At 45.0% G+C, this 131,113-nt stretch overlaps 1 protein-coding gene across 5 annotated transcripts; it reads left to right on the top strand.

Annotated features, from left to right (window-relative positions):
• Positions 1 to 52,132: 52,132 nt before the first annotated feature.
• On the top strand, positions 52,133 to 119,625 carry PHAF1 (phagophore assembly factor 1). Of its 5 annotated transcripts, XM_084812075.1 has the most exons (18): positions 52,457 to 52,517; positions 56,959 to 57,086; positions 76,421 to 76,503; positions 79,081 to 79,166; positions 79,933 to 80,016; positions 90,731 to 90,774; positions 93,277 to 93,356; positions 97,736 to 97,830; positions 99,031 to 99,128; positions 100,570 to 100,682; positions 105,164 to 105,297; positions 106,882 to 106,965; positions 107,702 to 107,784; positions 109,793 to 109,836; positions 114,170 to 114,213; positions 115,719 to 115,777; positions 116,525 to 116,597; positions 117,256 to 119,625. In XM_084812075.1, exons 4-18 carry the CDS (start codon positions 79,116 to 79,118, stop codon positions 117,343 to 117,345), a joined length of 1,176 nt encoding a protein of 391 aa, XP_084668201.1. In that variant the 5' UTR covers positions 52,457 to 52,517; positions 56,959 to 57,086; positions 76,421 to 76,503; positions 79,081 to 79,115; the 3' UTR covers positions 117,346 to 119,625. The 5 variants fall into 5 exon arrangements, 4 of the variants coding, with proteins under 4 accessions (XP_084668202.1, XP_084668201.1, XP_084668200.1 ...); XM_084812076.1 differs by lacking the exon at positions 79,081 to 79,166 and having other exon boundaries at positions 52,133 to 52,517; XM_084812074.1 differs by lacking the exons at positions 52,457 to 52,517; positions 79,081 to 79,166 and adding an exon at positions 53,094 to 53,205.
• Positions 119,626 to 131,113: the final 11,488 nt, after the last annotated feature.

The following is a 131,113-nucleotide window of genomic DNA, read 5'->3' as shown; positions in this document are numbered from 1 at the left end:
ATACGACAATGGAACCCATGACCTAGGGAGGTGGTGGGCTCTCCCCCACTGGAGGCATTCAAGAGGAGGCTGGACAGCCATTTGTCAGGGATGCTCTGACTTGGAGTCCTGCATTGAGCAGGGGGTTGGATTCAATGGTCTTGTAGGCCCCTTCCAACCCTACTATTCTATGATTCTATGATTCTATTATTCTATGACTAGTATGGGTAAGAAAGTCTTGGTTTTAGTGGATTGAGTTTCTGTGAGTTTTATTTGTGAATTTCCTTGTGTTGAGAGAGTTCATAATGTATTTGTAAATGGATGCAGTTAATTTCTCCATGGAAATTTTTGTGCTATATGTTTTGGATGTATGTGTATACATTAAAATATGTGGTCTTGTATTTTAGGTGGCCCTTGAGGAAGGAGTTCATCTCTGAATTGTTGGGTGGGCTGGCACAAAATAAGCGGGCACGTTTGTGATTTGGCGTTTGCTGTGATGGCATTTGATGGGTTGGATGTTCATGGGAGCAGTTTGTCCATCATGTATCAAGGAGCAGAAGTTGTGGTGAGGGTAGGAGAGAGTTGGAACGTCGCACACAAGTGTTTGCTTCTCCCATCTCTAGCACAGTCATCTGGCACATTATTGTTACTTGCTACTATTCTTTGGCTTCCTGAGACCCTCTTTTCCTTTCACGTGATTTCTGCAAATGGGCTTCTGCAAAACATCCTGACACAAAACTAACCCACACAAGAGTCAGAGTGACTTTCTTGTGGGTGGTCCTCAAACAAAAATTCATAAAATCCTACATGTCTACATGTGCTAGATTCTGGAAGCAGCACAGCAGGCCCATCAACAAGCAGAGTCAGTTTGCAAAAGCTGAAAGTGGTGTGTTTCAGCATGTACCAGAGGTCAACCAAGGGCTTAAAGCAGGGGTACAGACCTTCAGGCCCATGGGCCAAATGCAGCCCTCCTTGAGTCCCTATCCAGCTCTCCAGGATTCCCCAGCTGGCAATTCCCCCTTCCCTTGCCCCCCCTTCCACCAGATGCCCAACTGTTTGGTAGTTTCCTAGCTTTTGTACAATTTCTTCCCCATTCGAAACATTGAAATGCCTCTCCCGAGGCTTCGGTACTGGCAGTAAAAGCTTTAAGTTAAAATGTGCTGGCAATTTGGTATTTTTAGCCCCACCCTTTTTGCCTTTGCTCACCCACCACTGGAATGCACACACTGTATCATGAGTAATGGAACTGAGTGGAGAGACTCAGGATCTAGTAAGAGAACAGGAAGTGCCAGGACAGGAAGTTGGTGGGAGGAGCTCTCACTTACTGCAGTGGTCCAACATGGACTGGTTGTGCGCTCTTATAACTGAACAAAGGCCTTTCCTCTCATCTAAAGCCTGCCCGTGATTTACGTTAATGAAATACACACACCCAAGAGATTCTCCAAAACTGAATTCCACCCTTGGGCCGAAAAAGGTTTCCTGTCCCTATATAACCCTCATGTAGTCTGCCCTCCTGGGCCCTGCCCCAGTTCCTCTGCAAGCACTTAGCTCTGCTCTCCAAGGACCCATTACTCACAAGGAGCCCCCTACTCGCAAGGACCTATATCACTTTGGATTTTCGGTGCACTGTGGCCACCTGTTCCTGAACTTTCTGGCATGATCTATGCTCTCTGGGGCCAGGAAGCCACTTGGCCGCCCCTCTGGCTCAGAAAGCAGTTCTAGTGCAGGTGAGCTGGGCACCTGCCCTAAGGGTCCTTTCAGTGTGTCCTCTGCAGAGAGGACTGGTGAAGTCTCTCCCTGGATAATGGAGTCTTCCTGGTCAGTGCCGGAGTTGAGGATCTCAGTCTGCCTTCCAGGGTCCCCTGGCTCCAGGACGCCTGGGTCCTTGTCTGAGAAGGAGTCACCCTGGGTTGGCTCAGAGTCTAGCAAGGCAGGCAACCCAATATTAAATCAAACATAGAATTCAAAAGGGATCCCGAGTGCAGTGAAAAAGCACAGCTGATGAATGTCTAGAATGGCAGAAGAGCCAGAAGCTCATGGCTTGGCCTCCTCGTCACCTCACCCTCACCTCTGCCTCCCTCTCCCCCACGGCACAGCAAGCCAGACAATACAGTCAGCACTTGCAGCGGAGGCTGGTGGCTCTGATCTCAGTGGGGCAGTGAATTCTCACCTTGGATCGTTCCCTTAGAGCTCTGACTAAAACCTGGAGCAGATTCACCACCCCACTGACATCAGAACCACCAGCCTCCACTGGGCTGTTGGTCCTAGAAAACTCTCTTCTCATTATCCGTTCGCCTTGATTACAGGAGCGATCTTTTTGCCTGATTGTCCCTGGCCAATCTCAGGCGAAGCTCCAACCCCCTCTGCACCCCTTTTCTAGGGTCCCTGTGCTCGGCCCTTCCCCCGCCCCCCACTACCCAGCAGTACAGGGGTAATAATGCAGACCTGCCACACACAATCACAACAAGGTAAAGTATGTGCAGTACTTTGAACACGCTGCAGTGCTATGCTGCAAAAGCGAGGTATCATTAAGATTCCGGTCCCTGCTTGGCAGCAGAGTGCAGATGTCCATCTTGTTAAGACAAGCTCACTACGAAGAGTTACCACTTGGAAAGGGGCAGAGCTGTCGCTCTGCTAAAGGCATCTTGGCTGACGAATCACATCCCTGGAGCTTTAGTCAACAAACTGATTACGTTTGGATACATTTGCAAAGGAATAAAAGGTCACTGAGAGCTGGACTATAAGGAAGGCTGAGCGCCGAAGAATTGATGCTTTCGAACTGTGGTGCTGGAGAAGACACTTACGAGTCCCCTGGACTGCAAGGAGGTCCAATCAGTCCATCCTAAAGGAAATCAACCCTGAGTGCTCATTGGAAGGACAGATACTGAAGCTGAAGCTCCAATATTTTGGCCACCTAATGCGAAGAGAAAACTCCCTGGAAAAGACCCTGATGCTGGGAAAGACTGAAGGCCAAAGGAGAAGGGGACGGCAGAGGATGAGATGGCTAGATAGCATCACAGATGCAATGAATATGAACTTGAGCACGCTCCGGGAGAGAGCGCAGGACAGGAAGGCCTGGCGTGCTATGGTCCATGGGGTCACGAAGAGTCGGACAGGACTGAACGACTGAACAACAACAACAACTGAAGGGGAGGGGGTGGAATCAAGCTCCATCTCGGAAAAGGAATCCCTCTGTGTGCGAGAGAGAACAAGGAATGCCCCCTCCACAATCACAGCATAATCTGTGACAGACACATTGCACATCACAACGCACCAGTTAATGGAAAGCACCTTCTCTGAGAGGAGACACTGGCCTGTCCTTGGAGATATACACTAGGTTCGGACGGTTGTGGGGGCAAAAGAAGCCACTGTGGCTTCTTCCCCCGCTGCCCCCACCACCACCACCATGACCAACATTTGCATAATTACCTGTGACACGGTGTGGATTGCCGTGTTGTCCGAACCAGGCACGGTGCATGGTGGGGGTGGCTCCTTCCCCATTCTACAACCCCTACTACAAGCCATGGGGTGTGGGGTGAGTAAGAAGCCACCCCCACTGCATTACCTAGGGAAGTGGTGGGTTCTCCCACGCTGGAGATATTCAAGATGAGGCTGGACAGTCATCTGTCAGGGATGCTCTGACTTGGATTCCTGCACTGAGTGGGGGGTTGGACTCGATGGTTATATAGGCCCCTTCCAAACCTACTATTCTATGATTCTATGAAAAGTAGAGATTGTGCTAGTAGAGAAACATGTTGATTGTGCAAAAATGTTTGATATTTGTGTATGTAAATGGTCTTATATTACATTATTACATTGTATTTTTAGAGTTTTAATCTTTGTAAACTGCCCAGAGAGCTTTGGCTATTGGGTGGTACAGAACTGTAATGAATGAATGTCAGCAGTACTATTCAGAGTAAACAGTTGATTAATTTACTAGAAAAAGACATCCTTTTATCAGCTGCAAAGCTCTTGGTGGGTGTTCACTGAGCAATGCAACAACACCCGATATATTTTCACAATGTGCCACATCTGATATCTGTGCGTGCCTTACCCACGTTCCATTCTCTCCTCTCCTGTGCAGAAACATGAGACTCTGTGTTCCTTTACGGTACTTAAAATCAGAGATGAAATGTGGCCAGCCAAATTCTCTCTTTAATGTACAGCACAGCAAGCGATGTCTCTGATGCAACATGCAGTATGTATTATCTGTTAAGTAAACTGCCTTTGAAAAATCAGGAAAAACGGGCGCATCTGTTTCTAATGAAGGGTACAAATTTAGATCTAACTCTGCATGAATCACAGCTTTAAATATATCTGGTGGGGCCAACTTTTGTTACATTCATGCAGTTGTAATGAGCATGAATGGGGAAGCATTACAGAAGAAATGGGGTGTGCCAGGGAGCAGTTTGGAGGAACTGCTACTTTGTGGTTAACAGCCCTGCCCACGGCTATTTTATGACCTCATGATCCTTCCACTTACAGAACCAGTCCATTCCCCCCCCCACCTCCGTTTCTCTCCTGGCCCACAGCTGGCCCCCGAGTCTTGGAGACTACCCGTGCATCCCAGATGGGACGACAGATCCGCAAAGTTCCACAAGCAGCATGTCGACACTATCAAGCAGCCGAGCGCAGTAGCGGGAGGCGTCTCACTCTTCCCACTGCTCAATGGGTGGGACGGATTCTGCCAAAATCGAAACCAGATTGCTGGGGTTGTTGCTGAGCCGGGCTGCTGCTGTCAGTCCCCACCGGCTTTCTTCTCCCCCACTGGCACTTTCATCAAAAGATAATTTAATAAAGCGGATTTATTTTTTATTTGATTTTGGGGGGTTTTGCATTCAGAAGGCACGGAAGAGGGCCTGAAAAGCTTTTGGTTTTGTCCTGTTAACATTTTGAAGCAGTAAATGTTTTTGAAGCATTTGGGGGAGGAGGGGTCCTCAGGACTGTCTCGACAAGGTCATTTTTCCTTTGGAACAGAGCTCATTGGAAACATAAAATGTGTTTGTTTTTTAATGGTGGAGGAAGGGGATGGAGATCAATATCTAAAGCAGGGTTGTAGAACTTCAGGCCCATGGGCCAAATAGTCCCAGTCCAACCCTCTGGGTTCCCCAGATGGCCGTGCCTTCTTCCCCTGGCCTCACCTCTTTTCCTTGACCACCGATCATTTGGTGGTCTCCCGGCATTTCCCCCCTCCCCCTGCCCCTGACCACCACCACTCCCAATTCTAAAAGGTTGAAATGCCTCTCCTACAGCTTAGTTACTGGCAGGAAGAACTGTAAACTGCAGTATGCTTGTACCTTTGGTGTTTGGCTCGGGCCCTGCCGTAAAGGAAGGTGGGACCCCTAGGCTCTATTAGCCCCTTTGATCTGCTGCCACCACCTCTCTGAGCCAGCCCAGCCAGACTCAAGAAGAACCTCCAACCTCCTCCCCACCTTGGGAAGGAAATAGCAGCCACTGAATTTAGCACTGACCCAGGAAAGAAATAGCAGCAATAGTTTGAGGTAGATATTTATTTACAAGTTAAGGGGTAAGGCAATAGGAAGAGAAACAGAACACAGTACAATTTAGCGTCCCCTCAACTATCAATTCCCTGTTTGGAAACCCAACATAGAATAAAACAATAAAACACTACCTGGCCCAGCTCTCACACCTGGTGGTCAGCTCCTTTGTCAAAGACAGCGTGGTTCCAGCACCTTCCACCCGGACTGAACGAAACCAAAGGACAAAAGCAGGGTGGCCGCTTGTCTCTTTTATCTAATCCCTGCCCAGCTTCTAGTTCTTTCGTTCCTCCCTCCCTTCACTCAAGGAGGATGAGCTGGGTTTTTCATACCTCTCCAGCTGTGCTGGCCCTTTGGCAGGCCGAGCTGGTTTACAACCTTGAGTTCTGATAAGGCCTCTGGCCTGGGTGCCTTCAGTCCTGGGATAGCCCACATCTCCTCCTCCCTCCAGGTCGCCTGAATTGAAAATCTTCCTGCTGGATCCTACTCCCTCCTACCATAAAACACTAAAGGTAAAGGTGTCCCCAACCAGTCGTGTCCGACTCTAGGGTGCGGTGCTCATCCCCGTTTCTAAGCCGAAGAGCCAGCGCTGTCCGAAGACACTTCCGTGGTCATGTGGCCGGTGTGACTGAACACCGAGGTGCACGGAACGCTGTGACCTTTCCCGCCAAGGCGGTACCTATTTATCTACTTGCAATTTCTTGCTTTCGAACTGCTAGGTTGGCAGGAGCTGGGACTGAAGACGGGAGCTCACTCCATCACCGGCACTCGGGTCTCGAACTGCTGACCTGCCGACCTTCCAGTCTGCAGTTCAGTGTGTCTTAACCACAAAGCCACCGAGGCCCCTAAAACACTAAAAGCACAACCTAAAATCATACAAGACAAAGTTAACCCTTTCCCACCATGTCTTCAGCCGCAGGAGGCCTTCTCCTTGACTCCTGCCCGTCATTGGAATGTAGCCCCTGACAGCTTCTCCAAAACTGAATTCAGCCCTCAGGTTGAAAGAGGTTCAATACCCCTGATCGAAAGGGTCACCTGTTCTCATGCAAACCTGCCTGATTGGCAGGATCATCATCTGAAGCCTTAACCCAGGTGCCTCCAATGTTAGAAATTAGACAGGTGAAGATCCAGGAACATGTCTTTTTCAGTTGTGGCATCCCATTTATGCAATGGTCTCTCAGGATGGCTCGCTTGGTACCAAATGTACAGCGCATGTCAACTCAGATATTGGAATGCCTTCCAGAGGGAGATTCGATTGGTGTCAACCTTGCTTTCTTTTGGGTGCCAAATCAAAATGTTCCTCTTTGCCCAGACATTTTAAATGTTAAAAGATTTTTATTGTATTGATTAATTCATTAATTTGTTTGCTTGCTGGCTGATTTTTATGGCTCTTATCTTATCTTATTTTATTTATTTATTTGTTTATTTCATTTCTATACATCCCAATAGCTGAAGCAATATGGGCAGTTCACAAAAATTATCTTGTAATGTTATCATAGATACTCTGTTGAATTTGTTTTCTTATGTACACCACTTTCTGGATGAAGGGCAGTTCACACATTTAAAAATAAAATACTCAGAAGTAATCCCCTTGAATTCAGTGAGACTTATTCCCAGGTAAATGTGTATAGAATTGTATTACACATAATTTTTCACAAGCTGGGCAAAGACTCTGTTCTTTGCCCAGGCCTTTTACATTTTTTAATCTTTTCATCCGGATGGTGCTGCTATCTGCTGGATTTCTTTTCTCTGTTTTTATTTATTTCATTTCATTTCTGGATTTATAGGACCCCACCTTTAAGAAACTCTTCTCACTTAAGAATATACATTGAGCCCTGGTTGATCAGACCAAACACCTCTCTAGTCCAGGATTTTGTTCTCACAGTGGCCAACCAGATGTCCATAGGAAGCCATCAAGTCCAACCCCTGCTCAATGCAGGACTCCAAGTCAGAGCATCCCTGACAGATGGCTGTCCAGCCTCGTCTTGAATGCCTCCAGTGTGGGGGAGCCCACCACCTCCCTAGGGAATTGGTTCCATTGTCATATTGCTCTAACAGTCAGGAAGTTTTTCCTGATGTTCAGCCGGAATCTGGCTTCCTGTCACTTGAGCCCATTCTTCTGTGTCCTGCACTCTGGGATGATCAGGAAGAGATCCTGGCCTTCCTCTCTGTGACAACCTTTCAAGTCCTTGAAGAGCGCTATCCTATCTCCCCTCAGTCTCCTCTTCTCAAGGCTAAACATGCCCAGTTCTTTTGGTATCTCCTCATAGGGCTTTGTTTGGTTGCCGCTGCTCTGAATAGTTGTATTCAGCTGAACCGTTCCCTCAGATCCTTCAACCATGACGTTCATCTTCTTCCTATTGATCTTTTTCATTCCATTTTCCCTTGTATAATGAGTTGGAGTATGGCATATTTTTCGCCTCAGATAATATGACCAAGGTATTGTAACTTTCTCCTTTTGATGGTCTTCACCAATTCTGTTTGTTTGTTTACTCTGTATAGCACGTTCTCATGTGTTACTCAATCAGTTCACGGTATTTTCAGCATGTGTCAGTATATTTTATTTATTTATATACCACTTAATGTAATAAAATCTCCAAGCAATTCACATTTACATGTTGATGGGCATCTCCAAGTCTCCTGCACTCCCTCCCTTTTTTACAGTTCTATACGTTTAAACAGGCTTTGGACTGGACACCTCTTCAAATAGAGGACACTGGGTGCATTTGCATGACAGAACAACCCACCCAGCATGGGTTGCAACTGGAACAACCCATGATGAGCCTGACAGATGATTGGGCTTACTGTGGGTCGTCCTCCCCTCCTTCCTCCTTGGTCCTTCAGTTGACTCTGGCACATGTCCCATGGGACTTGGTGGCAGAACCTGTCTTGTCTGCCATCAAGTCCCCCTCCCCGTGGATAGGTTGAGGGGGAAAGGAGACCAGATCAGCCCCTTAGCAAAGGTATCCTTAAGTTTTAAAGTATGAGAATTACCCTTGGGGGTTGACCCATTCCATAACATCCCTCCCTGAGTCTCCCCCAAGTAGGGATTGTGTAAACTCTGCTCCGTCTGTGTTTCGCAGATTGTCAGGCGCCTTTTGTTCCATCATCCCCTCACAGATGGATGCAGTTTTTTTCGTCATGCAGAAAAATACGCAAATTATGTAAGAGGTTTCATAACAATTTACATATTTTACCTTTGTACATAACATTTAGCATATCGTCCCCCATTCCATTTAACTTTTCCTTAGCAGAAACTTGCATATTCTCCTACCAGTAAAGATGTGTAACTTTTGGGAAAGTAAAAAAATAAATAAATCTGAAAGTCCATGGACTCCGTGTGGCAGGGGGGAGGGTCACTCCGCAGCAGATTCCGTAAGATCACATGCTTAGAAATACGAGCTCATTTTAGTCCATCTCGAATTTCTCCAGCATTCCCTACCCCCAAGTGATTTTAAGGGTGATCCAGGGTCCACCCCATTTTTGGAGATCCCATTTGCAGTAAAACAACTTGAGGGAGACTCAGGGAGGGGTGGAATGGAAGTGGGGACCTCCAATGGTAAATCCTGTGCTTTGAAACTTAAGGATAACTTTGCTAAGGGACAGATCTGGTCCCCTTTCCCCCTCGACCTGTCAGCTATCAAACTAGTGTATATCCAGCTCTGTCTTGTCAGTTAGCTTGTATGTTTCCTAGTACACTTTGTTCCCTTTGACAGCGGAAACCTACAAGGCAATAGACAAGGCAAGGCTATACACAGTTTGACAGCTGCAATTGTGCACCTCTGCGACTGCGAAAAACCAACCTAAAAAATCAAATTATAAAGACATTTGTACACATTCCCGGGGTCAAAAAAATAATTAAAAAAAAAATTGGCCCCATTTTGCGCAAATGTCAGGGCACACACATTTTTTTTTTTTTTAAAGGGCTGCCAAATGAGTGACAGCCCCTCCAAAGTGCCGCTTGGGCACTTGTGGAGGGGCTGTCACTGTGGGATGGGTGAGATTGCTCAGCAAGAGTGCCAGGGGTTTCTGCCAGTCTTTCCAAGTGGCTCACTCACCAGTGCCCACAACCCACAATGGGTTGGCAGTGCCGGGTTCGGATGACATGCCAGTCCATCGTGGGTACAACAAACCCTAAAAGAAGCCATGGGTCGTTGGGACGGCTTGTCCACGCACAAGCCACCCTGCAGGAATTGGTCCAGGTTCACACGACATGACAACCCACTGTGGCTTGTCACCCGTGATGGGCTGTGGTGTTGTGCGAACACACTCAGTGGCAAACAGGCCTTGTGTCAGCACGTGAGGAGCCCTCGGGCTGCCACAGCAACCTTTCTTTCTTCTTCTTTTTGAAAACATGTTATAGCGAGGAGGCAGCCAACCGGGCGTATACCAGGTTACAGATGCTCATTTTATTATTTTTATTTTCAAACCATAGTATCCTTTTCTACAACAAAATAGTGTTCCTTCCCAAGTAAACGTGATTAGCATCAGGGCAGCAGAAGCAAACTCCATTTTATTTCTATAGTCATGATGGTGCTACAATTTAAGGGAGTTTAAAATGCAAAACTGCACCTGCTCAGAGTATTTATTTCCTTTTTAAAAAAAATCAGGATTACTAAACAACATTTTTGGTTCAGTTGGGGGGGGTTGCTCTAATATATCAGGAATGTAGAAGCAGTTGTAAGGCATGGAATGGTGGAAGGGAAGAGAAATGTTAGCTGTGCACTTCACAACTGAAGTAATACACATGGCCCATGAGATCATGAAGTCTAGAGTCTCAAATTATCTAGCTGCACCATTGTATATGTTCATTTCTGTGATACACAAACTCCGTTCACTTGTCAATAGGTACAACTTCGTGAGCTTTCAAAAGCCAATACTTTATCATGAACACAGAAACAGATCTCCAGCAAAAATAAAATAAAAACAAAAACATTTTTGCTGCAATCGACAGATTTACAATTGACAGCTGTTAATGTTCTTCTTCGGCATCAGTGGTTGGGGCATAGACTTGAATTACTGTGATGTTGAATGGTTTGCCTTGGATTCGTACTGAGATCATTCTATCGTTTTTGAGATTGTACCCCAGTACTGCTTTTCCCACCCTTTTGTTGACTACGAGTGCTACTCCATTTCTTCTAAGGGATTCTTGCCCACAGTAGTAGATATGATGGTCACCTGAATTAAATTCGCCCATGCCTGTCCATTTTAGTTCGCTGATTCCCAAGATGTCGATGTTCAATCTTGCCATCTCATATTTGACCACCTCCAGCTTACCCTGATTCATTGATCTGACATTCCAGGTTCCAAACAATATTGTTCTTTACAGCATCGGATTTTCTTTTCACCACCAGACACATCCACAGCTGAGTGTCCTTTCGGCTTTGGCCCAGCCGCTTCACTCTTTCTGGCGCTACTTGGAAATACCCTCTGCTCTTCCCCAGTAGTATAATGGACACCTTCCGACCTGAGGGGCTCATCTTCTGGCGTCATATCTTTTAGCCTTGTGATACGTTCCATGGGGTTTTCTTGGCATGAATACTGGAGTGGGTTGCCATTTACTTCTCCAGTGGACCACATTTTGTCAGAACTCTCTGCCATGACCTGTCCGCCTTGGGTGGCCCTGCACGGCATAGCTTATGGCTTTACTGAGTTACGCAAGCCCCTTTGCCACAACAAGGCAACCTCCATGAAGAGGTTGATCGGTTCTATGAAGACCTACAACACCTTCTAGAACTAACACCAAAAAAAGATGTCCTCTTCATCATAGGCGATTGTAATGCTAAAGTAGGAAGTCAAGAAATCACCGGGATAACAGGCAAGCATGGCCTTGGTGTACAAAATGAAGCAGGACAAAAGCTAATAGAGTTTTGCCAAGAGAACATGCTGATCATAGCAAACACTCTTTTCCAACAGCACAAGAGACGACTCTACACATGGACATTACCAGATGGTCAATATCGAAATCAGATTGATTATGTCCTTTGCAGTCAAAGATGGAGAAGCTCTATATAGTCAGTAAAAACAAGACCTGGAGCTGACTGTGGCTGAGATCATGAGCTCCTTGTTGCAAAATTTCAGCTTAAATTGAAGAACGTCGGGAAAACCACTAAACCATTCAGGTATGACCTAAATCATATCCCTTATGAATATACAGTGGAGGTGAGGAATAGATTTCAGGGATTAGACCTGATAGACAGAGTGCCTGAGGAACTATGGACGGAGGTCCGTAACATTGTTCAGGAGGCAGCAACTCAATCCATCCCAAAGAAAAAGAAATGCAAGAAAGCGAAGTGGCTGTCTGATGAGGCTTTACAAGTAGCTGAGGAAAGAAGGGAAGCGAAAAGCAAGGGAGAAAGGGGAAGATATATCCAACTGAATGCAGAGTTCCAGAGAATAGCAAGGAGAGACAAGAAGGCCTTCTTAAATGAATAATGCAAAGAAATCGAGGAAAACAACAGAATGGGAAAGACTAGAGATCTCTTCAAGAAAATCAGAGATCTCAAGGGAACGTTTTGTGCAAAGACGGGCATGATAAAGGACAAAGAAGGCAGGGACCTCACAGAAGCAGATGAGATTAAGAAGAGGTGGAAAGAATACACAGAAGAACTATACAGGAAAGATCTGAATGTCCCTGATAGCCATGATAGTGCGGTCGCTGAAATTGAGCTGGACATCCTCGAGGGTGAAGTCAAGTGGGCCTTAGGAAGCATTACTAACAACAAAGCTAGCAGAGATGACAGTATTCCAGCCGAGCTATTTAAAATCCTAAAAGATGATGCTGTTAAAGTGCTGCACTCAATATGCCAACAAATTTGGAACACTCAACAAGACTGGAAAAGATCAGTTTACATTCCAATTCCAAAGAATGGCAACGCCAAAGAGTGTTCAAACTACTGCACAATTGCGCTCATTTCACATGCCAGCAAGGTGATGCTCAAAATCCTACAAGCTAGGCTTCAGCAGTATGCGGACTGAGAACTACTGGAAGTACAAGTGGGGTTTCGAAGAGGCAGAGGAACTAGAGATCAAATCGCCAACGTTCGCTGGATCATGGAGAAAGCAAGAGAATTCCAGAAAAACGTCTATTTCTGCTTCATTGACTACGCTAAAGCCTTTGATTGTGTGGATCACAACAAACTGTGGCAAATTCTGAAAGTGATGGGAGTACCAGACCACCTTACCTGTCTCCTGAGAAACCTGTATGAGGGTCAAGAAGCAACAGTAAGAACCAGACATGGAACAACCGAGTGGTTCAAAATTGGGAAAGGAGTACGACAAGGCTGCCTATTGTCGCCCTGCTTATTTAACTTATATGCAGAGTACATCATGAGAAATGCCAGGTTGGATGAATCATAGGCCGGAATTAAGATTGCCGGGAGAATTATGAACAACCTCCGATATGCAGACGATACCACCCTAATGGCAGAAAGCGAAGAGGATCTCAAGAGCCTCTTGTTGAGGGTGAAAGAGGAGAGTGCAAAAGCTGGTTTGAAACTCAACATGAAAAAAACTAAGATCATGGCATCTGGCCCCATCACTTCCTGGCATATAGAAGGGGGAGAAATGGAAGCAGTGACAGATTTTACTTTCTTGGGCTCCAAGATCACCGCAGACAATGACTGTAGCCATGAAATTAAAAGATGCTTGCTCCTTGGGAGGAAAGCTATGGCAAAGCTAGACACCATAGTCAGAAGCAGAGACATCACCTTGCCGACAAAGGTCCGTCTAATCAAAGCTATGGTTTTCCCAGTAGTAATGTATGGCTGTGAGAGCTGGACTATAAGGAAGGCTGAGCGCCGAAGAACTGATGCTTTCGAACTGTGGTGCTGGAGAAGACTCTTACGAGTCCCCTGGACTGCAAGGAGGTCAAATCAGTCCATCCTAAAGGAAATCAACCCTGACTGCTCATTGGAAGGACAGATACTGAAGCTGAAGCTCAAATATTTTGGCCACCTAATGCGAAGAGAAAACTCCCTGGAAAAGACCCTGATGCTGGGAAAGACTGAAGGCAAAAGGAGAAGGGGATGGCAGAGGATGAGATGGCTAGATAGCATCACCGATGCAATGAATATGAACTTGAGCACACTTCGGGAGAGAGCGCAGGACAGGAAGGCCTGGCGTGCTATGGTCCATGGGGTCACGAAGAGTCGGACACGACTGAACGACTGAACAACAATGTTCTTCTATCAATGTCTTTTTGCAGCTGGTTGAAGAGTAATGCCCATGTAAGGTACTGTGTAACATACAGCCAGCCATTGCATACACAGTGCAACAAGTGAAGTTCATGTTGAACGGTTGACAACGTATCATTGTGGGTTTGGGTCTCTGATGACTGTGAATTGGTCTCTCAGTAAATGGATCCCTGTTTGGAATCAGGGATTTGACGAAAGGGTGAAGCTCAGGCTCTGAGGCTTGGATTGAGAATATGGGTATTACAAAGATACAAGAGCGTCCCTATTTTACACTGGTGCCACTGGGACTTGACTAACTAGGACAGGTCTGGAGCCCCAAAAGCCCCCAAATGACAGAAGTGGCAAGCAGCTTTTTCCTTTCCTGTTCTTTGCAGGCAGAACGTCCTACCAGGACATCTCCAATAAAAGCAGGTACTTGGAAATGAGCCTGGGAGAGCCACTGCCAGTCAGAATAAACAGAACAAACAATACAGGGATAGATTGACAAAGAGTCTGCCCTGGAATGAGGTAGCTTTCCATGTTTGAACTGCATGCTGAAATCTTTCCAGCACTGTTAATTCATGTTGCTGAGATGCATTTACTGGAGACCATTGTCTATGCCAATATCTGAAAGTTCCCCATCTCCAACTAGGATGTCCACTTACACATCAGCAAAAAAGAGGATACAGATTTGCATACAATTTGCAGATGTGAATTTATATGCATAGGTGCAAATTTAAAAATAATGACTAGAATTGAAATAGAACCATAGCGGGAGAGACTGTGATCTGGTGACCTGTGTGCCCACTCAGGGTTAGATCCAACGCTGTTCATCCACTAGCAAAATGGAAACCACTAGTGGAATGGATTTCCCCTTCCCCATACAAGCCCCCATGCTTGCCTCCCTAATCTGCTCCGAATGATTGGAAAACCCTCCAGACCAGATTTGGGGTCTGCATGGGAGGGCTGCAGGTGGGAGGAAGGGCTGCAAGGGGAAGTCCTGGTGAGCCAGCAGAAGTTTGTTTGTGTGACATTGGATCCAACCCTCAATCTGCTGTTCTCATGCTAACTGTTGTTGGGCAATGTCAAGGCCCTACTGCTCTCCCATCTTGCATTTTTTCTATTTTAACCAAACTTGTACTGGACAGCCCATCCCATGGTGGCCACCTTTAAATCAAAGACTGTTCACTACAAAGTAGCAGATGTGGTCACCCTATCTCCACCTCACCCATTATTGTCAATTTGTGGGAGGCCAGGTGGGAGGCTTTGACTACTCTTGGCTCCTGGACCTTTCATCGCCTTTCTTGCAAATGTGGGGAGAGAGCCCAGCTGCTGTGAAAGCTCCCAACTGAAAACAGATGTGCTCAACAGAAGGCCCAAGAGCCTTCCCTGGCCCCATTAGAGGGCTGCAATCTGGTCCATAGTGCTCCAGCTACACTCCACACAATTTACAGCACCATGCTCTGCGTGTTTAGTCAGAAGTGAGTCCTGCTGAAATTCTGGGGATTTACACTGTAGTAAATCATTGCACCCTTAGTGAATTGCACCCTTAGTGAAGAATCCCCAGGTGACAACGCCAATAGTCTCAGCAGGGCAAACAAGGTTGACTACAAACAGCACTTTAGGAGGCAAATAGCACCAGGACAGGTACGGGGAATTTTCATCAGGAAACTGCTGAGCATACTCCAGATTAGGGCCCACTCTGGATTGGGTCCCAATGGGTGCCTTTAAAGCGGCCAGTTTAAGCACGCTTTTTAAAAAGCTAGCTTACCATAACATGTGGTTTGGCTTTTACCGGTAGACCAGCCTTCCCCAACTGGGTGCCCTTCAGATGTTTTGGACTACAATTCCCTGATGGGAGTTGAAGTCCAAAATATTTGGAGGGCACCAGATTGGAGAAACCTGCAGTAGCCATTCAGTGTTGAGTGTAATGTGCTCAATGCATGATGACCAGATATATTTTCTTAGAATCATAGAATAGTAGGGTTGGAAGGGGCCTACAAGGCCATCGAGTCCAACCCCCTGCTCAGTGCAGGAATCCAAGTCAGAGCATCCCTGACAGATGGCTGTCCAGCCTCGTCTTGAAGGCCTCCGGTGTGGGAGAGCCCACCACCTCCCTAGGTAATTGGTTCCATTGTCGTATTGCTCTAACAGTCAGGAAGTTTTTCCTGATGTTCAGCTGGAATCTGGCTTCCTGTAACTTGAGCCCAGGACCGTGTCCTGCACTCTGGGATGATCAAGAAGAGATCCTGCCCTTCCACTCTGTGACAACCTTTCAAGTACTTGAAGAGCGCTATCATATCTCCCCTCAGTCTTCTCTTCTCAAGGCTAAACATGCCCAGTTCTTTCAGTCTCTCTTCATAGGGCTTTGTTTCCAGTCCCCTGATCATCTTTGCTGCCCTCCTCTGAACCCTCTCCAGTTTGTCTGCATCCTTCTTAAAGTGTGGTGCCCAGAACTGGACACAGTACTCCAGAGGAGGCCTAACCAGTGCTGAGTAGAGGGGAACTAGTACTTCCTGGGATTTGGAAGCTATGCTTCTATTAATGCAGCCCAAAAGAGCATTTGCGTTTTTGCAGCCACATCACATTGTTGGCTCATATCCAGCTTGTGATCAACAACAATTCCAAGATCCTTCTCGCTTGTAGTGTTGTTGAGCCACGTATCCCCCATCTTGTAACTGTGCCTTTGGTTTCTTTTTCCTAGGTGCAGAACTTGGCATTTATCCCTACGAAATGTCATTCTGTGGTTTTCTACCCAGCACTCCAGTCTATCCAGATCACTTTGAATTTTGTTTCTGTCTTCCAGAGTATTTTAGCTATCCCACCCAATTTTCTGTCATCTGCAAATTTGATCAGCATTCCCTGTCTACAGCATTCCCACAGTCCACAAAGGAGGTTACTTGATCAAAAAATGAGATTAGATTCATCTGGCAAGACTTGTTTTTGACAAATCCATGTTGGCTTCGAGTAATCACTGCATTGTTTTCAAGGTGCTTCCATATGGATTGCTTTATCGTTTGCTCCAGAATTTTCCCAGGGATTGATGTCAGACTGACTTGTCTGTAGTTCCCAGGTTCCTCCTTTTTACTCCTTTTGAAGATAGGGACAACATTAGCCCTCCTCCAGTCATCTGGCACTTCCCCCGTCCTCCATGATTTCTCAAAGAGAATAGACAGTGGTTCTGAGAGTTCTTCTGCCAGTTCCTTTATTACTCTAGGATGCAGTTCAACTGGCCCTAGAGATTTGAGCTCATTCAAAGTAATTAGGTTTTCCTTGACCATATGCCCATCGATCTCAAGCTGCAATCCTGCCCCTTCAGCCTGTACTTTGCCTTTGCCGGGGGGTCATAGACCCTTTTTTGGGAGAAGACTGAGCCAAAGTAGGAATTGAGCACCTCTGCCTTTTCTTTGTTATCTGTTATCATTTTGCCATCCTTATTTAATAGCTGAATTAAATCTTCTTTATATCTGCATGTTCCTGGACAAAAATTCATTTGTAGGCAGGTGTGTGGATCTTCTCTCAGCTCCCTGTGTTGATGTTGGCAAAGGCTTGTTTTGTTGCTGTTGTTTTCTTGGGAGGGGCACTTACTCTTGAGTTTCCCTGTTCCCCTTGGGTGTTGGGGGTGATGAAATCAATGGGTAAATCCTCATTCTTCAGGGGTTGGTGAATTGAGCTGGTTCTATGGAAAGGGAATGTGATTGAACTTGGTCAAACGTGGCCCATGGGGAAGAGGTTCAACGCCCCTAATTTAGGGCTTTGAAGGTAAGCGCCAACACCTTCCACTGGGCTTCAAAGAAAACAGGCCAATGCAATTCTAACAGAATTTGTGAAATATGGCTCTACCTACTCAAACCAGCCAGAATCCTAGCTGCCAAGTTTTGCACTAGCTGAAGATTCCAGACTACCTTCATGGGCAGCCCCATGTATAATGCATTATAGTAATCCAACCTGGAGATGACCAAAGCGTGGATCACTGTTCTGATGTCCCTAGGCAAGAAGTCTTCAGCCTTTTCAGACTTGGAGCCCACCTTTAGCCCAAACATGGGTTTGAAGACTCACTTATTAATGCAGACAGCTGTGTGGATCCATATCAACAAACCAGTTCTATCATCTTTCATCTCCACCAGGAGCAGGTCTTTTTGTAAAGCTAATGGGTTTTAATGGCCCGTTCAAGACCAAGACACCCCAAAATACATTGTTTTACAACAAGGAACAATATAGTGTTGTTGAGAAAATTAATTTACCTCCAGCTACTCTGAGAACTGCAGATGGAACACAGAATTGCGAAGATGACATCGGTGGCAGATGACATCGGTGTCCCTGTTAATAAAAAAAGTGTGGGCGCTGAGTCCCTGTGAGCTCTGGCTCCACTAGACCACTGGTAAGCATATACTTGTATGGTGGTTACTGCTGCTCTCAAAAACCAGCATAGGTCACACTGAGATCCAGTAGTGAAGTCATGGAATCATAGAATAGTGGGGTTGGAAAGGGCCTGTAAGACCACTGAGTCCAGCCCCCTGCTCAGTGCAGGAAGTCCTGACCCACCAGTTGAAGACCAACGTCCCAGGCAACTATAAGTATGTGTTTGCTAAGGAAATGAACAGACTAGTCCACAAGGCGACTCCAACCCACTTCCCGTCCTGCAGAACCAGAAAACCAGAGATTTTTCTCAGCATATGTTGTATTCTCCCTGCACACAAGACATGAAAGCCTAGATTCGCCACCCAGCTCTAAACACAGACAAGCTATGGAAAGGAGCCAAAGAAGAAAACAACGCTGGAAAGGGTGGGATGCGACGCCAGCAAAACTCTTCAGAAGTTTGAGCATGTGATGATTCAGTTCAAATCTTGTGGATAACAAAAGACAAATGGCTCCAGTCGCCTCTATGACAACCCTCCGTCTGTTTCGCAAGGCAGCTCGTCACATAGGAGGGAGGCCACCTATACATTCTCACGCTCTCCAGAATTTTACTGATGGGGGAAAAATAGAGACACACATACATTGGGAAATCCTTTTTCTCACACCAACAACCACAGTTAGTCAGTCGTTTCTATTTATTGCTTCTAGCCAAAGCCCTTTGCAAAAATGAGAGAGAGGTTTGGCTATTGGGTGGTATAGAAATGAAATGAAATGATGAATGGATGAATGAATGAATGAATGAATGAATGAATGATAAAGACAATGAGTTGGATCTGGTTTCGGCTTTCAGTAAGAGGAAGGCACCTCCTGTGAGAGGAAGGGCTCCATCCACAGAAGGTCCCTCTCCACAGTTTTTCGGGATCTCCCCCACATCACAGCTCACCCCGTTCAGCAGGGTCTCCTGACTCTCTATGTAGCATTTTCAGGGGGCTGGAGGGGCTGCCGTGGGAAGGAGGGGGCGGGGAAGTCCACTTCCATCAATGCAGCTGATCCAGCATAGATCTGGATCCAACCCAATTAAAATAAATGCAATAAAATTATACAAAATATAAAACATGATACAAAATACTAGTCGTGATAGCTATACCCCACCTCCAGAACCAGAAGCAGCATGCCAGCTGCCAGAGAACAGCAGCAGTAGAGGGCTGTTGAACTCATGTCCTGTTTGTGGGCTTCTGAGAGGCAACTTGTTGACCACTACGAGCAACACAGTACTGGACTAGACAGGCGTTTGGTTGATTCAGCGTGACTCTTCTTGCGTTCTTACCTACATGTGTGTCAACAGGATCAGATGTAGGGGTGGGCAACCTAAAAAACTGTCTGGGTCTCAGGGTTTCAACACCAGCTGAAATGCATGGGGATGTATGGATTTGTTAAATCTGTTCTGTCTGTGTTTCGCAGACTGTCAGGTGTCTTTCATTCCATCATCCACGCATTGCCAGAATTGGATGTTTATTTTTAGAGATGCATGAGAATGTCATTCCTGTTTGCAAATGCACATTTGCGTAAATCCCCCCCCACACACACACACACACACAAGTAAAACCAGTCCGCAAGTCCGCACTGCTTGGCAAAACAACAGGATACAACTTGGGAGCAGGATATCTGAGAGAGCGCCTTCTCCTTTACCAATCTGCCCAATCACTGAGGTCATCAGAGGGCATATTCCTGGTGGTTCCAGATGGACCTATGGCCTGACTGGAGTCCACCTGGAGAAGAGCCTTCAGTGTGGTGGCTCCTGTCCTATGGAACTCCCTGACGCTGGAGGTCATGTAGGCACCAACACTGGGTTGTTTTCGGTGGCTCCTGAAAACAGCTCTTTTCTAGGAGCTGATTAACCAGCCTCAGTTTTATTGGCACTCTGTTTTTTAAAGAATAATCTTAATATCATGTTTCATTTTTTAAAAATATTTTGTTCATTTTATCTCTTGTTGTTCACTGCTCTGGACTCAGTTTAGATGTAGAGCACTATTGTTCAGTCGTTCAGTCGTGTCCGACTCTTCGTGACCCCATGGACCATAGCACGCCAGGCCTTCCTGTCCTGCGCTCTCTCCCGGAGCGTGCTCAAGTTCATATTCATTGCATCCGTGATGCTATCTAGCCATCTCATCCTCTGCCGTCCCCTTCTCCTTTTGCCTTCAATCTTTCCCAGCATCAGGGTCTTTTCCAGGGAGTTTTCTCTTCGCATTAGGTGGCCAAAATATTTGAGCTTCAGCTTCAGTATCTGTCCTTCCAATGAGCACTCAGGGTTGACTTCCTTTAGGATTGACTGATTTGACCTCCTTGCAGTCCCGGGGACTCGTAAGAGTCTTCTCCAGCACCACAGTTCGAAAGCATCCATTCTTCGGCACTCAGCCTTCCCTATAGTCCAGCTCTCACAGCCACACGTTACTAGTGGGAAAACCATATGTTGAAAATAATAGCCGGTCCATTGTGGAATCCACAGGTCCAGGTTCAGAAATCTGAATTCATTTGAATCTGTTGCAGTTTTCTTCAACATCCCTACTATTCAACAAACTCTGTGTGTGCACGCGCGCGCAACGTTGATCAGATCCATGCATGCGGATCTATTTTCTTAAGTGGTGGGGATAAATTGTGCATGCAAACAGTGCATCAAAGTTGTGAAATGGGCTACAAATGCAATTAAAAATAATAAGGTATTCAGAACAAAATAGGAATAGTGTTATTCCAGGGCCAAGAACCAGAAAATAAGGACAGTTGTGGTATATGCATTCAGTACATGGGTTGGTACTTTGGGCTTTATCCATCACTATGAAAGAAGATGAATGAAGATGTTCAGGATTAAAGAGTAATCCTTCGCACGTCTACTCTGAAGTAAATTCAATGAGACACACTTCCAGGTAGGTGTGTACAACATTGCAGCCTAAGTGTTATAATAGCACTGAAGGAGCATGAATGAGAAAGTGTTACATGAGCAAAACAAAGTGGCCCCAATCCAACTAAAGTTAGTCATGATGAAGTCCCACTGAATGTTAGCTACACAACTAATTAATCCCTATTGATTTCAATGGGTCTAAAGCCCAACTAACTCTAGTTTTAGCTTTTATGGTTTATCACAAAATCATAAAAACAATCAGTAAAGGAGAGAAGGAAAAACACCATAAAAGGATCACAAGTAACTGCAAGTAGAGCAGTGGACAGCAGAAGGGTAGTAAAATTACAAAACCAGCTACTGGAAGATGTATCTAGACAAGAATACCTTCAGTTGGCACCTTAAAAAGAGTACCATAGCTGAACTGGACCTTTTTGTTCCTGCTGCAGCCTGCAATGCAGCCTGGAACGCAGGGTTCAGGCAACTCCATTCTATTATTCAACCTCCCCATTTTCCTCTCCACACCACAGAATCAATCATATTCCATGGCCGCTGTGTATACTCAGTCCTCACTGGACTGGGTTTTTTGGTTTGGTTTTGTGGGGGGGGGGCATTCGCCATTTATGGTTCTTTTTCTCCATTTTGTTTTGGGGGGGCGGGAGGATGGACACTTGTGCTCAGTCCCAGCAAATTAAATTCTTTAATTTCCTCACTGATGTCTGAGGGCAGCTTTCACTTCCGTCCCTGGAGGCATTTAAAAATAGCTTCCCAATGGAAATTTCTACACCAGCCTAAAATCCTGCATTTAAAACGGGGCTTTCTGGTTCCATTTTAAATGCAGGATCACCACTGACTCTCTTTACATGCACTCCCCACCCCTTCTCCCCATATCTGAGGGCTTCATCACATGGAGTTTTTATCCTGCAACTGAGACGGCTCTTTCACGGAAGTTTGCGGGCTCTTTACATGACGCCGTGACACTCCTGCACTAAATGCCCTTTGTTCTGTTTTTAAATAGGTCGCAGATAATGAGCTATCAAATTACCCCGCTGTGTTCCGCTTCAGTTTCCTCCGAGAAAGGAGTTAAAGCAGCAAGAAGAGGAGCGAGATCAATGAAAGAGAATGGAAGACTCAGATACGGGGAGAAGTGGGGTAAGCGGGTGTAAAGGGAGTCACTTGTGATCCTGCATTTAAAACGGAAGCAGAAATCCCCATTTTAAATGCAGGATTTTAGGCTGGTGTAGAAATGCCCTCTGTCTTCCCTTATCTTTCATTGATCTCTCTCCTCTTCTTGCCGCTTCCCCTCTTCTCACGGAGGAAACTGAAGCAGAACACAATGGGGTAATTTGATAGCTCATTCTCTGCAATCTGTTTAAAAACGGAACAAAGGGCATTTAGTGCGGGAGGGTCACGGTGTCATGTAAAGAGCCCGCAAACTTCCATGAAGGAGCAATCTCAATCTCAAGATAAACGCTCCATGTGATGAAGTCCAGAGACTGACGGTATGTGTGCTTGCCATTGTATTCTACCTCCCTTCCCACTGTCAGTTTCCCCCCTCTTATTCACTCTATATTGCATGTCATTGAGTTATTATGGGCCTGTTTGAGAGTGTTGGGAAGGGTTTTTTTAAAGATGTTTTGGTCTTCTGCAAACCTCAGGATTACTGCAAGTCTGCCAATATCTCTCTCTTGTGTGGGGGTGGTGTGGTTTTGGCTACATAGCCAGATTCAAAGCAGTATTAGTAAATAGATTCTTTAGGGGACTGCCTGTCTCCATATATTTCTGCCTGCACATTAGGCTCTTCAGTAGCAGTGCCTCTGACATCTGAGATGAGAGCCTTCTCGGTGGTGGCGCCCCATTTGTGGAATGCTCTCCCCACAGAGGTCTGCTGGACACCTACTCTGTATCCTTTCTATTTTCCCAGGCCTTTTAGCTGTGATTTTAGTCCCATTGATTGGTTTTTACCTGCCTTTAAGGCCTTGCCATCTTTTAGTAGAAAAAAAGAGGGAAGCAGCACCACAGCGGAGGCACAAAAAGAGAGACAAGCTCTAGTGCTTATTACAAAAATGATTCTTTAATAAACCCTTCTTAAATAAGCTCAATGCATTTTGGAGATAATCCTTCTTCAGTAGCTATAAATACAACATAAATACTAATTAAGAGACAACATAAATACCCATATTACAAAAACCAGAAACAAAGCAGATACAACTGAAAATCAAATTGTCTATATGTATTTTTTTCACATTTAAAATTTTTAAAGTATCTAAAAACAGACTTCCACGTCATGAGACCTGCATTACTCTGTCGTGACCACATTCCTCAGAGAACAGGCCTTCTTATAATTCTTATCTGGAATCATGGTTCTGAAGCACAACAATCTATTTCTCTATCTCCACATGAGAAGGTAAACATGCATTTAAACAATGTGTGGCCATATGCATAAGCATTCCTGAAGAACTGCCCCGCCCCTCCCAAATTATTTACTAACCTGCAATCAAACAAGAATTACTGAAATGCATGGGAAAAATGAAAATTAAAAGTCCAGAGCTTTTTCTTTTGTTTTTTCCCTTTTTTATAAGCATGAGAGCTTGTCTCTCTTTTTGTGCCATTTTTTAGACCTTGTGTTTATTCTGATCATTGACTTGCATTGTTTCTGTTTTAATTGCTTTTCTGTGATATTTAAAACTGTAAGGGCGCAATCCTATGGCCACTAGTCAGCAGCTAGATGGCCATAGGATAGGTTGGTTCCTGGGAACCGACCATAGCACCCATGCCCTGAGGTCGGTTCCCGGAGAACTGACCCCCACCCTGTCCCGTGTCGCCTCGTAGGCAGCGCAGATCAGCCCTGTGCTCAGCGTTCATAAGAGCAGTGCAGAGCGGCGAAAACGGGGCGTTCCTGGGTGGTCAGAAATGCTGGTATGACACGTCCTATGTGTCGTCCAGCCGCCACTTCCTGTGCGCCAAGGTCCCGAAGCTAGACAGCCGAAATTGGCTGTCTAGCCATGAAAGCAGGGCAGGAGGAGTGAGGAGGAGATCCACTCCTCCTGCCCTGCACTGGATAGGTGGTCACCCCCAGGCTCGGAGGCGACTATCAGTCCAGACAGGATTGCTCCCTAAGGGTATAATCCTAAACAGGTTTAGACAGAAAACGGTCCTACAACTCCCAGCATAGCTGCCTGGAGAAGGCTGGGAGTTGTAGGACTTTTTTTCTGTCTAAACCTGCATAGGATTGTGCCGTTAATCACTCAAGGAATTTTTATTGGAAGGTGGTATTTAAAATACCTTAACACTACAATCCTATGCATGTTTAGACAGACAAAAGTCCTACAACTCTCAGCATTCCCCCAGCCAGCATGGGTGGCTGAGGAATGCTGGAAATTGTAGAGTGGTGCGATTCCCCATCCTCCGTGTTTTTTATCTCCTTGGGTGATTCTGGAGCAGTCATTCTTTGGGAGCCTCCACTACCTTGCAAAGTTATTGCAAGGATAAAAATAGGGGGGGCACACCCATGTCTGCTACATTTTGACCCATGTGTTTCCACCTTTGGAGGCCTGGTGAGCTATTGCTGTAATACAATAAAGGCACACTCCTATGCATATTGAGACAGAAAAAAGTTGTAGGGAGTTGAAGAGAGTTTGCTCCCATGCTGGGAGTTGTAGGACTTTTTTTCTGTCTAAACAGGCACAGCATTAATAGCACAGAAAACAGTGAAGACTAGGTAAAGAAAATTCACATGCAGACATCATGATTCCAGATCGCCACTAGATGCCACCCTTCTTCTAACTTTCAGATCTTTGCAGCAAAACCCACCCCCAAAAGCAGATTGTTTGATAGGATTTGTGGCAGTGCTGTGCATCATGGCCTTTCCCAGTCATTTTTACAATGTGTAAACTCCCTGCCCTTACCTTCAAAGCCCAGCATGCCCTTGCCCCATTTACGTCTCCGCTCTGAACCAAGACCTTAACTCCTGCAGCTCTTCGGCCTTCAGCCACCCTTAAAACATTCTTCCCTTTCTCCCATCATGCCCTTTATGCCTGGAACAGCTTCCCAAAATGCTCCAGTGCATCCTTCAAGCCCCTCCTCAAAACACACCTTTTTAAAGAAGCCTTTAGCACAGCCTCCCGAAATCACACTGGCACCCGCCAGATGTGTTGGAGTGCAAATCCCATAACCCCCCACCCGGGTTGGGGAAGGCTGCTTTAGCACAATCACCTAGTTCCCAAGCCCTGCTGCAAGGATAAGCAAGCTGGTGCCCACCAGATGTGTTGGACTACAAATCCCATCGGCCTCAGCCAGCATGGCCAATGACCAGGGGTTATGGGAGTTGCAGCCCAAAGCAATTGGAGGGCGTCAGGTTGCTTACCCCTGCTCTTCTGTAACTTAGCCTGCAAATGGGGTGGCAGTGTGGAGAGGAGAGTCCTCTGTTGAAGGGCTGCCAGAGAGGACAGTTTTCTATTTGAAGAGCCGTCCAGTCCCAGCATAAGGAACCAGAAGGAGGAAGAGCATTAAGGGCCTTGAAGTTGCTCATCAACCATTAGACTGAGCGGGCCGGGCACATGCGTCATCTGGTCACGGTCTCCTCCGCTGCAGTGAGATCTATTGTATTTCTGTTAAATTTGTTTGTTTGTTTGTTTGTTTATTTATTCATTCATTCATTCATTCATTCATTTCATTTCATTTCATTTCTATACCGCCCAATAGCCGAAGCTCTCTGGGCGGTTTATAGCAGTTATTTCTAAATTTGCACTTGTACAGGTATGCATTAGCATGTGCACATTTTATGTAAATCTGCATCCTCTTTTGTCCTCTTTACTGGTGATGCCTTTCTTCTTTTTCGGCCATCCTGCTTGCGCCCAAGCATGAGCAACCGAAACAACCTCATATTGCTTCCCTGCTGCCCCTGCGTCCATTTCCCTGCCCTTCCTGTGTAGTTTCCTCCACGTCAAATGTAAACTCCTTGGGGCAGGGAACTGTCTTATACTCTGTAAAGCACCATGTGCGCTGATGAAACTACCTAAAGAAATAAGCAAGTCACAACAGGGAGGGAGGTGTCCAACACAGTCATACATTATGGTAACACTTAATATAAAACTCTTAAAAGTTTAAAGATTAGTTCTGGGCATGTGCAAATGTGCTCTGAAAAGCAGGGGTCTCTGCAGTCTTTCCTCCTGCGGGTGGAGTTTGGCATTCCTCCGTTGCAAAATGCTTCTGGCAGCTGCAATTGCCAGCAATTCCATGGTTGATTCCGTCATCAGCTAGGCCCTTCCCCGCGTGCCTCAGGTGAGCTGGCTGCCTTTTCCCTCTGTGTCTCGCTCAAAGCAAAGCTGGTATGTTTCCGCAATCAAATGTTCGTTTTTCAGACACTGCAAAAATTTCCCTGGAGAGGGCGCTGGCGATGTCATAGGTGTCAGCCATATTCTTTATGGTTATTCCGTATAGACCTTGCCACAGCAACCTCATTTCTTGGAAGATGGAGTTCTGTTCTAGCAGGTCTATAAAGTAATATTGACATTGAACAGATTTCTTTAAAAAAAAATGCCACAGGACACAGCAGGTTTCCCCTGAGCTTGATGCTGTAGAGGATTAAATATGTTTGACACAAACATATATATTGCAATTATTGCAATGTTCTTTATGTGGGGCTGCCTTTACGGCTGGTCGGGAAGCTGCACCTAGTGCGGAATGCTTCAGTTAGGTTGCTGAGTGGGGCAACCTATTGGCAGCATATTACGCTGGTACCGAAGGAACTGCACTGGCTGCCTAGTGCCTAGCAGGACAGATTTAAGATTTTGTTGCTAGTACATAAAGCCCTAAACAACTTGGGCAGTGGAGGCTGGTGGCTGGTCAGTAGGATGGTGAATCTGCTCCAGGTTTCAGTCAGAACCAGCCAGAACTCTAAAGAACTCCTCGGATAGCTCCTTTAGAGTTCTGGCTGGTTCTGACTGAAACCCGGAGTGGCTTCACCACCCTACTGACATAGGAGCCACCAGCCTCCATTGAACGTGGGACCTGGTTACCTGAGAGAGAGCCTTTTCCCCTATCGACCCATTAAATCCTTGAGGTCATCTGGCAAGGCTCTCTTGATGTTGCCACATTCTTTTGAGGTCTGCTCCACAGTCGTTTGGAGCAGGGCATTTAGTGGAGTAGCGCCCACCATGTGGAATCATCTTCCCTCTGAGATTAGACATGCACCAACTTTTTTTTTATCTTTAGGTGCATGTTGAAGACCCATCCATTTATGCAAGTCTTTCCTGGGTCATTTAAGGTGCAATCCTATGCATGTTTCGACAGAGAAAAGGCCTACAACTCCCAGCATACCCCAGCCAGCTGGCTGGGGCATGCTGGGAGTTGTAGGCCTTTTTTCTGTCTAAACATACGTAGGATTGTACCCTAATTAGTCGACCACTTTATACATATGTAGATACAATATATTCTATGTACTGGTTTTCATATTTTTATGTTTTTATGATTTGTGTACATGGCTTTGAACTCTGTAGACATTAGTAGTTTATAAATAGTCATCAATTAAACATTTTATTTGTTTATTTGTTACATTTCTATCCCGCCTTTCTCCAAGGAGCCCAAGGTAGTGTACCTCTTCCGCCCCATTTTATCCTCACAACAACCCTGTGAGGCAGGTTAGGCTGACAGTCAGTGACCAGCCCAAAGTCACCCAGTGAACTTCATGGCTGAGTGGGGACTAGAACCTGAATCTCCCAAGTCCCAGTCTAACACACTAACCACTACACCCCATAAATAAATAGTATAGACTTGAGGTTCGAGCCACATAACAACAGCCTAGTGCCTTCCCCCACAATGCCTGGCTACCTGCTGCGTGGCATCTCTCAGACCACTGTGCTCTTTTGAATTTCCTTGTTGGCTTTTAACCATTCCTTCCATTGTGGCTCAGTGAGAGGCCACCATGTTCCCTTGTCCCACATTGGCAGCTTTAGATGGAGACAGCTGCTGCGGTTGTTGTTTTTCCGCCTTCAATGGGCTGCAAGCTTATATTAGAATCACAAGCACTAAAAAGAAACCACAGCGATGTGGCGTGGTGGTGATTTTTCTCCATTGCAATCCATCTTGCTCCCTTGCTTTGGGAGTGGGTTTAGGGCTTGTACTTAGCTGGACATTATTGAGAGCCAGTGTGGTGTAGTGGCAAGAGTGTTGGACTGGGAGCTGGAAGATCCGGGTTCTAGTCCCCACTCGGCCATGGAAGCTCACTGGGTGACTTTGGGCCAGTCACACACTCTCAGCCCAACCCACCTCACAGGGTTGTTGTTGTGAGGATAAAGTGGAGAGGAGGAGGATAATGTAAGCCGCCTTGGGTTCCTTGCAAGAGTAAAAAAGGCGGGGTATAAATGCAATAATAATAATAATAATAATCACAATGACAGCTTTGCTAATCTTTTTCATCGCCCACTCGACAGGACACGCATTGGGCTCGGTTGGAATGCTCGCCCATTAATCTTGTGGTCGTCTGGACTGCAGGAGCCCCAGTTCTCAGCCACTGCAACTGCACAAATGGTTGGTAAAGCAGGAATCTGTGTGGCTGAGCTCAGGGGTTCTATTCTGCTGCAGGTGCAACCCACAGCAGAACATCTGCTGCAGGAGTTTTGAACCTCTTTCAGCCCAGGGGCCTAATTCTGTTTTGGAGACCCTCTCGGGGGCCACATTACAGTTGTGGGTGGGGCCAGAGACAAAAGGGGGTGAGGCCAAACTACCCCAAATACCAGCTTTGTTGTTGTTGTTGTTGTTGTTCAGTCGTTAAGTCGTGTCCGACTCTTTGTGACCCCATGGACCATAGCACGCAAGGCCTTAGCTTAAAGCTCTTCCTGCCAGAAACTAAGCCTTCCAAGAGGCATTTCAGCCTTTTAAAATGGGGAAAAACTGCACAAAACCAGGAAAGGGGGGGGTCCCAATCCAACAGTCGCCTTCTCCTGGACTCACCCCTTTCCCTCTCTCCCAAACACTTGTAGGCCTGGAGCTCAGCTTCACCGAGAATGCAGCTAATTTCCCCACCAAAGCATAACTTGGTGAAGGCTGGAGCATCCCCAATTGGTCCTAAGTGTTAAATCTGTTTGCTCAGCTAATTCCCCCAAGACCAGGTTGTGTCTTTGAATCTTGGCGAAGGTCAATAAATGTGCCACTGTGGCATTAACCTCTCCACCAGTGTCTGAGTGTGAACCTCTTTGGGGGGTAATCGCCTTCTTAGCCATAGACACTCTATCGCCAACGTCTAAAGATTCCTTATAAGCAGGGGTGGTGAGTCTCGTTAGAACGTGTGTGAGTTTGTACACGGGTCTAACTAGAGCGCATAATGTGAATGCATACCTGCTAAGCTTCCGAGGAACCCCAGGGCTTCCCAGATCACAACTGGAAAACCTTCTAAACAACACTTTGCTGCAATTGTCAGCTTCTGAAATCAGACGTTTTCCAGGCCTGTCCTGGGAACGGCACACATCGGGGGTGCAAAACCTCAGACCCAGTCTTCTCTGGGAAGCCCTGACTATGCTTACTCAGTGTGGAGGCAGGAGACTTTCTGAGCAACTTCAGGCAACTTTGTCATTGTTTCGCGTCTTCCAGGGTCAACCTCTGATACTGAAAGCAGGCTCTGGGGCTTAGGGTGGCCATGTGTCCTAGGCGAAAATACTCCCAATACCAGCCTATTTTAGCTTCAAGCTCTTCCTGCCAGCCTGCAGAGAGGCATCTCAACCTTTTTAGAATGGGGAAAAAACTGCACAAAACCAGGAAAGGAGGGGTCCCAATCCAGCACTCTCCTTCTCCTGGCCCCTTTCCCTCTCCCCCAAACACTGATCATTGGGTGGTTTCTTGGCCTTTGTGCAGGTTTCCCCCCATTTGAAAAGGCTAAAATGCCACTCCTAAGGCTTCATTGCTGGCAGTAAGATGCTATAATATGCCGGTATTTGTTTTGTTTTTTTAATTTTGTCCCCTACCCCCTTTGCTTTTGCCCCACACCCCGGAATACAGCTCCTGAGAGCCACACCGAAACTGGATGCAGCCCTTGGGCTGAAAGAGGTTCAACACCTCTGATCTAAGATGTCTCTCTGAATCAGAAACAACTACACGTCCCTTAGCATGGTATTATTGCCATCTGTAATTTTTGGATGTTGTGATTAATTATAGCAAATGTTAGTGAACTGTGTCCTGTGGCATTTTTTAAAAGAAATCTGTTCAATGTCAATATTACTTTATAGACCTGCTAGAACAGAACTCCATCTTCCAAGAAATGAGGTTGCTATGGCAAGGTCTATAAGGAATAACCATACGATCTGCCTGTTCTCATAATTCAGAAATAACCTGCTAATAATGAAGGATGGAAATTAGTCCCTAATGCATGTTTACTGGAATTGTTTGTTCTTTTCTTTTCTTTAAAAAAACACTGATGTTTCTTCTGTGGCTTTGACACAGTTCTCAATTCAGAAACGGAAGGTATGAATAATGGATGGAGTTATGGTGCAGCATGGCATGGAAGCTCCCCATTATAGCTTTCTTCACATGGAGCTTTAATCCTGAGATTGAGATGGCTCCTTTACGGAAGTTTACGGATTCTGTACATGATGCCGTGATCATCCAAGGTGTCTCCTGCACTAAACGCCCTTTGTTCCGTTTTTAAATATATCACAGATAATGAGCTATCAAATTACCCCGTTGTGTTCCACTTCAGTTTCCTCTGTGAAAAGAGGGAAAGCAGCAAGAACAGGAGTGAGATCAGTGAAAGATAATGGAAGATTCAGATACGGGGAGCAGGAGGGGGAAAGGGGAGTGGGGAAAGGAAGCTGGTGAAAAAGGGAGTCGTGTGATCCTGCATTTGAAACAGAAACAGAAAGACCAGTTTTAAATGCAGGATTTTAGGTGGGTGTAGAGATGTCCTATGTCTCTCTCTCCATTCTCACTACATTTTCTGTAGTCTTTCACCTGTTCCGACAGCCATGCATGTTTAACGGGGTCTTAATAGAGAACCAGTAAGCCATAATTCATAGAAATAACGCAGGCCTTTCCAAGAATTAGTCTTGCAAGCTAGCGGCACTCCAACATTGGTGCACCCGTCTAGCCACACACTCCAACATCCTCACATTTGTTTGAATGGGTGAAAGGGGCCCTTAGGCACATGCAGCGCATCAGGGCCCCTTTCATGGCATACAACTGAATGCGTGGGCATCACGCATTCATCATCAGTGTTCTCAGAGCAGAGCTGTGGGGAGTCACCCTTCTCCCCGTCCAGCTGCTGGTTGGCCTTGGCAAGGGGGAGGCTGGAAGCTCTCTGTGAGAACCTGGCAGAAGTGAGGTGGGGTTTGCTGAAGGGTCACCCAGGTGGAAGCATCAACACTGGAGTGTTTGGACAAGGGCCTCACTGAAAGGCCCAAAGCCCTTGTCTGTCAAGGGGTCCAGAGGAGGTGTCTTACAGTCACGCTTTCCCCTTTTAAGCTGATGGAAAGGCGAAGAGCCTTTGCTAGGAACATTCTCACCTTCATTGCCCGAAACCCCCTCTGTTTGGATCTACCATTGTCTGGGCTTTTGGAGGCACTCTGCACATGGGCTCTTTCTAACTGGAACTTTGGATTGCTAAGGACTCGCCATGAAAAGTACCATGATGCTTTCCATAGACTTTGAACTCTTGCTTGCTGTGGATCGTGGGTCTTCCTTGTCATCAGCCCAGAGTGCTGGTAGGCTGGATCTGATTGTCCAGGTGGAAACTGAGCCAATAGAACCCCAGAGCAGTTCTGATTCTGAGGAGGAGGCGCAATCCATGGGAGAGGAGCCAGCTCATCCCTCACAGGCACAGCAGCTGGCAGAGATTCCTCCTGCTGGCATTTCTGAGATAGATAGTGACCCTGGCAGTGAGGGAGTGCGGGAGGGGGGCTTCTTAGACGCTCGACGCAGACGCAAAGAGCAACGAACGATGGAGGGGGCAGAAAGGAGGCATAGCGCCCGTTTGGTGCGCAAGCAACGGCCACCTCCCATGGACCCAAGGGAAAGAGGAAGGATCTCTCCCTAGCCCATAAGTTCAGGGTCTTCAAGTGACTCTCCTTCAAACGGGGATCAACTGCCTACTCGGAGCATAGGCTACTCTGCTGTTCATTGCTTAGTCGCTGGTGATTAGCATCTGAAAGAGTCATTAAGTTGTAAAAGGATTAAAGCCTTGCAAAGAATCCTTTCATCTATGTCTTGAGTTGGCTATTGGAGTCTACTGAAAGAGGCCGCCAGGGTGCCTTTTGACACTGATCCTGACTCTTGGACTTCTCTCTGCCTGGACTTACCAAGGCAAAAGCTATGGTTGTCGACCTCTCTGCTTGTGTGGGTTTACTCTTGGATTTGATAGGCCTCGACCATGTAGCCTGGAGTGCTCAACGAAAGATTCAAAGCTGGACACACTCTCTCTGTGGTTCTGTTTAGGCCTTGTCTAGAATCCACTGTTTTGATTGCCTGGGCTGGATTACACCAGGAATCCTGAGTCTCTTCCCTTGAAACCCTTGTCCTGGATTGCCTGGGAAGACTTATGCCAGGAATCCCAATTCCTTTCCCCAGTGTTCAGAGCCGTGGAGATCGCAATGTGGAGACCAAGTTGTGAGGATCTGGTTACGATTGTAGTGACTGACTGTTCTGGAATTCCATAGGGCCTACAGCTAATGACCACCAGCAATATAATTTCTGAAGGGTGTAACCATTACGCTTTTGCCATGGGATTTCCTGCAATAAAGAATGCTCATTGATTTGGGTGTCCTGTGTCAGGTTGCCAGAGAGTGTGTGCTGGAAGGATCGGGATCACGATACACAGTAATGTTGGTACATATGGAGGCTGACTAACACTTGAAAGTGGGCTGTATCACATCGGTCTGTTCCACATCAGATTGCTGATAGCACCTCACAGGACTGAATGTTCCTCCATAACAAAGAAATAAAAATGGAGGGAGGAGTGGATTCCCTCCCCCTATTAGCCAGTACCCAGAATCCAGGGGAGGTTGTTATGGTTCTGCCTTAACAAAGTGCCTGCTCAGGACACTTTGCTGCCTGAATCGGAGCGCCCAATTCCCCACCCCCAGGCCCACGCTAGGTCCAGAAATGTCTCATTGCACCATTCAGACATCACCTCCTGTCTTCATCTAAATTCCCCCTAAATTCTCCTGCTAGAAGCAGCTTGCTTTACCTTGCTTCATGCCAGGGCCAGCCTGGTCTCTTTTTCATACTATTTGCAGGAATGTTTTTCACATGTGAGGCACAATGCAGCAGTGTAACTACGATGGAAACGTAAGGGCACCTGCCATGGAACACCCCAGACAGGACACAAAATGGGTGTCAAAGATTGTGTAATACATTGATTAAAATCCAAGCGGGGAGAGAATTTAAGTCTTCTGTTCCACACACCTGCTGTAAACTACATTTCCCAGCATTATTGACACCAGACTCTTGCAGCCATAGCAGTGTACCGGGTGCCAAATGGGGAGGGGGACACCTTCCTCGCTTCCTCTACTTCATTGCCACCCGTGCAGTAGCAAGCCTAAGTGGGTTGCTGGGACAGGGAAAGGGGTTGTGGTTAGAGAGGCAGAAAGATTGGTGGCTGGGACCGAGGAGATTTGGAGGCTCAGAGGGAGGTTAGAGGAGGGATTTGACTCCATCATGATGGCATCATCAGGGGGCAGGGGCAATGGGATCCTATGGGGCTTGGAATAACTCAAGCAGTGTCCTGAGTTCTGAGCCCAAGTCTGAGGGAGTCTGCCCTGTTGCTAGCAGCAAAGGATTCTGGGGTCTAGTTTGATGGGCTTCTCCGTTGCTTTTCCTGAACTGAGAGAGTGCCCTGAAACATGGTCCATGTTCCTGTGTGAGTGATGTGCGTGACAAGGGGAATTCAGGCACGAGGGAAGGTGGGGTCAACGTACCCTTGCTAGACTTCCAAGGAACCCCAGGGCTTCTCAGATCACAACTGGAAAACCTTTGAACAACACTTTGCTGCAATGGTCAGTTTCTAAAATTAGACATTTTCCAGGCCAGTCCTGGAAATGGCACACATCAGGGGTGCAAAACCTCAGGCCCAGTCTTCCCTGGGAAGGCCTGACTATGCTTACTCAGTGTTGAGGGAGGAGACTTTCTGTGCAAGTCCAGGCAAACTTTGTCACTGTTTCTCATCTTCCAGGGTCAACCTCTGATACTGAAAGCAGGTCCTGGGGCTTAGGGTGGCCATGTGTCCTACTTCAGAGGACAGTCCCCTGTTTGAAAGCCTCCCCCTCTTTGAAGGGAGGCTTTGCCCCATCCAGCTCTGGTATCAAGAGAAAGAGCCATTGGAAGGAGGATCTGGGCCTTGAAGCAGCCCATCAACAGTTAGCACTTGAACAGCAGACTGAGTAGGCACACTGGTTAGTCTTCGCCACTACGGAGGGATATTGGGGCTGTTCACACAACACGCTAACCCACATCTGTGGTTGAATGTGGGTTGTTGTTGAACCGTGGGCTGTTCGTTGAACTGCGGGTTAGTGGGTTATCTGAATCCAGGGTATTTCCACAGGGTGGCTTGTTAACCAGCCTGAACAACCCAACAACAAACCATGAGTTCTCAAGGTGGCTTGTTTGAGAAAAACAAGCCACGCTGCACAATTAACAAGCTACCCTGCGGAAAATCTCCTGGGTTCAGACAACACGCTAACCCACAGTTCAACAAACAACCCACAGTTCAACAGCAACCCATACTCAACCGCTGAGTGTAGGTTAGCCTGTTATGCAAACCCAGTTGTATTGTATTTCTATTTAAGTTGTAGTCATCATTTTAAAATTTCTGTCTATGTGTATAAATTAGCCTATGCAAATGTCATGCAAATCCAGGCCCACATCTTTTTTGGTGATGCATGTCCTCTTTGGGGGTGATGCACATGTGCCCCCCCCCGACTCAAAACCCGGGTTAAAATTAAAGTCTTCTTTTGAGCTTGCTCAGATGTGCTTGCATCATAGTACAACGCAAGTTGCTGAAACAGCGTGGCATTTTTTCCTCTTTAGAAGAGATCTAAACGGTTTTCCTCTCTCACACACACATTTTCAAAGAGATTTGGGTTTGCATCAAGGAAACACCCCCTCTTTAAACTGGTACAGCTTTCAGGGTCATGCCTGCGCACATTCCCAGATGTTTGCCAACGAATGAAGGCAGCAGGCCAGATGTTTAGGTTGCACCTTTAAGAGCAGCATAACACAGAGATGTTAAACAGGTCAAGCTGTGCCACCTTGATATTTTTGCAGGATGGGTATTAATTTAATTGATTAATTTATTCCTACTTGTCAAGCTGCTCTTTAGGGCACAGGGTTAGAAAAGAAAGGTGGCAACCCAAGCCAAATATGCATTTCATATGCCTCAAATAATCTCTGGCCTCTGTTCAAAACCCAGTGGAAGCAAGGCCTAATGGGAGCTTTCTTGGGGTTAGCCTTAATTCTCAATGTATCCCCATGGAATATCTTATTTATATTTAGCAAAATAACTCAGTATAAAGTTGTACCACAAACTCAAGGAAGACACTGCAAAGTATTGTAAGAGCTTCCCAGAGCAATATGTTCTTTCCCATCCGCTCCCGTTCGAAACACAAAAATGGGCTTTGTTTTTCTTTTATTATTTTGGAATGTTTCAGCAAAACTCCATCACCCCATCTCTTTCTGGCCTTTCCTGCCATATCCCTGGAGAGATCTAGGAAGATACAGCAAAAACAAACAAAAATGTGGGAAGTCAATTCCATGCCAGCAGTGTGAAAATTAGTGCTGTGAAACTGCAGGGTCAGCAGGAAAAAAGTCCTCCTCAAAGATCTGTGTCTCAGAGTCCGAGTCAGTGTTTACAAGTGGGGGGAGTTGGGGGAGAAAAGTTTGTTCTAATCAGAGAGCTCAGAGAATGTCCACAATGCTGCTGCCAACCTGACACATACCAGTGTTTTCCAATCTGTTCAAGTTAGATTTCTGACAAATTAAAAAGAAAAAAAGCAATGGCAGCACCGGCCTACCCAGTGTGAACTGGCAATGTGCTATTCTGATTTTATTTCTAAGCCACCGTGGAAATATTTATATTAAAGGACACCACATACATTTTCCCAATAAATAAATACATGAATAAAATATGGATCCTTCTCTCTAAAACCGGCCCTTTAATTAGTAGTTTTGTTTTGCCCCCTTTCTTTTAACACAGCTTCTGTTTCTTTCTTAGCTTCTACCCTTTTAATTAGTTCCTTCCGGTTCACTGGTGTGGCCATGGCATTCCTGAATTGGCCCTTTAATTAGTCAGTTCCTGTTCCCTGCAAGGGGAGGCACTTTAATTACTGGTCTCATTACAGCCAGAACAATGGCTCATTAATTTGTTTATTTTTATTTTTATGATTGCAGGTGTACTGTATGGAAGCATCCTCTTGCGGTATTGTTTATGTTCATGGGTTTTGGGTGTGGAGCAATAAAGGGGCCCAATTAAGAAAATTAAGGAGGGGTGGGCAGGAAACATACCAATCAGACTGCTGGGCCCAGTCCCAGAGAGTGACTCAGAAAGGCAGATTTCAATATCTGCATCTGCAGTGATAGGAGAAGTTGTAGCAGGGGGAAATATGCAAGTGCTCTTAGGTATAAACTAGAGACCATGTGTCATCTCCAGTGAGTCTATGACAGACGGGATGGGGTGGGGTGGGGGAGAACAGATTATTTTACAACCATTTCTTTCTATTTTATTCCAGGAATTTTTGGAAAAATTGCAAGTGGGGCATTCCCCCTCCCCTTTTTTCTATTTGTTTCCAAGCCATCACATCTCTAAACAGGGGTGCTTTCACACTAGGAGTGGGTGATTGTTTAATTTCAATTCATTTTTGATCAAACAAACAAACCAAAATGCATAAACATCCTCTTATTTGGGATGAAAAGAAATTCATGTTTAAAAAAAAGTGGGGGAACTGAAAGATTTGCTCATTCAGTCTCAGGGCTTTGAGTGCTTTATTCTTAAAGGTCATAGAGAAAACGAAAACGAAAATGTAACCATGCACCACAAAGCAAGATGACCGTTACATGCAAAGATTATAGAATCATAGAACAGTAGGGTTGGAAGGGGCCTACAAGACCATCAAGTCCAACCTCCATGGTATTCAACCATGATAATGCTTAATCAGATTTTTTTTTTTCTGACAGACTCCCCATCTTTAACAGCTCTACAGCAGGCAGGTATATCATGGTCTTTTCCATGCCAGGAATAGCTGTACCAATTGAATTTGGCTGGTGTAAATGGGTGAGAACGTTGTTTCAGTCCATTTTTTATAAGAATTCACCAAAATGTGCACATTTCTTTGTATTCAAGATGGAGAGAATTTGTAATTTTAAAAATCTGAATGCAGAAGAACATAATGTTCTAGATGAAACAACGATCCGGTGGATCCACAGTTGGCTACAGAATCGGACTCAAAGAGTGCTTATCAATGGGATCTTCTCAAATTGGGCAGAGCTATCGAGCGGGGTACCGCAGGGCTCAGTCCTGGGCCCACTGCTCCTCAACATTTTTATTAATGACTTGGAGGAGGAGGAGGTGCAGGGAATGCTGATCAAATTTGCAGATGACAGAAAATTGGGCAGGATAGCTAATACCTTGGAAGACAGAAACAAAATTCAAAGTGCTCTTGATAGACGGGAGTGCTGGGCAGAAAACAACAGAATGACATTTAATAGAGATAAATGCCAAGTTTTGCACCTAGAAAAAAGAAACCAAAGGCACAGTTACAAGATGGGGGATACATGGCTCAACAACACTACAAGCGAGAAGGATCTTGGAATTGCTGTAGATTACAAGCTGAATATGAGCCAACAATATGATGTGGTTGCAAAAAAGGCAAATGCAATTTTGGGCTGCATTAATAGAAGCATAGCTTCCAAATCCCGGGAAGTACTAGTTCCCCTCAACTCAGCACTGGTTAGGCCTCCTCTGGAGTACTGTGTCCAGTTCTGGGCACCACACTTTAAGAAGGATGCAGACAAACTGGAGAGGGTTCAGAGGAGGGCAACGAAGATGATCAGGGGACTGGAAACGAAGCCCTATGAAGAGAGACTGAAAGAACTGGGCATGTTTAGCCTTGAGAAGAGAAGACTGAGGGGAGATCGGATAGCTCTCTTCAAGTACTTGAAAGGTTGTCACAGAAAGGAAGGCCAGAGTCTCTTCTCGATCATCCCAGAGTGCAGGACAAGGAATAATGGGCTCAAGTTACAGGAAGCCAGATTCCGGCTGAACATCAGGAGAAAATTCCTGACTGTTAGAGCAATACAGCAATGGAACCAATGACCTAGGGAGGTGGTGGGCTCTCCCACACTGGAGGCATTCAAGGCGAAGCTGGACAGCCATCTGTCAGGGATGCTCTGACTTGGATTCCTGCACTGAGCAGGGGGTTGGACTCGATGGCCTTGTAGGCCCCTTCCAACCCTACTATTCTATGATTCTGTAAGAATGTAAGACAAGTCATGCTAGATTAAACCATTCTGCATTGTGTTCAGACAGTGGCTAACCAGCTGTCGACAGGAAACCCACAAGCAGGACATGAGTGCAACAGCACCCTCCTGCCCATGTTCCCCAGCAACTGGTGTACACAGGCATACTGCCTCTGATACTGGAGGTACCACACTTCCATCAGGACTAGTAGCCATTGAGAAAGAGAAACTGGCAGATTCATCCATCCCTATGTCACGTGAGACGTTTCCTCTGGCATTGCCATTCTTGTTCACTTGCTTTTTAAGGAGCATCTCCATGATGTCATCATCAAATTATTGTTCTCCCGCATTCTGCCCCCCACCCCTGCTTCTTATATTTGGCAAGAGATGCCAGGGACTGAACTTGGGGCCTTGTGCTTGCAAAGCATGTGGAACATAGGAACACAGGAAGCTACCTTATACTGAGTCAGACCTTGGTCCACCTAGCCCAGTATTGGCAGCCGTGACCAGCAGCATCTCTCCATGGTTTTAAGCACGATTCCTTCCTAGCTCTACCTGAATCGAAACTGGGACCCTCTGTATGCAAAACGGGTGTTCTACCACTGAGCTACGGCTCCTCCCCATATGACCACTCTAAACTCTGTAATAGCATTGGGCTGTATTTCACGGGTCTTTTCGATGTGTGGGCTGGGACCAAAACTGGGTGAGTCTAAGGCGGTCGCAATCACCATTTTCTTTTGTCTGAGGCCTGGCCAGGTTGGGCTAAAAGTGGGTCCCAGGTTTGAAACATTTGAAAGCCCCTGCAGTAGTTGAAGAAAGCACCATGAACCTGTCCAAAAATGCCTTTGGACATGTTTGACTATTCTGCAGATCCACTCAATTTGCTGTGCTCTTTTATTTGTTTATTTGAAATTATTGGGGGGCTGCCTTTAAGGGTAGAACGCTCTCATGCATATGAGGTTGGGACCAGTTACTCTGAAAATGTTCTTGGTTTTGCATTTCTCTGCTTCCTCTAAGTATGTGCCTTTTGCATATGAATTATACCATCAATTGCTATTTCACTGACTGCACATCCTCGCAACTGCTTTTTAAAAATATGGCCCGAGAGAGAAATGCAGATTACAGTGTAATCCTATACATGTCTGCTCAGAAGAAACTACTGTTTGGTTTAATAGGGCTTATTCCCAGGTAAGTGTGAATGGGATTGCAGCCTTCTTCTATTTAATTGTAAATTAATTCAGCAGTATTTCTCTCTAGTCTAATGTAGATACAGGCTTGGGAATCTTCTGTAATTCCATGCATGAAAGTGCTGGGCAAGGGGGGTAGACAATCTTTCTGGAGTCCATGGGCACATTCAGCAATTTGAGAAACTGTCCTGGGCACCTCCACAAAATGGTTGCCATGGGATTTGCATGGCTAACCACAAAGGACATGTAATTAGCCCAAGAGGTGAGTTCAGGGTGGAGGTGGGAGGGCTAGGGCACTTTAGTGGGCACCAAGAATGATGTCAGGAGACACATCAGTCCCCATGGGCACCACATTGATTACCCCTGTCCTGGGCCAAATGGCACCCCAGACACATTGGAACTCTTGGAAGTTCCTTCCTCCATTTGTGCAGCTTCTGAATACCTTATTTTTTATGGCATTCATTGCCCAATTTCACAACTTTGATGCATGATTTTTGCTGGCCCGAAGGGCAGGTCTAAGTCTACTGGGTTACAGGAAGACAGATTTTGGCTGAGCATTAGGGGAAACATCTTAACAGGAACAGCGGTCCAACAATGGAGCCAATTACTTGGGGCAGGAGGAGAAGGGGGCTCTCCCACTGGAAGTCTTCGAGCAGAGGCAGGACTGTCAATTTATTCATAAATTGAATATGGAATATATTCATAAACTCAAGCTGCCGTGAATGAATGAATGAATGAATGAATGAGGGGGTTGAAGAAGAATCTATTTGCAGGCACGATTCCTCCCTGTTGATAAATTTGCACACATCGATTTGACCACAATCACTCATTCATTTATATACATGCTCACACTCTGTGGAATGGGCACTGATGTAAATTATCTCGTAAACTGAAAACAAAAAACCCTTAACACAAAACTGCCCATGCATGTCAGTGTCCAGTGGAAGCTGATGGCTCCGATTTCAGTGGGGCTGTGAATCCATTTCAGGTTTCAGTCAGAACCAGCCAGGACTCTGAAGGAGCTATCCAAGGTGCTGGACCCATTTCAGGGACAGGTTTCCCCTGGACATGTTGAAGACTGAGCCAGGGACCTTTTGCTTGTAAGGCCTGTGCAATACCACAGACCATGGGCCCTTAAAGCCCTTCCCCCAGCTCCACCTTATATGGGAATGAGTCAGGCATGTGGATAAAATGCACAGGGCGTGTCCCCATCATATCTAGTTTGGCCTAATCCTCAGCCTAACCTACCTCTCAGGACTGTTATAAGGATAGAATGGGGAAAGCCCATATAAAACCTTCGCTCTAGCAGCTCTTCCCCAAATATGTTTGTCTAGCACCTATGTGTCTTGTGTGGTATTGTTGTGTATCAACTAGTTTTCTGTTTGATATTGTCTTAATGGGTGGGTGTAAACTGCCTTGGGGACCATGAGAGAGGGGTGGGATATATGCTCTGAAATACAGAATTTGCAGCATTTTTACCTTGCTCTTCAGCCAAAATGGGTTCCCAGAGCAGCTTGCACAGATTAATAATAAGGCAGTCCCTGCCCTCAGGCATACAATCTAGAAGACATGGCACAAAAGGAAAAGGGATTGGAAGGAAGGAAGGAAGGAAGGAAGGAAGGAAGGAAGGAAGGGAAAAAAGCAAAACTCAGACACCAGTTCTTAGTTTCACAATTCATATAGATGCTCTTTCTGTCAGAGAAGGGCGAAACAAGCTCCCTGCAGTTCTTCCTTCTCTGGCGGATGCATGAATAAATACTGCAATTGATGATCTAAAATGGGCAGAACTGAAGTTTAACTGCAGCTCAGCTGTCAAAACTACCTTCAGTTGCTGGCTTGAGACTTCTCAGAGCCTTTGCTTGTATCTGTTCTTCTCTCGCAGGAAAGTCTTGCCCTCTTCTGTTCTTGCCCATGCACTGAGTTGTTCACTTCCCATAGATCGTTATGTTGATATGCAGGACAGGATCGGCATTCATCTTTGCCCCTGATATATATGCTTTGTTGATTTGTGCTTGCATTGTAATGATCTGTAGTAAACAGAAGGGGTTCCTGTTCTGTTCTCTCCTTTAGGGATTTTAATATTATTCAGGTTAAATTCATTACTCAGGGGAGGAAAAAAAAGAGAGAAGGATCAACTCCCACAGATTGGGACTATGGTGCTGGCAAATTTAGCCCTCTACCCTGCTGTTTTGCTGATTAAAATCACGCCTTCCTAAACTACTTGTTCTGTGGGGCAAAACATCCAGGTACCCATTAGACAAAGAAGTCAAGCGTGGTATCCAGGTACAAAGGTTCCAAATGTAACGGCAATTAGAGGGTCACGGGTCTCAGCTTGTCACTCATTCACCCTTGCAAGCCTTTTCCAGTAACTATAACCACCACCACCACCACCCCGAGCAATCAGACAAGTCATTTGGAAGTGGTCAGAATATAGGGAGGATGCTCTTTTTAATTTGGACTACAGTATGCAGTAGGCCTGCAAAACTCTGCTGATGCTCATTACAGACAACGCAAGTGTTTGGCTTTAGCGAAGGGACGCTTCTGCATCAACAGCGATTGGCTAAAATTGCACAGGAGCCCTCCTTGCACACCAGCATGACCCTAGGAGAATGGAACACTGCAGAATATTGCCAGGTGTTGGAACCAAGGTAAGAACTGTCCTGGTGCATCAGACTGCGGTCCATTTAGTCCAGAGTTCTGCACCCCAAAGCTGCCAGAGCTTCAAGGCTCTCACAAGCAGGTGACAGAAGTTCTGTTATTTTGCCCCACCATCGAGTGTTGAGGTACACTGCCTATATACATGGTGACTCCATTTAGATATCAGTTGCTAATAGCTGTTAATAGATGCACTTGATGGGTAGATTTAAAGGGCCAGAGTGAATCTACAGGTCAGCCTTCCCCACCTTGGTGCCTTCCAGATGTGCTGGACTAGAGCTCCAATCATCCCCATGGCCATGCCAGCTGGAGATAATGGGAGTGGTAGTCCAACACATCTGGAGAGCACCAGGTTGGGGGAGGTCACTCTGGTTTGTCACCTGGCCATCTTTCTTCCCATTCCCATACCCAATAATTCCCATACTGGGTGCCGCCATGACAGAAATTGGCAGCATGCTGAAATGTCATTAGTTATTGACTTACTCATTTTATTTAAGTACATTTATATCCCACCTTCCTCCCATCATGGAACACAAGGCACAGGGTATAGGAGGTTCCCAGGTGGTCTCCCATCCAGACATTGACCAGACCCAAACATGCTTAGTTTCTGAAAGGTGGCTGCCTCATCTGTGGGCCCCAGCACCCATCCACAAAGGAGATGCTCAATGCAATACTGTGTGATTCACTGCCCTGCCCTTGCCTCCCAATCTGGCTCCAGAAAGAAATTCTTCTCTGTATCCGATGCAACTGGACTCAGTACAAAGACACAGCAAAAATACCCCCCTTCACAGTAGGCATGACTCAGTAGCGTGTGGGTAATTCTTACTCTTTCCAACCGTAAAAGCAAACTCCAGGGTGAAGTAGGCTTCCAAATTTAATTTGGAAAAATATTATCACAGGTATATTGGCATTCACTATTACATACTAAGGGCACAATCCTATGCATGTCCAGACCGAAAATAGTCCTACAACCCCCAGTATCCCCCAGCCAGCATGGCTGGCTGGGGCATGCTGGGAACTGTAGAATTTTTTTCTGTCTAAACATGCATAGGATTGCACCTTAAATCACAGATCGTGTTATAGCTGGGGTTCTCCAACATGGTTCTCCTTGACACCTTTTAGTATCTGCGAGGTTCCTTATCCCTCCTGATTTTTATTTTTTAGATCTTATAATAATAATTATTTTTAACTGGAAGCCTGACACACCGCAAAGCAACATGCCAGTCTCCAGCATTATCTTTATTTCCAAGAATGCTTCTGGGCCCCAGATGGTGTTTTGGGCCATGTTACTGGTTTCTGAGCCTCATCAGTTTCTGCAGAAAATGGAGGGTTCAAAAGAGCGGTTTTGTGTTTTGGAGCTCAGACCCACCTCTGCCTTGTGCTTAGGTTCTTGGGTAAATTACTTGTCTTCTAGCCTCAGGAGTTTGCCTTCTGGGAAATGGCAACCATTTTGTAAGAGTGCCCATGACACATTCTCAAAATTCCAAATGTGCCCATTGATCCAAAAGAGTTGGGGACCCCTGTGTTAGGTATTAGACCATGGGTTTTGAGTTTTATTTAATGCTAAAGAAGCAACTTTTCCAAACTGGGCAAGATATTGGGGGAAATCCCATCCTCCTACACACAGGGAACGGATAAGAAAATGTCAAGATCTTGTGGAAATGGGTAAGCTAACAGAAGAAGTTCACAGGAAAGAAAGTACTCAGTGGTTACTATTGTAGCAGATAAATGGTCAATTTTAATTGCATACTGGAATGTATTTTGTGGACATGTTAGACTGGGTCTTAGTATATTTCTGTAGCTTTGCTTTCAAATGTATGATTGAAGATCCATTTAGTGCTGTTTTAAGGATTTTCAATAAATTTTTTAAAAAGAAAAAATGTTTCGTCCATTAGGCATTTGGGAAACACTGCCTCAACCATCCTTCCCTCCCAGTTATGTCTGCCAAGCCTCATCTAGATAAAACCAAAAACAAAACCCCTTCCCTCCTGCAAGCTTACACACATAAACATGTCTAAAACAAAGTAGATGTACAAAATTAATCAACAAAATATAAACCCCATTTGAATTTAAAATCAAGCATGAAAGACCATGTGAGCTCTGTAGTGTGGGAAAGCCAATAGTTTGAGTCATGTGTGTGTCTCGTTCACTCCTGTCTGGGCACAAGTTTCTTTTTAGTTCCAAGAAAGTTCAGCTGCTACAGAGATCGGTAGCAACCCGGAGTCTTGCCTGGTTGAATGCAAAATGCAGTCAGCAGCACCCCGGGCTAAATAGTCTATTCAGAAATACAGTCCAGGGTACGTATTCGGAATTGTGGAAAGTGGGGGCAGGAAGGGTGAGGGAGGCAGCAACCGACACAGGAGATGCTTGGATCACGAAGTGAAGGAGGGCAGACGACAAACCTGCTATGGTCATGATTCATCTCTATGCCAGGTCCAGTGGCAAGCAGATTAGCAAACATCTAATGCAGCTTTCGCAGTGGAGGTTGGTGGTTCCAATGTTGGTGGGGCAGTGATTACGCTCCGGGTTTCAGTCTGAACTCTGAAGGAGCTATTGCTCCTTCAGAGTTCGGACTGAAACCCGGAGCGGATTCACTGCCCCACCGACATCGGAGCCACCAGCCTCCATTGAGCCCTCCAGATATGTTGGAACGCAACTCCATGCTGGCTGGGAATTATGGGCGTTGCAGTCCAACACATCTGGAAGGCACCAGGTTGGGGAAGCCTGAAGGAGGCTGCTGCCAAGCCACATGCCATCTCTCAAGATTCAACACGGTTTCTGGGATTGTATGAGGGGCTGCAATCACCCTCTTCATGGCAGCGTTGCCACGATCCTGCTAAGGGTGGCTTTACTTTCCCTTGTCCGAGGGGGAATTGGAGATGCCCATGTGCAGAACCAAGAAATAAAAGATTGACACATCTTTGGCTCTAAACTTGTGTTTCTAACGGGGCTCCTTGGAATTGACGTTCCAGATGCAGCATCACTCTGCAGCAGAAAGATAAAATGAGCAGAGGCTCCTCAGAGACCGACTCGTTGCGGCACAGAGGATTTGGAGACAATGGCTGACTCTGTCAAATGTAGGGAAAGCACGGAGTGGGCGAGGGACCCACAGCTGGAGGCCCCGGGGCCAAACCCTCTTCCCAAACACTTTCAATTCGGCCCCCAGCAAAGGCTTTGATTCCAGGGGCTCTTCCTACTCTCTCCCAAACTGACATAGCATCATAGAATCATAGAAGAGTAGGGTTGGAAGGGGCCTACAAGGCCATCGAGTCCAACTCCCTGCTCAATGCAGGAATCCAAGTCAAAGCATCCCTGACAGATGGCTGCCCAGCCTCGTCTTGAATGCCTCCAGTGGGGGACAGCCCACCACCTCCCTAGGTCATGGGTTCCACTGTCGTATTGCTCTAACAGTGAGGAAGTTTCTCCTGATGTTCAGCCAGAACATCCTGAGGTAATTCCTCCCATAGGGCTTTTTTCAGATCAGGAAGCGCAGGCAGCCTGGGAGGCTGCAGAGCAATGGAGAGATGAATAATAGAAAGATAAAACATACACAGCACCCTCGGCCACCTTGCAGTGATTAGAAGGGTTGGAAGGGGCCTACAAGGCCATTGAGTCCAACCCCCTGCTCAATGCAGGACTCCCAAGTCAGAGCATCCCCGACAGATGGCTGTCCAGCCTCGTCTTGAGTGCCTCCAGTGTGGCAGAGCCCACCACCTTCCCAGGTAATGGGTTCCATTGCCGTATTGCTCCAACAGTCAGAACGTTTTTCCTGATGTTCAGCTGGAATCTGGAAGCCTGTCACTTGAGCCCATGATTCCGTGTCCTTCACTCTGGGATGATCGAGAAGAGATCCTGGCCTTCCTCTCTGGGACAGCCTTTCAAGGACTTGAAGAGCTCTATCCTATCTCCCATCAGTGTTCTCTTCTCAAGGCTAAACAGGCCCAGTTCTTTCAGTCTCTCCTCAGAGGGCTTTGTTTCCAGTCCCCTGATCATCTGTGTTGCTCTTTAACCTTTTCTCCGCCAGTGCCAACAGCAAGAGGCCTTGGCAGGCAGAGAGCGCTTCCCTTTATTTAAAAAAACAAAGGTAGCCATGCCGGTCCATAAGAACGAAAAAATCAAAAATCCACAGTTGGGCAATACCTTTATTAGGACAAACCAAATTTCCAGAAAAAACATGCAAGCGTGTAGGTTCTCCAGAACTCTTCACTGAGCTAAGTCACCCTTGCTCAATTTGGCAGCCCTGGTTCTCATTCCCACTCGGCCATGAAGCTCACGGGGTGGCCTTGGGCCAGTCACTGACTCCTCAACTTAACCTACCTCACAGGATTGTTGTGAGGATCAAATGGAGAGGAGGTGGCAGCCTTGGAGGAAAGGCAGGGTTATCAATGTAACAAATAAACTCCTATCATCCTCCTAGCTGGGGATGATAAAAGCTGTAGCCCAACCCATCCGGGGGGCACCAGTTTGGGGATGGCTGTCCTAGGTGGTAGAAAAAGCAGGGGATGGGAGAAGAAATTGCCCACCTTCCCTTCATGGGGCACCTCAGCTGCTCGCTCCTGCACACATGCAAAGGCCACGGCACCACGGAAGTGAGCAGCGGAGGCGCCGAAGAGGCAGGCCCTCTTCCGAGGGAGAAGAGGGTGAAACAGTTCTTCACCTCCATCTCAGCTCGAGTGGGACTGAATTGGTGGGCAACGGAGCCCATGTGGCTGGCTGACGGTCTGCTAACAATAGCTGCTGTCCAGAGGACTAGGTCAGTTAATATCCTGAAGGGCTAAAGCACAGCAAGGGATAAATGTACGTTTCTCGGGTGGGGGAAAAAAAGTGGCATAAAAAAGCCACCAACCACCTGACACGTTCTCATCTGCGTTTTAAACATGGATACGCTGTGTCATCTAAATCAGGGATGGGCACAAGGTAGATCTCCAGCTGTTTTGGACTTCAACTCCCAGAAGCCCCTGCCAGAATGGCGAATGATGAGGAATGCTGGGAGTTGAAGTCCACAACAGCTGGAGATCTAGTTTCTGCCCACCCCGATCTAAACCAAGGATGGTTGGCTGGCACCCCACAGGCTGCCCCCTGCCTGCCTCCCGTCAAGTTTTGCAGCCCTGTCGCTACTCGGTACGAGGTAGGAAAATAATAAAGATATGTGCCCTTGCTTCCGAGCATTTGTTGTTGTTCAGTTGTGTCAGACACTTCGTGACCCCATGGACCATAGCACGCCAGGCCTTCCTGTCCTGCGCTCTCTCCCGGAGTGTGCTCAAGTCCATATTCATTGCATCGGTGATGCTATCTAGCCATCTCATCCTCTGTCGTCCCCTTTTCCTTTTGCCTTCAGTCTTTCCCAGCATCAGGGTCTTTTCCAGGGAGTTTTCTCTTTGCATTAGGTGGCCAAAATATTTCAGCTTCAGCTTCAGTATCTGTCCTTCCAAGGAGCAGTCAGGGTTGATTTCCTTTAGGATGGACTGATTTGACCTCCTTGCAGTCCAGGGGACTCGTAAGAGTCTTCTCCAGCACCACAGTTCGAAGGCATCAATTCTTCGGCACTCAGCCTTCCTTATAGTCCAGCTCTCACAGCCATACGCTGCTACTGGGAAAACCATAGCTTTGATTAGATGGACCTTTGTCGGCAAGGTGATGTCTGCTTCTTACTGTGCTGTCTAGGTTTGCCATAGCTTTCCTCCCCAGGAGCAAGCGTCTTTTAATTTCATGGCTACAGTCACCGTCTGCGGTGATCTTGGAGCCCAAGGAAGTAAAATCTGCCACTGCTTCCATATCTTCCCCTTCTATATGCCAGGAAGTGATGGAGCCAGATGCCCTGATCTTAGTTTTTTTAATGTTGAGTTTCAAGCCAGCTTTTGCACTCTCCACTTTCACCCTCAACAAGAGGCTCTTTAGATCCTCTTCGCTTTCTGCCATTAGAGTGGTATCGTCTGCATATCTGAGGTTGTTGATAATTCTTCCTGCAATCTTAATTCCGACCTGTGATTCATCCAACCTGGTGTTTCTCATGATGTACTCTGCATATAAGTTAACTAAGCAGGGCGACAATATGCAGCCTTGTCGTACTCCTTTCCCAATTTTGAACCAATCGGTTGTTCCATGTCTGGTTCTTACTGTTGCTTCTTGACACTCATACAGGTTTCTCAGGAGACAGGTAAGGTGGTCTGGTACTCCCATCTCTTTCAGAATTTGCCACAGTTTGTTGTGATCCACACAAAGGCTTTAGTGTAGTCAATGAAGCAGAAATAGACGTTTTTCTGGAATTCTCTTGCTTTCTCCATGATCCAGCGAATGTTGGCGATTTGATCTCTAGTTCCTCTGCCTCTTTGAAACCCAGCTTGTACTTCTGGTAGTTCTTGGTTCACATACTGCTGAAGCCTAGCTTGTAGGATTTTGAGCATCACCTTGCTGGCATGTGAAATGAGCGCAATTGTACGGTAGTTTGAACACTCTTTGGCGTTGCCCTTCTTTGGAATTGGAATGTAAACTGACCTTTTCCAGTCTTGTGGCCACTGTTGAGTGTTCCAAATTTGTTGGCATATTGAGTGCAGCACTTGAACAGCATCATCTTTTAGGATCTTAAATAGCTCAGCTGGAATACTGTAATCTCCGCTAGCTTTGTTGTTACTAATGCTTCCTAAGGCCCACTTGACTTCACTCTCTAGGATGTCCGGCTCGAGTTCAGTGACTGCACTATCATGGCTATCAGGGACATTCAGATCTTTCCTGTATAGTTCTTCTGTGTATTCTTTCCACCTCTTCTTAATCTCATCTGCTTCTGTTAGGTCCCTGCCTTCTTTGTCCTTTATCATGCCCGTCTTTGCACAAAACGTTCCCTTGAGATCTCCGATTTTCTTGAAGAGATCTCTAGTCTTTCCCATTCTGTTGTTTTCCTCGATTTCTTTGCATTGTTCCTTTAAGAAGGCCTTCCTGTCTCTCCTTGCTATTCTCTGGAACTCTGCATTCAGTTGGGTATATCTTCCCCTTTCTCCCTTGCTTTTTGCTTCCCTTCTTTCCTCAGCTACTTGTAAAGCCTCATCCGACAGCCACTTTGCTTTCTTGCATTTCTTTTTCTTTGGGATGGATTGAGTTGCTGCGTCTTGAACAATCTTACGGACCTCCGTCCATAGTTCCTCAGGCACTCTATCAGGTCTAATCCCTGAAATCTATTCCTCACCTCCACTGTATATTCATAAGGGATATGATTGAGGTCATACCTGAATGGTTTAGTGGTTTTCCCGACGTTCTTCAATTTAAGCCGAAATTTTGCAATAAGAAGCTCATGATCTGAGCCACAGTCAGCTCCAGGTCTTGTTTTGACTGACTGTATAGAGCTTCTCCATCTTTGGCTGCAAAGGACATAATCAATCTGATTTCAATATTGACCATCTGGTGATGTCCATGTGTAGAGTCGCCTCTTGTGCTGTTGGAAAAGAGTGTTTGCTATGATCAGCGTGTTCTCTTGGCAAAACTCTTATTAGCCTTTGTCCTGCTTCATTTTGTACACCAAGGCCATGCCTGCCTGTTATCCCGGTGATTTCTTGACTTCCTACTTTAGCATTCCAATCCCCTATGATGAAGAGGACATCTTTTTTTGGTGTTACTTCTAGAAGGTGTTGTAGGTCTTTATAGAACCGATCAACCTCAGCTTCTTCGGCCTCAGTGGTTGGGGCATAGACTTGAATGACTGTAATGTTGAATGGTTTGCCTTGCATTCGTACTGAGATCATTCTATCGTTTTTGAGATTGTACCCCAGTACTGCTTTTCCCACCCTTTTGTTGACTATGAGTGCTACTCCATTTCTTCTCAGGGATTCTTGCCCACAGCAGTAGATATGATGGTCACCTGAATTAAATTCGCCCATGCCTGTCCATTGTAGTTCGCTGATTCCCAAGATTTCGATGTTCAATCTTGCCATCTCATGTTTGACCACCTCCAGCTTACCTTGATTCATTGATCTTACATTCCAGGTTCCAAATAATATTGTTCTTTACAGCATCGGATTTTCTTTTCACCACCAGACACATCCACAGCTGAGGGTCTTTTCGGCTTTGGCCCAGCCACTTCATACTTTCTGGCGCTACTTGGATATACCCTCTGCTCTTCCCCAGTAGTATATTGGACACCTTCCGACCTGAGGGGCTCATCTTCCGGCGTCATCTCTTTTAGCCTTGTGATACGTTCCATGGGGTTTTCTTGGCAAGAATACTGGAGTGGGTTGCCATTTCCTTCTCCAGTGGACCACATTTTGTCAGAACTCTCTGCCATGACCTGCCCGTCTTGGGTGGCCCTGCACGGCATAGCTTATGGCTTCACTGAGTTACACAAGCCCCTTCGCCACAACAAGGCAGTGATCCATGAAGGGGGCCAACATCAAAGGCAGGCATGGCTGGGCACCTGCCAAGGGCCCACACCCCAGAAGGGGCCCACTGACGAGAGGGCCCTGGAGTTACTCCTTTTCACCACTGCAACATGCTTGTTTATCAGCCTCTTGCTCTGGCCCAGACAACGGTGGTGGTGGTGAGAAGCAGATGCCATGGCCTCCTTGCTCCCTGGCTCTCTGCTGTCAAGCAAGCCAGTGGTAGGAAAGGTGAGAAAGGGGACGAGGACTAATAGCGGCTGGTGACAATGGTGGTGAGAAGGTGAGGGGGCCCACTGAGGGTGTCGTTCCAAGGGCTCTGCAAAACCTGCAGCCAGCACTGCTTCTGAGCACGTGCAGACTACCTTGTACATTTCTGAGACTGAGTGGTGGTGAAGAAGGAAGGCTGTGAATACGAGGGCTGGCTAGAACCTTGTCCATGCAAAATATGCACACTCTGGAGTTTGCATTTCCCTCTGCACATCTCTTAGATTTTTTTGGTGGGGGGACGAGAGAGGTGTGTGGGGAGAATCTTAAACCCAGCACACCTTGTGCCTAAGAAGCAAAACAATGACAGCGGTGGGACGTTTCCGAGTAGTGTGTACAGTGTCTTTCCTCCCACCTTCCAGATGACGAGGGAGAAGAGTGGGGTTGGCTTGAGTCCTGGCAGTTCGCAAGTGAGAAAACAACACCTAAGGCAGGGGTGTCTCTGAGCTCATGCAGAGTAGCTTCCCCACACTACCACCACAGAGACTGGAGGGAGAGAAAGGCATTGAGACTGCGAGAGACTAAGCAAGACAGGGAGGGAAATGGGCTGACTTGAGCCCAACACCTATTGCACATTTTGAGCATGTGCAGAGTGCCTTCCCCCACCATCAAGATTTGGAGCTGGAAGGAGGGAAACACTGAAAGTAAAAGAGAAAGAATATGGGTTGATTTGAGCTTTGGCACCTAAGACAAAAGAACAAAGAAGGGGGCATCTCTGAGCACGTGCAGAGTACCTTCCCCCACCACTGAAATTTGCAACAGGAGGGAGAGAGAGAAGGAAAGAAAGAAGAAGGGCTGTCTTGATGCTTGGCACCTGAGAGAAAACAGCGGCGTCGGCGTCTGGGGTGCCTCTGAGCACATGCAGAGCACTTTCCCACACCATCAACATTTGGAACAGGAGGGAGAGAAAGAGAGAGAAAAATTTGGAACGGAAGGGAGAGAGAAAGAGAGAGAAAAGAAGAGGGGCTGACTTGAGCCTTGGCACCTGAGAGAAAACAGAGAAGGCGGCAGATGGGGTGCCTCTGAGCACATGCAGAGCGCTTTTCCACACCATCGAAATCTGGAGCAGGAGGGAGAGAGAGAGAGAGAGAGAAAAGAAGGAGAGAAGAGGGGCTGACTTGAGCCTTGGCGCCCGAGAGAAAACAGCGAAGGTGGCGACTGGGGTGCCTCTGAGCACATGCAGAGCGCTTTTCCACAGCAGTGAAATTCGGAGTGGGAGGGAGAGAGAGAGAGACAGAGAGAGAGAGAAAAGAAGGAGAGAAGAGGGGCTGACTTGAGCCTTGGCGCCCGAGAGAAAACAGCGGCGGCGGCGCCTCTGAGCACGTGCAGAGCGCCTTCCCACACCGCCTCAGCGAGCAGGCTGGGGAGCGGGGAGAGAAAGCCGAGAGGGGACGGGGCGGCCCTCGGGCCGGGAGAAAGCAGCGCGCCGCCGCCGCCGCCGGCGGGGGGCGGCGCAGCCCCTGCGCGCGTGCAGAGCGCCGCCCGCACCTTCCCCGCCCCCGAGCGCCGGGCGGAAGAGGCCCGAGCCCCGGCACGCGCTGCCGGGCGCAGGCCGGCGGGCGCCCGGCTCCGCCTCGGCCCGGCCCGGCCCGGCCCGCCCTCTCCGCCGCCGCGCCGCGCCGCGCCGCCTCCCGCCTCCTCGCCCGACGGCCGCCGCGGCTGCAGAGGCGTCGCTCGGGCTCGGCTCTTTTGCAGCAGCCGCAAGTGAGGTGAGTCGCGGCCCGCCGCCCCCTCCCCCTGGCGGGGCCCCCGCCGCCCCCGGGACGGGGAGAGGCCGGCCGGCCGGCAGGCGGGCGGGCGGGCGGGCGGCCTCCCGCGGCCCCTCGGCGGCCCGAGGGCGCGCGAGGGGAGCGGGGCGCCCTTGCCGGGCGGGCCGCTCTGCGCCCGCTTCTTGGCGGGCGGGGGCGGAGAGAGGCGAGGCTGCTGCTGGGCCGCCGGGGGGCCCCTCCCCCTCCCCCCTTCTCTTCCCCCTCCTGGGGTTGTTTTCGAAAGGGGGCGCGCAGCACTCCAGAGAGGCGCCCCCCACCCCAGAGACCGCCCCAGGGGAGGGGGGACGGGCTGAGACTCTCTCTGTGGGGGCCCCCCGGGAAAAGGTGGTCTCTGGGGGGGGGAGTACGTTGTCATTGTGCTTGGCTGTTTCGGAGGGGGGAGAGATTCCGCGGGGGGGGGCTTGGGGAAATGTCTGCTGCTGGAGAGGGGCGTGGGGGTGCCTCCCTCTCCCCCCTGTTTACATCTGAGCAGGGGAGGAATGGCTGCGGGGGCGGGAGGAGAAAATGGGCCCGGGTATCAGCCCCCCAGTAAGTTTTGGAGGAAGGTTGCCGGCATTTGCCCCTAAGGGGCGGCGGTCCCCAAGTTGGAATTGGGGAGGGGTATGTTTTTGGTGTGCTGGGGGAGCAGGTTAGTTTTCTCCGCGGGTTGTGTGTGTGGGGTAGCATGTATCTGTGGGGAAGGGGTGTCAGCTGAGCCACTGGTCCCTGGGAAAATAGAAGTATTGTTTGCGGGGGCACGGGGGGGGGGTTGCCTGTTTGCTTTGTTTGTTTTGCATAGGGGGAGATGTGCCAGCATGCGGTCTGTGCTGTGTGTGTGTGGGGGGGTGAATTAGCAGAAGATGGGATATTTGGAGGGGGTCTGTTAATGAGGAACCTCTCTGGCGTAGGTGACTTTGCCGTTTTTTTTGGCACTCCATGGGGAGATCATGATTTACCCTTGCAAGTACCGGCAGGGTACTTCTTTTATAATATAATGTTATATAGGTATAATATACCTATTATATCAGGTGATTTTGCCGTTCTTTTTGGCACTCCATGGGGAGATCGTGATTTACCCTTGCAAGTACCGGCAGGGTACTTATTTTATAATATAGTGTTATATAGGTATAATATACCTATTATATCAGGTGACTTTGCCGTTTTTTTTGGCACTCCATGGGGAGATCATGATTTACCCTTGCAAGTACCGGCAGGGTACTTATTTTATAATATAATGTTATATAGGTATAATATACCTATTATATCAGGTGACTTTGCCGTTTTTTTTGGCACTCCATGGGGAGATCATGATTTACCCTTGCAAGTACCGGCAGGGTATTTATTTTATAATATAATAGGTATATTATATAGGTTGTTGTTGTTCAGTCGTTCAGTCGTGTCCGACTCTTCGTGACCCCATGGACCGTAGCACGCCAGGCCTTCCTGTCCTCCGCTCTCTCCCAGAGCATGCTCAAGTTCATATTCATCGCATCGGTGATGCTATCTAGCCATCTCATCCTCTGCCGTCCCCTTCTCCTTTTGCCTTCAGTCTTTCCCAGCATCAGGGTCTTTTCCAGAGAGTTTTCTCTTCGCATTAGGTGGCCAAAATATTTGAGCTTCAGCTTCAGTATCTGTCCTTCCAATGACCACTCAGGGTTGATTTCCTTTAGGATGGACCGATTGGACCTCCTTGCAGTCCAGGGGACTCGTAAGAGTCTTCTCCAGCACCACAGTTCGAAGGCATCAATTCTTCGGCGCTCAGCCTTCCTTATAGTCCAGCTCTCACAGCCATACATTACTACTGGGAAAACCATAGCTTTGATTAGACAGACCTTTGTCGGTAAGGTGATGTCTCTGCTTCTGACTATGCTGTCTAGGTTGGCCATAGCTTTCCTCCCAAGGAGCAAGCGTCTTTTGATTTCATGGCTACAGTCACCGTCTGCGGTGATCTTGGAGCCCAAGAAAATAAAATCTGTCACTTTGTTTCATTTCTTCCCCTTCTATATGCCAGGAAGTGATGGGGCCAGATGCCCTGATCTTAGTTTTTTAATGCTGAGTTTCAAACCAGCTTTTGCACTCTCCACTTTCACCCTCAGCAAGAGGCTCTTGAGATCCTCTTCACTTTCTGCCATTAGGGTGGTATCGTCTGCATATCGGAGGTTGTTGATAATTCTCCCAGCAATCTTAATTCCGACCTCTGATTCATCCAACCCAGCATTTCTCATGATGTACTCTGCATATAAGTTAAATAAGCAGGGTGACAATATGCAGCCTTGTCGTACTCCTTTCCCAGTTTTGAACCAATCGGTTGTTCCATGTCTGGTTCTTACTGTTGCTTCTTGACCCTCGTATAGGTGACTTTGCTGGGTTTTTTGGCACTCCATGGGGAGATCATGATTTACCCTTGCAAGTACCGGCAGGGTACTTATTTTATAATATAGTAGGTATATAGGTATAATATACCTATTATATCAGGTATAATACCTGATATTCAGGGTGAGAACTTTTGCCCCTCATAGCTGAGGTTTCTCTTATTTGGTGGGATCTTCGCATGGCTGTGCGGGGGGGGGGGGCGTGCAGGGATGAAGTGCATTCCTTGTTGCAGAGTTTCTATCGCAGCGAGTTGCTGCATGTGCTGGGAAGGTCTTTCTGGACTCTCTCTGCACCTCTCTTCCCTGTGAGTAATTTGTCCTCGTGGCTGAGGGATTGAAGTTTGTGAGAGATTGCGGGTGGGTGGGTGGGGGAGTGTGAGCCTGTTCTCTAGGCATCTGAGCATGCCGCATATCTCTTGGATTGTGTGTGTATGCACAAGCACGCTGTATCTGAGGGGTGAACTGCTTGCTCATAATGGGGAGAGGAACTAATATTTATAGGGTTCTAACCCCTTCCCCCAAGTGGGGGGCAGGAATCTCTTGTATAAGGCAGAGGAAGGAGACTGTCCTGCATGTGCCTTATAGCTGAAAGTTTATTTGCCTGTCAGGCTGCTTATACTGGATAATATGGATGTATGGGGTGGGGGATCTTGGCATTTCGACCCATACGTATGGGTGTAGATGTAGTTGGTCCTCAAAGATGACTCTTCATGGCCGACCCTACTAAGAGAGAATTCTTTGGGGGCGGTTGTCTCCAAGGATTACTACTATGGGGGAGAGTCTCTAAGGAGGGGATGGCATGTCCATCTGCCCTTTATACCATGTTGAGTGTTCAGGAACACAAGGTGTATTTGGAAAGTATTTGGATTTCCTCCCGAGGAAGCCCCCCTCTCCCCCTCCCCCTCCCCCAACACACTCGTGGTGAGGGAGGAAAGGCAGGAGGGTTATCCCAGGGTTTGGCAGGGAGAGAATCGGCATAACTCACTTTTGTTCCTGGCAGAGGGACAAGGCGGGGTAAAAACAGGCCCGCTTGTATGCCTATCATTCTCTGAGCACTTATCCTGTATATCTGTTGTTGAATATGGATGTAGTCCCAAAGCGAGCATGATTGGAGGGAAAGATTCAGGCCTAGCTTGATCCTGCCAATGCTTGCATTATATAATTAGTGTGTGTGCATAAAGCGCTGAATGTTTATGGAGTTGATGAATCCTTTTAAAACTTGCTGAGCATATTTGTTATTTGTTTATTAAAAGTATTTATTAATCACTTTTTTTGCCCATCAGGGCTGTGAAAGTGGTGTACAATGTATAATGACATAACATCCAATAAAAGCAGAATAAAACCAAAATGTTCTTTAAAACAGGCCAAAGCAATTTTACAAGCCAAAGGCCTGGCAAAACAGTACAGTTTTCACTGCCTGTCTAAACCCAACAGGGATGGAGCCAACCTGATCCCCTTTGAGAGGGAGTTCCAGAGTCAGGGTGCTGCTTCAGAAAAGGCCCTGTATTGTGTACCTGTTAACCTTGGTGGTAGGACAGAAAACAGACTCTCTGATGAAGACCACACTGTAGATGCAGGCACATATGGGAGGTGGTGGTCTTTCAGATATCCTAGCCACAAGCCATTTAGAGCTTTATAAATCAAAACCAGCACCATGAATTGGGCTCGGAAACAAATGGAAGCCAGTGCAGTTGGTTCAAGACCAGTGGTATATGGTGTCTAAAGTAGTCAACAGTCTGGCCGCCACATTTTTCACTAGATGTAGTTTTCAAACACTTTTCAAAGGCAGTCCCACATAGAGCACTTGACGGTACTGTAAATAAGATGTGGGTCACCTGACCAAAAGGGAACAAGAACAATGTCTTGTTATTAATAACATTATTAACAATAACAAGGCCAACCTTGTGGAGTGGTGGTTTTCTTCATCAGAGTTTGAGCAAGAGGGACTATATTTACATGTTGCTTTGGGTTATGACCTTAGATTACAAGGATGACACATAAGCTTGGGTGTGTGTTCTGTCTCTTCACAGGTCAAACTACAGTAACGTTGTGAACCTGCTGTGTGATAACTGGGCCGTTCCTCTGCCTGGGCCAATGCTAGATCTGGAAGTGGTTCCCGAGCGATCTCTTGGGAATGAACAATGGGAATTCACCTTGGGTAAGTGCTTTAGTACCTGTGACAGCATCTTCTTTATAATGAGAAGTGATGCAGAGGGGTGGGCCCTGACAAAGGGCCTCTCCTTTCTGTGTTGTTCTAAGAGTTAGATTTAAGCTGAAATAAACCAGATTTGTCGTGTTGGAAACATAATGATTGCAAGGGAGGAATTTTTTGAGAGCTGTTTTACACATTATTTATTATTATTTATTTACATTGCACAGAATGAAGTGGTAGATTGAGGGGGTAAAATTCTGGACTGTGCCGCTTCAGCAGGCTGAAGATGTGAGGTGATATTTGGACCTCCCACATATTAAAAGCTCCTTGCACATAATAAGCACCTCAGTGAGAGGTTTAGCATATAGCCCTCTCTGTGAGCTGTGCTAGCTTACTACCTTGCAAGGATTTTAATGTGTTGGAAGTATTAAAGTTTCATACCTAAAGACTTCTGAAGTGTTATAGTCCACCACCTAATTCTGGATTACTTGTCAAATGGCTCTTGGTTTACACATAAAAGCCTCTCAGGGTGCCCTTAAACAGGGTCATGTTTTGTTCATGCTTTACTTTGGCATTTCCTCCTCTTGTAATTCTAGCATGTTTAGCAACACCCATCAGAAATCACATGGCTATTGCTCAGAACAACTGGCATTTAACCTTGCTGGAAGCAGGATTCCTGAAAGGTATGGAGTCTTCTTCCAGACAAATATTTTGGTCCACATACATATTTGAGTGAAACGTGGAACATAAATGCAGTAATCCCTTCTAGAAGAGGAAACTGAAGCAGTTTTGAAGTGATTTGAGAGCTGATAGTCCTATTGGAAGGATTCTTCAGTAAAAGGGAGGGCTAATTCATAATTCATGTATCAACAACCTCCGATATGCAGACGATACCACCCTAATGGCAGAAAGCGAAGAGGATCTAAAGAGCCTCTTGTTGAGGGTGAAAGAGGAGAGTGCAAAAGCTGGTTTGAAACTCAACATTAAAAAAACTAAGATCATGGCATCTGGCCCCATCACTTCCTGGCATATAGAAGGGGAAGAAATGGAAGCAGTGACAGATTTTACTTTCTTGGGCTCCAAGATCACCGCAGACGGTGACTGTAGCCATGGAATTAAAAGACGCTTGCTCCTGGGGAGGAAAGCTATGGCAAACCTAGACAGCATAGTCAGAAGCAGAGACATCACCTTGCCGACAAAGGTCCGTCTAATCAAAGCTATGGTTTTCCCAGTAGTAATGTATGGCTGTGAGAGCTGGACTATAAGGAAGGCTGAGCGCCGAAGAATCGATGCTTTCGAACTGTGGTGCTGGAGAAGACTCTTACGAGTCCCCTGGACTGCAAGAAGGTCAAATTAGTCCATCCTAAAGGAAATCAACCCTGAGTGGTCATTGGAAGGACAGATACTGAAGCTGAAGCTCCAATATTTTGGCCACCTAATGCGAAGAGAAAACTCTGGAAAAGACCCTGATGCTGGGAAAGACTGAAGGCAAAAGGAGAAGGGGACGGCAGAGGATGAGATGGCTAGATAGCATCACGGATGCAATGAATATGAACTTGAGCACGCTCCGGGAGAGAGCGGAGGACAGGAAGGCCTGGCGTGCTATGGTCCATGGGGTCACGGAGAGTCGGACACGACTGAACAACAACAACAACAATTCATGTTTACTTCTGAGCTACCTTGGAGATCTGTATGAGTGGAAAGGCAGAGAATTATGTTTGTTTATTTGTTTGTTTGACTGCTTGATTGACAAGGATTGCATGATCAGAGAGAGCCAGTGCAGCATAGTGGATAGAGTGTTGGACCAGGATATGTGAGTTCAAATCCTGCCTAATGCTGGGCAATCTTGGGCCACTCAGTATTTCTCAGCCTGTCCTACCTCACAGGGCTATGTAAAGATAAGCTGAAATAATCCTGTGTACACCACTGTGAGCTTCTTGGAGGAAAGGCAGGAACAAATTTGATCAATAGAACAATCCGTAGTTCACTAAAGAATACGTTACACTCTTGTCTTGGTTTCTGTAGTACATTCGCTTTACAAGACTTTCACATTGTGCCAGATCACTTCCAGCGGTGTACTACTTCCAACACCTGCTTCCATAGAGGTTAAGTCAGCTTTTTTTTAAAAAGTATGGTTGTATTACAAAAACTTGTGTAGAATTAGCTAAAGACTTAGACTTCAAGTAACGTGACATGCCAGTGTCCTTAAGGTGTTCATAAGAACAGAGAAAGCTGCCTTACACAGAGTCAGACCGTTTCTCCATCTAGTTCAGTATTTTCGACACTGACTGATAGCAAAGGCAGGTTTCAGAAAGGAGTTTTCCAGCCCTACTTGGAGATGCCAGGGATTGAACCTGGGACCTTCTGCAAGCACAGCATGTGCGCTACCACTGAGCTACAGCCCTTCTCAGATGAGTTTGGTGTTTCAGTTTAATAGATGTAATGTTGCTGTTTATTCGGTCAGTCGCTTCCGACTCTTCGTGACTTCATGGACCAGCCCACGCCAGAGCTTCCTGTCGGCCGTCGCCACCCCCAGCTCCCCCAAGGTCGAGTCCGTCACCTCCAGAATATCATCCATCCACCTTGCCTTTGGTCGGTCCCTCTTCCTTTTGCCTTCCACTTTCCCTAGCATCAGCATCTTCTCCAGGGTGTCCTGTCTTCTCATGATGTGGCCAAAGTACTTCAGTTTTGCCTTTAATATCCTTCCCTCAAGTGAGCAGTCTGGCTTTCTTTCCTGGAGTATGGACTGGTTTGATCTTCTTGCAGTCCAAGGCACTCTCGGAATTTTCTTCCAGCACCACAGTTCAAAAGCATCTGTCTTCCTTCGCTCAGCCTTCCTTATGGTCCAGCTCTCGCAGCCATAGGTTACTACGGGAAATACCATTGCTTTCACTATGCGGACCTTTGTTGTCACTGTGATGTCTCTGCTCTTAACTATTTTATCAAGATTTGTCATTGCTGTCCTCCCAAGAAGTAAGCATCTTCTGATTTCCTGGCTGCAGTCGGCGTCTGCAGTAATCTTTGCGCCTAGAAAGACAAAGTCTGTCACTGCCTCCACATTTTCTCCCTCTATTTGCCAGTTATCAATCAAGCTTGTTGCCATCATCTTGGTTGTTTTGAGGTTTAACTGCAAGCCAGCTTTTGCACTTTCTTCTTTCACCTTCGTCATGAGGTTCCTCAGCTCCTCCTCGCTTTCAGCCATCAAAGTGGTATCATCTGCATATCAGAGATTGTTAATGTTTCTTCCAGCGATTTTAACTCCAGCCTTGGCTTCATCAAGCCCAGCACGTCGCATGATGTGTTCTGCATACAGGTTGAATAGGTAGGGTGAGAGCATACAACCCTGCCGTACTCCTTTCCCAATCTTAAACCAGTCCGTTGTTCTGTGGTCTGTTTTTACCGTTGCTACTTGGTCGTTATCCAGATTCCTCAGGAGGCAGACAAGGTGACTTGGTATCTCCATACCACCAAGAACTTGCCACAATTTGTGATGATCCACACAGTCAAAGGCTTTAGAATAGTCAATAAAACAGAAATAGATGTTTTTCTGAAACTCCCTGGCTTTCTCCATTATCCAGCGGATATTGGCAATTTGGTCTCTAGTTCCTCTGCCTTTTCTAAACCCAGCTTGTACATCTGGCAATTCTCGTTCCATGAATTGCTGGAGTCTACCTTGCAAGATCCTGAGCATTACCTTACTGGCATGTGAAATAAGTGCCGCTGTTCGATAGTTTGAACATTCTTTGGTGCTTCCCTTTCTTGGTATGGGGATATAACTTGATCTTTTCCAATCTGTTGGCCATTCTTGTGTTTTCCAAATTTGCTGGCATATGGCATGCATCACCTTGACAGCATCATCTTGCAAGATTTTAAACAGTTCAGCTGGGATACCGTCGTCTCCTGCTGCCTTGTTATTAGCAATGCTTCTTAAGGCCCATTCAACCTCACTCTTCAGGATGTCTGGCGCTAGCTCACTGACCACACCGTCAAATCTATCCCCGATATTATCCTTCCTATACAGATCTTCTGTATATTCTTGCCACCTTTTCTTGATCTCTTCTGCTTCTGTTAGGTCCTTGCCATCTTTGTTTTTGATCATACCCATTTTTGCCTGGAATTTACCTCCGATGTTTCTAATTTTCTGGAAGAGGTCTCTTGTCCTTCCTGTTCTATTATCTTCTTCCGCTTCCATGCGTTGCTTGTTTAAAAAAATTCCTTATCTCTTCTGGCTAACCTCTGGAATTTTGCATTTAATTGGGCATATCTCCCCCTATCATTGTTGCCTTTTGCTTTCCTTCTTTCTTGGGCTGCTTCCAGTGTCTCAGCAGACAGCCATCTTGCCTTCTTGGTTTTCTTTTTCTTTGGGACGTTTTTTGTTGCCGCCTCCTGAACAGTGTTGTGAACTTCTGTCCATAGTTCTTCCGGGACCCTATCTACTAAATCTAGTCCCTTAAATCTATTCTTCACCTCCACTGCATATTCATGAGGAATATTAGTGAGCTCATATCTAACTGATCTGTGGGTCTTCCCTATTCTCTTTAATCTGATTCTGAATTGTGCAATAAGAAGTTCGTGATCTGAACTACAATCAGCTCCAGGTCTTGTTTTTACCAACTGCATAGATGTCCGCCACCTTTGGCTACAAAGGATGTAGTCAATCTGATTTCGGTGTTGACCATCTTGGAAGTCCATGTATAAAGTCATCTCTTTGGTTGTTGGAAGAGAGTGATGTACCGGGAATTAAAAAAAAACTTCGGGCCAAAAAAAGGTGCTATGTCCTGCAAAAGGGTGCCCACATGCTACTGTGCCCTCAGATAAAATGTGCTTATGAAAGCTGGCACATAGGTTATGCATGTGCTAACCAGGGTACAGGATATAGTTTGTTCTTCCCTAGGCACCAGACTTTTTACTCATCGAGTGCAGCTGATCCACATAGGGAAACCTTTCTCAATGTGGTGATAGTATTTGCTGTGTCAGGGAATATTTGGTTATGCTGTATACACAATTCAGAGGGGGACACAGTATACCTCAAAACATGTGTCAGCCCAGGTATAACCTCCAAAACGCATGTTGTGCCTGCATGCTTACTCCACTCCTCCCTTCTCATGTGTACTGTAATTAAAAAAAACACCCTCAGTTTTGTTAACCACCATTTCCTGTTAGAGTTTACAGTACAGTTTCTCTGTATGTAATGGGAAACTGTGGTTTAACAAACCCAGGACGTTTTCCACTGGGGTGCCCAAGAGAAGGGAGCATGCGGGCACAATGCTCTCTCTCGATCCAATAATCCTGCCTTCTCCAACCTGGTGCCTTCCAGATGGGTTGGACTACAACCCCATCTTCTCCAGTCATCATGGCAATAGGCACACTGGGGATAGTGGGAGTTGTAGTCCAAAACATCAGGGAAGGCTGCAATAAACCATGGTTTATTGGGTGGGGGAGGAACCTGGCCATTGCTTGCTCTAAGTCCTAGCTAGCTGGCATGATATTGAGATATTAGCAAATGTGCTGATAAGAAGAGGAGGTCCCATATAAAGCAGCTCTGTCAGAGTAACAGGTCTGGGTGTTCAGGTAGGAAAAAAGAGGGGATGTGCTCCATCTTTTCATAGTTAACTGCAGTCGCCTTCTGTTGGCCCACCTGCTGGGACACTTCTTTTGCTTCCTGATCCTTAATTTTTGATACGTATAAGTTGGTTGTATGAACTACAGTGTTAAGCACCTCACACTTCATGGGCTTGATTCTGGAATGGGCTTTGTACAGGTTGCACAACAGAATTTAGTCCGGGTCTTCTCATCTGGCATAGGGTATGTGTGTGGTTTTAACCACGCCTGATAACTGTGTTAGAAGATTCTGGATGAAGACTTCGAACTGACTGGCTATGAAGTAGTGGTTCTGAGATCTGATGGAAATGCAGGCATATGCTTTCCCCCTGGGATTTATTACAGCTTTATGTATTTGCTGCATTATTTGGTAGGTGTGCTTTCCAATGAATTGGTGTGGAGCGGTTGTAATGAGCATAACTCTTGTGTAAAACCCAGTGGTTATTTGTGTGTCAACAGTATTCTGAAAACGTATGCAGTAAGTATCCTATTTCTTAAAAATTTTAGAGGCCCAGAGAAACTCCAGTCAACTACCACTCTTTCTATCTTTTCTTCTATCCACACACTACTTCTTAATTAATGCATAGATCCTTAAGTGCATAGATTTTGTTACTTTATCATCAGAATGAAGATGAAGTGCTTTGCAGTTTTGTGAAAATCTCAAACTATGATTTCAGTGAAAATCCAATTTAAGAGACACAATAGCAAAGTAATTAGATTGCCTGGTGGTATCTATGGTGGTCACACTTGGTTTTGCACTCAGCAGTTGCTGCTAGTCTCCTGAATTCTAAACAGGTCCCTGATTCACTGGAACAGGAGAGTTAGTTGGAGCTTGTCAGATCTGATGCTTACTATGTTTCCCTGTGTACTGTGGAGCTTATTTTTGTGTCTTAAACACACTATCTTGAAGAGCTTGGGACCAGGTTACCTGATGGATCACCTCCTCCCATATTTGCCTGCCTGCACCTTGACGTCATAATCGGAGGCCCTTTTCCAAGTGCTACCACCAGACGTTAGGGTGACTATGATGGAGAGGGCCTTCTCACTGATAGCACCCAGACTGTGCAATGTCCTCCCAAGAGGGGCTCACCTGGCACATACTTTGAATTCTTTTTTGCACCAGGCAAAGACTTTTTGTTGTTGTATCAGACTTTCTAAGGAGCCTCTTTTAAGTATTTAATGGGATTTTCTAGCTTTTAAAGTTTTAAAAGATCGGTCTGTGTTGCTGTTATTGACTTATCCCTGCTGTGCTGTTTTCATATTGCAATTGTGTATTGTTTGTTTTTCAATTGCATTATTACAATTTGTATATGCTGCCCGGAGAACTTTGGCTCTAGGGTGGTATAGAAATAAAGTAATACACTTAAATTAAATAAATAAGATAACTGACCCTTTGAGACAGGAGTGGGCAGGTAGCAGCTAATTTGTTGAGGGCTGCATGTTGGCAGTGGGCTGAAGCCAGTGGTAGGCAGGAGCAAGGGGTCACCCCTTTTCTCTCCCTTCCTGTCTAGCAGGCTGCAAAGGAAGGGACAGATTGCTCTTGCCAGAAGACTGAACTGATCACAATCAGAGAGCTTTTGAAATCAAGTTGAGGGCCATGTGAAATTATGGCGATGGCCACATACGGTCCTAGGGCCACAAGTTGCCCACCTCTCCTTTAACATTTCAACTGTTTTAAAAACCCAATCCTACATTTTAGCAGTGTGGTGGTCTTCAAACTCCCTACCCTTAGCAAGCTCTGTCCACATTGGTTTGTCTTCTGAGGAATGCCTGTATGTTTGCCACAGATTTCTAGATGGCATGTCACAGGTTTTCAGAGGGCACTCTAAATGCACACTTACAGTTCACCCAGGTATCAGCAACACCTAAAATAGGGGTGGGAAACCTGTGGCCCTCCAGATGTTGCTGGACTTTTGATCTCCGCTGGTTACCAGTGTGTTTCTGGGCCCAATTCAAACTGCTGGTTTTGACCTTTAAAACCTTAACCAGTTTGGGAACAAGTTACTTAAAGGATTGCCTTCACCCATATCAGCCTACCTGCACGTTAAGATCAGAAAGAGAGGCCCTTCTCACTTGCTCACCTGTGAGAGCAGTCAGGTGGGTGACCACACATGAGAGGGCCTTCTTTGCAGTGGCCCACACTTTTGGAACAAGTTGCAATCAGAGGTCCACCATGCTCCATCATTGCAGGCTTTTAAGAAGGCCTTGGAAGCATATTATTTTACCATGAACTTCTCTTGAAATGACTGCTATTGTTGCTGTTACTGCTGTTATCGTTGTTGCTGGTTTTATTGTTGGCTTCTATTGTTTTTATGTTTTTATCGCTTTTAATATTTTAACTGTTCTTTAAATTATATTGCTGTAAGCCACCTTGGGAGGGCTTCTGCCCTGAAAGGCGGCCAAGAAATGTTTTAAATAAATAATAAATAAAATAAATCTCAATGGTGCTGGTTTGTTGTGTAATTAAGGGTACAATCCTATGCATGTTTAGACAGAAAAAAGTCCTGCAATTCCTAGCATTCCTCAGCCAGGGTGTAGGACTCTTTTCTGTCTAAACATGCATAGGATTGTGCCCTAAGTCTTAACTGGATTTGTGTCTGAACTAGAGATGTGAAGCCCAGGGAAAGAACCTGGACAAACTGGGGTGGGGGGGTGGACGTGATGACAGGTTTTTTCCCCCAGATTCTTTCTTGGACTTTTTTCAGCTTTCCGGTGGAAAAAAATGGAAAATTTGAGGAACACTAGAAAAAATCTTCAATGAAGTATTTTCTCTTTTGGAATGAGTGGAATCCTTTTTAAGACAAGGTTTTACTCTAAATAATATGAAGGTTTTTTTTAATGTAAGACAATTTATACTGTGTATACTGTAGAGTTCAGTGTTATAAAGTTTAACTTTATATCCAGATAGGTTACTAGTCCTAAGTGTTTGACACGTCAAGATGTTTCTGTCTGGACAGTCCTTCCCCAACTTTGCGCTTGTCCAGATGTGCTGAACCATAACTCCCAGCATCCTCAGCCAGCAATGGTAATGCTGGCTGAGGATGATGGAAATTTTAGTCCAACACATCTGGAGGATACCAGTTTAGGGAAGTCTGGTCTAGACAATGCACTTCATTTTGCTTACTACAAAACTTGTGGTTTCTATTTTCAGTGTTGATTTTTTCCTACTTCTCTCATGGCAGAAACTAAGGTACATGTGTTTAGGTAGCATAGGGTGCAGCAGTTCGCAGCTCACTCTCTCGTATTGGGTATATTCACAACTAAAACGAAGGCATTTATACCTTTGAGGATGAAATCCTGTGTGTGCTTATGTGGTTCTAAGCTTCACTAAGAGTGAGTCTTAACTTTACGTAAACACACATAGGATTATTTTATATAATCTGCCTTGAGTAGGTTTTTACCATAAAAGGCAGCCTAAAAATATTTAAATAAGTTAATAAAATTGCTCTGTAAATTTCATAAATACAACAAATAGGAAACTTTAATGTACTAAGTTATAATTGATGTATTTTATGTTAAAGCAGTAGAATAAGTTTAGGTTTGATAAAGTAAATATTGAATATATTTCAGTTTCCCCCAAGATTTCCATTTCCCCCCCTAAAACGTTGAGGTGGGGAGGGAAAAGCTTTTGCCATGGCTTCAGAATTTCCAGAAATTTTACACCTCTGGTCTGAACATTCAGTTTAGGATTAAAGATACTGGTCTTGCAACTTATATAAGCCAAACTTCCTGAAGCTATGACCCTTGCAACAGAGAAAAGATAATCGATTTGCTTCTGTAGAGTTCACCATGTTCCTTTAAGTTGCCAGTCAACTTTCCAGTTGTTGCTCTTCAATTAACTTCCATCACTCTTGCCTTGTACAAAACTGTGCAGTAGATACTAAATAATCAGATGACCCAAATTTAGACCAAAGAATGGCTGAAAGGCACATGTATTATATTTTCTGAAGTAAAGGGGATTTTACCCTGAACAGAGAATGAATAGGAGACCGCCTAGGAACCACATGTAAGTGCCCAGAACCGTGGTGTTTGTTGTTTAGCTCCTGAAGGTGTTTTTACTCCAAAATGCGTAGAGCTGCAATAAAGATTATTATGATTGCTCAACTCCAGAGTTGTTGTCTCCTTTCTGGTTTGCCTATTTCAGGTGTTGTTTTTTCCTTTTCTTCCTATTAGCTGGTATAGAAATGTAGCAAATAAATATTAATAAAGTAAAGCACTATACTTCAGAGCAATGTTGTGGTGAGGGCAGAACCTGCCCTCAACCTCTAACACTTGGTGGCCCCAAGGATAGGGTTCCAGCAGGGGGTTGCACCCCCATGAATTCTTGCAATATCCAAGGCCTTCCTTCATATGCACCCAGCCTGAAATACTGGCAGCATTTGTATAAAGTCTTGTGTAAAATACACACTGTCATCACACTAAGAAATAGAATGCAGGACAGGGATGTGCATTTAGGCAGGGAATGGCTCAGTTCTGGGTGGCTCCCAGTGACTTCTGAGGGACAAGGTCAAGCTGTCCACCGGCTGGGATGCACATCTGAAGGGACCATATCTGAGCCTCATTCCAAATATGGTGTCAAAGTTTAGCGCCTCCCTCCCCAGTCGTGACCCATAGCGCACCCGCTTAGTTTCTGTCACGGGTGAAAACACTTGGGAACACCATTTCAGTAGAGAAAAAATCATTCCCTTCTCCCTGGCAGTGAGTGACCCAGCTCCATTTTATGTGGAGTTTGGAGACCTTTTCTGCTATCCAGGACCACTCTCACTACTGGATTACATTGGCTAGGCAATGTGAAAGCAGCCTGTATTAATGCATCTTTTGTAGGCATCTGGACTGTATATCTAGAAATGTGAAGGCCTGGGGAAAAAAACACAGAAAAAAAGGTGTGTGTGTGTGGGGGGGGAACAGGAAAAAACGCCCCCCCCCCAGGGATTAAAGGGGGGGCATTATTTTTTTCCAAATATTTCTGTTGTTCCTCCAGTTTTTCCCAGTTTTCCCCTAGGCCTTCGTATCTCTATATCCCTTTTCTATATATTTATACTGTATTTGATATTATTTGATTATTTATTTGAAGCTTTTATACCCTACTCTTCAGCCCGGAAAGTCTCCCAGAGCAGCTTTCAGATCAATGAAAAAAAAACAGCCCCTCCTTTGAGGCTAAAAAGACATGACACAAAAAGGATGGGGAGGGAAAAGGAAAATAAAAACACTCAGGCCGCAATTCTTAAATGTTAATAAGGGTCTTATAACAGCCAGCTGTAATGCAGCTGTCACGCAGCCGGATGTTGTTGGTCTCCTTATCATGAGTCATGATTCATGACCACTGGAATGAAACGGTTCAAGTGAGGGGGAACGAAAATGGCTGGTCTCTCCCCTGAACCGATTGTGTGGCCTCCTTTCTGTCTCTCCCTCCTCTACGGCCTGATGGAATGGTTGTTAGAGCAAGGCAAAACCTGATGAAGCTGGCTTAGCCGAGGTGATGGTGGCCCTTCTTGCTGGATCCTTAAAGGCCTATGAATTCCAAATTGACCTAAAGAAGACATTTCTAGTCTTGCTTGCTGAAAGCCTTACAGCAGCCTTCCCCAACCTGGCTCCCTCCAGATGTATTGGACTGGAACTCTCAAATTCCCATGGGATACAGGAAGCTTCTCTCAAGCACACACAGGCTATTGTCTGTCATAATCAATGTTTGCTTTAAGTTGGAGATTGCCTCGGTAGAAGAGAACGTACTGCTTGCTAAACAGAGACTATTCTAGCCATTCTTGCAGAATACCATCTCCATCCAGAGATGGTGAAACTACAAGTTGAGAAATTGGGACATTTTGTGGAAAACCAGTGAGCTTAGAAGTTGCAACTGACAGGATGACTTGGGGTGGTTACAAAAGATGCTTCACTCAACTTTTGAGTTGTGGTTTGGTTAGCATGGGTCGTGTATTTGTTTTGCTCAAAGGTGTGGTAATCAGCCAGGGGAATTTGCTAACCCTTGTAGAGTTTTGTTTGTTTCCTGCAAGATCACTATGCAAGTTTAATATGTAACTTGTAAAATGACTCAGATTCTCTAAACTAGGCTACGACTGATGATGCCAGAAACATGGAAAACTGCATTGTCTCCCTCTTCAGTGTAACCCTCTGAATAAAGCTGAACAAGCTTTATCTTTACCATCAGCAGTCTGTCTGTACGTCTGCCTTTCATAAAGGAAGGCAGCTTGTAGCTGAGTTAAGCAGTCTGAAGAACCTTCGGACAGGGGTGCAGAACCTCAGGTTTAGGAGCCAAATCTGGCCAGCTGAGGTTCCCCAGATATCCATGCCCCCTTCCCCCAACCACTGGTCATTTGCTGTTTTCCTGGCTTCTGTGCAGTTTTTCCCCCATTCTAAAAGGTCGAAATGGCTGAGGCTTAGTTACTGACAGTAAGAGCTTTAAGCGAAAATGTGCTGGTATTTGGGGGGGGGGGTCACTCTGCCCCTTTGCCTTTGGGCCCACCCACCACTGGAATGGCCCCTGAGAACTTCTCCTAAAAGGAATTTAGTCCTTGGTCTGAAAGAGATTCAACACTCCTCCCTTAGTCCAAGGTTCTTTAGACTGCCTGACACCATCCCCCAAGCAGCCCCCTCCAGATGTGTTGGACTACAACTCCCAGCATCTCCAGCTAGCATGGATGTGCTGGCTGGTGATGATCGGCATTGCAATCCAACACATCTAGGAGGGTCTAGCTTGGGGGAGGCTGCTATGTGTGCCTCAAAAATCATATTAGGCTTATGTCATGAATGATTGGGAAGCGCTTGGAACTTAATAGCATCTCTTGCTCTTGTGGTTTTACGTTATAATTTACTGGTGCTCTTTATTTGTAAGATAATAGTCCTCAAAATAGTATTACAAATGAACAGGATAATAAGAAGCTTCCCTCAAATTGCTTATAACTTCACCAATAGGTTTCCAGCCTCCCATCCTTCACTTTACTCTTAGTCCAAACTTGTTCCTCGATCCCTCTACCTGTTAAATGATTTTAATATTATGGGTCTGAAAAGCTTGTTGCCTTCCTGGGTTTATTACACAGTCACTTGAGCATACCTGATGCATGATAAGCAAGAAATGTTGAACTGAATATGGATGTTATCCAATGCTGGTACAGTTCTCCTGCTGGATCAGCTGGTATGAGTTTATTGGCAATAATTTAACCCCAATGTGAAAGAAAAAAGGAGACTTGCCTTGTTGCTTTCACAGAGTTTGGCATTTATAAAAATATTTATTTGCCCTCTGAGAAGTACTTGAGGGAAGAAGGTTGCACCAAAGCTCTCTGTTTTTCATTTATATTTGATCAGTTACACTGTAAATCTGACAGTGAGTTTGCCGCCCATAATGTGTTGTGTGATGGTTTTTTGGCTGACAAACTGCAGTGTAGACCAGGCCAAGATGATAAAGCCATAAAACATACTGGCTTACTGAGGATGTACCGGCTTCCACTGTTGCTATAAAGGCTGTACGGTAACGGATTACATGTTTGACATGCGCTTGCCTGCTGTCTGCTAGGAGTAGTGACTTGGGTGCAAGCCTATGATCAATGACATTTGATCTGTATACAACTTAAACATCTTTATACATATTTGTGTTTGATAGACTTGAGTCCACAAAAGCTTGTTCCCTGATAAATTTGATAGTCTTGAAGACACCACCTGACTCGTTGTTCTTGCTGCAACAGACTAATGCAGCCAGCCCTTTGGAAGTTTTATATATAGAGGGGAAAGACCTCTAATGTAGTTGGGGTCATAGAAAGCCATCTCTGGCCGCAGCTTAACTCAAGAAAAGTGGGATACAAAACAGTATCCCTAACACTGATATACACTTGGGAGTGCTCAAAGCACTTCACGTGTATAATTTTGCAGTTGTTAACAATACTCCTGTAAAGTAGGCCAGACACAGGACTGGGCACTCTGCACTGCTGGACTGGAGAGAGAAGAGAACTGAGGGGAGAGGATTGTTCCATAGTTTACAGCTGGCTGGTTGCTTGCTGCCTGAACCCCCCCCCCCTCCAATCTCCCAGTATCCTGCCTTGTGTCGGCCTGCACTGATTGCAGAGTGAGTGGGAACACCTGCCGAAGTTTCCTCCGGCCAACCAGAGCACAGTACTGTCTCTGAGCCTTGAGACCTCCAGGCATTGTGGAGACTTAAAAAATGCCCTGCTAGGAGGTGGCGGGCCACCACGGGCACCCCCAAAGGAAACGATGCTAAAGGGGGCACGCCCCTTTGGTTTGCCCTTTGGTTTGCCACAAGGGCGAGGGCACCTTCCATCTTCTCCTTCTTTTTGGTCTGCTTACATCCTGGTCATCTATTGATTGCCTGTCTTATGTGTATGAGGTGTGCCTGAGTGAGAGCAGGGATCCTCTGACAACACCAGTTTTCCGCATGTTATTGTTGCCCACCCTGGGTGAGAGACAGGGGATAGAGGCTTCATATCCTAGAACTCCCAGGGTGGGAGCCTGTGGTAGTCAGAAGTGGAGCTTCCCCTGGATGAGAGCTGGGGAGGGGGGAGAGAACTGCTTTGCCACCTTCCAGGTGAGATAGAATGAACATGAAGCAGTGGAAATAGGTTACACGGCTAAGAAATAAGCACTTTACTTGTTCTCAGCTTTATTTGGTTGATTAACAAGCCTGATGTCCTAATTGTGACCAGCAGCTGGTTACGGCAATAAATTACAAACTGTGAGTGTGTTAGTTTGGTTGGGAGTGATTGTTGGATGAGTGGAATGTATGTGTTGAATGCTTGATTGTATATTTGAATGGTGAGTGGCTGTTGAGAGTGTGTGGGTATTTTTACGGCAGTAAGGATGTGCCTAGGAGACTCTGATACAGGGACCCATGGAGGGGGCACCACTATTCCAGTGACTTGGGGCAGAAGGAGATACGGCAGGAGAAGGGGGTTGGGACATCAAAGTCAAATGGGCCACAGGTGTTTATACACCGCTCCCCTTCTACCCCCCTCCTCTAGCTCTCATGTAGCTGGTAGCTCTTCCACTGTGCCCTCCTGTCTTGCGGTGCTCTATTTAATGCCAGATCGATCTTCGATAAGACCACACTCATTCATGATTTAATCATGGATGAGAGGGCCGACCTGGCGTGTATTACTCAGACTTGGGTGGGTGAGCTGGGTGGAGTCAACCTGACTCAGCTATGCTCACCTGGATACTCAGTGCAGCACCAACATAGGTTGGAGGGCTGGGGGTGGGGGGGGAGTTGCTGTGGTTCGTAGAACTTCCATCTCTATCACCAGGAAACTACTCCACCTTGGAGTGGGCCTTGAGGGGTTGCACCTGGTGTTGGGCCATAGAGACAGATTGGGGATGCTGCTGGTGTACCGCCCACCCTGCTGCCCAGCATCCTCCCTGACTGAGCTGGCAGAGGCAGTCGCAAGTGTGGTGTTGGAGGAACCCAGGACGGTGGTTCTGGGTGACTTCAACTTCCATGCTGAGGTTGTCTCTGGAGTTCCAGCTCAGGACTTCATGGCTTCCATTGCAACCATTGGGCTGTCTCAGTATGTCGTCAGCTCAACACATGAAGCAGGGCACACCCTTGATTTGGTTTTTGCTCCATCTTATGAGATGGGTAGTCTGAAGATTGGGGGGCTCCAAGTAACCCCATTGTCATGGTCAGACCATTTCCTGGTGAGATGTGAACTTATGGCATTACTTTCCTCCCACGGCAGTGGGGGACCTATTCGGATGGTCCGCCCCAGGAGACTGATGGAATCCAATGGATTTCTGAATGCTCTTGGGGATTTTCCAGTGGAGAGAGCTGGTGATCCAGCCGAGGCCCTAGCCTCACTGTGGAACACTGAGATGCAGCGGGCCATCAACTTGATTGCACCTGAGTGCCCCTCCGGCACTGTGGAGCCCGTTCTGCTCCCTGGTATGCTGGGGAGCTGCGGTCAATGAAACAGGCTGGATGATGGCTAGAGTGCAAACGGCGCAAGACTCGAAGTGAAGATGACTGAGCACACTCTAGAGGACATAATTGTGCCTACTGTGTGGCAGTGCGGGCAGCAAAGGGGGTTTATTTTGCTGCCTCCATTGTGTCCTCAAGTAGCCGTCCAGTGGAGCTCTTCCAGGTGGTTGTTAACATCTTCCCCAGTAAATGGGGCCCTGGCCCCATTGAGGACCCGCTGTGACCTTTTGCATCACACTTTGAGGACAAAATCGCTTGTCTCCGCAGTGACCTTGATGCTGTTGTTAGTGCAGTACCAGTCGAGGTATCTGATGCCACCATCTGCCCGATTTTGTGGGATCAGTTCCAGTTGTTATGGCCTGATGATGTGGACAAGATGCTTGCAGTAATACAACCGACCACGTGCCCCCTTGATCCCTGTCCTAATAAAAGCTAGCCGAGGGGGTATGACTGGGTGGATCCAGGGAGTCATAAATGCTTCCCTACAGGAAGGGGTGGTCCCTGCTGCCCTTAAGGAGGCAGTAGTGTGGTCACTCCTGAAGAAGCCCACTCTGGACCCAATGGTATTAGACAACTAACGCCCAGTCGCAAATATCCCTTTTCTAGGGAAGGTACTTGAGAGGGTTGTGGCGGACCAACTGCAGGCACTCTTGGAGGATACTGATTATCTAGACCCATTTCAATCTGGGTTTCGTCCTGGTTATGGGACTGAATCAGCCTTGGTCGCCCTGATGGATGACCTTTATCGAGAGAGGGACGGGGGAGTGCAACCCTGTTAATTCTGGTCGATCTCTCATCGGCTTTTGATATCATCGACCGTGGTATCCTCCTGGATCGATTCCGTGGGATGGGTATTGGAGGCACTGTGTTGCAGTGATTCCTATCCTACCTGCGGGGCTGATTTCAAAGAGTAACATTGGGTGTCTATTCCTCGGCCCCTTGCCAATTGAGCTATGGGGTGCTGCAGGGTACGATGTTGTCCCCAATGTTGTTTAACATCTATATGAAGCCGCTGGGAGTGGTCATTAGGGGATCTGGTGCTAAACGCCATCAGTATGCTGATGACACACAGCTCTATCTCCCCGTGACATCTGAATCAGGAGAGGTTGTGCAAGTCCTGAATCAGTCCCTAGACTCAGTAATGGGCTGGATGAAGGCCAATAAACTGAAGCTGAATCCTGGCAAGACGGAAGCCCTGCGGGTGAGTGGTTCCCGGGTCCAGGACATAGGCTCATTGCCTGTTCTGGATGGGGTTGCACTCCCTCTGAAAGATCAGGTCCGTAGTCTGGGGATACTCCTAGACCCATCATTGTCTCTGGAGACCCAAGTGGTCATGGCGGTCAAAGTGCCTTTTACCAACTTTGGCTGGTTCGCCAGCTTCAGCCTCTCCTGGACAGGGATAGCTTGACCACGGTGGTACAGGCATTAGTAACCTCAAGACTGGATTACTGCAATGTGCTCTATGTGGGGCTGCCCTTAAGGCTGGTCCGGAAGCTGGAGCTAGTGCAGAATGCAGCAGCTCGGCTGTTGCTGGGAGCTGCCCCATTTCAGTGTGTAACTCCTCTGCTGAGGGAACTGCACTGGCTACTTACTTGCTACTGCCCAGGTTTAAGGTTTTGTTACTAGTGTACAAAGCCCTAAACAACTTGGGACCAGGATACGTGAGAGAGCTCCTCCTTCCTTACCAATCTGCCCGGTCACTGAGGTCATCAGAGGGCACGTTCCTGGTGGTTCCACGTGGACCCATGGCCTGGTTGGAGTCCACCAGGAAAAGAGCCTTCAGTGTGGTGGCCCCCTTCCTGTGGAATTCCCTGCTTTTAGAGGTCAGGTAGACGCCAACATTGTGTTCCTTCCGGCGCCTCTTGAAGACGTTGTTATTTCAAGAGGCCTTCCTTGCTTGACCAGCTATTGTTTGTTAAATTCCACTTTGTTGAGGTTTGTCTTTTTAAAAAATGTTTTAACTCTTTTAACCTGTTGTTTTATTCTTTTACCATGTTGTTCACCACTCCGAAATCTTCTGATGTGGAGCAGTATATAAATATTGTAAATGAAATAGATAGATAGATAGATAGATAGATAGATAGATATTATTATCATCCCAATATTGAAAGTGGGCTGAAGCTGAAAAAATGCTGACTGAAAATGAGGTGAAATTTGAACGGAGGGCTCCCTGGCCCACTCTTGTAACCACAATGTTATCCCGGCTCTTAACAAAACAAGAAGATAGAAACAAATTGGAATCTGAATCTCTAAACTGACTTGCAGAGATCTTATTATTATGGGCTTACTTTCTGTTAGATCACAAGGAGATGAATAAGCCACGAATATAAAAATTTAAGTTTTTCACAGAGGGTTGTTTTTCTGTTGTGACAACAAAGATTTTGTCTGGTCCTTTATAAACAGCCTGATGACGGTTGTGCAGTTGGAATTGCTAGCTTTAGGACAAGATACTGTTGAGTTTAAGGCTGTAATTAGTGTGCCCTAGAATATGGCAGAGACAAAGCCACACTGTAATATACTTTGTTTGAATATGCTGAACAAAGCTTCCTAGAACACCATGTGTGTGGGTGAAGATATAGGGTGCTTCCGGGTGAAGCTTTTAGGGCACCATTTCCCTTATTCACAGAATTTTGTGGGGGAGGGAATCCAGAGGAAGTTATGTTCTACTTGTAACCGTCCCATGTTAGGAAGCTGCCTTATACTGTTGCAGACCATTGGTCCATCTAGCCCAGTATTGTTGACACTGACTGGCAGCCGTTCTCCAGGGTTTCAGGCAGGAGTCTTTCCTAGCCCTACCTGGAGAAGCTGGGGTTTGAACCTGGGACCTTCTACCACTGAGCCACAGCTCCTCTTAATATTTTCCTGTTGCTTCATCTGTCTTCTTTCTTACTGCAGAAAATCTGATAAGGAAAAAAAGATGGAATTGTTGCACAATGATTTCTGATTGGTAGTGTTAGGAGCCCTCTGTCTGGAAGCACCCATACTCTTCTGTGTATTTACCCATCCCTTTAGATTTGTGACAAATATCAATTTCACCTCAAAGGCTTTAAGCAGTGCAAACCCAGACAAGCGAGTATGTTAGGTAGGAGGTGAGTTTATTTTCAGATTTGTGGTCTACCTTATCCAAATAGATTAGGGCAGATAATTACAATTGTACATTGGTCAAATAATGATAACTCCAGAAATGCTTCTTCCTGCTCTTTGCCCCACTTCTGACAAGCTCCTTGTAAACACTGAAGATCTGGAAGAGGGAGGACCAGGCTGCAAACGTGGCAGCTTCCTGGAGGCTTGTTTGCGTGTTATGTTTTGAAGCGTACACTTAAAATTGTAAAGTGTGAATGTGATGGCATACTTGATAGCAGTCCCAGTTTTGTTGCTGTGAGATTGGTTGAAATGAATAAGCAGAAATGTCTGGAAGTATGCCAGATGCAAATCCTTACCTTAATACTTAATAGAGTGAACAGCCGTTAAAGCACAGGTTATTAGATTGGGTTCAGTATGTACTTTTGGGGGGTGGAGGGGAATTTGATCATTTCTATGGACCAGTCTTGATTATACTGTCTTGTGTCCAGTTTCTTAGAAAATGGTCTGGCTTGATGGCTAAACATGGCTAGTTTTGTTCTGGAAACACAGTTTTTTTTCCTAATTTGATGAAAGACTGCTGGAAATGTTTATGCTTCTCAACTTGGTCTTGGCATGTGAGGCATTATTGCCACATGTTGACCCTGCTGAGCAAACATATTTTTGCCAACATGGCTAAGTGGGAGCAACATCTCTAACTCTTGGTGTTTTCTTCTTGCAGGAATGCCATTGGCTCAGTCTGTAGCAATTCTTCAGAAACACTGTCGTATCATCAAAAATGTCCAGGTTCTCTACAGTGAGCAGGTATGTCAAGGTCTAGGTTGCTTACTTGCTCCAGTTTACTCTGTGTGATAAATAGCCTACAGGGGATGGGAGGATGTGTCAATATTGTGGAATACCATTGTGTATGTTGCCTGGCCACATGACATCCAGTCATCCTTCACAGTTGCCACATCCTGGAGCATGTGGCTTTCCAAAAATTGCACGCTACTTCAAATATATATAGGATAGCTGGCAATATTTATTTTACATCTAAAAGTGTTCTGTTATGACTTGACATTATCATACCTTGCAGTTTCCAGTGACAAATCAAGTATTTAGCTTTTCACAAAAGCTGTATTTTATTGTAAGGTAGGAAGTTGAGGAAAAATGACATGGTGTTGGGAAAGAAGGGTAGGAATTTCTCCCTCTTAATGGGAAGAGATTAAATCGATTAATTCTGTTCTAAAAACTGAAACTGGTGGGAAGGGGTTTTTGCCTGTCTTGAAACTCGGCACAACGTCAGGGGAAAACGTCCTGCTTCTCTTTCCAGCTCTTAGCTGCGCGGTGGGCAGCCTTGAAGCAGTGTTTTGATTGCTTCAATATATTACAGACCTGTGTCGTTTGGAAGCTGTTTTTGCCTGGCTATAAGATTTGCCGAGGAGGAAAGTAAGCTACAGGCACCAGTAATGATCAAGCGTTGCTTCAAAGCTCTTCTGCTCTCCTTTTGGCTCTGGCATCAGTTCATAATCATTTTGTGCAGGAACCCTTTGAACAAGGCTTGCGTCATCGCGCTGATGATACGGTACTAAAACTCATTGCCTGCTAACACTTTTCCTGCATTTAGACCAGTGTCATCAAGGTGCTTGCTGACAGCGCTTGCTGCTTAGAGAGAACTCCTTCATGAGATCAGATGCAAAGCAAGACGTGTTCCCAGTGAGGACACTTTCTTGGTATTGATGAGAATCCCCACATAGTTCATATTTATTTTTTTGTTTGTATTGCTTCATTTTATAGTCTAAAATGTACCCATAATATTCTTTATTTCAATAGCTACAGCAATTAACAAAATATTAAACTACGGCATATGTCTTTGTGCCTTGTTTCTAGGAGAGGAAAAAGCAAAAGAGGCTAGAATCCAAAGAGCTACTTTAGGTGTGCTAAATCATCCTATGCCTTTATGTAGCAGCTTGGAGAAGTGCTGAAGCCTTAAGGCAGCCTTCCCCAACCTGGTGCTGGCTGGATGATGCTGAGAGTTGTAGTCCATCCTTTCTGGAGGGCACCACATGGTGGAAGGCTGTGTTTAAGGACTTGGGTGCATCCAGTTGGATTTTCAAAAATGTGAACGGCAAAACTCCCCAATCCTTCATGCCATAACTCAGGGGTTGGCAAAGCCATGCCCGTGGGCACTCTGGCACTCCCCAAAACCCCTGACTGTATCCTCCAGACTCCACCCCTCGGACCCCTAGCCTGTTTTCCCCATTGCCACTTTTCCCTAACTTCACACTCACTTCCCTAACTTCACACTCACTTCCCTAACTTCAGCAGCCAGGAAGCAGGCAGATCAGGAGACATCTCCCGCTCTGCAAACTTCCTGCTTCCTCAGTGGTGGCAGTGGTAGTGGGAGGAGAAGAAATCCAGAAGAGGAGGCAGAAACAGTGGCAGCAGGAAATCTGGAGGAGGAGGAGGCAGAAATAAGAAGAAAGGCAGGATAGCAGCAGTGGGAGGGGGAAGGAAATCAGGAGGAGGAGGAAGAAGAAGGTGGGCAAGGAAAGAGAGGATCTGGGGGAAGAGGGGCAACAAAAGGAGAACCCAGCGGAAGGGCGGGGGGCAACGAAAGAGAATCCCAAAAAGAAATGCCCTTGGGGCAAATGTGCCTGCAGGCCCAGAGGGGAAGAAAAAGACCAAATGTACCCGTGGGCCCAAAAAGGTTGCCTACCCCTCCCATAGCACAAACTGTCTTGGAGACTTCTCTAAATTTCAGAAGCCATGGCATAGGGGCTGTGTGTGTGTAGGGAGCAGAGCTTATGAGAAGCATAAGCCAAAGGTCCCTGGAGGCATGTGGAACTAGTTGCACAGTTGTTTCAATCCCATCTGGAGCCCTTTGATCAGTTGGGGTAGTCAGTAACCCTTAGTATTGTTCAAAACCATATTTAAAAAATGTCAGAGAATCATGAGCTGAGATCTGAAAATGAGGACTGGGTTTCGAAATCTAATTGAAACCCAATATGTATCAGACATTCAGTTTTTATCCCATGATGGGGACTAGAAACTTTTTTTTAATGGAAAGTATTAAAGGATATAATGAGGGTATGCAACCTCACAATACATCTTTTCAAAGCTTGTTCACTCCACCTGCATAGGAAAAGAGCTGGCATCAAGACATTAATGCATCATCAGAGTCATGAGTGACTTGCAGAGTTTTTGCCTTTTGACGTAACATGCATTTGGCTTCTTTACTTGAGCCATCTGAAGCTATTTACGCTAGAGGCACCTTTCTGTAGTACACCTGTCTGTAGTGGGCTGGTGTGCATCAATTAGTTGTTCTACACTTGAATATAGTTCATTTGATACCTGCATGTATGAAGTTATTGCATCAAAACACATTATTTTTTTTGACAGGATGTGAAAGTTCTGTCAGTTGTGGCAGAGCTGTGATGGTTCACGCTCACATGCAGGTCATCCCTGAATGTTCTAGTCACCAAATGGTGAGCATGTGTGAATCCTGGATTCATGGGACTGAGTGACTGAATCGAGAGTTGGAAGGACTTGATTGAAGATTTTTATTTATTTATTTCAGTAGGGTTGTTTTTATTAACATTTTATTTGAAAGGTTTTCATTAGTTTTAGAACAGAAACAGCATCTCCCACCCCCCGCATTCCCCAATCCCCGATTCAGAAGATTCAAATTGTTGACACATTCTTATTTATTGCAGCTTGCTTTTATAAACACCTAAGGAACTGCAGAACGCTCTGAAAACCTGCATTATGCATTTCCAGGCCATTTCTGGACTTACAGATTTAAGAAGTGTGCAACACATATCAGCTATAATATGCTGTTGGTGCAGTGGAGTTGTTTTCGGGCTTTCTTTTTCTTCAAAGCACCCATTCCCATTTGTGCTGACAGTGTGATAATGCTCTCTCCTCTATGATGCTTTTCAGTTGTTCAGCCTAAGCCAGAAATGCCAACTTTGACTGATTTTTTTTTCTGTGAAAGCAATGGGCTTTTAGTTCAAGTGGCATGTGAATCTTGCCCAAAGCCTTTGAGTTTCATTTAAACAGGTAAATGGGAGGGGATTTGGCAACTGCAGCTTTTATTCTGGCAGTTTTCTGGAAGCGTTTATTCATGGAACAAATAGCGGTTCCTTGTGCCAACTGGGTGTCAAGGTTTTCTTGTTTGGCTTTCTGTCACAGAGAATGTAGCTTCATAGCCCCATCAGCCATTAAAAAACTAATTTTTTTTTTCATTTCCAGTCTCCTCTTAGCCATGACCTCATCCTTAACTTGACTCAGGACGGAATCAAACTGCTGTTTGATGCTTTCAATCAAAGACTTAAGGTACTTATTTAAATTGGGAAATATCATTCCTTCCCCCACCTTAAATGTGCACTTACACACTGCCAAAGTTGGTCACGACAAAAACAACATCAACAGTGTTCTGAGTAACAACTCTGGAACTCTTCTCTCCATGCCTACTGCTTCTGTTTTGGTCTTGTGTATGACTGGCTGAATATAGGGGGTTTCTTTCTGCTGAGGTGTGAGGAGGCTGATATAAAACTATTTTTTTAAAAAAATATTGGATAAGATCATTGCATTTGGGTATTGTTGATGTGATGTATCCGCAAACAGGAAAGAGGGTCAGAAGACAGAACACAGGTTTTCAATATATGAGCTCTAGGAATATATGAGCTCCAGGCATCCTTCTGACCTCTGTTTAAGTAGTCCTGGAGAGCATTATTGATTTACTAGCAAGATACCTAACGAATAGTAAACTTATGGGCAGGTGGGTGGGTGTGTGTGCGCGTGCACGCGCGCTCACTCTGATTTCCCTTCTCATTCTGCTTTCCTTAGCCCTTGTTTCCATTCTTTCTCCATTGTTTGGGCTGCTTGCCTGTGTCTACCATTTCATTTGCACCTTATCTCAGGCACTTGTCCTGGCCATATCTGTGGCCTTGTTTTGTGACCTAAGCAGTCATTAAACCAACCTCTCTTTCCCCCAGCCCTTATCTTGGGAATCTTTTCCTGTTTCCTTGCCACAGTCCCTCGTGTTGGTTGCTAGGCATGAGCTAGTCTGAGCTGAAGGTTGAAGAAAGGTGGGGAGAGCAATCTTATGGACTGTAGACAGCATCTGGGGGGGACGTAGGTTACTTTGGATTTCTGGATCCGAGGTCAGGGTTAGCACTTCGACCTCAGACCCAGGGGTCCGAGCTCCCCTCCCCCTCGCAGCCGGCACAGAGAGAACCACATTGGCTGCTTCTCTGAGGTTGCAAATGTGACCTCAGGGAAGGTAAAGGGAGTGTTCCTGTGGGCATGGAGTGGGGAGGCCAGCTTATGAGGAATCCTCCAGCCTCTTCAGCCTCCTTCCCTCCCCGGCACCTCAGACAGACAAGCGAAAAAGCCCATCTAGCTGAAATGCAGAGTGGGAGGAGTGCGGAGGCAAAGATCACCTCCACTGCTCCTCCCACTCGTCATTAGATGGCCACACACCTCCAACTTCAGAGGCTTTCGGCCATCCCCATAGGATTGCACCTTCCATTTCTGTCAAAGGCACAGAAGCCTTTCTTTTCCCCCAAAGCAGGAAACACAGTCTAATTTCATCTTTGCAGTTCCTGCTTGTTCTGTTTAGGTATCTTCTAACTCATGTATATCAGGGTGGGCAACACAGAGCCCACAGGCTGCATGTGGTTGCCAGTGTGGCCCCCCCCCCCCCCCGAAAAACTTGATTGTTTTAGCGATGCTTGTTCTCAAGCTAAATTTGACCCAAATTTCAGTGGTAAAACACGGGGGGCGGTTTTCTATGGCACCCTGCAGAGTGCAGCGAAAATGCCCCCCCACCTCAAATTGCCCACCCCTGATGTATATCTTCTGGTTCATGTTCATCACCCAATCTCTCGTTACTTGACTGCTTGATGGCTCTCAAGTTGCATGCATATCTAGACTGCCTCTATTGAAAGTTATCTTTTTGGAGTAATATGAAACAGAAGCTTATGAATGAGCCCCCATGTGACAAGGACCTTCCAGGTGGCTGCAGTAGCTATCGGTTCTGACAGCAATAGCCACTCTTGGAAAGATCGCTCAGTGCTACCGCATCTTCTCCCTCTAGCAGGGCTTGGCAGCTAAGTCAGCAGAAGTACAAATCTGATTAGCATACCTAGTCTTCTCTCCTCAAAAACCTAAACCCAAATCTAGCCACAGAAGATGTAAGGTAGTTCTGTTTAAAAACAACAACAACCCACAATAACTTCTTGTTGTGGTTGTGGTTGTTGCTGAGACAGTAGAGACGCATTCTTCATTGATAGTGGGTTTTATCCTGGTTTTGCCCGCACATTAATTAGCTTAGTTCCCTTCTCTTTTTAATGAGAGGCTTTTCCTCCTAAAACTCATAACTCTGCTTTCCTAGCAGACTCTAAAGTGCTTTGGTAAACTTTTAGTTGTGCATGAATCAGCAGCATGCTATTAAATATTCACGATCGATTTCTTACGTAGGTCTTACGTAGGCAGCTTTAAGTGTACTGCTAGCATTGCCTGGTAAATGCTCCCTGTATTGAGTCCAGGGGAGTTAAAACTTCCTGCTTATGGGATTATCAGTGCCGGAGTAATGACTGCAAGTCTTTCAGATGTGCCAGTTTTTCTAATCGGTGTGTCTGCTTTTTGCATTTCCAAGAGCAAGCAAAAGTAATAGGAACATAAAAAGCTCTCTTATACTGCGTCAAGCCATCTAGCCCAGTATTGTTGACACTGACCGGGAGCGGCTCTTTGGGGTTTCAGGCAGGAATTTTGCTAGTCCTACCTGGGGATACCAGGGATAAAATCTGGGACCTTCTGCATGCAGAGCAGGTGCTCTACCACTGAGCCACGTCCCCTCCGTTACTACGTGAAGTACACATTAACAACTTCAAGGGAAATGTCCCGTAATAGAAGCTTATTTCATGAAATAAAAACTAACCTGCTCAATAACTGCAGACCTGTTCCCTGAGAAGGCACTTCAGGCAAATAATGGTCTCACTGCCCAGAACTCAGTACATGGGTATTGAACTGAAGGAGCAGTTTTATAGTAAACAATTATTCCAGTATTTTATTTTAGAAACCACTTCAATTCATATCTCCCGTTTAATTTGATTTTAGACTTGCACTTGGTCTGAAAGGTTCAAAGTGGGGAAACATCTGGGGTTACTGAATTCTATCTAGGATGGGGCGTCTATTCTGTTCCCTTAAGGAGCCTTGGCAGAGGCAGTCACTTCACCAATGCAATTTCTCGCATTGCAGAATTGTAGTGCTCAGAAATGTTGTGCTTTGTGGAACATTGCCTTGTTTTAGTGCTCAAACAGACATAAATCCTTTTTGGATGGAGAAGCAACCTAGAAGCATTCTTTATAGATAATTTGAGCATGCAGTAAAATTCCAAGGGCAGATAACATTATGCCCATTTTGCAGTGGGGCTTGTGAAAAGAAGGCTGTTCTTTAGGTAGGTTGTTTATAGGTCAGCACCACCAACATCAGATGTGCCTACACTGTTATAGATTGCTATTATGAACTCAAGCTCCATTGTTGTGTATTTTAGGTGATACTGTGCATCATCTACAGTATATTTGATGATGCATAGCTGCCAAGATGGGGCCACAACAATCTGTGCTAGTTATTACTTCTGAACCATCAGCAAGAGCTGCATCATGCAGAACACGTTACAGTAGTCTAGTCTCGTGATTACAAAGGCACAAAAGATGGTTGCAGTCTGAATACAAAGGAAATGGTCACAGCTCATCCAGTGGAATCTACATTTTACTGTCTGCATGCAACCACTGGCTGAAGTCATCTGGAGACTGCCTATGCTGATGGTATCTCTCTTTTTCACTGGATCCTAGGGAGGTGTGGTGGAAACTGAACCAGTATCAGGGGGTGGTGAGGGCTGAATGTGGGAGGAACAAACTGAAAATTCAGATAAGATGGAAATACTACCAGTTGGGGAACCAGCCAATCAAGGGATAGATGCACAGCCGATCAAGGGATAGATGCACAGCCGATCAAGGGACAGCCTGTGTTGAAAAAGGTTGTGTTCCCCTTAAGAAGTCGATCTGCAGCTTGATCCTTGAACTGGTGCTGCATTTGGATGTTGAGGTGGCAGTGGCTTCAGCTGGTACACTAGTTGCCCTTTCCTCAAGGAGATTAACCTGGCCGTGCTCATGCTTTTAATAACTTCCAAGCTGGATTATTACAACATACTATCTGTGGGGCTGTCCTTGAAAAGCATCCAGAAACTAAATTTGTTCCAAGAGGTAACTGCTGGGTCTTTTCTGCCTGGGTTTGGTCAACCAGAGGCAGAGCATATAAATCCAATATTACTCCATCCACCTTGGCTACCTATTTGTTTCCAGGCCTAATTGAAGGTGCTGATTCTTTATAGATCCCCTACATGGATCACTGCCTTGTTGTGGTGAAGGGGTTTGCGTAACTCAGTGAAGCCATAAGCTATGCCGTGCAGGGCCACCCAAGACAGACAGGTCATGGCAGAGAGTTCTGACAAAATGTGGTCCACTGGAGAAGGAAATGGCAACCCACTCCAGTATTCTTGCCAAGAAAACCCCATGGAACGTATCACAAGGCTAAAAGAGATGACGCCGGAAGATGAGCCCCTCAGGTCGGAAGGTGTCCATTATACTGCTGGGGAAGAGCAGAGGGTATATCCAAGTAGCGCCAGAAAGTATGAAGTGGCTGGGCCAAAGCCGAAAGGACAGTCAGCTGTGGATGTGTCTGGTGGTGAAAAGAAAATCCGATGCTGTAAAGAACAATATTGTTTAGGAACCTGGAATGTAAGATCAGTGAATCAAGGTAAGCTGGAGGTGGTCAAACATGAGATGGCAAGATTGAACATCGACATTTTGGGAATCAGCGAACTACAATGGACAGGCATGGGCGAATTTAATTCAGGTGACCATCATATCTACTACTGTGGGCAAGAATTCCTTAGAAGAAATGGAGTAGCACTCATAGTCAACAAAAGGGTGGGAAAAGCAGTACTGCGGTACAATCTCAAAAATGATAGAATGATTTCAGTACGAATCCAAGGCAAACCATTCAACATCACAGTAATTCAAGTCTATGCCCCAGCCACTGATGCCGAAGAAGCTGAGGTTGATCGGTTCTATGAAGACCTACAACACCTTCTAGAAGTAACACCAAAAAAAGATGTCCTCTTCATCATAGGGGATTGGAATGCTAAAGTAGGAAGTCAAGAAATCACCGGGATAACAGGCAGGCATGGCCTTGGTGTACAAAATGAAGCAGGACAAAGGCTAATAGAGTTTTGCCAAGAGAACACGCCGATCATAGCAAACACTCTTTTCCAACAGCACAAGCGACGACTCTACACATGGACATCACCAGATGGTCAATATCGAAATCAGATTGATTATGTCCTTTGCAGCCAAAGATGGAGAAGCTCTGTACATTCAGTAAAAACAAGACCTGGAGCTGACTGTGGCTCAGATCATGAGCTGCTTCTTGCAAAATTTTGGCTTAAATTGAAGAATGTAGGGAAAACCACTAAACCATTCAGGTATGACCTCAATCATATCCCTGATGAATATACAGTGGAGGTGAGGAATAGATTTCAGGGATTAGACCTGATAGACAGAGTGCCTGAGGAACTATGGACGGAGGTCCGTAACACTGTTCAGGAGGCAGCAACGAAATCCATCCCAAAGAAAAAGAAATGCAAGAAAGCCAAGTGGCTGTCTGAGGAGGCTTTACAAGTAGCTGAGGAAAGAAGGGAAGCGAAAAGCAAGGGAGAAAGGGGAAGATATATCCAGCTGAATGCAGAGTTCCAGCGAATAGCAAGGAGAGACAAGAAGGCCTTCTTAAAGGAACAATGCAAAGAAATCGAGGAAAACAACAGAATGGGAAAGACTAGAGATCTCTTCATCAGAGATCTCAAGGGAACGTTTTGTGCAAAGACGGGCATGATAAAGGACGAAGAAGGCAGAGACCTAACAGAAGCAGATGAGATAAAGAAGAGGTGGCAAGAATACACAGAAGAACTATACAGGAAAGATCTGAATGTCCCTGATAGCCATGATAGTGCGGTCACTGAACTTGAGCCGGACATCCTCGAGAGTGAAGTCAAGTGGGCCTTAGGAAGCATTACTAACAACAAAGCTAGCGGAGATGACGTATTCCAGCTGAGCTATTTAAGATCCTAAAAGATGATGCTGTTAAAGTGCTGCATTCAATATGCCAGCAAATTTGGAACATTCAACAGTGGCCACAAGACTGGAAAAGGTCAGTTTACATTCCAATTCCAAAGAAGGGCAATGCCAAAGAGAGTTCAAACTACCGTACAATTGCGCTCATTTCACATGCCAGCAAGGTGATGCTCAAAATCCTACAAGCTAGGCTTCAGCAGTATGCGAACCGAGAACTATTGGAAGTACAAGCTGGGTTTCAAAGAGGCAGAGGAACTAGAGATCAAATCGCCAAGATTCGCTGGATCATGGAGAAAGCAAGAGAATTCCAGAAAAACGTCTATTTCTGCTTCATTGACTACACTAAAGCCTTTGACTGTGTGGATCACAACAAACTGTGTCAAATTCTGAAAGAGATGGGAGTACCAGACCACCTTACCTGTCTCCTGAGAAACCTGTATGAGGGTCAAGAAGCGGCAGTAAGAACCGGACATGGAACAACCGATTGGTTCAAAATTGGGAAAGGAGTACGACAAGGCTGCATATTGTCGCCCTGCTTATTTAATTTATATGCAGAATACATCATGAGAAACGCTGGGTTGGATGAATCACAGGTTGGAATTAAGATTGCAGGGAGAATTATCAACAACCTCAGATACGCAGATGATAAAACCCTAATGGCAGAAAGCGAAGAGGATCTCAAGAGCCTCTTATTGAGGGTGGAAGAGGAGAGTGCAAAAGCTGGTTTGAAACTCAACATGAAAAAAACTAAGATCATGGCATCTGGCCCCATCACTTCCTGGCATATAGAAGGGGAAGAAATGGAAGCATTGACAGATTTTATTTTCTTGGGCTCCAAGATCACCGCAGATGGTGACTGTAGCCATGAAATTAAAAGACACTTGCTCCTTGGGAGGAAAGCTATGGCAAACCTAGACAGCATAGTAAGAAGCAGAGACATCACCTTGCCGACAAAGGTCCGTCTAATCAAAGCTATGTTTTTCCCAGTAGCAACGTATGGCTGTGAGAGCTGGACTATAAGGAAGGCTGAGCGCCGAAGAATTGATGCTTTCGAACTGTGGTGCTGGAGAAGACTCTTACAAGTCCCCTGGACTGCAAGGAGGTCCAATCGGTCAATCCTAAAGGAAATCAACCCTGAGTGGTCATTGGAAGGACAGATACTGAAGCTGAAACTCAAATATTTTGGCCACCTAATGCGAAGAGAAAACTCCCTGGAAAAGACCCTGATGCTGGGAAAGACTGAAGGCAAAAGGAGAAGGGGACGGCAGAGGATGAGATGGCTAGATAGCATCACGGATGCAATGAATATGGACTTGAGCATGCTCCGGGAGAGAGCGCAGGACAGGAAGGCCTGGCGTGCTATGGTCCATGGGGTCACGAAGAGTTGGACACGACTGAACAACAGCAACAAAATGTTCTCACTCATGCTCTCTAAATAAACAGCTGAGGTCCTGTTCCAGGTTCCCTCAGCTACCAAGGTGCAGTGAGCCGGTAAAAACGACAGAACCTCTTCAGTCGTGGTAATGCCTTCCCCAGGGAAGCCTGCCTGGACCCATTTCTATGGTCATTTTGTTGCTTTGTCAAGATGTGTCATCTCAGGAGGCCATTTTGAGGAGGCTGGATTTTCTCCTGCTTTGATTGGGGCTTGTTCCCCTGTTTAGTCTGCTGCTCATTCCCCTAAGTTTGTTCTTTTCTGGGGCTCATTCCCCTGTTTGTTCAGCTGCTGTTTTTAATTGGTTACTGAGTTTATTGTGTGTGGTTTTTTCAGCCTTGAAAAAGGGCTGTAATGTTTTTTAAAAGAAAGAAGGATGGGACCTTTAAGAGTACTACAGAGAAAGCCCTGGGGAATTGGAGCAGTCATGCTTGCCCATCCTCTGGCATTTTTACGCCAGGAACAAATTGGGCTACCCAAGAACAGTCCTGCAAACACTTGCCAGCCCCATGTTTACAATAACAACACAACTTTGATCAGTGGTGCCAAAGGCATGTCTAGTTTCTTCGCTCATTCTTTAGGTGAAAATTGCTGATTCAGGTTATAAACATAATTCTCTGTACGATACTCTGTCAGTCGTCAGATTGGCCTGGGCTCAAGTAAGTTAGAAATTGTAGAGCGGTCCCTATTCAAAACCTGTCCTCATAAAGCACATTCAGGGACTTTCAGTATTTTAGCTGTATCCTACATAGTAACAGAGAACTCATTTTATGAGTGTGGCTAATGATGCACTATCCACACACAAGAGGGAGATACCAGCAAGCTTGAGGGAACCCCAAGATTTGCAGAAGTACCAAAAACCTTTAGGGGGAAAAAACTCTTAAAGACACCCCCCCCCCAACCCCACAGCCCGATGAGGACTGAGCAGGCTCAGTAGGCACAGGATGCTCATTAACTGGGCAGAAAAACAGAAGAGAGGAATGGAATGGAGTACCTTGGAAGAGGGCATGGCTGGCTGGAACCCTGAACAGGAAGACTGCAATGTTTTGTCGCAAGTACCATTTGTTAGTAATGCAGTTAAGAAATTACTTCCTCATCTATGTCTGATGTGTTGGTTTAAAACAGCAGAGTCTATCCCTGCTTGGTTGTGAGGCAATTTTTAAAATTAAACATATACATTTGCAATCTGATTGTTACTAGAACAGTCTTCTAGAAAATGGATGTTGTTGCTGAAGGCTTCCCTGTAAGCAAATCTGTGATTCAATGTATTTAGTGTTTTTTTTCCAGGCAGTAATTTTTCTACATTTTTTTGCAGAAGGAAAACTGTCGCCTTCATTAAATCCTTTCAAAATGTAATCTGTTCTATATGCTATGGTGGTCATTTTAATTGGTCAATTAAATGTGTTGTAGGCCTGAAAATTAATTTGCTTAATAAATGCATGATATACCCAGTGAGGTTGTCAACACAGTTTGCTTCTGCCCCATGTGTTTGTCCTTCCTTATATTATGTTTTTAGTTTTCCCCTCTCTCAGATCTATGCATTCCTTCCTCCTCTTCTTGCATTTTTATCCTCTGCAGTCCTGCCCTGAAACTTGTTGGTACTTGCATTCACCAAATACCTATACTTACTTTCCTTCTCATTCCCTTGACCCTTTACTCTATGGCCTCTGGGCTCACATGCTCCCCTCTCCTCCATTAGCTGTGAGGAGGAGATTGGAAGCTTTCACTTCTGTTTTCAACTAACTATAGTTATTTGCTATGTCCAAACCCAGACAATCTATGGTTAGTGTTAACTATGGTTTAAGAAGGTGCAATGGTGGCAGAAAATAAGATTGCCACTATCGTTGCCACAGAATGGGCCTTAATATGGGATTTAGGCTGTGTTTGATAAGATTTCTCCCTTGTTTTCCTCCATCCTCCTTGCTGTTTCATTGCTTCAAGCTCCCTGGAAAACCAAAGGAACTGTCAAGCTCCATCAGCAGGGAGAGGACACTCAGGAACAATTGTACCAGCTGCCCAGGCCATTTCCCTAACCCAGAGATCAACTAGGGATTCAACAGAATCACCAGCTTAGATGGCAGGAAACCCCAAGAGCAGTCAGGAAACTATTCATATCCATCATGTTCTGAGGGTGGACCTTTCCAATAGTGCCCTCGCCCCCTGCAAAGGTTAGGAGTTCTTGTAAGTCTAAACTCAACCAGATAGTGACCTGCCCATGACCACATGCTGTCCCTCCATATCAAGACTGCCACTTTTCCATCCAGTATAAAACAAACAGATCTAGAGTTTAATCAGCCAGCTCAGATAGAGAGACAGTTGGGTAGTGGGATGAGCTGTTCACCAAGAGCATCTCCATTCTCTCCTAGCCACCTTTTCTCATGAATAAAAACATAAAACTGGAAGATTGCTGAACGGGCAGCGTTCAGAGAGAGAGAGACCACAGCAACTTCACCTCCCCACATGCTGCCAACTTAGGCTCATTCTGTTACGGAGAATCCTGGCCAGCAGAGCAGGGACAGGTTTGCTCTCACCCCAAAGTCCTTATCCATCCAGGTCTCCACAATACCTGCCAGGTCAGCTCCCTCATCCAGGATCAAATCCTAGATGGCCAGTGTTTTTCCATTAACTGTCCTGATGTTCAACAGCATAGTCTTCAGGCTCGGGGGATGGGGTGGTTGCCATCAAAGTAACCAGGCCTCAGTTAACTCATTGACTAGCGGGCAGGGAGAACAACATACATTCTTCTCCTGTAATAGCCACACCCTCTACTCTTCCCATTACCCTTGTAGTAACCGCACCTTGCCCACCAAATAGGCCTTCTTCCATAACGCGTACTAGCCATCCATTCAAACCCACCTCTAATGATTTTCATGAACCTGCAGAAGAAAGAATAAACAAAAGAACGGTACATAGGGAGTACATCAATACAAAACCTAAAACGGAGGCCTACTCACGTTGTCTACATAGGACCAGATATTACTCTTACCCTCTGCTCACAAGTTCCCCTGTTACGTCCAAATGAAGTCTGGTTTGCTTTCTTTTCATTGGGCAGTATCCAGTGTTGCTGCTGTACTTCTATGCTGTGCCAGCGGGATCCACCATCGGCACAACAGGAAGTTAGCATTTCCTAGAGCAACCCTGAAACAAACCAAAATGCTTGTTTCCAGAATGGGACAGGTCAGTGGAGTGTTTCAGCTTGTCTTCGGTTTTGTTAGGAAGCACTAGCTTCCTGTTGCACCAGCAGTGGATCCCACTGGCCCATGGGCAGCACTGGATTACGCTCATTGCCTTGACATCCCTAAAATCACAAGTCATTATAGGGACAAGTTAATACTGCTCTTCCTGCAGATTTGTTTTAAAGTCTGATCTCTTATTACTGGTTTTTCATACTTTTGAAATATTTTTCTTTCTGTTTTTTTAGGTGATTGAAGTTTATGACTTGACTAAAGTGAAGTTAAAATATTGGTAAGTGGTTAGTCAAAGAAATGTTGCCATCTATTCCCTTTTTCAGCTAGATACTGGGTTGGATGTACTGCTTGACTCAGCTTAATAAACATGTACATGCTGCCCCATTGCACCTCCCTTTGTAGCATGAGTGAGCAAACCAAGGAGCCTGTAATTAACCACAGTTCCCCTTTTTATGAGAACCAGGAAACTGCGGTTACCAACATCAGAACAAGCCAGGATATTAATCCACAGCTTGAAATTGGTTTAAGATCCTGGCTTGTTCTAAAACTGGGAACCATCATTTCCCGGTCGGATCCCTCTCAGCCATGAAACTCACTGGATGACTTTGGGCCAGTCATTCTCTTTCAGCCTTACCTACTCCACAGGATTGGTGTGAGGTTGGGCAGTATCCAGTCCAATCTGCTCAATGCAGATTCCTGCATTGAGCAGGGGGTTGGACTCAATGGTCTTACAGGCCCCTTCCAACCCTACTATTCTATGATTCTATGAGGCTAAAATGAGGTGGGGGTGGGGAAAGAAACCACTTACACTGGTCTGATTTCCTAAGACAGGGGTACAGAACCTCTTTCAGCCCAAGGGCTGAATTCCATTCCACAGAAGCTCTCGGGGGCTGCATTCCGGTGGTGCACGGGATGAAGGCAAAAGAGGCAGAGCCAAAAATACGAGCATATTGTAACTTAAACTCTTGCACCTCTTACTGCTGATTACAAAGCCTTAGAAGAGGCTTTTCAGTCTTTTAGAAGGGGAAGGGGATGCACAAATCCACCAAACATTTGGTGGATGGGAGGAAAGTGGCATGGCCATCTGGAGAACCCCAGGAGGGTTGGATTTGGCCCCCCAGGCCTGAGGTTCTGCACTCGTATCCTAGGATAAATTAAATGAAAATATAAATAAAGTCTGCTGCAAGGTATGTCCATCTACCACACCCCATTCTTCTTTCATGTGACGTGTGTAACTAGAATTATTCCCTCTTGACTGTTTACCAGAGGTTGCAACTAAAAAGTCTGAACTGGGAGGTCAGAAAGGTGTCCATATATTTACATGGAACAATCCTGACTCGCTATGAGAAGTATTTTTATATCTTTGTAGCTAGCCATAAGTCCTGTGCTACAACAGGACAGTCTGTACAGTTCTTGTGTCAAGCAAGAGAGACCTGACCAGATCCCTACCACAAATTTTCATCAGCGTATACCAGTTCAACTGCCATAGCTTGCCGCAAAGAATCATGCACCTTAAGGGTTTGGCAAGGGTGCAGAGAATTCTTTATCGGAGATCTCTAGTGCCCATCCCTTTATAGTCCCTGGGAAAGGGAATTACTATTAAACAGGCTTAAATCTATTGTGAGGATATAGCCTCAATTTATCTTAATGTTTTGTTTGGTCTTCTGAAAAATTTCTCACTTTTTTTTTCTTTTGCACACTCTATATGATAATGCAGTAGAGCTGCTGAAAACAAGAAAAAGTAGAACTTGGCTTTAAAAATGGTTTCATTTCTGTCCCTCAGAATATCTTGCCTTACTCAGTGAAGCGAGCAATTGAAACTAGAGCCTCTTACCTGTGATTAAAAATGTATCAAGTATATTTCTGACTGTGTTTTTCTTGGTGGCTTTCCAAAAGACCTTCATTCAAAAATTGACACTTGCTGCACAGGCTGCTTGCTTTAAGGCATAATACTTTCCCATCTGCATCTTGCATCAACCTATATTTTGCCTGCCAGACATCACTTCTTGAATATCAGGGCCAAGCTGGGCAATGGGCAACCACACCTAAAATCCAGACCTTGGATGAGATTTTTCAATCCAGGGTTGCTGCTGTCTGTTGCTGGAACTGTGGCTGTCCAACTGAGAGGCTTCATGCTGCCTGCCAATTACAAGGGCCAATGCTGCACCCTCCTGTATTCCTTCTGTATATGAAGAGAACTCTGAAGCTAAGCATCCACAGCAAAAGGCTGTGGTTCACTGGCCTAAGTTCAAGCTTCAGCCTCTGGAGTCCCTGACACTGAATCTGCCTATTATGTGTTCACTGTCAAGCCTTCCTTTTTCCTCCTGCCTTTGCCACCCCTTCAATTTGTTGCCAACAGACGGTTCTGTTATTTTGGACCTCTCCGCCTTGCACAGCTCTGCATCAAAATGCTTCTCACCGTGCTCCACCACATCACACTCTGTAATGCCAGCTGCACATTACACAGTGGCAGACTAGCATTCGTCATAGTTATATTTGTGTGCAACTGGTGAAGAGACGAAGATTGAAGACTAAATATTTGACTTGGAATGCCAGGAGTTGTTCTGAGCCAGGCATTCTGTCTTGCCCTTAAGCTCCCCATCTACAAAATGAGATTAATGATCTATCTCTGGATGTCTGGGAAGGTAGTTGAGATCAGAATGAATTGTGGATTTGAAGGAATCTTGAAGCATTCTGCTGTTTTAATGCTGGCTTTGATCAAATATAGAATATTTCTGATGGATTATTGATTAAGAGGCTTTCATTTATTTCTTTCCAGTGGTGTTCATTTTAACTCTCAGGCTATTGCTCCCACCATAGAACAAATTGATCAGTCTTTTGGAGCAACACATCCAGGAGGTGAGTTGCAGGTTTTGGCACTATGCACTATGTGGAGGCTTGCCTTGCTGACTGTGTCCATAAGAACCAAAGAGACTTTTTCCTAAGCTTCCACTGGATTTGGAACTGAGGTGGACTAGAAAGTTACAGCCTCATTCACAAGAGATGCACGTTCTCATTGTTTGTGTGCCCTCATTGCCCTCCCGCCCTGCAAAGGCAGCATCTGAACGGTTCTAATCAGATTTAGATCACAAAAAAGAGAAACGACTTCTCAGGATGCAAAAATTAATTTTATTATAGGAAGCCCAATGCGTTTTGGCCTTTTTCTTATTTGAGGCCTTCTTCAGGGGGCTGTAACATTAATGTCAATAAAAAATACAAATAGGGCAACACACGTGATTAAAACATTACTGAAATACAAATTGCCACAAAGGCTTATGCATATATAACATTATAAAAAAGCATATTAAACTGAAATACAAATTACAATTTTAATAGTTTTTATGATTTTTATAATTTTTAAATAATGTTTATGATGTTATATATGCATAAGCCTTTGTGGCAATTTGTATTTCAGTAATGTTGTATTTCAACAAAGGCCTAAAAATAAGAAGGCCGAAGCGTGTTGGGCTCCCTATAATATTATTTTTGCATCCTGAGAACTTGTTTCTCTTCTTTGTGATCTACCTTGGATGCTCAGCTCCTTCTGTTTTCAAATCAGACTTAGTCAACAAAAATGCTTTAATTTAAAATGGTGTGCTGCAGGGATGCAGCCTTCAGGGGCTGCCAACTCAATGCTTTCCTTTGACAGCAGGAGAAGTCATGTCACCACCTGTTGGGGTTTTGGGGGGCCCTCACAGACTGAAGGCCCCAGTACCTGCACCACTGGCCCCCAGATGTTGGACTGCAATTCCCATCATCCACACCCATTGGATATGCTGGCTGGGGATGATGAGAGTTGTATTCCAACAACATCTAGGGATCCAGGATTGGGGACAGCTGGTGTAACCATTGCTATCTCTGTTGGTCACGCCCAGCAATATTGCTGTCTGTCTTAACATCAGTCCATTTGTGTGAAGTATGATAAAATCTTCTAATGAGTCAGTAGAGGCTGGAGACGGACAATTGTTTTTTTAGCGAGCTGAAGATGAAAGGAGAGTGTCATTGCTGCTTGTGACAGATAGATTCCTTTCTGTCCTATGACACGTATACTCTTCTTTTTTTCTTCCTTAGCCTCAATATAATCTGTGGTGAAACAGGTTTTGCAAGTCACTGTAGTGCTGTAGAAACATGCAAATCCTGTTTGATCAGAGATGGGTGTGCAGCACAGGCAACGACGACAAGAGGAAAAGGCAGTTCTGCCCAGGGGTGCATTTTCTTCTTTTGTTGCTAGTTTTTGTGGCTGTGCTCCCCTACTTCCCCTACTGAACCCTGGTAGTGTGTTTATCCTTTTATGATACAGAATCCATCTTCCTTCCCACCCACACAATTCCTTGGCCGTAGGCTGTAGTTACTAAAGCTGGCAGTGTGAACTTTTCCCACCACTTTGTATAGTTTTCTATAGGCTAGTGCTATTCTGCATTTTCTTGAGTTACAGAAGAGAAAAGCACACTCAGGCAAAAGTTATAGTGCTCTTAGCAGGCGTTCCCATGAATGGAAGCCATATAATCAGAAGTCAAACAAGGCTTGGCAGTATTAGTAAAGCTCTTCCCAGATGCATCTTGCTCAGAAGCCTTCATTTATTATAAGAGAGACTTAAGTAACTCTCTTTTTGCCGGTCTAAACAAAACTCTGGGCAGTGAGATCTTTGAACGGCCAGAAGGCAAATGTATATGGTTTAAAACTTTCTCCAGGGGATGCAGTCTTCAGGAGTGATGAGTTCTGACTTCCCACTTCTGGATGAATAAGATCTCATTCTGAATTTGTTTCCAATACAGATTATAGTTCACTTTTACATAGCACTTTTCCTATGTATATTAGCACAGAGGTCCTTACATACAACAACCTAGTGTTATCCCCCTTAGGGAGTAGACCTCAGCCCCTTTAGAGAGTGGGCCAAGGAATAGGGGCTTGCCTAAGACCACCCAGTGAGAAGGAGGAGTTACCTCTGTAGCATCATCAATGTATCTTTATTCATTTGATGGATTTTTGAAGTGCCTTTCGTGTACACAGATGATGGGGCGCAGTTTGGCACACAGAAGTTCTCTGTCTCAATTCCTGGCGTCTCCAGCTAAAATGGACCTTGGGTGGCAGGTGCTGGGCATGGAGAGGTGCTACTGGTTGGCAGAGGGGATATTGGGCATGATAGATCACTGGCTCACTTGGAATAAGTTAGCTTTGTACGTGCAAAGTGCTTTACCGAATTTCATTGGCAGAATAGACAAGGCCTCCCCTTAAAAGGACCTTAGGGGAGATGACAAATGGATGGGTGAAATGGAGGAGTAAAGCGTAACAAGGGAATGTGAGCAAATGCAGTTACAGTGCTTAGGTTTAATTTTGGTTGGGAATGTGGACTACAAGTTAAGCAAAAGGCTTCGTGGAGAAAGTGGGTTTTGAGGAAGGAACTGAAGGAGGAGAGGAATCATAGTTTTTCTGGAAGAGAGTTCCAAGGAAAAGTGGCCACAAGGCTTTGTGGCTCAGCTTAAGTGCTGAATGAAGTTGCCCAGTCCCTAGGTTATGGTCTTAACCACTATGCTGAAGCATAACCTGCATTTGAATTCTAAAGAGGGTCAACAGCACAGGTGGAATTCAGGGTGGGCCCAGCCCACTTAGTCGGTGGTATCTTGAGTCTCAGTATTTAACCTTTTACTTGTGTTAGGTCAACAGAAAGGAATAGAAATACAATATGCTACATATATTCACGCTATATATTGAGAAGGTTTGTAGTGTGTTGCTGAAGACATGTGCTTGAGTTGTTGTCTCTGGACATATTTCTAATTCTTGTTTTCTGCTTGTGGGGGCCTCATATCATCTGTGAGGGCCTACCTTCTTCTTGAGTTAGAATTCCACCCTTGCTCAACAGCAAGCTACTGCCGGGTGTAGAATTTCAGATTACTAGCTTAATCCAGTTAAAACCTTCAGTAATCAATGAGAAAGAATTGCCAGTTTTAATGAACCTATGTAGGTATAACATTCCCAATCTAACCATGGTGTTACACAGCCCCCCCCCTTTCCTCCCATAGTTTGCTTCTATGGTAGCATTAACTTCGCATCAAGGTTAATGCTAACCAGGTTTAGATTTTTAATCAGGGTTTGCAAAATGGTGTCAAACTCTGGTTATTGACCTTAATGAAGCCTGTGACTCTTGGCTCACTTCCAATCTAAGGATCCAAATCTAAATAGCAATAAGGATCTTCTCAAGCACAATGCAACCACAATCAAAACCCTTTATACAAATACAGTTGTATTTTTAGGTGTGTTAAAATGTACATTGACAAACATACATATCAGTATGAAGGAGAGCTAAACTATAGATGGCAAGGTTGTGGTGAGTAAAAAAAACTTGACATTTGGCTGGTAAGAATTCCAGGTTTTCTAAATAATTACAGTGATAATTATGGGAAATATGTAGTGAAAATATGTATATTTTTGTAGAGGTGCTTAGACGATTGAAATAATTGTCATCATCGAATAAATAGGAAGGTTTTGATTGGGCAACAAATAATTAATTCAGAGCTCAACAAAAATAAGTTTCCAAAGGACTTGGAATCTTATCACACATTGACGTGAAAAAATACTGTGTGTAATCAAAATGGAATTCTACCAGCACTCCACAGCTGATATACATTGTGTATTGTTATTTAGCATATTGATATGTATGTTTGCCAATGTGCATTTTAAAACAGTTAGATTAAATACAATTGAGTATGTATAAATGGCTTTGATTGTGGTGGCATTTTCATTTCCAATCTAGCTATCCTTAGGAGATCTGGAATGTTACATATGCATTGGGGCCAGTGCTGGATTTTTAATTCCGTAGCATAATTTGGAGGATTTGTACTAGATAGTGTGATGTGTTTGTGGCAGTTTCTCCAATCCTACAGATACCATAAACTGAATGAGGAAAAACAACACAGAAGTATCTTTTCAGAGAAACAAGATACTGGTTCATGTATCTTCCCCTTGCTCATTTTGAAAACATCCTATTCAAAATAGGATATTTTATCCTATTTATCATAGGATATTACCTATGTGGTCCCTATGTGGGTTCTTTTCCTCCCCACCCTGATTTTCAATACTTACTTTTAATTGTCCTAAGACAAGCTGAAGCCCCAACTGCTGTCACCTTATTTTATTGAAGTTTGGGGCATGCTTTAATGAAGGCCTGAACTGCTTTGACAGTGATGCCAGATAGGAAAAGGAGACATTACTGTTTATAATGTGTGTGTATTTTTCTCCAGTGTACAATTCTGCTGAGCAACTTTTCCACCTCAACTTCAGAGGACTGTCTTTTTCCTTTCAATTGGACTCATGGACTGAAACTCCAAAGTATGAGGTCAGACATCTTTTTAGTTAATCGATACAGTGCTAAACAAAATAGTTACTGTGTTTTGAAAAACTTGGCAATTCTCTTCTTGTGCCTTAATATAATGGTTTGTGAGATGTGTGGCTTCCCTTTTACACCTGGTTCAGCTGTCAGACTATAGCTTGGTAATCAGAAGCAACCTGCAGGCACTTACACTCTTACCTTACCCTCCATCCTTCCCCCTCAGTTTGCCTGCTCCTCCCTCCCATCGTTTTCTGGTTAGCAGTAACTGGTAAACTATGGTTTACTGTGACACCTGAACTGGTATTACTATACTTAGTGGTAACCACAGTTTGATCTCAAATCAGATTTCCAAATCAGGATGATTTCAAACTGTGGTTAGTGATAACTCTGATAATACTGGTTCAGATGTCACAGTAAGCCAGGAAGCAGAGTAGGAGGGTGGGGACAGAGATGCACAAGTGTGCAGGGTGTTTCCAATCACTAAACTATGATTTGATTATCAGGCCCTGTGACTTCTGAACTAGGCCTTTGTGTTTGTAATCTGAATGCTTTCAGAGGGCTTATTCCATTGAACAAAAGACATGTGGTATGACAGTATGCTCCTAAAATCTGAACTTGTTTACAAATAAAATTTCAAAAAGCATTTTTCATCTAAGTAAGGACTTTGCTGTCTTTTGGCCATGTAAGCTGAAGGCTGCATTTCCCCTAGCTACACTGCAGTATGTGACACTGGTTACCATCGGGGGCACTGCCATTGGATAACATCTTAGGATCATACCGGTGTAGAGCAGATTTCCATCCTAGTCCTTGTAATGCCTTCCTTTTAAAATTCAGAACATATTGTAAGATAAGAAACAACCATGTTCCTAGTTGGAAGACATTTAGCAAACTGTTAGCCTGCCAGCATGAGGTGGAGAAATCACTCTCTACTCAAAAGCAGAACAGGAAGAGAGTGTAACACCATATCCCCAAATAATACATTGACATTGGATCCACACCTGGTTTTGCGATGGGCAGACTAACCTTTCTGCAAGGTACTTTGTGGTGGCTTTAAAGTTAGTTTTACAATGTGGAGAAATAAAGTTTCATAGGTCTTTGTAAATCATCTTAAACTCCTCCATTTGCAGTTGATAAAAGGTATGGCATTTTTGCTGATACAGCTGAAAATTGTGCAGTCAAAATAATTTTTTGTTTTAATCTCCACAGCCAAACTTTGCCCATGGTTTAGCTTCTCTGCAAATTCCCCATGGTGCAACTGTGAAACGCATGTACATCTACAGTGGAAACAGCCTGCAGGATACCAAGTGCGTAATGTTTGTATTGTGGACATATCCCCAAATAGATAGCAAATATCATTCTCCTGCTGTCTTGTATGCACGTAATTGTACAAATGGGGATGGCGGAGAAATTCATTGGGTTTGCATTTTAATGTGAGCCATCCTAATTCGTACTTCTCAAAGCAATACATGAACTGAAACAAAATTATGCTACAGTATTCACATTTCTCAAAATGTTGCAATGCAGTTCTCCAATGAAAAATGCATATAAAAATGTGTATATAATGGAGAAGTGCACGCAAAAATGAAAATAATGTTTTAAAATTATTTTAATGGGGAAATTGCTTATAAAAAAAGCATATATTAGGCAAAATTGTTTGCAAAATACATATATTAGAAGGAATCTATAGAAAAATGGCTGTAAAGCTTTGTGCTATTTTTTTTTTTTTTAATTGCAAGCTGATGTGGAAAGGGGATAAAATTAAGATTGGAAAAATTAGGAACAGAGAAACTGAAAGTGACAGATCCGTCCAGCTGTAATGCTGGCTATATTTGGCATTATTAGCATTATTATTGTATATAGGTATATTCAGTTATTTACTTAATCATTCATTTTACGTGTAAGCTTTTCCATGCACGTCCATTCCCATGCTTAAAATGTAGGGCCCCTACATGCAGTTAGTTCCTCATATTTAAAACATACCAACTCTGAATTCCCTCTAATTTCAGTTAACAAGTTAAAGAGTATTACCCAGAACTTGAAGTGAATTTAGACAAGCTGTGTTCAAACATCACACCCAACCATAGTTTAAGCTTCCAAACGTATAGGCAAAGCCATGGTTTAGAGTTTGTTTTCATGGTCTGTATACTCACTGCTGCGTTGTCTGGTCTCTGGAGGCGGAGTGATGACCATAACTGGTTTATCAATTCAGATATCTCGCCAAATTATGGTTTGCAAACCTACTTCAAATCATGGTTTGTGATTCTGGTTTGCCAGCCAGCTACAAACTATGGTTTGTCAATTCAGCCTTAATTAAACTTCCTTAATCATGCTTTACTATCAGAATTGATCCATAGTTTGCTAACCTCCTGGAAGTACTTTCAGTTTGAAATCCAGGTATTTAAAAGCATATAGAGTGCATCTCTGAAATATTTTGTCTGGTTTTAATTAAAATCTTAACAGTGAAAATGTATTCTGTTTACCTACAGAATATGGTAGTCTTTCACATTGCAGCTTTATATCTTTGGTTGTTTGGCATACACTTAGTAAATGATACAGTTCTTTTCCAAAGCTGAATCTTACAGCTTCTGTGTCTGACAGATGTGTCTGTGTCACCATTGTTGAGTTATGGTTACTTGCTTATACTGCATTCACTATTGGTATAGGACGTTAACATGAAACAGTTTGTTGCTGTGCCCTGTTTTGTGTGTGTGTGTGTTTTAATTATATATGATCTTACTGTTTCAGGGCTCCTATGATGCCGCTCAGCTGTTTCCTTGGGAATGTGTATGCAGAGAACATTGATGTTCTGAGAGATGGATCTGGGCCCTCAGGTTTAAGGCTTCGCTTACTCACTGCAGGTATAATTACTGAGCAGAGGTATTTGTGCTCTTGTTTCCTTTCAAAGGCATGAAGGTGAATTTGGCTATTCGTAGCAGTTGCGCATGGCAATGTAATCTGAGTGTATCAAGGCATCTCAAATACTTCTAATTTCTCCATTTCCTCTTCTGTATTGGAGAGGGCTCTGACATTCTAGGAAATATTGCTTCAATTGATTTCAAACTCACTGGGGAGTATTCCATTTCATTGCACCAGCAGGACCCACCATTAGCGCAAGAGGGAACTAGTTGTTCTGAAAATAACCCCAGAAACGAGCAGAAGCACTCATTTCCAGATCAGGACAGGTCAGCTCCTTTCTCCGAGCTCTGCTGACCTGCCCTGTTCTGGAAACGAGTGTTGCCATTCATTTTGGATTGCTTTTAGAAGTGGTAGCGCCCCGCTGTACTAGTGGTGGGTTCCACTTGCATACAGGCAGGATAGGATACTGCCCATTGTGATACCCTTCTTGGTAAAGAAACTTGTCTGGTGTTTAGGTATGTGGGTTTCCTTTAAACACGGAGTAAATCCTGTTTGTCAAGACAAGAATTCCTGTAAAACGACATGAACTAGACACACAATCAGAGCCTTTGAGAAGTGGGAAAGGGTCCCAAGGGACTCTTGCAGTTTAGCAGGGTTGAAAAGGCAATTGGGAGGTGCTTCTGCAAGTTAAAACATGTCCCGAGATATCCATAGTGGGGTGCTTAGAGCTGTTGTTATGTGCCTCTCCCCATTCCAAGCTTAAAGCAGGGACAGAAGCTGGCTGGCAGCTAAGTAGTCTGAGAAGACCCTTGTGAGTATTAGAGATAGTTCAGTCATAACACCATTGTGATTTGCAGAGCCAGTCCATGATTTGTTATGTCTGCAGCAATACCATCTATCTAAACATGGTGTGTGAGCCCTGCCAAACCAGGATCTGAAACCATGGTTTGAAGCTGGTTTGCAAATCACACTGTGCTTTGGCATTACATCTGAATCAACAACCATGGGTTGGGATGTCGCACCATCATTGGAGCCTGCTGTTTTGGGACTGCATCCGGGGATTGTAGGCAAAGACAGGGAAGGAGGCAGACTACAAACCATGGTTTGCCTGTAGGTCTGGAATGCACAAACCATGGTTTGCTGTTGCATCTGAGCCAAACCCCTAGATGTCCCTGGGCACATTTTTCCCCCCAGAGGGTTTAGACATTGTACTGTAGTGTTAAGGATTTTAACATTGCATGTATGAACATAGCAGGCTTATTTTTCTCTTCATTAAATCATCAATCCTCAACACTGGAAGATGCATAATGTGCGTAAAAGTGTAATTGTAGCCCACCTGCCAATGCAACTTGCTTACACCAGGGGTGTGATGCAAGACTTTGTTAGATCTTGTAATTCAAAGCCAAATTTGTGGGTTTTGAGGTGCGTACCCAAAGAAGCAAACGTAGCTCCCAAAATTTGCAGTTTAATGCCCTAAATCACAGGGTAGGACGGAGCACGTTTAGAATTAAAGTTTTCAGCAATTACAAACGTACAGTGAAGCACAAATCAAGTCAGTCGTTCCAGATTTCAGAAAATGAGTAAGCATTCTTTGCCCTCTAGAACTGCCACCCTACCTGCAAACGTTCACCATGCTGTGCCCTTTTTCAGGATCTTTCACCATGAGAACACTGGGTTGCAGAGTTTGTAAAACAAGTTATTGAAAGTCTTGGAGTTGACTGATTTTTTTTAACCTTCAGGGGAAAACATGAAAAAGTAAGACCATGGTCCTCTTCAGACATAACAGCAGCAAATCCTGGGTTAATTAATCCACAATTTGCCAGTTTGTGTGCTGATGCCGTTTTGAATATGCAGCCTCCAATCGGACGTTGTTCTGTGATGAGCGAACCCCGGACAGTATGGGTTAACCATGGGTTAAACAACCCACAGTTTAAGGACTAGTTGTAAATTAACTGGATTGTTTAACCCATGATTAACCCATAGTGCCTGGGTTCACATGTCACAGAAGAACCTCCAATCGGACCGATCGGAGGTTGTATATTCAAAATGGTGGCAGCACACAACCCTGGCAAATTAACCCACAGTTTGCCGCCATTATGTGTGAACCGGGTCTGTGATAGACTATGACCAGGAAGATCCAAATTCAAATCCCTCACAGCTATAAAGTGCACTGGGTGACTCAGGACTAGTCACTATCTCTCAGCCTAATAAGGCTTTCTCTATCATTGTACCCTGACTCCAGAATGCCCTGCTCAGTAATTTTCATTTGGCCTCTGTTGTTATAGCTTTCTATCTCAAACTGAAACCTTCTTTATTCTGACAAGCCTTTCTGCCTGCCAGAGATCTGAGTATGTTACTCTTGGCTTATATGTTGCCCTTTGGGCACTGGAGGTAAATGGTATTATCTGCTGGTTTTGTTTCAAACTCTTTTACAGTTTACATTTTCACTTTAATTTTTTTTGGTGGGGTGGGGTTTGACCATTTGTGAGCAACCTTGAGTGCCCCCATTGAGTCCTGTAACCACGTTCTTTTGAAGACAAGTGTCACATAATTCAGGATTTTAATTGTGTGGCATGAGGGAGGCGAATAAAATCATAGCCAATTTTAAGTGAACTTTGCTTATGTTTTTACAGAGAAAGAGAAAGGAGAGCTGCCTAGGACAGGGACCATATATCCTGGTATAGTAGGAAGGCGTTAGCTATTATCCAGATAATATAAATGGTTTTGAAAAGACGTGTCTCAAGGTAGAGTGTGAAGTCTAGATAACGTACATGCCTGAGATTTAAAGAGAGAGATGTTGGATGTATTAGCTGCTCATTAGCTTTATACACTGAAGGTTAATTCAAGCACATCACACTTGAATTAAGAAGCTGGGCACTTCTTAAATATTCAAAAGTGAATGTACTTCTAGGTGTATGTGGGGGGGAATTCATGATTAACAGAAATGTGTTCATTCTGTTAAATTTATGACTGTATAACTGTATCAGTATGCTACATTTATACGATGAATTAAATTTTTATTGCATTAAATTTTATTTTAATATCTTTAAAACATTATATTTTATATGGTTTACATTTTTATTTTATGTATTTGTTTAAAATGCTTTTTAGGTTGCCTTTAAGGGTAGAACCCTTCAAGAATTTTTCATACATTGTTCATCTTGTTTCTAAGATGCTTGTTTTGCAAACTGCTTTAAGTCTACCTGATGGGGGGAAAGCAGGATGTAAGCTTTTAAACTAAAATAAATAAAATCATGGGTATCCAATAAAGGATAAGAGTCCACAATATATTATGATCGGAGTTGCAGTATAATGTGTCCACTGTAGTGGCAATGCCATGTGGCCAGTGGGAGACTAGGGCCAGGGAGGCTCACGCTCAAGTCCTTGTTCAGCCACAAGCTCACTGGCTGACCTTGAAACAGTCACACACTCTCAGTCTAACCTACCTTCTAGTACAGATTTGTTGTGAGGATAAAAGAGGAAGACCCTGGCCCAATTTGTACCTCACAGGAAGCCCCAAATCCTAGTTTTAATAAGCCAGGTTATGCACAAGTCATGTGCATCCAGCTTTGCATCTCTCTTTGTGCAAGTGTGCTAACAAGCCAGGATCAAGCACTTAAACATAGCTCCCCATGACATCCAAATTGGAAACTTTGGTTAAGGGCTTCCAAACATCCCAGAATTCATAAGCCAGCCTTGGAAGCTAGTTGTGTTTAAGGGCTGAATGCTGGCTTGTTTTCCCACACATGCAAAGGGAGGAGTGAAGCAGCAGGACCGTGGCTGGGTATTGGCACACGCTGCTCACGCATGTCCTGGCTTATTAAGCCAGGGGGTTTTGGCTTAGCATGACGTGCAGATGTGGCCGATGTGTTTTGCACTAATCTGTAGTGAATTATCTGTCTTCAGCAGATCAGCTTTAAGACTGTTCCAGTGTGGCAGGTGTATTTTGTATGCTTTTATACCTTATTGCGGTTAGTGGTTTTAATGTTCTGTATATTTTAAATTGTTTTATTGTGTGTGTTGTTTGGTTTTAATTTTTGTGAACCGCCCAGAGAGCTTCGGCTATTGGGCGGTATAGAAATGAAATAAATAAATAAATAAAATAAAATATTGTACATTTTTTTGATTTGAACGTGTTCATGTAACTTGGCGTTCTGGATTGCATCTCTGAAGTTGCTCATTCTTGTTTTTATTTCTTTGAAGACTCTTAAAATCTGCCTTCCCAAATTGGGGCCCTGCTGATGTGTCAAGCCATCATTCCCAGCCAGCACAGCTGTCCAAATGGCTATGATGGCTGAGAATGATGGGAGTTGTAATCCAACACATCTAGAGGGTGCCAGGTTGAGGAAGACTGGTGTAGTTGCTGTTAATAGTCTCAGGTTTCACCTGTTTGGTTAGCTAGGCTTCAGGCTGCAGAGATATCCTGAAAGTGCTTTATCACATGAGTCAGGAACAATCCACTTCTGTTTCCCTTGTTCTTCAGGTTGCGGCCTTGGCGTATTAGCTGATGCCAAGATGCGGGTATTTGAGCGCTGCGTGTATTTCGGTGATTCGTGCCAAGATGTTCTGAGCACTTTGGGGTCTCCTCACAAAGTTTTCTACAAGTCAGAAGACAAGGTTGGACAACAAAATAAGAAGTTAATGCAAATTATCTTTTTATTAGAGTATTTAACCATCTGATAGTCTGTTCACACCTCAGTATCCTCAAATGCTTGAAGTTACGTAGTAAATGCTGAGCCTTCCAAGTGTCCTGTGCTTTCTGTACCATCCCAGAGTCCTGTTTCCACTTCTTGCCTAATCCCGATACGTCTTTGTTCCTTGCATGCCAGATCTCCCGTGATAGCCCATGTATTATGTGGTACAGATCTCACAAACAGCAGATGCTGTACTGCATCAGACTTTGTAGGGAGGCTCACATTCCATCACAAAAACCATTTCCCACACATAGAAAGTGAGCATATCGAGGAGAATGCTGGGCTAAAACCCTTTCCTTTGACATGTTCGCTGTCTGTGTGCAGGGATTATTTTATGTAGTTATGTATTTATTTTTATTAACTATATCCCACCCTTCCACACAAGGAACCCAGGTTAGCTAACAACACTTACAAAAACAATGCGACACATAGACACCATAAAATCATAACTCTAAAATTACAGTAAAATAAAACCACCACAACAACACCAGAAAACAGATAAAGCACTTGCCTATACTCCAAAAGCTTGTATGAATAAGTCTTTAACTGGTTCCTGATTGACAGCTGAATCCCTCCTGGAATGGAGTTCTGTAGTCGGGGTGCCATCATGGAGAAGGTTCTGACATGTGCAGTAGCCTCACAGGCCACATTTCTCAAGGACACCACAAGCAAAGCCTCCCTGGCCAATCTTAAATCGTGGGTTGGTTAGTACTGAGGAAGGCGGTCCTTCAAGTGCTTGGGTGCTGAGCCGTTTAGGCTTTCTACACTAGGACTAACAGCTTACATTGGGCCCAGTAGCTCATCGGCAGCCAGCGCAGAGATTTCAAAGCTGGTATGATATGCTCACATCTTGCTGCCCCTGCCAGCACAGGACAGCAGCACTCTGCACTGGCGGCAGCTTCTAGACCGTCTTCAAGGGAAGCTGCATGTAGAGAGCATTGCAATAGTCCATTTGGGAAGTTATTGGAGCATGGACTACGGTTGTCAGGTTATCCCACTCCAGGAATGGTTGTAGCTGGCAAACCATCCGTAGCTGGTAGTATGGAGAAGCATTCAGTCATTAGAGCCCCTAACTATGTTTCCCAAAGTCCTAGCTATTGTGCGGGAAAAATAAGAGCGGAAGGAAAGAGTAGGGGGTCTTTTTCAGGGGCAGGGGGAGGAAGGACTGGGCAAAAGATGGAGATGAGAACATTATGGGTTAAGAAAGGTTGCCAGTGCTGAATCAGTGATAGTGAAGAGGGAGGGGTCTGCACAAATGCACTCAGGTTATGCAACTTGATGTTTGTGCAATGTGGCCAAATGTTCAGTTACACAGCGGCAAGAATGGGTGTTGGGGCTGAACACATTTCTCATGTCTGCCATAGAAGTAACTTTGCCCAGTCAAACTAGAGGAACATGTTTATGAAAACGGACAGCAACTGTTGAGTTTGAAAAGTGTATTTGCTTCCCTCCCCCCAAAAAACTAAAGTGTCATGTGGGGGTGGTTTTTTGTTTGTGTTTTGTACAGATGAAAATTCATTCGCCCTCCCCTCACAAGCAGGTTCCATCAAAATGCAATGACTACTTCTTCAACTACTTCACGCTTGGAGTGGTGAGTTACAGAGTTTGAAAGCAGTCTTAGATGGAGGTCCTGTTTTCCTTCCATCTAAGAGCGCTGGGTGACTTTGTGCCAGTTACTGACTCAGCCTAACCGATCTCACAGGGTTGTTGTGAGGATAAAATGGAGAGGAGGAGGATCTTGTATACCACCTTGGGCTCTTTAGAGGAAAGGCAGGATATAAATGTAGCAAATAAATACATTTCGTAATGCCCATATTGTGTTAATTGGGTGACGTGGGAGTCAGTATAGTCCAAGTCCTCCAGAGCTCCTTCGCTGGAATATTTGAACTATACATACATTTTTATTCTTTCCTGCTTGGTTACTGACTCGTTAACACCATCTGTGTTTCATGAAGCCCATTCCAAATATTTGATATTCAGTATTTGCAGAATGAAGCCATGTTCCTTCAGTTTCAAAAATGCTCTGGAGAAAAGCCAGGGCGAATGCCTGGACAAAGCAGAGAAATTGCGCTCCATATACATTCAAAGAATAGAGGCAGCTCTCAGGAACATCAGGGGCTCTTAGCTTTCATGGTGGTGTTGGCACAACATTGTCTTCACCTGCTTCCAATTAAAAATAGGTCCTGAAATAATTGCTGTGAGGCAACATGATACTACCTGCACACACATTGAAAATGTGCCCAGGACTTTCTGCTCATTTATGGGTCACTGCTTCATTTTAATTTAGTGTTGATTTACTTTATTTCTTTCCCCTTTTTCACACACAGGATATCCTTTTTGATGCAAATACTCACAAAGTGAAGAAATTTGTTTTGCACACTAACTACCCCGGTCATTACAACTTCAACATGTGAGTAGAGGGAGTTGCCCAAGCTCCTGCTGGTATTTGGGAAACAGCAGGCTAGTAGGTATACAGAAGAGAGCTAAGAAACTCTGTGATGTGCTGAATCGCCATTAACTGTAAAGAAATGCATTACGATCCTTTTCGAGTTTCTAAGCCTTCATCAAGCATCAGTTACATTTTTCCCAGACTTACCTAGGTAGCCACAAGAGTTGGCATCTTCTTGCATTCAAATGTGAAATTCCCAGTGTTTCAAATCCCACACACAATACTGGATTCTGCACTTGCACTTGTCCTTTTCTACAGTAGATGCCTGCTACAGAACTTGGAACTAATAGATTCCAAGGACTCCTTTTCCCTGTACAAGATGCACTTCTATAATTTGGCAAACCCAGTTTTTTAGGAGATGGGACAGGGCAATATATGGAATGGAATATATGCTTGGCCCATCATTCATAAGACTAGATTTCACATCTTATGAGAGGTAACTACCCCCGCCCCCCCAAACCCACCTTCACTCATATGTGCTGCAGCATGCACCTGATTGCTTTAAGATTCCTGTGTGGCAGTCTGTGAAAATCTAACTGCAGCTATGTTATTTCTGAGCAGCCAGCAAGAATTCTACAGCCCTAGGCGATCAGGAGACTTGGTGGCATCTGGAATTAAATATAAAACTGCACCCACTACAGCATCATAGATTTTAGCTGATACTAGACAGAGTTAATGCAGAGCCTGTTTTTCAAAGAACTGCCTGTAAAATTAACGTGGTAGAACAAATTCCCAGTGTATTTCCAAAATGAATTTTCAGTTGCCCTTCTGCAGTGGTAATTTCAGGGTAAATTGCTCTGGATTTTAGGAAATAAGCCCCCCTCCCCATCTCATCGGTTGTCTTCCAGAAACAATAGCTTCATGCTTAATTGCTTTACTATGTAGAGGAGAGGTAAGCAGTTAATTGTGTATAAGCAATCCAGACCTTTTTCTTTCCATGCATCAGTGTGTCTTTACCATAGATCTGGGGAGTCATGGAGTAACAAAGAGAAAGTTAGGGTCTAAGCAACCAAAGTGAGAACAGGCCCAAAATGTGGCTCATGCACAGTTTGGGTACAGTCTTAATTATTGTGGGGTTGTGATATAACTTGGTGGTAGAACACCTGCTTTGCATGCAGGCGGCCCCAGGTTCAATCCCTGGCATCTCCAGTTAAAAGGTCAGGTAGCTGGTGATGAGAAAGACCTTTGTGTAAGACCCTGGAGAGCTGCTGCCGCCAGTCCAATTAAACAGTACTGGGCTAGATGGACAAACAGGCCATGTTTGAATGTCCATATCTCAGCTTATTAAACCAGGATATGCACAAGCCTTCTGCCCGTGTGTGCAGGCAGCTTCCTATGTTCATTATGTTTCTGACCACGCCCCCCGATCAAGCAGCGTAAATCAGGGGTGGGTTTCTGAAGGCTACAGTGGACATCTAAGCAACTACTGGGCTGTACAAGAGTGTAGAATATCTCTGGGTAGAATCCAGTGGAGCACTTAGGCCCCTGCTGAGTCTCTTCCCCCCTGTCAATTCCATTGCGCAAGCAGCTCCCACCACTTGCGCACCAGCGATTCAACACTCTCGGGGCAACCCGAAACAAGCAGAAACACTAGTTCCTGAAAGGAGGGCGGGCGGCAGAGCTTCCATAAGGGCGCTCTGCCAACCTGCCTCCTTCCGGAAACAAGCATTTGTGCTTGTTTTGGCACTTCCCTTAGGAAGCACTAAATCTCCCTTGTGTAAGCGGTGGGGCCCACTTGCGCAACTCAATCAGCAGGTCCCATTGCTTGCGGAAGAGAATCGGTGGGGCGGAAAAGAATCGGCGGGAGTGTAAGCACCCAGTGGGATTGTACCCCGTGTGTCCAGGACATGTGGCTCACTTCCGTTGTGCAGTATTTCATACTTAGTTTAGAGTGAACTACCTTTGAAACGGTAAAGCTCATTGATGCTTGTTCTTCCTCGTAATAACTCTGCAATTCCAATGTTTCTAGTTACCACCGTTGTGAATTCAAGATTCCGCTAGCTATTAAACGAGGTAAGAAGGAGGCATGCTGATGAAACGGCATGCATCTGAATGTAGACTGGAGTAACCTGAAAGTTAAAAGGCTACCGGGAATTAGTGGGGGCTTTTGATACATGCTTGTATTAAAACATTAATATTCTAAGCAACCAGAATGAGAATGGGCCCAAAGTTGCACAGTGGTAGATAATTCAGACAACTTCAGGCCCACATATTAACAATTTGTGCAGAAAAAGAAAAACTGTGAACACTTCAGAGTGATACCAGAATTGTGCAGTGCTCACCCTCCAATAGATTCTTGCAGTATAAAGAGAAAATACCCGTCCACAATCTGGAGCAGTTACAGAATGCCAGTACAACTCAGTTGACAAGGAAGCAAGGCCTGGGTTTAGGCCCTGGTTCAGCTTTGGACAGGTCATAGTTTTTTGTTGGGCTGTCTAAAATGGGAGTGATTGAGATAACCTACCATGGCATATGAATGGGAAGGAAATCTCATTTATTTAGGGACAGAGCAGGTTATGAATCAGAACTAAGTTTGCTATTGTTAAGAATACGACTGACATCATTTGGATTGGTTAAAAAAGAGACAAACTTAATATATCACACACAGTGAATGTAGTGAAGTTTTTCAGCCTATGGCGCCATCCTCAGTGTGTTTGGGCTCCACATGTGAGGAAGGAGAGCATGTGCTCCATCGCCCCTGTGTTGCATCTTGGTTGCCCTCCATGTGTGAAGGGCTGCCAAGTGCAGCAGGGACCTTTCTCTGTCTGTGGAGGTTTTCCACAGGCAGAGGAGGCTTGCCACTGCGGATAGTCATCCTTTACACGTAGAGAGCATCAAGGATGCAGAGTGGACGCTCTTCCCCACTGTCCCCCCACACATGTAGAGATGACATGCGTTTAGAACACCCGAAGGGGGCTTCTGTCTAGAAAATATAAGGGTTAAGGATCATCAGAGGCCATGGACTCAAAATGGTGGTAGGTGGACTTCCAGTCCTGATTCAAGAAGCTACTTAAGTACTTGTGCAGGCTTTATTTAAACGTGCGGGTGCTCAGTGGCACAAAACCAAAAGGCTGTAAAAAAAAAGGGATAACTGGATACAAAAGTAACCCATGATCTAAATTGCAGTTTGAGAGTTCTAGTTACTAATTACTTAGCCTCATTTCACTCTAATTCCTATAAAAGAAATAAACCTGTTATCACAACATTTCCCAGGCAACCTGAGTGAGTAGTACATTATAAAAAGAGGAGGCAGGATTCATTTATCTTTGTATGCCCTGGTAGGTTTCCCTGAAGTATCTCAAATGGTATTTCAAGCTCTCTTATCTATGAATATTTTCACTCATCAGTAGCTTCTTATTTCAAAGCAGATTTCATGAAAATTATTAAATATGCAATGGCCCTGAGAGCCAGCTCTAATTAATTCCAGGTTTTATGTAAAGTGCTCTTTATATGTCCGCAGACAAACCTTGCTATTACTTGCCAAGAGAATAAATCTCAATATGTTGTCCTGTTCTTGCACTTGTTATGATTTGTGTGTGTTACTAATAGTTTTGGGGGAAATAAGGGCAGGGAAGAGCTGTGCCCATAACAGACACCCTCTTGATCACTCTGTTAAAATTAGTTCAAATTTCCTTCCTCTAGGATATTTTTTGCTGGCCATGTCTCCTCTCTAAATCTCTTCTCCTTGTTGCTATTTCTTCTTTCATCCACTTTGCGGGCCTTTTCCTTCAATTCAAGGTTCTTCACTTGTACTTTTATTGCTTCTGAAACTCCCTCAACCCCATAGTTGCATTACTCTGCTCAGTACAAACTCATCTGCAGTTGTCAGGGCCATGTGTGCTAAAAATTAAGATGTGCTCAGGCAATCCAGATTCTGTGCCAACAAAAACTGGACTCTGTAACTTGTATGGACTGATCAACTTTCCCTAGGTTTTTTTAAACAGGGTTTATTCAGCATTCATTTGTAGTTTGTGTCATTCTAGTTTTGTTGGTCACAGAAGCCCCATCTCTACTACTGGAAATCTTATTCATTCACCCGCCTCTGGCTTCTGAGACTTCAGCAGGCATTGTCGACACATTTGCAAGCATCACTTCACAGCAATAAGGGCTAGAAACGTTCTTTCTTAAAATGAAAGCTGAGAACCTTGGGAAATTGAGTTTTGCACCCATTAAATACTTTCTGTGCTTTTTCCGTGCTCCTATAGAATCACAGGGCATACATACAGAGCCCTGTTGTCACTTCTTCCTTCTACTCCCAGGCCTGTCCTTATGAGTTGAACAGCTTACCCATTGCTATCCTTTCAGCACGCTCCTCCTCCTCTAAATCCCTTCCCAAAACCCACTTCAGTTAATTTTCCTTTATCCACTTTGGAATCGCCTGCTTTTTGTACTCTGCTAGCAGTTAACCATCATGGGGAGTTAGCAGTTACTCTGCTAGAAGTTAACCATCATTGCATGTGAGAGGTCCCAGGTTCAATCCCCAGCTTCTCCACGTCGGGCAAGGAAAGAATCCTGCCTGAAACCCTGGAGAGCAAGTTTTGAGCAAGTGCACGTTCTCATTCCTCCTTTACCAAGCTCTGATGTCCTGTCTTTTTTTTTGTCCTGTTGTTTTTAGAGCTTCTACAAACGTGACTTTTAAAATTAAGGGTGCAGTCCTATGAGGCTAGGCGGCTGCCTCCAAACTCTGAGGCAACCACCTATCCAATTCAGGGCAGGAGAAGCATGGATCATCCCCTCCGCGCTTCAGCCGCCCTGCATTTGCGGCTTGACAGCCGATTTCAGCTGTCTAGCCCTGGGAAGGCAGAGCGGGGGCGGCGGCTGCTGGACAACACATAGGATGAGTTGTACCGGCATTTCTGCCTTCCCCGCCCCGGAACACCCCGTTTCCCCCACTCCTCTTCTGAGTGAAGAGCGCAGGCCTGTTCTGAGTTGTCTGCAAGACAGCACGCGAGGGGGAGAAGGTCAGTTCTCCCTGAACCGAGCACGGGCTCTGAGGTCAGTTCCCAGAAAGCAACGTATCCTATGGCTGTCTAGCCACTGACTAGTGGCCATAGGATTGCTCCCTTAATGGATATAATTTTATACCTGTTTTAGGGTTGGGCATTTGACTAATCAAAAAACATTTAATCAATTGCCTGGTCAAGTAGGTCAAGTGTTTTAAAACATGAATGTTATTAGAATAACAAAAACGTGCTTTAATCACAACAGATTTGATACTTATGCTAATGTTATTGGGAAACGTGAAATTAGTCTTACAAGATTGTAATGAATTATTATAGCTTCTAACAGTGTTAGGTAAGGTTCCTATAAATGTGAACGTTTCACTGAATAGTTCTTTGCTTTTGTTCTGGAACACAAAGGTCAGCTTACTTCTTTAAAAAAAAAGGATGTTAAAAAATAAACTGTGGGTCGTTTGGGAGCGCGTAAGAGTTCCCAAGCGCTCACCTGCTTCTGCTTTGTGAAACCATGGGTTAAAACTCTGGGTTGTTTTTCCCTCAATAACCCAGAGCTCCAGGTTCCGACATCACAGAGAACAACCTAGGAACGTTCAGCAAAAGCCAGAGCTGGCGCAAGCCAGCACGCCTGCTTGCTCCTGTGCAAGCCATGGGTTGTTCAACCGTGCAAACCAGGTCCATGACGCAAACATCAAATCAGCCCGCCAGCTCTTCCCCCGCAACCTGCTTTTTTGTAACATCTAAAGAATCTCAGAAGTTTGCACATGTTTGCGATGCTTTCGTTGGCCAAATAATGGTGTTACATAATTACGGAATTTGGAATTTTGATTAAATAAAGACTCCTGTGAGTCCAAAAAACCTATCTGCAGAGTAGAATCCTGCTGCTACTCTGCATGATGTACTGCTGTGCCCTTGCCCCCTTCTAACCTTTTCCCACTGCGGGTGATTAATTCTGCCCCATCTCTGTGTTGGGTATGATTGGAGACTTCAGTCTGTCCCATGCAAAGAGACAGAAGTGTTGCCTGCCCTTAGGGCAGGGCTGCTTGTCGGCTTGGCTCCTTCCAGTAAGAAGCTCTGCCCAGAACAGCGATTCACGTGGAAACACGGGGGGTGGGCTTATCTGGGGGCGAGCCATTCTTCCTCTCACACATGCTGAATCGGGGGCAGGGGGCAGTTCAGAAGTTAAACGTGCCTCAGCTTGAGCAGAAGTTTAGGAACCACTGGTCTAAAGAGGCCTGTATAAGCTTTCTGAGCTGCTACCATGATGCTTTTATGTTCTGTAGACAGCACGTAGCATGCTGTTAGTGCTAAATAGCCATTAAGTAGTAGTAGAAATATACTGCTGAAATAGTAATCTTATAGAAGGTTTCTTCTGTTCTTCCTCCAAACAGAAAGCGCCGATTCACAGACAGAAACCTGCACAACCTATAGCAAGGTAAATCACAATCCAAGTCGTGCTTGCTAGAACACTCCTTAGCCTGCAAGAAAGTTGCGCTCTATTTGTACCAGATTAATAAAAGGGGTTAATATTTTGCTTAGATGGACTCTTTCAGGAGGCATTTGGGCTCAGGGAGTGGGATTCAGACCAGAAAATTGTTTTCTTAAACAAGAGAAGAAAAGGGGGAGGAAGAGCTGGTTATTTCTGAACTGTGACATATTCGTCAGAGTTTTGCAGGCCCCACCACAATCGCAGCCATTAAGTAAACCTGTCTCCCTGTCTACTGGTCATTTTCTCATGTAGGTAAATTGTTGACTAGACATACTCAAGCAACTAATGAATGACTTATCGAGTTGCCTATTTCTGAATCAAAGGAATAAGGCATTTGTTAGTGACGCCCTAATAATGCAAAGTCACTTTAAATTTAATTGCTTCTGTTTGGTAGGGGAAATAGCATTTTACCTAGATAAAAGTTGACTTCATGTTATACAGGTGCCCAGTTCTTATCAGCGCTCTGTTCTTGCCAGTTTGATCCTTATGTATGTATTTTTATGCTATTAAAATGTTTAAATCCTGTCTTCCTACTCACAAAGTGGGAACTCCACCCATCATCAGGCAGCTAACAAACCAAATTTTAAAAAGTGAAATGTAAATTAAAACATACATACATAGCAGCAGCAGCAAACATCAAGCCAGTATCACGTGCAGAGAAAGGGGGAGACATTTCAGCTCTCCTGCAAGCCATCAGCCTGGTGGGACAAGACACTCAAACATCAACAGAGAAGAAGCCAAATGCGCCTCCTGAGGTTGGGAACTCTACTGTTGGGGTGGGACAGGGAGAAGGCCCTGTCCTGCATACACAGCAACCACGCCTCCAGTGGTGATAGGACGCAAAATAGGGCCTTTGTCAGAGCTTAAGTGAACAGGCAAGCAGGCAGGTTCATGTGGGAGAAGGAGGCCCTTCTACATACCTTGATCCCAAACCCAAATCAACTATTTCTTTAGCAGACTGTCATTCTCTGGGCAAAATACAAATATATTGCAACAATTTAAAATGGCAAAATCCACACAAATACAATTCAAAAAAGCAACACTAAAACAAGCATCATATAGGAGAGAGAAGCTAAAGAACAAGAGACTAAACCAGCCACAATAAAACAAAGAATGCTACAGGGTTAAAATGTCAGGTTTTGGAAGTCTGAGAGGATTAAAAGTTCTTTGCCTGGCACTAGAAAGATACTGAGGTAGGCACTGGGTGAGCCTCTCTGGGGAGGGAATGTCACAATCAAGAGGCCACTGCTGAGATGGCCCTTTCTGTTGTCACTGCTGTTACGGTTTTACTGCTGTTGCAAACTGCAAGTTGGCCCCTGAATTTTAGGAGCAAAATGCACAGGCCCAACTTTACAACACACACACACACACACACACACACACACATGTATGTGTGTATACGAAAACACAGAGGGTGCTTCATTCACTAAGACATTTTCATATGCTTCCAGTGGGACAATATTCAGGACCTTCTTGGACATCCAGTAGAGAAGCCGGTAGTACTTCACAGGTAAAGATTCTGCCTGTTTTGTCACTTGGATAGGAATTGATTGGGTTTCAGGTAGCAACTAGGAAGAGAAGCCTAATAACACTCACCAGCAGAAGTTATGTCATCCCTGTACTATTGGCTTTGAATATAATCAGTACTTAAAGTACATTCATACTGCAAAAAGGGGGCATTTGTCATTGCCAAATTCTGCTTTTTATTAATTGTGCCTTGGAGATTATGGAATTGTAGAACCAGAAACTGTGGTTCCCAAGATAATTAATACTTCTTGGAGAAAGTGCATAGGAAGACACCAGTCAGCCGTGCTTAACACTTTGCAAGTGGGAGAAGCAGGAAATCATTCTTCACCATTCTTTGCTCACTGAATATGTAATGCCAGCCTTTCCCAACCTGGTGCCCTTCAGATGTGTTGGACTACATCATCCCCAGCCAATTGCCATTCTGGCTGGTGGATGATTAGAGTTGTAGTCCCAAGACATTTGGAGGGCACCAGGTTAGGAAGGGCTGATGCGATGCTTCACTGTAGTTTCACATCCTGGTTTGCTGCAAACTCATAATATTTAACCATGGCCAAAGAAAACAAACTCTGGTTAAGCATTATGCCTCCATGGTGAAAGATTTAGTTGGAACCCCTAAAAAGAAAAGTTCTGTTGTTCATGCTGATGTTAGTTCAAAAATGTAATGCAAAAGTACTGAACATCAGTCTTACTGGTAATATTTGGTATTTTAGTCTTGCTTTCTTTTCGTCAGGTCGTCCTCTCCAAACAACACAAACCCTTTTGGATCAACATTTTGTTTTGGACTGCAGCGGATGATCTTTGAGGTTAGGAAAACAAATACATTTAGCTAGAAGAAGTCAGGGAGCAGTGGGTTATGTCCTGTTGAAGTACTTTGTTTTATTATTCCACATCCCCTTTATGCTAAAAGTTGAAGAAAAGTGAAAAGGGGTGACAAATCCTATGCATGTTTAGACAGAAAAAAGTTCTACAACTCCCAGCAGTGAAAAGGTGTGACAACCAGTCAGTCCATTGTGTGTTGGACCAGTTCAGCAAATTCACCACAATGTAATCGCACAATGTGCATTGTTTACAAATCTCGTTCTTGGATGTTACACCAATTGCTGGGGAACATGGGTGGGAGAGTGCTGTTGTGCTCATGCCCCGCGTGTGGGTTCCTGGTCAGCAGCTGGTTGGCCACCGTGTGAACACAGTGCTGGACTAGATGGACCCTTGGTCTGATCCAGCAGGGCTCTACTAAACATTTATGGTCTAAATAATCCAAAGAAAAGGTAGAAAACATGTTGATGATTAAAAATAGAGTTGGTTTATGAAGTCACCCGGCAAATCCACAGCTGGTCTGAAATTTGAGTCCAGGTCAGGCAGATCACATCATTGGGTAACACTGGTGTTCTCACTGCTAATGTTTCTGGGCACCTTTTAGGAAGAGTTTAATGTCTGTATTCTTTCTGCCTCTTTGTCCAGGTGATGCAGAATAATCACATAGCGTCTGTTACTCTGTATGGCCCAGCAAGACCAAGCAGCCAGTTGAAAACATCGGATCTTCCCCAGTGAGCAATATCAGCCGAACGAAATGCTACAAATTTAGTACAGCGTGCCTTGATTTGCTGCCACTTGTAATATGGGAAAGCACGGTATGATGGAATTCTTGTGAGTGTGTGTGTTCAAAAACCTGTCTCTTGCCACCTGAGCATTGGGGCAGGATGAAAAATGCTCTTGACTGTTCATCACAGGGTGTGGAACTAGTGGAGGTGAGCAGTTAGGTGCCTGCCACCGTTGGTTTTCCTCTTCTCGGTTGCCCTCCACGTTTACAGGGTGGGTATACACAGACTGGTCTCTTTCCTGAGCTGGAAGAAGGATGAGCTCAAGAAGAGAGAGAGCACACAAATGACTGCACGACTTAGAAGCACAAACTTTCCGAGCCTTGGCTCATCTGGAAGTAGGTATTGGAGATATATATATATATATTTTCCAGTCTGTGTTTATGTTAACTGTATTGCTAATGGTGGTCATGTTTTTTTAAAGACAACAGTGTGGGTGTGGGTGTGTGTATACACACAGAGAACTTATATATAGCTGTATATATAAAATAAACTACATGGGTATTTCTGTGGCTTAGGACATCGTACCAAATTTGAGAAGTATGTATATACATGTCCATGATTTCAGGCGCCACATGTTTGTCTTAACGTTGAAACAAGCGCAAAAGCAGCATGTGCATAAGACTTGGTTGTAACATTTTTGCACTACATACACTTTAATTACTTGATAAGACATTTTAATCTTCACCGAGGAGCATCTGTGTACTGGGTGTGAGTGGGGGTGCAATGGTTTATTTAAGTGTTTGCCACTCATAACGCTTATTTATACAGTGGGGAAGAATCTCTCCCCTTGTCTGCACTAATATCTACTTGACATGCTGAAACAACTTATTTTCTGCCATGCCTGGTTAACTAACTTGGTGGTTTTTTTATATATACCGTTTCCAGAAGGAAAAAAAAAAGTCCAGTAGATTCTTCCTACGAATTATGTTTTTCTTAAGGGTTTTTATACCATTTTTCTTTATACTTAAAACAGGGGAAAGTATTCAACCCTGTAAGAGCGAATGCAGTTGTCTTGTCTTGCAACTGTATGAAATGCATCAGATTAGAATTTCTTACTTCCTCTTCCCTGTCCTGTAGAGGGTAGTTGGAGAACTGGGGCACAGCCACTGGGAACCACTTCCACCTAAGTCGCATTGAAATGAGACGGAAGTTGCACAGCCTTAATGCAAGAGAGGTTTTCCAGGAGACTTCTGTGGAACATGGTCCTGGCAGTTTGCGGTCTGGATTGTTATATATGTAGCACATTGGAGTGGGGGAGAAATTGCCTCTTCCCCCACTCATCTCTTTTTTTTAATTTAATGCCAAATTGTTAGCCAAAGAGATCCTTAATCTAGTCTCAACATTTCTGTACATATATAATTACACTGCACACCCTGCCCCTCTGCCCCCAGCAGACATGATTTCAGCTGCTTCAGATTAAAGAGATGCTGCTTACCGGTCATTATCCCAAGCAGGAGATAACTGCGGTGTGCAGCTCTCTTACCAGTCTTACTGTGGGGAAAGTAGATTGTCTTTCTGTCTCAGTCATCTTTGAAATATTAACCCTTTTTAAAACAATGGAGAGGGGGGGAAAGAGAGAAATGTATAATTTTTCCCCATTTTTAATATTTTGGTGTAGCGACTTGCGATATATATTATAGATGATTTTTTTTGTGAGTTTTGCAAATGTGTGTACAGATTTGTAAATACAAAACCTTTTTCGTAATTTTAACTCCATGTACAGTGCAATCTTGTATAGTTTACCAATGAATGAGAGATAGGTCATTTTAGAATGGTAACTAAAGATTTTGAATCTTGGACCAGTAGCAGGGATAAATGTGATGAGTGGTGTGGATGTGTTGTGTGTATATGTGGGTATGTGTGATCTCCTTTTTGCCATTTAGTCTTCCCATATACTGTGACATTCTATCCTGTTTTACTTAAGAAGAAATAAAGGAAGCCCCACTGAAAATTTATTGGATGTTTATGAGGGGAAAATGTTTTATGGTTTACCTTTATTCCTAGATGTTACCCCTTTTTCTTCATAATGTGCTGTTTTTCCCAGGATCATTGCGTGCTGAGAAAATTCCCCGGTTCTCTTTTTCTTTCTAATTTGAATTCTGCTTTTCATAACCTTCCTGTAAATTATATGAAATACCTAATTAGCATGTACATTGGAAGGACAAATAAAATGAGACTCAGTTACTGTGTTGTAAAATGCAGTTGCTGGGTGTGTGTATTTTGCAATTAATGGTGAGTCTTTGACTTGTTTCCTCCAGTTGGCCTTTTATTATATTTTATATCCTGTCTTTCCTCTAAGGAGCTTATGTCAGTGTACACCAGCCTTCCCCAACACGGCACCCTCCAGATTTGTACCCCAATACAACTGGAGGGTGCAGGGTTGGGGGAGTAGATGATTACCCCCCCCCCCTTATCCTCAGAACAACCCTGTGAGGGAAGTTAAGCTGAGAGACCACAACTGGCCTGAAGTCACCCAGTGAACTTCAGGGCTGAGTGGGCATTTGAACTTGGGTCTCCCCATTCCTAGTCTGACACTCTTAGGGTGTGGCTGGCTGGGGCATGCTGGGAGTTGTAGGGCTTCCTCTCTCTCTAAGCATGCATAGGATCACACCTTTAATTACTACACCACAGTGAGCAGCTTCCAAAACCCACTGATGCTGGAGAGGATGCAATGGATCCTACGTTTAGATCCCCAAATGACACTGTCACGGGACAATCTCTAGGAAAACCATACTATTTGTAGGGTATGGTCAAGGAGAGGGGGAAGTATAGCAGGCCTGCCCAACTAGTGACCCTTCAAGCCAAGTGGAACTGGCCACATTCTAACAAAAAACTCCCAGTTGATGAAAATTTTAAACGGCCACATTTGCCACATACTAAAACCAAGAGGAAAGAACCCAAACACAAAATAAAAACACAGCCAATGTTTACAGCGTGGGGAAAAAGGCATATGATTGTACTTTATTTTGAACATTACTATTACGGACGTTCATTGAAAGGTGGTCTTGGTTTATAAAGGTGTTTCTTTCTTTTTTTAATTAAATTTATTAATCGCCCATCTGGCCGGTCACCCAGCCACTCTGGGCGATGTACAGCAATAAAAACAGTTTATACAATAAAATTCAACATTAAAAACATCACATTTCTAAAATTACCCTAGCCTATAAAGGTTGGCTTTTTCACCTTTTTAAAGTATTTTATTTAAGAAATACAAGATGACAATTATCTAACAACAAAAACGTCAACACACACTGGCTGTTTTACATTATTTATCACAGATTCTATACATACTTTTATATACATTTTAAGTTCTGTTGCAGCCACAAAATAATCGTTCTTCCATTATTAGCCTTACTAGTTAGTACACCCTTCCAAAAACGGAACTGCGCCCTTGCTGGATGCTGGTCTGCAGACCCTGCATTTTTCTACCACCAGGGGGTGCACTTCCTCACACATAGGCACCCCTGCCCCTGGAATTTCCATCACCGAATTATTTACTTGGGCTACATCCCCCAATGCAAATGCCTTTTTGTTCCCGCCCCATCCTTGATTTGCACCTAATTGTTAAGCCATAGTCTCCCCAGTTGTTCCTGTTCTTGGGGTTTTGTCCACAGCAGCATCTATCTAATTTATTTTTATTTAAAATCCTTCTAGGCCACCTTTAATGGCATTGAAAGGCCACTGCGGTGCCCATCAAAAGAAATCTGGTGTGTTTGCTTGGTAGCATTTCCTGCTTGGTTTCATAATGTGCAGAGAATTGGCTTGAAACAAAGCATTGGGTCAGCCTTCTAGTTCCCATGCCCTGCTGCAGTCTTCCCCAGCCTGGTGCCCTCTAGATTCGTTGGACTACAACTCCTCTCATCCCATGGAGGGCACCAGGTTGGGAAAGGCTGCCGTGCTGTAACAAAGCCTAAGAACGTGTAACAGAAACAACCATGAGTTCCTTCCCTGTTTACACTCCTGCCTCCACTTCCTTTGTTTCCTCTGTCGAGCTTTAGATCATAAGTTCCTTCAGGCAGGAGATGATCTTTTTATATGAATAGCAGCAACCTAGCCAAGAGGGATGGCTTCAATGGCCTAGTTCAAACAGCAGGAGGGGCTCGGTTCAGTGTCCTCACATACAGGGCGAGTAGGCACATGCCCTCCCAGGGTTGTTTCTTTATGATGTATTTTGTGCCTAATAAGTGCTGCATAGAGTAAAAGATAAGACACCACCTGCAGACTCACAATTGTTGTGGTTGTTAAACTTTACATCCCACGTAGCCCTGCGTTTCGCAGGATGGCCTCCATATATTAAGCGACAATACAACGCACATGACAACTGCATAAGGATCCATAAACGCTAAACTGACCTGCGTTAGCAGATGGATCAGTACTCAAGATTGATCAGCTCTGCTACTGTATCTCTTCGTGGACAAAAGTCAGTTGTTCAGGAAATCCGGTACAATCTTTTAATTTCCTAACAATTGCTTGGCTGGCAAAAGGGCTAGATACTCAGGGGTGCCTTTTCAGTAGAGGGGAGGAGGATAAAAGATTGGGATGGAGCCTCTTGCAAGCTTCTCAGCTTGGTGTGCAAGCCTGCTCGTGGACATGCTCCAGATTAAAACACCACCACCACCACACACACATAAAGCTGTGAGTTTAAGAGCACTTGCTTTAATAGTAATCACTCGATGGGGCTGTTCACACAACACATCCCAGGTTCTGACTATACGCTCACGCACGGTTCAACAGCAACCCACACTCAACCACTGAGTGTGAGCTAATCTGTTGTGCGGACACTGTCAACATGCCAGGGAGCTGGACAGAAATACAGAAGTTCATGAAAAATAGTCACATGTGATCTGAAAAGCAGAGAGGAGGAATGCCCTTGGAGGTAACACTTATGCATGTATGAGTCCCCCCCCCTCCCAGTTCGGCTGGATTGGCCCTGTGGGTAAGTCAAAAGCCTTTCCTGTTCCCTCGCTGTCGTATGTATTCCACCCCCATCAGCAGTGCTCTTACCAACAGCATAGCTCAATAATCTGCCAGGATCCACGTTCCCTCTAATTTGAAACAGATTTCTCTATGCAGTGAAATAATCAAGTTACGTGATCAGATTACCAACTCCTGATTCGAGCCTTTCTTCCCCACCCTACCCACTCCATCCCTCCCTGCTAAAATCAACTGCTTGCTGTTGGTTCAGTATTCATAGAATCAAGTTTAAGGATTCATCACTTTCAAATATGAACTTGAAAGATGTTTTTTTGTGGTGTTTCCTTTTGTTAAATGCTTTTGGCAATGAATGCATTAGGATTTATTTTAAAATACAAATGGAAAATAGAACCAGGGTGGGCAACAAATTGTTGAATGCGGTGTGCTCTTTCAAGGTGCCAGCCTTGCCCTCTTGTACGATACTCTATTCCATTCTCCTTCCCCCCACCCCTGGGTTTCCATAGTCTCTCCCACCCCTGCCCCCACAACAGTGTTCTGGTGGCACCGAGCATGCTCAGTTATTGGGCTTGGGGGGGGGAGCCCCCCTTCTAGGCTTTCCCCAAGTTTTTTTGTACTTCTGCAGACCTTGGTGTGTCCCCCAAGCCTGCTGATACCCTCCTCCCCTTGTGCATCAATTATGCTATATTGGCTATATAATGATCCACACTTGGAGAATGAGTTTGCTGTTTAGTATCTGGGGGGAAAAGATGCTCTTTGCTATACTGAATGAGGAGATTTGCATTGTCAGAGGCCAACGTTATTGTCCCTTTCTGCCTTAGCCCTTGGATGACCAAGGGAGTGGTTGCCACATACATGTTTATAGACAGGTGGGTGAAGGTACTGGTTGACACCAAAGGAGGGGTGCTTGGAGCTAATGTGATGGTCAGTGTGCTCTTTATTTAAGGGAGGTGGGTTGGGCTTTCTGGTCACACTGTCCATCCATCTGAAGTAGTGAACCAGATCCAGGTAAAGTAGAGTCACGGTGTATTAGGATTAAGGGCAGATAATTAATTAATTTAATTTTCAAGAGACAGTCTATTTGAGTGAGAGTATAAATTCACTGCTCCAGACTCTCGTTTCACTACTCCGGAATCTGTTTAGATATGGAGCGGTATATTAATGTTGATAAGAAAGACAGAAAATAAAAATAAGTTCAGGTGCATATATTAAAATAAGAACAGTACGCAAATGTAACTACAAGTGAGCATTTTGTTGTGCTGGCTGGGGATTATGGGAGTTGGAGTCCAACGCATCTGGAGGGCACCAAGTTAGGAGAGGATGCTCTATACTGGGGTTGGGCAACTTGTGGCCCTCCAGACGTTTTGGCCTACAACTCCCATCTGGTCAGGCCAGCATAGCTAGTGGTGAGGGATCATGGGAGTCATAGGGGATCATAGGCCAAAACATCTGGAGGGCCACATGTTCTCCACCCCTGCTCTATATAATTAGTTACTCTGTATCTGCAGAGGCCAGTGGAAGGACATTGTTTTGTTGTTGTTCAGTCGTGTCCGACTCTTCGTGACCCCATGGACCATAGCACGCCAGGCCTTCCTGTCCTGCGCTCTCTCCCGGAGCGTGCTCAAGTTCATATTCATTGCATCCGTGATGCTATCTAGCCATCTCATCCTCTGCCGTCCCCTTCTCCTTTTGCCTTCAGTCTTTCCCAGCATCAGGGTCTTTTCCAGGGAGTTTTCTCTTCGCATTAGGTGGCCAAAATATTGGAGCTTCAGCTTCATTATCTGTCCTTCCAATGAGCACTCAGGGTTGATTTCCTTTAGGATGGACTGATTTGACCTCCTTGCAGTCCAGGGGACTCGTAAGAGTCTTCTCCAGCACCACAGTTCGAAAGCATCAATTCTTCGGCGCTCAGCCTTCCTTATAGTCCAGCTCTCACAGCCATACATTACTACTGGGAAAACCATAGCTTTGATTAGACGGACCTTTGTCGGCAAGGTGATGTCTCTGCTTCTTACTATGCTGTCTAGGTTGGCCATAGCTTTCCTCCCAAGGAGCAAGCGTCTTTTAATTTCATGGCTACAGTCACCGTCTGCGGTGATCTTGGAGCCCAAGAAAGTAAAATCTGTCACTGCTTCCATTTCTTCCCCTTCTATATGCCAGGAAGTGATGGGGCCAGATGCCATGATCTTAGTTTTTTTCATGTTGAGTTTCAAACCAGCTTTTGCACTCTCCTCTTTCACCCTCAACAAGAGGCTCTTTAGATCCTCTTCGCTTTCTGCCATTAGGGTGGTATCGTCTGCATATCGGAGGTTGTTGATAATTCTCCCAGCAATCTTAATTCCGACCTCTGATTCATCCAACCCGGCATTTCTCATGATGTACTCTGCATATAAGTTAAATAAGCAGGGTGACAATATGCAGCCTTGTCGTACTCCTTTCCCAATTTTGAACCAATCGGTTGTTCCATGTCTGGTTCTTACTGTTGCTTCTTGACCCTCGTACAGGTTTCTCAGGAGACAGGTAAGGTGGTCTGGTACTCCCATCACTTTAAGAATTTGCCACAGTTTGTTGTGATCCACACAATCAAAGGCTTTAGCGTAGTCAATGAAGCAGAAATAGACGTTTTTCTGGAATTCTCTTGCTTTCTCCATGATGCAGCGAATGTTGGCGATTTGATCTCTAGTTCCTCTGCCTCTTCGAAACCCAGCTTGTACTTCAGTAGTTCTCGGTTCACATACTGCTGAAGCCTAGCTTGTAGGATTTTGAGCATAACCTTGCTGGCATGTGAAATGAGCGCAATTGTGCGGTAGTTTGAACACTCTTTGGCGTTGCCCTTCTTTGGAATTGGAATGTAAACTGACCTTTTCCAGTCTTGTGACCACTGTTGAGTGTTCCAGATTTGTTGGCATATTGAATGCAGCACTTTAACAGCATCATCTTTTAGGATTTTAAATAGCTCGGCTGGAATACTGTCATCTCCGCTAGCTTTGTTGTTACTAATGCTTCCTAAGGCCCACTTGACTTCACTCTCTAGGATGTCCGGCTCAAGTTCAGTGACCGCACTATCATGGCTATCAGGGACATTCAGATCTTTCCTGTATAGTTCTTCTGTGTATTCTTGCCACCTCTTCTTAATCTCATCTGCTTCTGTGAGGTCCCTGCCTTCTTTGTCCTTTATCATGCCCGTCTTTGCACAAAACGTTCCCTTGAGATCTCCAATTTTCTTGAAGAGATCTCTAGTCTTTCCCATTCTGTTGTTTTCCTCGATTTCTTTGCATTGTTCATTTAAGAAGGCCTTCTTGTCTCTCCTTGCTATTCTCTGGAACTCTGCATTCAGTTGGGTATATCTTCCCCTTTCTCCCTTGCTTTTCGCTTCCCTTCTTTCCTCAGCTACTTGTAAAGCCTCATCAGACAGCCACTTTGCTTTCTTGCATTTCTTTTTCTTTGGGATGGATTTCGTTGCTGCCTCCTGAACAATGTTACGGACCTCCGTCCATAGTTCTTCAGGCACTCTGCCTATCAGGTCTAATCCCTGAAATCTATTCCTCACCTCCACTGTATATTCATCAGGGATATGATTTAGGTCATACCTGAACGATTTAGTGGTTTTCCCGACGTTCTTCAATTTAAGCCGAAATTTTGCAAGAAGCAGCTCATGATCTGAGCCACAGTCAGCTCCAGGTCTTGTTTTTACTGACTGTATGGAGCTTCTCCATCTTTGGCTGCAAAGGACATAATCAATCTGATTTCGATATTGACCATCTGGTGACGTCCATGTGTAGAGTCGCCTCTTGTGCTGTTGGAAAAGAGTGTTTGCTATGATCAGCATGTTCTCTTGGCAAAACTCTATTAGCTTTTGTCCTGCTTCATTTTGTACACCAAGGCCATGCCTGCCTGTTATCCCGGTGATTTCTTGACTTCCTACTTTAGCATTCCAATCCCCTATGATGAAGAGGACATCTTTTTTTGGTGTTAGTTCTAGAAGGTGTTGTAGGTCTTCATAGAACCGATCAACCTCAGCTTCTTCAGCCTCAGTGGTTGGGGCATAGACTTGAATTACTGTGATGTTGAATGGTTTGCCTTGGATTCGTACTGAGATCATTCTATCATTTTTAAGATTGTACCCCAGTACTGCTTTTCCCACCCTTTTGTTGACTATGAGTGCTACTCCATTTCTTCTAAGGGATTCTTGCCCACAATAGTAGATATGATGGTCACCTGAATTAAATTCACCCATGCCTGTCCATTTTAGTTCGCTGATTCCCAAGATGTCGATGTTCAATCTTGCCATCTCATGTTTGACCACCTCCAGCTTACCTTGATTCATTGATCTGACATTCCAGGTTCCTAAACAATATTGTTCTTTACAGCATTGGATTTTCTTTTCACCACCAGACACATCCACAGCTGAGTGTCCTTTCGGGTTTGGCCCAGCCGCTTCACTCTTTCTGGCGCTACTTGGAAATACCCTCTGCTCTTCCCCAGTAGCATATTGGACACCTTCCGACCTGAGGGGCTCATCTTCCGGCGTCATCTCTTTTAGCCTTGTGATACGTTCCATGGGGTTTTCTTGGCAAGAATACTGGAGTGGGTTGCCATTTCCTTCTCCAGTGGACCACATTTTGTCAGAACTCTCTGCCATGACCTGTCTGTCTTGGGTGGCCCTGCACGGCATAGCTTATGGCTTCACTGAGTTACGCAAGCCCCTTCGCCACAACAAGGCAGTGATCCATGAAGGGGAAGGACATTGTTAGAGGACCAGTAACAAGTGAAGATCGACGTGGCCTCAACAGCATCTAAGGATTTAGTCCTATGCATGTCTAAACCTGCATAGCATTGTGCCCCAAATGGCTGCTTGAAAACGCACCTTTTCACCCTGCCACCGTAGGTTTACATAGGGATGGCAGAGAATTTCTCCACGAATCTCGGGGAGGCCGAATGCCAATGCATTCGGCCCCCCAAAATTGGCGGTGAAATTCTCTGCCACCCCCCCCCCCCCAGGATGGGACTTACCTCCCTCGAATGTCCCTCTCGGCGGCGGGTCCCGGCGGCGGTTCGGTAGGGGTGGGGGCGGCGGCCGGTCTTCCGACTGGCTGCCACCACCGCCATTACAAAATAAAGTAAAAAAAAACACCACGTGATAGGCTATGTAACGATTTATGTAGCCTATCATGGCTAGATTTCCAAAGTCAGCCGTGCTAGGCTACATAAATCATTACGTAGCCTATCATGGGTGACTTTGGGGGGGGGGGGAAGCACGTACGCAAATGGCGGCACCCATGGGCACCGCCATTTGCGTTCCTTATTTGGGCACGGGTAGTCTACGTAAAGATTTACGTTTTACGATTTACGATTTACGCTATTTGCGTTGCCCTTATTTTCGCCGTAGTCTACGTAAATCTTTACGTAGACTACCCGGGACCAAATAAGGAACGCAAATGGCGGCGCCCATGGGTGCCGCCATTTGCGTATGCACTTCCCCCCCCCCCCCAAAGTCACCCATGATAGGCTACGTAATGATTTATGTAGCCTAGCACGGCTGACTTTGGAAATCTAGCCGTGATAGGCTACATAAATAAAGCCTTCCTTGGTTAAGCAGCCTCTGTTTTTTAAAGTATAATTTTAATACTATGTTTCTTCTTTTTATCTTTTGTTCATTTTATCTCCTGTTGTTCATTGCTTCGGAATCTGTTTAGATGTGGAGCGGTATGCAAACATTGTAGATAGATAATACAGCTCACTTCTGAGTAGACATGCATGGGATTGCACAACATGTGATCTTTCACACTGGCCTTTTTCCTCCTCTCCCCTTCCCTTGTGTGTCTCTAGTCTTTTAAATTGTACGCCTGAGGGCTGGAACAATGCTTTGTTTTGGTTGATGTACAATTCTAAGTTTAAAGGCTGGAGGTTTTTGAGACAGTCAGAAGCATTTGGGTTATATTGTAAAACTGAACAAAAGTGGACTGAGTTATCAGCTGCCGGTATAAGAAGATCTTGTTCATCATTGAATGGGCTGCTTCTGAGCATTGATGTCTTTACTGTCGACTAGCTCCTGCATCTATCTGCAGCTCCTACCCTCTTCCCCTGGAAATAATAGCCTGGAATTTGGACTATGCCATCAAAGCATCTGGAATCTAAATACAATGCAACTCGGTCTGGCAGGCAGAAAGGTTATATCTTGGCTCTCTCTAGCACCTGTAACTTTGTTCCAGAGCACAATCGAAGACTGCTCCCAGGAGAGGCTTTTATTGTACAATCGCACTGCATCGTTCACGGGATTTTACCGGGGGTTGATGGTCTTCAATTTGTCTTCAATTTGTAGATGCTTCTATCTTTTTTCTTACCAGAAAAAATGCATCAAGGAAGAAAAGATGGAATAGCTGCACACGGTCCTTTGACAGTTAGTGCTAGGAATCCTCTGTCTGAAAGCACCCAAAATTAATATTCAGAAAAGCAGATGTCTTATTTTTGCCCAGTGGATTATTGGTTCCTGATAAGGCCATAACCCATTAACCATAACTTCTTATCAGTTTGGCGTAAAGGACAAGCTGCCATACACCCTACACTTTCAGACACCTGCCATAGATTTCAAATTAAACACAAGTCTTTTCTAAATTGCAGCCATTCCATCTTTTCTTCCTTAATGCATTTTTTTCAGGTAAGAAAAAAGAAGAAGCATCTACAAACTGAAGACAATACCACCTGGACCGTCTCGAAAATGTGCACAAACACGCTTTAGTCAGTGGGTGGATACATACAAAAGTGTACAATTTGAAAAATGCACAGAAAAACGGGTATTAAAAATACACAAAAAATTCCATACAGATTTAATTTTGTAAAACAAAATCACATGGAATGGACTTGGAGGTGGAAAATAGAGGACATCAGAGCTGCCTATCAGTACTAACAGCCCTCAAGACTTTAGAATCAATGTAAAACCAATTAAAGAAATTTCAATCAAGAGTTTTAGTCAATTTATGAACTGGCCAATTTATCCCGTTCTGAACTGCCCAGAGAGCTTTGGCTATTCGGCAGTATAGAAATGTTATTAATCAATTAATGTATTAAATAAACCTGCATATTGGGTGGGGAATATGCCCCCAATATGCAACAACTTCTGGGCAACCCAATATGTGGCCCTCCAGAATTTGTTGGACTCTTAACTCCCATCAGCCCCAGACATCATGGCCAATGCACAGGGGATGATGGGCTTTGTAGTCCCAACGACATCTGGAGGACTACAGGTTCCCATCCCTGTTTTAGATGATGGGTCACAGCCAGCATGATTCAGAAAAGCTTTTGCCCCTTTCACCAAGGAAAACTGAAAGCATGAAGGCTTCCATGAGGCAAAGCACCTCATGGCTGAGCTTAATAAAGTACAAACATTTTATCGTGGTTTGGGGAACCTCTCTCCTGTTGATCTTGTAGGGAAGAAGCCAGCCCTGTCTCGTTCAATGAGCCAAGCTGAATTGGCGGATGCCAGTGGCACCTCTGGGCCTTTCCATGCTCCGCAAGTTCTGTTGCTCCTCTTTCGGTACATTGTCAGCTCGAGACACTTGTGATCCGTTGATATCTGGCCTCCTCTCCTTTGGAAGTTCCTGTATTATGAGTGCATCCTATTGTCCTCTCAAATTGAGCAAGCAGAATATTAGAAAAAGATGTTTGGCGACCAGGAGGGTTAGGAAGGATAGGAAAGAACGTTGTTGTTGCTAGAGATGAGTTTTGCATGGAGTTTTTGAAAACAGGCTCATTCGAGCACACGTGAGACCCACAAAACATGATGATGTGCAAACCATTATCCCACCCTCACCCCACCTAGCCATGCAAGAAATGCAAGCATTGGCAGGGTGAGCACAGGGGCAACAGCCCACATGCAGGGAGGTATATTTTGGGGGTAAGGACCATGGTGCTGCACTGCCATTCCCCCAGTCCTGCTTTCCACACTTTGGGCTGTAAGCAAGAGCTCCGAAGTGGAAGCAAGGGGATGCTGATAAATGTGCCAGCAGACTGAATTAGGGCAATCCTTTGGGCAATCCTTTGGGCAAAGGATTGGTTTGGGCAATCTTTTGAAGCAATCCTTTGGTTTGGGCAATCCTTTGAAGCAGATGACTGCTTAGATCCCATTGGCTGAAACCTTGAGCATTAAAGTGCTAGAGAGTGGCCACAAATCCAGAGGCCTGCAAATGTACTGTCAGGCCCCAGCCAAGATGTTCTGTTGCCTGGGTCAAAGATCACTCCACCCCCTTCACTGTATGGAAGCCAGCTGGGCCGGCAGTTGAATCTGACGTCAACACTAGCCATGGGACGTCTCCTCCACCGCAACTTCAGTGAAGCAGGCTGGCTTAGGAGTCCAGAGATAGAAATGAAACAGTTCTGTGGGTCTCCTAAATACATATTCCCCTACAACTCAAGATCTCAATTACATACAAAATGCTTTTACTGTATCTCAGACATCTGTCCCAAGATACACATGACATATAAAACACCATGCATATAGAAAACATGTAACAATACATTCAAAAAGAAACCAGACTATGGAATCCCATCTGGATTCCAAGACAACAACAAAAAAATCCCCAAGAAATTAGAATGAAACATATCAATTTGATAAGCTATTTGTCAAAACAGACATGTAGCGGTATTCCATATTCTGATTTCTTGTTGAATATACTGTTATGCTTTATACATGGTGTTTTTAATATATGTTTGTTAGTTAGATTTGCATACCACCCAACTGGCAAATGCCCTTGGGGCCATTTACAATCATAAAACCAAACCAATTAAAT

This window comes from Heloderma suspectum, chromosome 8 (assembly GCF_057233095.1).
Source record: "Heloderma suspectum isolate Gila_16-S chromosome 8, 16-S_ref, whole genome shotgun sequence".
Classification (NCBI taxonomy): domain Eukaryota; kingdom Metazoa; phylum Chordata; class Lepidosauria; order Squamata; family Helodermatidae; genus Heloderma; species Heloderma suspectum.
Note: the sequence above shows the minus strand (reverse complement) of the source record. Positions and strands in the feature narration are given on the sequence as shown.

Excerpts from the sequence above, each read along its gene's own strand:
- PHAF1 (XM_084812073.1), top strand. The coding sequence starts at position 55,139 with ATGAAGTGCATTCCTTGTTGCAGAGTTTCTATCGCAGCGAGTTGCTGC. Across the intron at positions 97,831-99,030 it reads CTGAAACTCCAAAGTATGAG|CCAAACTTTGCCCATGGTTT; the intron begins GTCAGACATCTT and ends TAATCTCCACAG. Across the intron at positions 109,837-114,169 it reads TCCGCTAGCTATTAAACGAG|AAAGCGCCGATTCACAGACA; the intron begins GTAAGAAGGAGG and ends TCCTCCAAACAG.